Source organism: Schistocerca cancellata, chromosome 8 (genome assembly GCF_023864275.1).
Source record: "Schistocerca cancellata isolate TAMUIC-IGC-003103 chromosome 8, iqSchCanc2.1, whole genome shotgun sequence".
Lineage (NCBI taxonomy): Eukaryota > Metazoa > Arthropoda > Insecta > Orthoptera > Acrididae > Schistocerca > Schistocerca cancellata.
In genome coordinates, this window is record NC_064633.1 from 143,715,289 (window position 1) to 143,859,467 (window position 144,179).

At 45.0% G+C, this 144,179-nt stretch overlaps 1 protein-coding gene across 1 annotated transcript; it reads left to right on the forward strand.

Annotated features, from left to right (window-relative positions):
- Window positions 1–22,426: 22,426 nt before the first annotated feature.
- Window positions 22,427–79,234, forward strand: LOC126095430 (uncharacterized). The gene is made up of 3 exons (XM_049910225.1): window positions 22,427–22,618; window positions 61,434–61,724; window positions 79,226–79,234. The coding sequence occupies exons 1-3, from the start codon at window positions 22,427–22,429 to the stop codon at window positions 79,232–79,234; spliced, it is 492 nt and encodes a 163-aa protein (XP_049766182.1).
- Window positions 79,235–144,179: the final 64,945 nt, after the last annotated feature.

Sequence of the window (144,179 nt, forward strand, 5' to 3'; positions counted from 1 at the left end):
GGACTGGGTATCTGTGTTGTCATCATCATCATCATAATCATCATGATCATTGGTGATAGTCGCTCTATTGGACTGTGTAACAATTGGTAATTTGTACGGGCGCTGATGACAGCTCAGTTGAGTGCCCCACAAACCAGACATCATCATCATCATCATCATAATCCCAAACCTTGGTCAACGTGTCTTGTCTTGTTGCAACAATGATGTTTCAAAAGCCGGGTAGATCATCTGGCACCAAAGGCACATACTTTATGAACCCACATGGCATGGCATCAGGTAACGTGTGAACTTGAAGAGCCGGCCGCTGTGGCCGAGCGGTTCTAGGCGCTTCAGTCCGGAACTGCGCTGCTGCTGCGGTCGCAGGTTCGAATCCTGTCTCGGGCATGGATGTGTATGATGTCCTTAGGTTAGTTAGGTTTAAGTAGTTCTAAGTCTAGAGGACTGATGACCTCAGATATTAAGTCCCATAGTGCTTAGAGCTATTTGAACCATTTTTAACGTGAAGATCACGCAAAACAAGCGCTAACATCCTGCCCCTTGCGGCCAATCCAACGGTCGGGTACAATTTGGTTTAACCAGTCGCGTACTGAGTTTGCTAGTGAGGCGGCGCATCATCTTGCTGCCAAATAAAGTTCTGTGGTTCGCCTTCTTCCAATTCAGGAAGGAGCCATATGTCTAGTGCATGAATATAACAAACGCAGATTTACTTCACAATAAAAAGATCAGTTTAGGGGGGTTTCGTTGCAACTGTACCATTTCGTGGTGATTTGCTGACCCCCAGATGCGCGCTGTATCACGCAGGAACGTTTTACTTGCAAAGTTGGCACGTAAACAGTAGTTTGTAGGCTGTAGAGCTTTTAATAAGTGCAAACGATAAGGACGTAGCTGTAAGCGACTGCTTGATTGTCTCCAGACAGACATCACTAGACCTACTAATTCACGACTAGCTTCCCGAACTGTTTTCTTGGGCCTACGCAAAAATTTACAGTCCGTGAAATCAACATTTAAGCTACAGCAAGAAGGAGAGAATTCTTCTTAGGGTTGTTAGTAGCCACTGAGTAGGTAACGTTTCTATTGCGAATCGATCACCACAGAGGTGATCACTTGCGGGATTCGTTTACGATAATTCGGACAGATAGCTGTTGAACCACGAAGCCGCACTCGGATATTTCGTGCCCTTTTATAACTGCTTGTAAAGTTTCAGCACTCCCCGGCGATTACAAACTCACGCATAAGTGCTGCTATCGGCGTTTGGGGAAAACACACAGTGTGATAGCTTGGGGAGCAACTGACGATGCGAGAGATTGTAGCGGCCACAGATTGGCGGATGGAATAATTAGTCCGGCCGAGTGGCGACAAGCGCAATCACGCGCCAACGAGCAGTTTCGTCGTTTACTGGCCGTAACGCTGTCCCTACCATCAGACTTCTGTGGCGCGACGGCCTGCAGAGCAGTGCCTAGATCATTAACGCCGCTAACTGGAGACGCACTCCGCACAGCTGAATTACTGCTGCAGGATCTTGTTAGGCTGCCTTTTCCCGACCTACAGGCTGCACTACATCATTAAACTGGCGACCATGACTTACAACTGCGACAGCAAGGCCTCGCCGCGATTTCCGGACTTTACCAAGAGTTAAGATAATTTAATTTATTTTTAGCGCCTTTCTCTCTCTTCTTTCTCTCTTTCCTAACATAAAATATGGGCTTTTAGAGTTTATATGGAAATTGGCACAGATCTCACCAATACACAAGTTAGGAAATAGAAGTAATCCGCTGAATTATAGACCCATTATCATTAATAACGATTTTTCCTGCGGTTTTGGAACAGATACTGCATTCCAACATTTTGAAAAATCTCGAAGAAGACGATCTATTGGCACATAACCACCACGGATTCAAGAAATGTTGTTGCTGGGAAACACAATTGTTTCTTTATTCACAGAAGAAATGAGTGATATCGACAGGGTTTAAAGGTGATTCTATATTTGTAGGTTTCTAGAAGGCTTTTGACACCATTCCTCACCGAGCGAGGTGGAGCAGTGCACTCGCTTTCGGAAGGACGATGGTTCAAACCCGTGTCGGGCCATCCTGATTTAGATTTTCCGTGATTACCCTAAATCGCTTCAGGTAAATGTCGGACTGGTTCTTGTCAAAGGGCATAGCCGACTTTCTTCCTCGTCCTTCCCTAATCCGAGGTGACCAATGACCTGTAGTTACTGACGGGAAACCACTTATTCAAAGTGAAGTTACACCTTGGGTCTCCCAAGAAAGAGTCACAAGCACTCCGCTATTCTTAATCTACACTCCTGGAAATGGAAAAAAGAACACATTGACACCGGTGTGTCAGACCCACCATACTTGCTCCGGACACTGCGAGAGGGCTGTACAAGCAATGATCACACGCACGGCACAGCGGACACACCAGGAACCGCGGTGTTGGCCGTCGAATGGCGCTAGCTGCGCAGCATTCGTGCACCGCCGCCGTCAGTGTCAGCCAGTTTGCCGTGGCATACGGAGCTCCATCGCAGTCTTTAACACTGGTAGCATGCCGCGACAGCGTGGACGTGAACCGTATGTGCAGTTGACGGACTTTGAGCGAGGGCGTATAGTGGGCATGCGGGAGGCCGGGTGGACGTACCGCCGAATTGCTCAACACGTGGGGCGTGAGGTCTCCACAGTACATCGATGTTGTCGCCAGTGGTCGGCGGAAGGTGCACGTGCCCGTCGACCTGGGACCGGACCGCAGCGACGCACGGATGCACGCCAAGACCGTAGGTGTTTTGCCTGCTGTCGCGGCTAATCCGCACATCAGTAGCAGACAAATTGCGCGAGAATCGGGAATCTCAAAAACGTCGGTGTTGAGAATGCTACATCAACATCGATTGCAGACGTACCATATTTCTATGCACCAGGAATTGCATGGCGACGACTTTGAACGTCGCAGTGCCGTAGGGGACCGCACCGCCACTTCCCAGCAAATTAGGGACACTGTTGATCCTGGAGTATCGGCGAGGACCATTCGCAACCGTCTCCATGAAGCTGGGCTACGGTCCCGCACACCGTTAGGCCGTCTTCCGCTCACGCCCCAACATCGTGCAGCCCGCCTCCAGTGGTGTCGCGACAGGCGTGAATGGAGGGACGAATGGAGACGTGTCGTCTTCAGCGATGAGAGTCGCTTCTGCCTTGGTGCCAATGATGGTCGTATGCGTGTTTGGCGCCGTGCAGGTGAGCGCCACAATCAGGACTGCATACGACCGAGGCACACAGGGCCAACACCCGGCATCATGGTGTGGGGAGCGATCTCCTACACTGGCCGTACACCACTGGTGATCGTCGAGGGGACACTGAATAGTGCACGGTACATCCAAACCGTCATCGAACCCATCGTTCTACCATTCCTAGACCGGCAAGGGAACTTGCTGTTCCAACAGGACAATGCACCCAACGTGCTCTAGAAGGTGTAAGTCAACTACCCTGGCCAGCAAGATCTCCGGATCTGTCCCCCATTGAGCATGTTTGGGACTGGATGAAGCGTCGTCTCACGCGGTCTGCACTTCCAGCACGAACGCTGGTCCAACTGAGGCGCCAGGTGGAAATGGCACGGCAAGCCGTTCCACAGGACTACATCCAGCATCTCTACGATCGTCTCCATGGGAGAATAGCAGCCTGCATTGCTGCGAAAGGTGGATATACACTGTACTAGTGCCGACATTGTGCATGCTCTGTTGCCTGTGTCTATGTGCCTGTGGTTCTGTCAGTGTGATCATGTGATGTATCTGACCCCAGGAATGTGTCAATAAAGTTTTCCCTTCCTGGGACAATGAATTCACGGTGTTCTTATTTCAATTTCCAGGAGTGTATATAAACGATGTAAGTGAAAATGTGAGGAGCTATTTTAGATTTTCTGCAGAGGCTACAATCGTCTACCGTCTAGTAGAGACATCTGAATAACAAAACGAATTGCAAAACGATTTAGACAAGGTATCTGCTTGGTGTGAAACATGAAAATTGACCCTAAACAATAAGACGTATGAGGTCCTCTACATGAATACTTAAGTTCGGTTACACGATAAATTACAGAGTCCACGTGCATTGGGAGGAATGGCTATCGTGATAAAATAAATCAGGGCTTGCACGAAATGATTAAGGTGTTTATCCCACATGATATGTGAAAGCAGAACGGTCGAGAAGTAGTCAAAGTGGTCCTACGAAACCTTAGCCAAACATTTCAGTACGAATTTTAGAGTAACCATGTAGATGTACGTAGATGCTGGTGGTAAGTGTTCGAAGGTTAACTAATTATTTGATACGTGAACCAGTAGAGAAACGTGTTGCACTTTTGAAATTTCTTCTACTCTTTTCTTAAAGCTGAAAATACGGTATCTACATGCTGTCTTTCTCAAATCACAGATATCGGCACTGAGACTATACAGAGTGGTCCATTGATCGTGACCAAGCCAAATATCTCACGAAATAAGCATCAAACGAAAAAACTACAAAGAACGAAATTTGTCTACCATGAAGGGGGAAACAAGATGGCACTATGGTTGGCCAGCTAGATGGCGCTGCCATATGTCAAACGGGTATCAACTGTGTTTTTTTAAATAGGAACCCCCATTTTTTATTACATATTCGTGTAGTACGTAAAGAATTATGAATGTTTTAGTTGGACCACTTTTTTCGCTTTGTGATAGATGGCGCTATAATAGTCACAAACATATGGCTCACAATTTTAGAACAGCAGTTGGTAACAGGTAGGTTTTTTAAATTAAAATACAGAACGTAGGTAGGTTTGAACATTTTATTTCGGTTGTTTCAATGTGATACATGTACCTTTGTGAACTTATCATTTCTGAGAACGCATGCTGTTACAGCGTGATTACCTGTAAATACCACATTAATGCAATAAATGCTCAAAATGATGTCCGTCAACCTCAATGCATTTTGCAATACGTGTAACGACATTCCTCTCAACAACAGGTAGTTCGCCTTCGGTAAGGTTCGCACATGCACTGACAATGCGCTGACGCATGTTGTCAGGCGTTGTCGGTGGAGCACGATAGCAAATATCCTTCAACTTTTCCCACAGAAAGAAATACGGGGACGTCAGATCCGGTGAACGTGCGGGCCATGGTATGGTGCTTCGACGACCAATCCACCTGTCATGAAATATGCTATACAATAGGGCTTCAACCGCACGCGAGCTATGTGCCGGACATCCATCATGTTGGAAGTACATCGCCATTCTGTCATGCAGTGAAACATCTTGTAGTAACATCGGTAGCCGGCCGGAGTGGCCGTGCGGTTCTAGGCGCTACAGTGTGGAACCGAGCGACAGCTACGGTCGCAGGTTCGAATCCTCCCTCGGGCATGGATGTGTGTGCTGTCCTTAGGTTAGTTAGGTTTAATTAGTTCTACGTTCTAGGCGACTGATGACCTGAGAAGTTAAGTCGCATCGGTAGAACATTACGTAGGAAATCAGCATAAATTGCACCATTTGGACTGCCATCGATAAAATGGGGGCCAGTTATCCTTCCTCCCATAATGCCGCACCACACATTAACCGCCCGCCAAGGTCGCTGATATTCCACTTGTCGGAGCCATCGTGGATTTTCCGTTTCCCAATAGTGCATATTATGTCGGTTTACGTTACCGCTTCTAACAACCCTACCACAACAAAGGTCAAAATTTTAATAACGATTGTGGTGATGCTCACGCTGCTAAATACTGCATTATCGGGCAACAACAGTCATATTATGTAGCAGGTGTCATTGGAGCACTGTTAATAGTCATTTCATGTAATAATGAAAAAACTAGGCACTCATCTTTTTGTGTTTCCCACGCAGGTCTCGTCGTAAAATCATGGCTCAATCGTTGAAAATCTAGGTGGTTATGATTCCAAGCTCGGATGCAAAGAGGCCTAGGTTTTATTCTGCTATATTCAGAAGTTTTGTAGATGCGCTTCTCAAACCGTTCCTGGAGATTGAAAATATCTTCCTAACAGTCACTGTTACAGTTCACATTTTATAAGCTGACGACAATATTCGTCTTTCCAACATGACGTCCACGACTTGACTTTCTCAAGGTCGGACTCTCTAACAAGTTAACAACTAACTCACTCTCGCTTACGCGCCAAAAAATCAGAGTTACAAGTACGTCAAAGATCATAGTGACAAAAGAAAGAGTACACATAAGAATAATATCATTGCAATATAAACATATCGATGTATCAAAAATGAAATCAAATCTGAATGTTGTCTCAGAAATATGTCAACTACTTTACAGAAATACAGTAGAATATTGCTGGTATCGACAGGTTCAGGTGAGGTGCCGTAATGGTTGCGTAATTAAAGTAACATTACACGCTGTTGGTGAAAGACGCTTCGTCGCTAAATAGAACGTGTGCAAAAAATCTTATCGTCCCGTAATTTCTCTTGTGCCCAGTGGCAGAACTGTACACGACGTTCAAATTCGTCGCCATGCAATTCCTGGTGCATAGCAATATGGTACGTCTGCAATCGATGTTGATGTAGCATTCTCAACACCGACGTTTTTGAGATTCCCGATTCTCGCGCAATTTGTCTGCTACTGATGTGCGGATTAGCCGCGACAGCAGGCAAAACACCTGCTTGGGCATCATCATTTGCTGCAGGTCGTAGTTTACGTTTCACATGTGGATGAACACTTCCTGTTTCCTTAAATAACGTAACTATCCGGCGAACGGTTCGGACGCTTGGATGATGTCGCCAGGATACCGAGCAGCATACATAGCACATGCCCGTTGGGCATTTTGATCACAATAGCCATACATCAAAACGATATCGGCCTTTTCCGCAATTGGTAAACGGTGCATTTTGACACGGTTAATGTATCATGAAGCAAATACCGTCCGCACTGGCGTAATGTTACGTGATACCTCGTACTTACACGTTTGTGTCTATTACAGCGCCATCTATCACAAAGCGAAAAAAGTGGTCCAACTAAAACATTCATATTTCTTTACGTACTACACTAATATGTAATAAAAATGGGGGTTCCCATTTTAAAAAAACGCAGTTAATATCCGTTTGACCTAGCGGGCCAACCATAGCGCCATCTAGTTTCCCCCTTTAAGCTAGTCGAGTTTCGTTTTGTGTAGTTTTTTCGTTTGATGCTTATTTCGTGAGATATTTGGCCCGCTCACTATCAATGGATCACACTGTATATATCGCTCTGATTCTTGTTGGCATTCGTCTTTGGATTTTTGCCCGACTGTGGTTTAGTGGATTCCCTGATACTTCCTCCGCGCTAATGGCTAGTTTTGACAAGGATTCACCCTCCATTTCTAGTGGCGGACTGGACTCGAGCCCGCGGATGCAGGTTGCATGTAATCGCCGCTCCAAAGAGTGAGGGCCTTTACCTGGCCACTAACACCTGAAACGGTCGTTCACTGCAGCAGAGAATCGTGGATCGGTTTATATTAACATCGGTTTATACTAACTTTGTTGTTGAAACTAATGTCATGCTCATGCATTTCTCAGGCATCCCTGAGCAAATGGGCGTGTATCCCCTGAACCATTATGATACACACTTTTTTCGTAGACACCAAGATGGAAAGGTTATCAAGACTGGAAATTAACCGAAGCTGTATCAGTAAGGATTCTCACCGCCCATTTTACGTGAATGGATGGGGATAGATATTGCTATAATACATAGTCCGTCGAAAAAGTTTCGAGAATGGTTTTATTCCTGGTATACAAGCGACGTCAGCGCAGTAACTACAGCTTGAACTAACAACTGTAGACAAAAGAAGTGCATTCCACCAGTCAGTCCTAAGCAGGCAAGTGTTAAGCAGCGGCCGTGCGGCCGTAATGAATCTTGTGGCATAAATCGTAATGGAGCAACGTACTCAACATCTCTAAATCATGTATTCAAGAAGTTCTCAAGAATGTTCTGAAGAAGAGAAAAGTGTGTGTAAAGTTAATCCCGCACACCTTGACTACAGAACGAAATCAACGGCTCGTGGACACCTGCTGCGATTTGACCCGTTACACACCGTGCGATGACTAGCGCAATGCAAATGGTAATAAGTAATTCTGCGGTAAGCTGTAGGTTGACGAACGATCATTCGGGTAGCTGGTGTAACAGTTTGAAGACTCATCCATATTCTGTGTATTTTGTGACAGCTGATGAAGATGCAAAGCAACTAGAGCATCATAGGAGAAGACGTGAAGGCGATATCGGTGAAAGGTTAACCTGATGCTGCAAAGGCCGTAGAGTGTGGACGGGAATAATCAGCTCCAAGAATTGGCGACGGGGCACTCATTCCGCCAACGAGCATTTCGCCGTTTACGTGGTCATAACGCTGGCGTCTGACATCTGTCCCTCTGGAAATGCCGGGGCAAGGCCTGTGTATCCCCGCCTCACGAGTTCCTTAATAGCCGGAGCCAACGACTGCTCGACATTTACTGACAAAGTTTACGTTCTCCGTAACCACCAGTTACGTCGCAATTGATCACGAATGTCGAGAGCAGCCTCCTTTTTTTCGCAATTACAGTAAAGAAAAGACATAGTCGTACAACCAACCATCACACCTAACACTTAAAACTTTTTATAAAAGATGCCTTACACTACTGGCGATTAAAATTGCTACACCAAGGAGAAATGCAGATGACAAACGAGTATTCATTGGACAAATATATTATACTAGAACTGACATGTGATTACATTTTCACGCAATTTGGCGCATAGATCCTGAGAAATCAGTACCCAGAACGACCACCTCTGGCCGTAATAACGGCCTTGATACGCCTGGGCATTGAGTCAAACAGAGCTTGGATGGCGTGTACAGGTACAACTGCCCATGCAGCTTCAACACGATACCACAGTTCATCAAGAGTAGTGACTGGCGTATTGTGACGAGCCAGTTGCTCGGCCACCATTGAACAGACGTTTTCAATTGGTGAGAGATCTGGAGAATGTGCTGGCCAGGGCAGCAGTCAAACATTTCTGTATCTAGAAACGCCCGTACAGGACCTGCAACAAGCGGTCGTGCATTATCCTGCTGAAATGTAGGGTTTCGCAGTGATCGGATGAAGGGTAGAGCCACGGGTCGTAACACATCTGAAGTGTAACGTCCACTGTTCAGAGTGCCTTCAATGCGAACAAGGGGTGACCGAGACGTGTAACCAATGGCACCCCAGACCATCACGCCGGGTGATACGTCAGTATGGCTATGACGAATACACGCTTCCAATGTGCGTTCACCTCGATGTCGCCAAATGCGGATGCGACCATCATGATGCTGTAAACAGAACCTGAATTTATCCGAAAAAATGACGTTTTGCCATTCGTGCACCCGGTTCGTCGTTGAGTACACTATCGCAGGCGCTCCTGTCTCTGATGCAGCGTCAAGGGTAACCGCAGCAATGGTCTCCGAGCTGATAGTCCATGCTGCTGCAAACGTCGTCGAACTCTTCGTGCAGATGGTTGTTGTCTTGCAAACGTCCCCATCTGTTGACTCAGGGATCGAGACGTGGCTCCACGATCCGTTACAGCTATGCGGATAAGATGCGTGCCATCTCTTCTGTTAGTGATACGAGGCCGTTGGGGTCCAGCACGGCGTTCCGTATTATCCTCCTAAACCTGGCGATTCCATTTTCTGCTAACAGTCATTGGATCTCGACCATCGTGATCAGCAATGTCGCGATACGACAAACCGCAATCGCGACAGGCTACAATCCGACCTTTATCGAAGTCGGAAACGTGATGGTATGCATTTCTCCTCCTTACACGAGGCATCACAAGAACATTTCACCAGGCAACGCCGGTCGACTGCTGTTTATGTATGAGAAATCGGTTGGAAACTTTCCTCATGTCAGCACGTTGTAGGTGTCGCCTCTGGCGCCAACCTTGTGTGAATGCTCTGAAAAGCTAATCATTTGCATATCACGGCATCTTCTTCCTGTGGGTAAAATTTCGCGTTTGCATCACGTCATCTTCGTGGTGTAGCAATTTTAATGGCCCGTAGTGTATTTTTCGTGCCAAGAAGACGGTTTAAAACTGAAACCGTTTGCAAGTAAATACTACAGTCGGCGCAGTGTCATGCAGTTCTTGATGCTCTATATACAGATAGAATACTATGGTTGTTAAGCTACAATCATCCATTCCTTATTCTGTAATACTGCCTCCCATTCGAGAGCTTCAAGTCAAAGAATTGCCGTCCTACCTAACCTCGGCATTTCAGATACTTCCAGAATTTCTTATACTCTTTATAAATTACTGATCCTCCATCTTTGAACAGACTCAGTGTTCTTCAGCTGTGCTATTGTAGTCGATTGCGGAAGTGTGCATGTGTGTTTCACGGAAAAATCGCATGAGGAGCGTCGAGCTGGTAATGAGGTGGATAATGGCAGCCAGCTGATTTCTGGCCATCGATTATCACACGCGTACAGGGCGGAAGCAGATACGCCGCGATGTGCTGTAGCCTGTCGGGGCTGGGGTTATTGTGGGCGGGCGTGCAGGCGTAGTGGGCGATATCGGAAGAGAGATGGGGTTGGGTGGGGGAGGGCGAGAGGGAAAGGGAAGGAGTGATCCCATCTGCCCAGCGGGCCGTGCCTGCGTCGGACGGCGATTGCCTCCAAGGGCTGGCTGGGGAAGAGGCGGGAAGGGAGAAATCCCTGCGGCTACCCGGCCCAACGGAAACCGCGCCCACGCTGCCTGCAGATGCGCCAAATCCCATTTCTGATCCTCCCTTCCCGAAGCGTTGCACGCTCAATTTCTCATCGCTAACGCTGATTTTTCATCAGACTCGACGAGACAGATCCGTGGTTACGAAGCTTTCGATTTGCAGCGCTGTACGAATGTAGCAGCGTGGACTCCTGGTGCAACTTCTGTGTTCGCCATTTATTTATTACAAGCAATACTTGTACAAAATCGTATTCGAAAGACATTTTTAAACTCAATATTTATACAGCGTCCGCATAGCCGTTATACTTGTCGCAGGAGAATTCAGCAACTTTATTGCTGTTTAATATATATATATATATATATATATATATATATACCAAAACTTCTCAAACTTCTGAAGTATCGCACACACACATCATCAAGAATTTTTTCTCTCTAGCAGACTAGAGAAATTGCAGGAACAGGAACATCGAAATGTAATATGGATATGTACATACTAACTGTAGTCGAATTAAATCGGGCGATGCTGAGGGTATTAGATTAGGAAATGAGACGCTTAAAGTAGTAAATGAGTTTTGCTATTTGCGGAGCAAAATAATTGAGGATGATCGGAGTAGAGAAGAAAAATGGCTCTGAGCACGATGGGACTTAACATCTGAGGTCATCAGACCCGTATAACTACTTAAACCTAAATAACCTAAGGACATCACACACATCCATGGCCGAGGCAGGATTCGAACCTGCTACCGTAGAGGTCGCGCGGTTCCAGACTGAAGCGCCTAGAACCGTTTGGCCACACCGGCCGGCGAGTAGAGAAGATATAAAATGTAGACTGGCAATGGCAAGGAAAGCGTTTCTGAAGAAGAGAAATTTGTTAACATCGAGTATAGATTTAAGTGTCAGGAAGTCACTTCCGAAAGTATTTGTATGGGGTGTAGCCATGTATGGAAGTGAAACGTGGACGATAAATAGTTTGGACAAGAAGAGAATAGAAGCTTTCGAAATGTGGTGCTACAGAAGGATGCTGAAGATCAGATGGGTAGATCACATAACTAATGGGGAGGTATAGAATAGAATTGGGGGAGAAGAGAAATTTGTGGCACAACTTGACTAGAAGAAGATATCGGTTGGTAGGACATGTTCTGAGGCATGGAGGAATCACCAATTTAGTATTGGAGGGCAGCGCGGAGGGTAAAAATCGTAGAGGGAGACCAAGAGATGAATACACAAAATAGATTCAGAAGGATGTAGGTTGCAGTAGGTACTGGAAGATGAAGAAGCTTGCTCAGGATAGAGTAGCATGGAGAGCTGCATAAACTCCTAATAGACATATAGGTGCTTGAAACATACAATATGAATTGATATATACAAGATCTGAATAATCAATTAAGCGCTCTACTGTACATCGTTTCTATTGTTCAAAGGACAGCTGCACCGGCAATTGGAAGTGCTAAGACGTATTGGAAAACCGAAGTCAGATCAACGAAACCAATGGAAGAGCTCAAAGTATACCTTGTTACATCATCCCCTGAAACTTAACTTTCCTAGCTCCGCTACTAAAACTGACAAATTTTATTTGAATTGAATTTTACACAGTTGTTTTAAGTATATTAGTTATGTGATAGAAACAAGTAATATTCAATTTCAAAAATTAATTATCTGCTTTAACTCTCTGGATAGTAACTAAGCAGAACCAGTAACGTTTCTTTCATCTAAATGAATATCATTTTCACTTACTGGTTGTAAGTTATGGAAAAAACATCTTACTTGAAACACCTGATATTAGTATACCAAGTGATTCAGCTGCCCAAAGCAATGGGTTTTACGCAACCTGCAAAACGATCAAACACGATGTGCGAGATTTTCATATTCTCTCACTCGCCAAGTGCAAACATTTTAGTCCTACAGAAAAAATTAACCGTACCTTCTTCTAGCAAATTTAATGTAGTTATATTTTTTATTGGGATACGTTTCAGTAGAGACTTTCGAGTTACTGAAAGAAGAACATACGAAAGTGACTTTCAAATTCACTTCCAACCCGTTTCTGTTGAATAACTCGGAAACCGTTGTAAGTAGGCTGTTTATGTTTTCTTATTGGCAACGTTACGTAGCGCTCTGTATGAAAATCACTGGCTGTGCTGTGTGCAGTCTGTGGCTAGTCTGCATTGTTGTCTGCCATTGTAGTGTTGGGCAGCTGGATGTCAACAGCGCGTAGCGTTGCGCAGTTGGAGGTGACCCGCCAGCAGTGGTGGATGTAGGGAGAGAAATGGCGGAGTTTTGAAATTTGTAAGACTGGATGTCATGAACTGCTATGTACATTATGACTTTTCGACACTATTAAGGTAAATACATTGTTTGTTCTCTATTAAAATCTTTCATTTGCTAACTATGCCTATCAGTAGTTAGTGCCTTCAGTAGTTTGAATCTTTTATTTAGCTGGCAGTAGTGGCGCTCGCTGTATTGCAGTAGTTCGAGTAACGAAGATTTTTGGTGAGGTAAGTGATTTGTGAAAGGTATAGGTTAATGTTAGTCAGGGCCATTCGTTTGTAGGGATTTTTGAAAGTCAGATTGCGTTGCGCTAAAATATTGTGTGTCAGTTCAAGGACAGTCATGTATAATTTTTCCAAGGGGACGTTTCACCGTGACCTCCAACCTCCGACGAAAAACTGCATTAAATTGCCTACAAAAATTTCATTTTCATTTTTTCTGTAGGACTAACAGCTTGCACGTAACGAGCGAGACAATATTTTCTCGGGAGTTAAATTAGAAATTATAATTTCTGAAATTGAACTTTAGTTGTTTATATCATATTGTTGATGTATTTAAAGCTACTACATACAAATCAATATAAATAAAATTATTATCAATTTAAGTGAGGGAGCTAGAAACGTTCAAACTTTCGGAGGATGATGCAACAAGCTTTACACTGAAACGTCTCCATGACTGTTGTTCCACTGGTTCTGTTGAGCTGACTTTGGTTTTCCGATATGTCTTAGCCCCTCTAATTGCAGGGAAAGATGGACAATAGAACGCTTAATTCGACAACCAGAGCGACATTTCACTGTTCATACCTCGTAATTTTTCACTTTACGTTTTATGTTTCATGCACCTATAGGAATATTAAGTGTTTATGTACTCCTATAATGAGATTTGTATGTATCCATGTTATATTTCTGCTTTCCTTTTCTTACCCCTTCTCTCGTCTGCTGTGTAATGCTTCAAAAAGCTTTGGTTCACGGGTTGTTTGGATAGCAGTGGCAGTTTAGCCATCTTTATTGTAGAGTTTAAGCAGTTTTATACTGGGTGAAAGAGGCGTTAGTGGCGAAGGTTCAGCAGGTATTGTGTAGGTTGGTAAGGTAGCTGGTGATGGTAATGTTGGGGAGATGGGTGGAGCGGGGTGTATTGTACTCTGGGACGTCGATATGTGAAGATGTCATTTCAGATCACATCTAGTAGTGTAAGTTAGGAAGTTCGAATGTGTGAGGTTGTTAGTCTAGTCTGAGGTTCCAATAGTTTCTTTCACGTGAGGTTATAGCATATCTTACCTTGTAATTCAGTGCAGTTAGCGAGTGATAGCACGTTTATTAACATTTCGTTTGTTTAGCTTGATCCTTGCCCTACTATAAGTTATCGATGGGAATGTGTTCTAGCCATCATATGTCTAAATTCAGTGTGTGTCTCTTATGTGAGGTTGCACTGTGTGTTTTCTGTATGTTCCTGCTTTTTGTGTCATTCGACTTCATTTGATTTCGTGAGTTTCGTGTTTCTTGTACGTGCAAGATAGAGTTGTCGCACCCACGTGTTTCTCATGTGGTGTACTGAACCTTCAGCTCTGGTAATTCATCTTCTTTTGATGCGGCTGTCTTTTATTTTATACTGATGTCTTTCGGAAGTTGTGTTCTGCTTGGTTTTTCTCGCCTGAGTTTGACCAAGTGCGTTTTCGACACGTGGTGAGCTCTGAAGTCAATATAATCATTTCTTGCTTGCTCTGAATATTAAATTCCGTTTCTTGGTACATGTTTCTTTCTGGCGGTAAACAGTGAGAGATGAGTGGCTTTTACGCGTTTTCTAAAAAGGGATTTTGTTCATTGCTGAATAGTATGGTTGCTGAAGTATTCAAGCTCGTCATTTAATCTAAATTCTATATCGTGTCTCAGATTATTTTGGTATCTGTACTTATCGTATTTCTGAAGTAAGGAATTTCTAAGTTAGCCACTGATCTCGCAGTTTTCCCTGCTTTTATGAGTTTCATGTTATATCGTTTATCTATTGGATAAATTTTACCAGAAAATAAATGTTCAGTTATTTCTCAACTGCGATGCTGAAGTTATTTAATGAAATCCAACGCGTATTGCAAGCCTGGGCCGCTTCAAAGCCATCAGTTACTCAGCCCTCTCAATAGGAAGTATTTAATATTTCACCTCATTTGTTTAATACAAAAACCTCTATTATGATTTTTATTAAATTTTACTCATAGAGGTAATTTTGCAACGGTTCATTTAATTTTCATTGAATAAAATAATTAACAACATCTAAACTATTTGACAGAGACTTTGTCAGAGTAAAGGAGCACCAAGTTCTCTTTCATCTTGACCACTGACTAGGATGTGATAGGTGAAAACTGAGTAGAAATCATTCAACGTAACTAGCTGTGTTCGTATGGATGTTTTCGTGACGGAATGTTCATTTACTATAAGTGAGGTGTTAAAACGATTGCCCACTTTCCTGAGTGCACAACACAGATCTGCGGACGAGAAGTAAAGCAGCTGTTGCCACGGAGAGACAAGCTTCGTCGATGCGTTGTTTGATGATTTGTTCGGTGAGACTGTACACTGTATCCTTACACTGCCGTATACAAGGTGGTCTGAATGCACAAACGACGCTCGGTCTGCCACTGATGCTGACATTGAATAAACATAGGATACACGTCCAAAGAGCATGTTGACGCGGTTAGGATGCAGGCCCGATTTAACACCAGCAGTTTGCGGGGGTATCTAAAGAAATGTGTTTATGGCGCTGCACCCACTATCCCAGATGACTTCAAACGGCACATCGAGGAAGCTTGTCGCTCCGTGACACCAACAATTTTACATCTACTCCGCGGATCGTTTGAAAGGCGCACTGAGCTATGCATGGAAAACTGAAGACCACACATAAATGAATATTGGGCCACAAGGCCATCCATCAGGTCACAGCCAATTATGTGCAGCACATTGCATCCCTCACTAAAAGTTTGATCGTTTTTAGATCTTTAAATTATTTGAAGTTAAACTAATTTGTATCCAGTTTACGTACATCAGCTACCTTCTAAAAATGTTCTGCTAAAAAAAACAGTTGTCACTAGTTGCTGCAACTCGCTGTAAAATCTATTTATATAAAATAAAGTCGTGTTAGTTACACTATTTATAACTCAAGAACGGCTGGACCGATTTGGCTGAAAATTGGTGGAGAGGTAGCTTAGAACCAGGAGACGGACATAGGATACTTTTTACCCCGTTCGACCGCTATAAAACGTGGTATAACAAAAACGCGTCTGGCATGGAATAACAAAAAGCAAATGACAACTATGGTTAAATATCCGTATATATCATTAATTAAAAATTTAAAGAAAATTTTTATTTTCTTTGAATCATCATTAACAATGCCGCGAGCAAGACGATCGAATATTTATCGACAAAGCCGTAATGCAAGAAGGATACAAAACATTGCGAATGGAAGGATTGAAGAAGAACAACAAATTGCCCGTGACGAGCGCCGCGTTAGTATGGCTCGACTTCGTGGTTACAAAGTGAGGCAGCCCGTGAAACGGCTCGGTTGGCAATGCGAAATCGTCGAGCGAACAACAGAGATCAACATGTAGGAAGAGATTTATCACGTGATGAATTGAGCAGCGTTTAGATACGATTAGCACTGATTACTGCTTGCATCCTTGCGTTTGCAATTGGGCCGATGGATGTTGTTTGCGAGTATTGTGGCACATTGAAGTTTTCCGGAGAAATGCGCGGATTGTGCTGCCCTAGTGGGAAAGTGAAATTGCCATTATTGACTCCGCCACCTGAGCCATTGAATTCATTGCTTTGTGGCGAACACCTGAATCACGTCATTTTCTTGCAAACACGCAAAAATACAATAGTTATTTCCAAATGACCTCATGTGGGGCAGACACTATCGAAGAACGAGGATTTAATCCGACATTCTAGGTATTTATTTATTTATTTTTGTACTCAAAGGAAAATTCGAAGGTGAAGAAGCTCTCATTCCGCAGATGCCGATGATCCCAACCGATATGTCGTCTGAGTTTAAAAGACTTCAGTTTCCGATCCGTCTTGCATTCGCCATGACCATTAACAAATCACAACGCCAATCCTTGAAAGTTTGTGGTTTAAATCTGGAATATCCATGTTTTTCACATGGTCAGTTATATGTGGCATTTTCATGGGTCGGAAGACCATCTGCGTTGTTTGTTCTTGCGCCTCATAATAAAACAAAAAATGTCGTGTATCACAAGGTACTTAATTGAAGAGTGGAAGCTATGCACCAAAAAACAAAGAATAAAGAATCATTAAAATACTTAATTTTTTATTTGTATTTCCTAATAAAAAATTGAACTTAACATCTAAAATCTGTTTATTTATTGATTTTAAGGCGGAACAGAGTTCGCCGGGTCAGCTAGTAAGTAAATAAACTACATCCGTAACTCTGCAGAAAAAAGTAACTTCCCTTACGTTTGTCCGCAGCTCGTGGTCGTGCAGTAGCGTTCTCGCTTCCCACGCCCGGGTTCCCGGGTTCGATTCCCGGCGGGGTCAGGGATTTTCTCTGCCTCGTGATGACTGGGTGTTGTGTGATGTCCTTAGGTTAGTTAGGTTTAAGTAGTTCTAAGTTCTAGGGGACTGATGACCATAGCTGTTAAGTCCCATAGTGCTCAGAGCCTTTTGAACCATTTGAACCCTTACGTTTGCCTTTCTAAATAAATATTCGTTTCACTTATTATTTTGTAAATTATAGATGAAAACACCTTATCTGAGACACTTTACATGTACTCAACAAGTCATGGTGGTGGGTACTTCGTACCAGTATTATCTATTTCTGTTTCACTCCGGCATCATCATATTGTGTTTCTTCCCCATTTCCAACATTCAGTCTGCAGTACCGGTCTCCGCTGCAGGAAAGTAAAATCACAGTAGTTGTTCCACATCACATGCATACATTCCACATGACATCGCTTGTGCGTAACGCATTACCACAGTCACATGACAGTAAAAGTGCAGTCGGTTCTACAGACTGTTCCGAAAAACTGGTCTCATTGACTTCTGCTTCTTGCAATTAGCAAATGGAAATGGTTGATGGCATATTCAGCTGGGAGACACCATGTGCGTTTGTTCTGCCGCCTGTTGCAAGTGTTTCTGTTTCAGGCACTCTCCGGCTAGCGCCTCGTTCTGATCAAGGTGACATGAAATGATTACAACATCCAGTCCCAGAGCGAAGAAAATCTCCTTACCTATCCGGCAATCAAAACAGACTCCGCGATGGTAGCTACCTAACCGCCAGACCACGAGCTGTGGTCAACTTTGTTCTCACTGTGTTCTTATGAATAATAAAATAACTTAAATATTCCCAACAAACGCCCACTTCAAAGTTTAATCTACTGCCTTACCTTAATGTAATACTGTAGGTGGTGATCAAAAGCATCAGGACACCTAGCTGAAAATGACTTACAAGTTCGTGGCGCCCTCCATCGGTAATGCTGGAATTCAATATGATGTTGACCCGTCCTTAGCCTTCATGACAGGCTCCACTCTCGCAGGCATACGTTCAATCAGGTGCTGGAAGGTTTCTTGGGGCATGGGAGCCCGTTCTTCACGGAGTGCTGCACTGAGGAGAGGTATCGATGTCGGTCGGTGAGGCCTGGCACGAAGTCGGCGTTCCAGAACATCGTAAAGGTGTTCTGTGGGACTCAGGTCAGGACTCTGCGCAGGCCAGTCCATTACAGGGATGTTATTGTCATGTAACCGCCCCGCCACAGGCCGTGTTTTATGAACAGGTGCTCGATCGTGTTGAAAAATGCAATCGCCATCCCCGAATTTCTCTTCAAACGTGGGAAGCAAGAAGGTGCTTAAACATCAATGTAGGCCTGTGCTGTGATAGTGCCAATTGAAACAACAAGAGGTGCAAGACCCCTCCATAAAAACACGACCATACCATAACACCACCGCCTCCGAATATTCCTGTTAGCACTACACACTCTGGCAGATGACGTTCACCGGGAATTCGCCATACCCACATCCCGTCATGGGATCGCCACATAGTGTACCGTGATTCGTCACTGCAGAAAAACTTTTTCCACTGTTCAATCGTCCAATGTTTACGCTCCTTACACCAAGCGAGGCGTCGTTTGGCACTTATCGGCGTGATGTGTGGCTCATGAGCAGCCGGTCGACCATGGAATCGAAGTTTTCTCACCTCCCGCCTAACTGTCTTAGTACTTGCAGTGGACCCTGATGCAGTTTAGAATTCCTGTGTGATGGTCTGGATAGGTGTCTGCCTATTATACATTACGACCACCTCAACTGTCGGCTGTCTCAGTCAAAAGACGAGGCCGGCCTGTACGCTTTTGTGCTGTATGTGTCCCTTCAAGTTTCCACTTCACTATCACATTGGAAACAGTGGACCTAGGAATGTTTAGGTGTGTGGAAATCCCGCGTACAGACGTATGGCTGTCCGGTGTGGCCGTGCGGTTCTAGGCGCTTCAGTTTGGAACCGCGTGACCGCTACGGTCGCAGGTTCGAATCCTGCCTCGGGCATGGATGTGTGTGATGTCCTTAGGTTAGTTAGGTTTAAGTAGTTATAACTTCTGAGGGACTGATGACCACAGATGTTAAGTCCCATAGTGCTCAGAGCCATTTGAACCATTTTTGAACAGACGTATGACACAAGTGACACCCTATCACCTGACCACGTTCGAAGCCCATGAGTTCAGAGGAGCGCCCCATACTACTCTCTCACGATGTCTAATGACTACTGAGGTCGCTGATATGGAGTACCTGGCAGCAGGTGGCAGCGCAGTGGACCTAATATGATAAACTGTTTTCTTTTGTAGTGTCCGGATACTTACGATCACATTGTGTGTCTGGGTAAATTTTTTATAGTTGATTGGGACAGTCTGAAGAAATGTTATAAAAAGCTATTACTAGCTCCTATTGGAAGAAAACATATCAATTGTGGTTTACCTTTTACCGGACCAGCTGCTCCTAAGTAGCGTCAAGTAAACACTCATACTGCTCTAACTCGAGCTTCATAAAAGATCTATGTTTTCTGAGATCTTCAGCGTCCATCTGCAGAAGTGCAGTTCCTCCCCTAGTAACTCTTCTCATTAGGCACGGTCTTGACCATAACCGCTTTTTTTTTTTTTTTTTTTTTTTTTAGGTAATCTCCATCTTCGATTTGCCGTTTCATAACAGTTATGATCAAGCAGGAATACAGGTTAAAAATTCTTAAATTTTGTGATCTTGCCTCGTCGCGAAGCCATATTTCGAATGCGAACAGATCACATCATTAACGAAAAACGGACTGACTCTTCCGCTTGCCCTTTCGTATGTAATAACCTACTGTCCTCTGAAGTTGCTTGGCCGAGAACTTGAGCGAACGTATCGACTCAGCACTCGACAGGCGTACTAATTATGGCCTTACATGAGACTTTAGGGATTCAGGTGGCATTTAATCCAGAACACTGGCGCAAACTTTGTTGGCCAGGAGACTTGACATCATCTCCATTCCTCCTCCTGCTGAACAAATAATACGGCTGAGACGGCGTAAATTGATCGCTGACAGTTGCAATGGGCTGGGAGCGGCAGCTTCGCGGGTCAACCCCTGCCAATAACGTACGCGATTTTGTAAACGTCTCCGTGGCAACTTTCAGTGTTGTCACAGCGCTGTAGACGACTACTGTTTTAGTTGAAAACTTGCAACACCGCTGCAAGCTGTCAGGGATCTTCTTACACCGTCTCGTCTATAGTGACAAAACTGACTTCCACCTCTAAGAATCGAACCGATTACCTACGACCCGCACGCCACCGTAGGCGCATGGGTTAGCGACCTCGGCTACGGATGAAGGAAGATTAGGGCTCAAAGTCTCTTCGAAGTATTCATAGTCGCAAATAAATATTATATAAGTAGCCTATGAAATGACTTAATAATTGTCATTACGACTCAATTCGTGCTAATAGCCTTCCAAAACATGGATTAACTCAACGTACGGTAAACCGGGGCTTTGACACTTTTATCTGTCTTTTTATATGTGCCAAGGAAACAAAGGATAGTGGCAAAGATAAATTTTGAAACACGTTTTCCAAGAATTATCAAAAACTAATCCCATCAACTTATAAAGATATTAAAGAAAATACATCATATCTGTTGCTGTGGTACTTTGACACAGTCATTTCTTCAAGGAAAATGGTAATATGATATTGGGACAAAGTAAACACAATGATGAATATCTCTAGGGTATACATTCAGAAGCACAAGGAACAAATAAAATATTGAATTTGGAACTCGAGGACAACAAATATTTAACATTATTCAGAAAGTGACACTGTAGTATAGTGTATTTCAACAATTGACTAATTAATTTTCAAGTGTCATGTTACAGTATGGCAAATATATCTAAAGATAGCATGTGATATGTTAAGAATACTGTAAAGTTGGATATGATCCTTATTACACAATTACTAAAGTTCTAGTTCTTGAAAATTGCCACGTTTTGTTAGTTGTGTTGGACTGAATTCTTGCCAAATCCTCCCAAGGATAAAATAGTCTATCTTTTTGTTGTGGCCATTTGCAGTAGGACTTCGGCTTTTCCCTTCTGTTCACAGTAGCAACCTCATCACACACGTGAGTCCCATTTCCAGAATATTCTGCTTTGTCTTATAGAAATGTAGCATACTGCTAATTTGTCTTTCAAAATTTTGTGGTGCTGGACATCGCCATGGACATCAGAGAAAATTTCAGAAGCATCATCAGATTCTAACACCACTTCCACTTCATCTTCATCCTGTGGTTACTTTAGCCCGGAGTAAAGTGAGCTCATGTTTTGCAAAACTATCCACCATCTTATAGAAGTGTTACGTATACTATCTAAATTGAATTGCACACAAATGAGAGTTTCTCATCTTGTTACCTAATACTCACAGAATGCAAAATTACACTCACTGTATTTGTAGCTTGACTGACAGGCGGACGTTATGGGTATGTAATAACTGTCAATATATTTATGATCAACGATGAGTCCAACGCAGCCGACATATTACTTCATGGAACTCACAACCCTCTAGATGGTTATTCACGCATTGTACATGAATACTGCCTAATTTACTCCATGGTTATGATGTAATTTTATCGAGAAAAAAATTAAAACTTTTTCCTACCAAGGTTAAAATTTACCCGCAAAGGGCCAAAATGAACCCAGCTTGCGGTTATAATAATGAAGACTGTCTTGTGAAACACTTTGAGGCAATAGATAGCATTGATGAAAAGCGTTCGGGTTTCCAGCCGGGTGGCAGTATCATAAAACCGCGACATTTCGACTAGTGACCAGTGACATACTGTCACCAGGCTGGAAACTCAAGATCTTTTCATCAACTGTATACGCCGAGAAAATGTACATTCAGATAATAGAAACATGTTTTCCTTTACGGTTTGTTGAACACTCAATTTGTGTCATGGTACCATTGCTTCATGGTCGTTCCCAAAAAGTCCATACTGAAATGGTATCTCGTCTTCACCGGAATGAGCCGGTCTCTTTCGAGCCGGCTCTTGGGCCGCGCAGTGGCGCCTCTGACGGCAGACAGCGGCAGCCGCACCGCACGCTCGCTCGTGGTGCTGACGTCACGCGACGCGTGCGTGCCACGTGCCAGACGCACTTCCTGGCGGCCGCTCTCACGCACCAGTTCAACCCCGTGCGTTCCCGCTCCCCTACCCACAGCGCGACCCCAATCGCATTTTAATTGGGGCGGAACGACTCAAGCACACCGTATAAGGGATTAAAAACGAATAATTAAGTTGGAAAATCAAACAGCAGCTGTAGCGAACTGGATCGGAATCACTTCTGTCACGCACTAAAAGCGAGGAAACTGTCAGAATTAAGTTTTAAAGCGAGTAGATACTTCTTTTGAAGCAAAATGTCTGATGGTTCAAACTTTGTACCTTACGGACAGTTGCAGTGCCACCGATTTAATCAAATATTTTTCTTAACATACGAGGCATTATAGGGGATTGTTGATGTACAATGAGTCAGTGCAGGGCCATAGTCGTTGGAAGTGGAAATATTAACATCAGAGCAACGACATAAATTGCCTTTCGCCATGCGGAAGCAACAATTTCAATGCAAAGAAATTGTGAGTGTGTCTCGGAGTTTATCTCGCTGTAGTAACTGTTACCTCAGGGCACAATAAGTTTCCAACTACTGGTAGTATTATGAAACAGGATAACATGCACCGGAAGAAATGTTAGCAGACACTGCTCAATTATGTATCACAAACCCTCACACTATGTTTTATGTTGTTGTTGTTGACGACTTCGGTCCGAAGACTGGTTTGATGAATCTTTCCATGCTAGTGTATCCTGTGCAAGCCTCTTCATATCTGTACACCAGCAACAAATCTAGAATTTTGTTTTTCAAACATTTTGATCAACTGAAGTCTCAAGAAAGTACTAACTGCCGACCTGTAATAATTACCGTAGGCACTAGCTATTCCTGACCAGGGAACGCCATGTCTATCGCCCACTAGGCACACATACCTGCAACAGCAGCAGAGACGGATGGAAACAGTTTTCCATGCCTTTGAGAATTAACGACCTCTCTGACCGAAATAAACCGTGGGGTTCTTTAACTTGTTATCTTTAAAATGGAAACATTTACCATTTTTGTTTTATGAAATGTACTGGCAAATTGCGAATACGGTTGTACACCGGCTATACGATTTACTGGTAACATCTGAAAATTTGCGCCGGACCTTACGCGAGCGGTCGCCTTAGCCGCTTGATTACCCGAGCACAACTCGCGGCTAGAACACAGTGCTCGCGTGCAAATCGTATGATTCCCGCACAGGCATATACATTGGTTTTGCTCATGGATCATCTCCGAATGAACGTTGCAGCGAACTGTGCAGACACTGTAAAATACAGACACTGTCCTACTGTGCGATATTTATATTACGAAGACCATATCAAGTTAACACCAGAGACGTCCGCCCCCGGTAACTGAGAAGTCAGCGCGAAAGAATGTCAATCCTAAGGGTCCGGGTTCGATTCCCGGCTGGGTCGGAGATTTTCTCCGCTCAGGGTCTGGGTGTTGTGTTGTCCTAATCATCATCATTTCATCCGCATCGACCCGCAAGTCGCCGAAGTGGCGTCAAATCTAAAGACTTGCACCCGCCGAACGGCCTACCCGACGGGAAGCCCTAGTCACACGACATTTACATTAACACCAGAGACACGAAGTGAAGCATTCCAGCACCCTGAAAGCAATATATGCACGGAACGTTGTTATGTGGAATGACTACATAAAACTTATCGTAGGAAACGCAGATACTAGACTCAAATTCATCGGAAGAATCCTCAGGAAGTGCAGTTCATCCACGAAGGTGGCAGTTTCCACAAGCATCGATCGACCGTTACGTGAGAATTGCTCTTCACACTGAGATGGGACTGATAGAGCAAACAGAGAAGATACAAAGAAGAGCAGCTAATTTCGTGACAGGTCTCTTTAGTAAGAGCAGAAGCGTCACCAAGATGCTGATTTAACTCCAGCGGCAGATGCTAAAACAGAGGCATTTTGCATCACTCCTGGTCTTCTGGCGTACGGGGGGCGACACTGACACTCAGGTTGGTATCCCCCCCCCCCCCACTGTCCAGGGCGTCTCTAGGCGCGTCTTTGTTGGTCATTGCGACTCAGTTCGAAGTGGAAATCATCACTGAAGGGAATTCTACTCCAGTCAATGAGATTCAAGCTTTGTATCTTCAGACGCCCAGACGGCAGTGGGATACCAACCTGACTGTCGCTCGCCATACTGCTCGACAACCAGGAGTGATGGTTTGGAGGGCCATTACTATTCATAGCAGGACTCATTTAATGGTCATCTGCAGCACCCTTACAGCACAGTGGTACGTCTGGGATATTATACGCACCGTTTTGTTGTCCTTCACGGCAAACCATCCTGGACTTACATTTCAGCAAGATAATGCCCGTCCGCAAACGGCGAGTTTCTACTGCTTGTATTCGTGCCTGCCAAACCCTGACTTGGCCAGAAATTTCTCCGCAATTGAGAACGTGTGGAATTTTATGGGCACGGCCGTCCAACCATCTCCGGATTTTGAGATCTAACGCGCCAGTTGGACCTAATTTGGCACAATATCGAAAAACTCTATCAATCAATGCCATGCCGAATAACTGCTGGCATAAGGGCCAGAGGTGGACCAACGCGTTGTTGACTTGCTCAATTAGTGAATCTCTTTCTCTTGAATAAGTCATCCAATTTTCTGAAGTTGATCATTTGTTTGTCTGTACTCGAACATAACATCTACCTACTTCCGTTCCATTCAGACAATTTCTTCGTTGTGTATCGTTCTATTTTGTCTTAGAATGTACATGGCGTAAATATGTATCATACCATATGTGAATATCCAGAAATATAAATTTGGTCTATGTTATTCTTCTTGCAATTACTGAAGACTTTGTCAGGTTCACACCAATCAATTGCGGATTTTCAGTTAATACAGGGTTAGCGTCAAGTCTTTCCCGACTTCAAGGATTTATTTCACAGGTATGTTGTTTTTTGTTGCAAATGGTAGCTTAGCTCATAATGCTTTTATGGATACATTTCTACATACGCGCCGTTTATTGTCCCAGAATGCCTAGGCGATGCTCAATTTCTGTCCATGTCTTTGACAACATCTGTTCCGTCACCAGCTCTGCAGCATTTCGTAGTCCTGCCGTAAGTGTTGGCAAAACAAACTGGTGAACTGAACACTTTACATTTAACGTACCCCAACGACAAAAGTCATGCGGTTTTACGACTGGTGAACGTAGTGGCCATGGTATTGGACCATCTCCAACGATTCATCAGTACGGAAATGTTGCATCCAAGAACTGGCGAACAAATAAATCCCCAGTGTGGTAGTGTAGCACCTTGTTGAAAGACCACCCATCGGTGAAGCTCTTGTAACCGAGGTGCACAGAACTGTCAAAGAAGAAGTGGAAGTTTATCCATAAAACTTCTAACTGAGCTACCATTTGCAAGAAAAAGAGTAGCTGTATCTAGCTTAGTTCAGCAGGCAGTGTTGGCTCAAATGGCTCTGAGCACTATGGAACTCAACTTCTGAGGTCATTAGTCCCCTAGAACTTAGAACTAGTTAAACCTAACTAACCCAAGGACATCACACACATCCATGCCCTAGGCAGGATTCGAACCTGCGACCGTAGCGGTCTCGCGGTTCCAGACTGCAGCGCCCAGAACCGCACGGCCACTTCGGCCGGCTGCTTAGTTCCTGGGAAATAAATATTGTAATCAGAGACAGACTTCGTGCTGACCTTTTGTTACATTCTCAGTCAATCCATACTCTGAGTTCCAGTCTTGTTTCCACTGCGAAAATGATTTCTGATGCATTTTCTTTGACTGAACACCTGCTTTATAGGTACCATAACCGAAGAAATGTTCTAAATTTCTTCTCTGGGATCTTGTTTACATCTAACATGTTTTTGGTGAGCCATGTTAATTTTAATTTTGCAAGTTTCCAATATTCACAGTATCTGTGCCACTGTATAAAAACATTTAAGTGCTATTACAGTATATTGATAAATTTTACTTATGGACCGTCTGACAGCAACTGAATAAAACACAATTTTAGTGTCATACGCGTTTCGCCTTTATTTTCTGCAAGGCATCGTCAGTGGCAGGTTGCGTGGACAATTTCTTACATATTGCGCTCCTGTTGCATTTTTGGTGTTGTTCTTCTTCTTATGAACGCCAATTTGCGGTTTTTTTCCACATTCTACAGTATTATGCACTGAACGCTTGTTTTAATGCGTTGACTGTGATGAAAATGAGAACCGATACACAACGAAATTTGCTAACATAAAAACATGAGTGAACTGGAAATGGCAATTTATGAAGTTATATGAATATATATGCTGTTTCTGAAGCTGTTGTTAATTTTTCATTAATATCTTGAAACTGTTCAGTACTATAACACATTATTTCAATCCTAACCTTAAACGTACACAAAAAATGAAGCGTGTTTGTTATTGTAATGAGAGGCTGAAAGGCCACAGCAGCTTCTAAAAGCACGCCTTGGAGCCGTTGTTTTCTTCTGAAAAGAAATGCAAAGTGGGCGGAATGAGATTTCGTCGGACGGATGGAAGTTGGGACGCTGTTTGCCGCCGGCGCTGAAGTTGTCGCCTATTCAGCAACACCTGCCCACGGCCGTCCCTGAAGTTTAATTACTTGCACGGCGCCGACTTCTAGCCCGCTAACTTCTCCCCTAACCGCCTCACCTGTGAGAGACGCCCAAAGTCAAGTCTCGCTGGCGGGCCCTCGCTTTGTTCCTAGAGTTCACTGCAGCCGGCTCAAACTCCTGGACCACAACACGAGAAAAAGCTAAGGAGGACGCAATGCAGCTCACAGGATTAGAGTGTCGTCGGTTCTATCCATTCAAATTACGTTGCGTAGATATTGAAGACTACAAGCAGAAAGGATAGAGCTTCCACCTTACGGATGTCACTATTTTATAGTTACGTTAATAGACGAATACGTTTCAGAACTTTATGTCCTATCTACACTGAGTTTTTCTTTTTGTTTTTTTTTTCTGAAAAATTATCACATGTCAATCTCTTGTGTAGTTTATGTTAATTTTTAACTAAAAGATATTTACATGTACGAAGGAACGATAATAATCTGTTACATATTTTATTTTGGTTTATATATACTATACGGTTAAAGACACATGTCACCGAGTTGATCTTTTGTTTACTTACGCTATGAGAGAGGTCTAAGATAATAAATTTAAGTATAATATGGTTATATATTTTTTCACTTTCCTTGCATGGTTCTATTAATTCTGTACGCTGGTAGCTTTATATCTACCACACACTAAGCAACTTGTCATCTGCAAACAACATAACGTTTCCAAATTTTCTGTTTCCCATCCATTTCAGGCTGACTAAGAATCGCTCCATATCGTGTTATTTAGTGTGTTACTTGTGTTTTATATGTTGTTACCTTGCTTCCACTGTTTGTGATGTATTATAACATTTGTTTTTCTTACTGTTATCCACAACAAAAGTTATAAAGTGAGGCACGTGAACAAACGACATATATACTTACTATTCTAGGACGATTTCTTTCAGCCTAGCGCAAGTGTACAACAGATAATACCTCAACTCAGTGACATGTGTGTTTAACAGTATTCAGTGTGTAAACTAATGTAAAATATCTCACACTTCATTAACGCTTCATGGTACATGTGTAAATAACTTTAAGCCAAATTGTAGTGTAACCTACACAAGAGGCTAACACGCAACAATAGTTTTCCAGAAAAAAATAAACATAAAACAGTTACTATGGTGAAACACGTTTTGTATAATTGGTCTCCAGTTTTTCTGAGCAAGCACGGAAAATAAGAAGAGATACAACATCCAAAAGATGATGGCTAACAGAATTACTCAGAACAGTATCATGTGATGACAAGAACCACGAATGGGGAAAGATCACTAGATTCCCCTGATTTCACCCTTTATAAAATTATCTCAGAACTATGTAATTAATAGCACTTAAATAAACTGCCCAGGGAAATAATTCAACCACACTCTTGACTTTTATTGTTCGTGTCTTGATTATCGGAAGTCTCTTTCTCAATACTCTTTCAACCACAGGAAATAGCAATGTATAGTCACCTATGTGATGGAGGCAACAGTAAACCTGCAATCTCCGTGGAGTTCAGCAGTGTGTGATATGTTGAAATGCGTCAGTCAGCTGTGGACTGATACAATTAATATACTATTGCTATTACACCATTTAATCAAAAGTCTGAACGACGGGTGCACCATTTGATAGATATCGGTGCTGATATCGTGGAGAATGTCAGTGATTGCAAAGATCGAGCTGCCAACACGCATCTCAATTCCTTTTTTTGAATTATGCATATCAGCATATGTACCAGTGTTGCCAAAGTGTGTGTTCAAATGTGTGTAAAATGTTATGGGACTTAACTGCTAAGGTCATCAGTCCCTAAGCTTACACACTACTTAACCTAAATTATCCTAAGGACAAACACACACACCCATGCCCGAGGGAGGACTCGAACCTCCGCCGGGACCAGCCGCACAGTCCATGACTCCAGGACCTTAGACCGCTCGGCTAATCCCGCCCGGCTTTTAAATAGCTGATACCGAATGTGAACAGTCTTCATCGTGACAGCATTATCGCTGTACATCAGTTTCATCATTTCATGAGTTTCTTCGGTACTTTTTTGCAATTTATAACGGAACTTAACGTTCACGTGTTGTTCGAAATCAACGTTCACGTGTTGTTCGAAATCAATGATGCGCGACATGCTCGGTAAACACACCCATACTCTATCGCCTCTCGAGGCTGACTGACAAATCAGATTGTGTTCCAAATTGACGCATTTTTAATCACATCTTGTATAAAGCACAGTTGATTACAGCTGATGCTATACCACAAAACACGGACACGAAAAGAACGTTCCGATTTTACATGTAGTTTTTGTACCTACGTTTTCGAGGTGAATTTGTCTGTCACACGAGATTTTACTCAGACAGAAAGGAAATACCAGAAGTTGGCTTATTCATGTAAATATAAGTAAATAAACGTTCGAATTGCTCGGATAGCGTCAGTACATTTCACAAAAACTAAGAAAGGTGTGGAGCACAACAAAGCTAGTCTTCTACTTGGGGCGGTTAACAGTGCTTATTGCCCTTATCGACATTAAATACAGAAAAATGTTTGCTGCCCCTGGAGGTCGTTAGACAGGCAACTAGCAACTAGAATTTGGTAACCTTTGTAACCGGTTGAGTAACATAGATCGCGCATCACGAAGTTCCATTCTGATGAAGTGGTAAGCCAGCGATGGAGAAATAGGTCGGAGACTTCCAAGCGAATTCCTTTGTACAGGAATAAAGACACGTCGTTAATGTTCGCGAATGTACACTGACGATAAGGTAGACTACGTGAAAACTGTATACAACTTTGTGCTGCGTGTGCACAGGAAATTATGCCCATGTATACGGTTTTCATCTGACTTTCTCTAATAGTAGTAGTGACATTAATATCACCAGTTAATGAGAATTATCATTGTTCCTCCTAACTACAACGTAACTAACAAACAACAATTTAGATACTGAATGAACAGCGCTGATGTACTGGTGCTTTCAAACCAGTGCTTCCTAGGTCGTAGCTTCTGATTTCGCTCCCAGGTGTCTGTGATGTCGCAGCGAACCATTGTGTTGTGTTGCACAAGTTGGAGGTTGAAGTGGAAGTAGCTCGTTGTGGCATGACTAATGAGGCCCTGGGAACGGACACGAAACATTCTCCAGAGCAACTCCGAGCGTTCGTAACGTTAAGAGGGTCGCCGTCTCCCGTTGTGCACTGGCAGCGTCGGAAGTAGGCGTAATGTTTGGCTCGCTTGTACAACAATCGACAGTAAGCTGTTTTATATAAATGTGAAGTACGAATGTAATTCTGATACGTGATCTGCGACTTAAAAACAAGTAACCATGCTCTCTTCTCCCAGATTCCTTAAAGAATCTAACTCCCATGCATAAAACTAGATGAGTAAAGTCTGGGTAATTTGTCGTCCTTTGAAAGAAAATCTAGTTTTTACACACCTCAGTGTCTACGACATATCTCCAGAAATATGCGTCGCAAAGTGATATAACCTTCAAGTATTCTACATTCAGCGGTAAATGCGGGTACTGTCTGCAAAATGTGTTGCAATAGAGTTCGTAGTGAAGTTGCTAGAGTCTGAAACTTTACCGCGTGGACAAGGAATCATTTAGCAACTGACATAATTGTTCCTTTTATTGTTTCGCGAACGTGCGTTCGTGTGTGTGTGTGTGTGTGTGTGTGTGTGTGTGAGCGTGTGTGGGCCAGCCGCGGTGGCCGTGCGGTTCTAGGCGCTGCAGTCCGGAACCGCGGGACTGCTACGGTCGCAGGTTCGAATCCTGCCTCGGGCATGGATGTGTGTGATGTCCTTAGGTTAGTTAGGTTTAAGTAGTTCTAAGTTCTAGGGGACTGATGACCTACGATATTAAGTTCCATAGTGTTCAGAGCCATTTGAATCATTGTGTGTGTGTGTGTGTGTGTGTGTGTGTGTGTGTGTGTGTTTGTGTGGTGAGGGGGCGGGTGTCAGTGAGAAAGAGCTTCGAAAAAGTTTGAAATAATGTGTAAAGTTTATTGGAAGTCGCTAACTGCTTTCATGCTAAAATTCTGGATGAGTACAATCCGGGTAATTTTCGCACCGCGAGTTACGGTGCCTTAAGACTTATAAATAGTTTCTAATTTCAACACGCGACTTCTTGTGTTAAACATTTAACGGAAGACTGCACCTCCTAACTAGTAATTATGACAGTATTTCAGATTTTTAAATTCGGCCAGTTATTGTATGTAATATTGAAAATAAAATGTTTGCAGCCACTGGAACATATTTGAATATGTTTTATGATATCGAACAACGTCGGAAGCTGTCTACATTTATGAGTGGGAACGTTCGAAGTCGATCTTTTGGTCAGAGGCTTGTTGTACAAGCTCAGTAGAGAGAAATGCTTTGTGTATCACGTGTCTACTTTGAGAAGGTTTCGTGATGACTGACTTCTCTCCATTATGAAATTGTTTGAAATATTTGCTGCAGCACTGAGTACAGACAAACACACTGTCATGAAGGCTGCCAAAGAAGTCCTCGAGAATGATATAACGTGGAAAATGATTGGAGCTGAAGACTATGGTAAAAAAACACTGTATGGATAAACGAATTTCCGGAACAGATACATCTACTGAGGATGGGATACGTAGTCACGTTTATGATATCATCATAGAATACACAATCCGATAGTGAGCAAATTATTGCCCACTCTTAAGGAAACAGCTCTCTTTCAACGCAGTCGCGCTTCATTATTCGCAGTTCTGCACAGCCTCCGTTATCACCATGGACATTTCTGTGTCCATGAGAGGGTAGCTGTAGATAAATGGCTGATCAGAAAATGCAATAACAGGTTAATTATGAAACTAGTGATTTCTTTCCCGTAATAAACCACATAAGCGAGTGCTTAGCTCTTGGCATGTGAGCGAAGCATTATGCGTCACGTGTAACTCAACTTACCTCATGTTAGAGACCTCCGCCAGAGTTCTCGTTTGAAGGAGATGGACCTGTGATTTGTACTTAAGATTGCATTTGCATACTATTTGCACGTAACTCCAAGAACAAAGATACTTCCCGCTTGTCGAAAATTCATTAACGTCACCAGAAAATGTATTTTCGTAAACTTTCCGGAAAATCATCTTATAAAGTGTTGTCATAGTTACAACAAAAATGAGCACATATAGCAGATTTTCCAGAACAGTGATGCAAGTGCCATCTTTGAACCTGGAATCGTTCGCCAGACCGAGTAAGTTGTATGAAATTGAAGGCTAAGCGTGTGTTCCCAGCGAGACGTGCGTCCCTGCACCAAATCTGTTACGATCTCTCCCTCTGCCCTCTGAAATTTAGCTTACCGTCACATCCACTTCCAACGTGCCATAAAAGCCCACAGTTTTAATAGTAACATTAGTAGTAGTAGTAGTAGAAGTAGTAATAATTCGTTCACGTCAGCGTTCAGTACATCAGTTTAGCTTTACTTCCAGTAAACCGCAATCCAGAGCAATAAACATTCCAAAAGCATTCGCTGAAAAATTTGAGACTTACGTGTGTTACGCAGATGATTTAAGAAAAGTGATAGTAACGAAGTATTACAACCTTAACATGAAAAAAAAAATCGAACTCTGCATTCACCATTACGAATATTCTACTTTGCTCTGCGATTGTGACTACAGACACGGCTATGCGAGCGTGTGAATGAGAAAACACTGATTCATTCAGTCGTTTCCGCCTACGTTCGGGGAAGTCGGAATTCTTGTAATTTTTTTCTTAGTGGACGGTCTTTCCCTTTCTGTCTAGCTTTTTTTCAACCACCCGTACTTTTGCCGGTCTAACCTGTGGGCCCCCGAACCGTGTCGGATTTGGTGTTGACGGCAGCTACGGTCACAGCCCGTGAACGTGCGCTTTTAGCTAGCTGCAATGTTCCCATCTACTCGGCTAAGAAACCGGAAAGTATTCCGTGCTGAACAAATAGAACATATTTTTAGAATTCGTGGCAGTTTTAGAAATGGTTCTGAGCACTAAGGGACTTAACAGCTGAGGTCATCAGTCCCCTAGAACTTAGAACTACTGAAACCTAACTAACCTAAGGAGATCACACACATCCATGCCCGAAGCAGGATTCGAACCTGCGACCATAGCGGTCGCGCTGTTCCAGACTGAAGCGCCTAGAACCGCTTGGCCACAAAGGCCGGCGCAGTTTTAGAGATCTGAAGTTTCCATACTACTTTATTCTCCAAAGTTAAGATGAGAAATTTGGAAATGGATGATTGTAAGGATATAATTTTGTATGGTTGAAAACGAAGTAGGAGTTTTTGCTACTGATTTTTGTTTACTCCTAACCATTTTTCGGCATATTGTCCTATAGTTAGGGAACAACTGACTAGCGTCTAGAAGAGAGACTAATATGCAGGAAACCAAACATCAGAAACAATGATACAACTGTCACATATAGAATCTTGGTCATGATGCTAGGTGCGCAGTGTTGAATCGAGTGGTCATCATACGCAAGAAATATGTTAAATTACAGTTGGACAGTATCAAACATAGCAGATATCGAAAACCCAAAGAATAAAATACAGATGTTGTATGAAAGCAGAACTCAAGATTGTAAGTAAAAATGCAAGGTTTAATAACGATACTGCGGTTTGATGAGATGAATGTAATAACTGTGATGAGGTGATAAAGTTGAATGGATAATGTGAGACTTAAGAGTGGTGACGTGTTCGGCAGTAACTAAAATGCTGTTAAGGCTTATTTACCGCAAATGTTTCTTATAGGCTAAGTTTTTTAACTCGTTGACTATACACCGTCCTTCAAAAGAGTTCCAAGACTTATTTTGTTTATGGCATACAAGCGACGTCAGCGAAGTAACTGCGGACGCAGCTTGAACTAACAACTGTTAACAACACTTGTGTATCCGACTACTCAGTTGTGACAAGACAGGGTTAAGAGCGGCGGTAATGTGTAAACGTTCTTGTTCCACAAATCGCAATGGAGCAACGTTTCTAAATAAAGTATTCTAGAGATTCTCCTGAATGTTTTAAAGAAGAGAAAACTGTGTTCAGAGTTTGACCGGTACACCTTGACTACCGGACAAACATAACGACGCATGGACATCTGCCATGACTTGACTGAAACGCTAAAGGCGGGCAGCTCTCTTCTGGAAAAAATCAATACAAACATACGACCGAAAAATGAAGTGCTGAAATTGATACGAAGGGTCAACGCTTTGACTACATAACCGGTATTCATGCCAACGTAGCGCGTGAATTCAGAAACATGCTAAAGAAGGACTTTTCTCACAGTTTCATATGATTGTATGAATGTTCTTTGCATTGTACTGAAGTCGGTGGGAGACTATGTAGAACACTTGAAGTATTAAAACTACCGACTTAACTTTTCTGCCTCTCTCTTTTTTTTTAATACACACTCAAAAATATTTCGACTTATGGGATTTGTAAGCACTTCTATAACTTCGTGTCTGTGATGTTCCTCCATCACATGTCTAACAAAAGCAATGCCTAAACAGCTACATTCAAGCACAGTTTGTTTTTCAACCTTAGCCCTCGCAATACCAAGGCGGTGCGAAAAGTCACATCTACTGCTAAGAGTTAAATTTTTGGTTAAATTATACTGGAAAATTTAAAACAGTTACGGAATCTGATACAAGAAAGCATTAAAAAAATAAACAGACTATAGTCTGGCATTTTACACTGTTAAATTATGAAAAAAAATTTATTGTTTTTAATGATTTCTTATATCAGATTCCGTAAGTGTTTTAAAAACTGTTTGAAATTATCCAGTATAATTTAACCAAAAATGTAACTCTTAGCAGTAGATGTGACTTTTCGCAACAAATGTCCTATTCATATTTTCAGGCTCAACTCACTTCTTACATATCTATATTGGTTTAAAGGGTAAACTGTGAATAAAAATGATCGACAATTATCGAAATTTGTATTTTTTAAATTTGTTGTGGAGGCGTTAAACTACCGTTCCGCTCGGTGTGAAAACGTGTTGCTTGCTTCAAATGGCTCTGAGCACTATCGGACTTAAAGTCTGAGGTCATCAGTCCGCTAGAACTTAGAACTACTTAAACCTAACTAATCCTAAGCATATCACACACATCCATGCCCGATGCAGGATTCGAACCTGCGATCGTAGCGGTCGCGCGGTTCCAGACTGAAGCGCCTCGAACCGCTCGGTCACAGCGGCCGGCAATGTGTTGCTATTGCTAAAGTTGTGCTACTGGACATTATCAGATCCTGTATCCTACTTATATATCTGCACCTATTTAAAAACTACGTTGTTAATAAAAGTTAAAGACGTTTAACGAATTTATTTTTTAGGAGTTTTTGTGATAGGTGAAAATTCCTCCTTCCCCCCCCCCCCCCCCCCCCATCACCCCTCTTTGGTATTACGCGTTATGGAAAATGCGTCTGTTTTGGTAGGGTTAAATATCAAATTGATCTGCCAGGAAGTGACGGAAGAATCCATATATATGATAAATGCTTTTAGTAAAACGTCTTATTTCGAGAACGCTGCAAGGTGACGACCGTCATTACCCCACCACCGCTTCATGTCACCCCCTCCCTCAGCTTCTGCTGCCAAAGTGTGAACCCCAGAGTAATTCTGAACTGAGTGTAAGCTGTCCCCACACCCCTGCTTTCCCTCCAGGTCGCTGCTGGACAGCTGTGTCCGACTGCTCCCGACAGGTCCCGCCTGCAACAGCCACCACTTGGCTCCCGCTAATTGGCAGCGCGCAGTAATTGCGGCCGCCGCCAGGTTCAGGTTCAGGTTCAGGTTGGCGCAGCTAATCCCGGCAACAAAGCCCGCCCTCCGAGATAATTCCGCCCAATTCCACCTTCCGGCCCGCGAAACGATCCATTTAGTACGCACCTCCCGGGTGAAAGGGGCCACTGCCCTCGGGGCGATGGACAATTCCTCATCGACCTCTTCATTTCCTTAATGCACTGCGGCAACTTCTGCGAAATACGACGCGCGGGATCCTGTCGAAGTCATTTTACAACTGTTACGAGGCCTCATTACTGTTCACCAGAAACGTAACCACTTTTATATCTATACTTACAGAATGTACCATAATTAGTAGTAACAACTGACACAGGTGAAAGTAAAAAACAAAAATAAATTAAAGCGTTCCTGTACATATGGCTCTGCGAACGAACTATTTGCGAGAGAACTGCGCGTGTATGAGGGCGTTCACTAAGCAATACAACACTTACCTTTCTCAGCCAGTTTCGGTTAAAAATGCACAATTTGTTGTGGTACACTGTGGAATATTTCAGCCCTTATAGTTTCATGAAGATTCGATGGGTGGGAGCGCTATACGTAGTCTTCAAACTGGCGTCTGTAACGAGGTGTGTTCCAAACAAAAAATGTTCAAATGTGTGTGAAATCTTATGGGACTTAACTGCTAAGGTCATCAGCCCCTAAGCTTACACACTACTTAATCTAAACTATCCTAAGGACAAACACACATACCCATGCCCGAGGGAGGACTCGAACCTCCGCCGGGACCAGCCGTACAGTCCACGACTGCAGAGCCTTAGACCGCTCGGCTAATCCCGCGCGGCTGTGTTCCAAGCATTCCAAGCCGAGAGCTGTTAATCAGATTATTTTGGCGGCAAACCAGATCATCGCAGATATTAATAGGCGCTTAAGAAAGTCTACTGATACCTGGCAATGAGAAAAAGCACGGTGAGTCGTTGGGCAAGGAGTCTGTGATCATGTCGCTCAATCGTGTCCAGCCTCATGCGTGCCGACCGATCGCACACAGATCTGGCACAGATCGCACACAGATCTGAGACTCCACATCTTAGGTCATAACTCCCCTAGAACTTAGAACTACTTAAACCTAACTAACCGAAGGACATCACACACATTCACGCCCGAGGCAGGATTTGAACCTGCGACCGTAGCAGTCGCGCTGTTCCAGACTGTAGCGCCTAGAACCGCTCGGCCACAGCAGCCGGCCCAAGAACATGTCCAATAACATTAAGAAAAGAGGGAGCTAACGGCTAAATCTTGAAAAGCAGACACCGCATTACACCTGATTAATGTTAAAGAAAAGAAAAATACGAAGATGACGAAGAAGAAGAAGAAGAAGAAGAAGAAGAAGACTGTAAACAAATAATTGGAGGCGGCTCCACGGACCAAATGGTCAGCTTGACCCTGTTGCAATAGGCATCGTCACCAGTCCCGTGCACGACATTAACTCTTATATTCATACAGCTGGAAATGTTCAAACAACATCGGTCTGATTAGTACGAAGATCATGTCGTCCCTCTCTGCCGCCGCTTACCGACTTTTATAGTTTCCAACCATTACTGTCTGCGCACTGCCGCACCACCCGCCTTTTTAAGCGCTCTCATCCGTAAGTCACGCCTCACCACGCGCAGATGTCGGCCTCCCCATCTGCAGTGGAGACGTGGCTCTTGCACTAACAGGAACAGGACGGTGCACTTGCGGGCAGACCCGCATCTCGGGGGAATGTTGGTGTCACTGCAGCTCACGTATTTCCTGCCGATGAATATTTTAAGTACGAAACACCGGAGCACTCTGCCCCGCCGCGTGGAATTCTGCGCAGCCCGTCGCCTGCGGATATTGCTGCCGCTCCCTGGAGCAGCGCTGGCTCCCTGGAGAGGACGAGTTCAGTTGTCTCTGCGGTCGCACCTGCACTCTGCGGCCCAGGAGGCTTCAGTTCTCGGAACACTCCCCTTGCTGGGCACGGTGTTAGCAGAAAAAAGTGTACCTATTATCCATAAAAGCAATAGACGCGTTGCCTAGTCAGAAGGATCACTTTGTGTGATACACCATCTCGATGGCTGTGTCGCCATACTGGCGAACGACTACTCGATACGCGCACCCCGCCACATGTGCACGCCGATCAGCGCAGTATTACACTACTGGCCATTAAAAATGCTACACTAAGAAGGAATGCAGATGATAAAGAGGTATTCATTGGACAAATATATTATACTAGAACTGACATGTGATTACATTTTCAAGCAATTTGGGTGCATAGATCCGGTGAACAACCACCTCTGGCCGTAATAACGGCCTTGATACGCCTGGGCAATGATTCAAACAGAGCTTGGATGGCCTGTACAGGTACAGCGGCCCATGCAGCTTTAACACGATACCACAGTTCATCAAGAGCAGTGACTGGCGTGTTGTGACGAGCCAGTTGCTCGGCCACCATTGACCATACGTTTTCAGTTGGTGAGAGATCTGGAGAATGTGCTGGCCAGGGCAGCAGTCGAATATTTTCCGTATCCAGAAAGGCCGGTACAGGACCTGCAACATGCGGTCGTGCATTATCCTGCTGAAATGTACGGTTTCGCAGGGATCCAATGAAGGGTAGAGCCACGGGTCGTAACGCATCTGAAATGTAACATCCACTGTTGAAAGTGCCGTCAATGCGAACAAGAGGTGACCGAGACCTGTAACCAATGGCACCCCATACCATCAGGCCGGGTGATACGCCAGTATGGCGATGACGAATACACGTTTCCAATGTGCGTTTACCGCGATGTCGCCAAATACGGATGCAACCATCATGATGCTGTAAACAGAACCTGGATTCATCTGAAAAAATGACGTTTTGCCATTGGTGCACCCAGATTCGACGTTCAGTACACCATCGCAGACGCTCCTGTCTGTGATGCAGCGTTAAGGGTAACTGCAGCCATGGTCTTCGAGCTGATAGTCCATGCTGCTGCAAACGTCGTCGAACTGATCGTGCAGATGGTTGTTGTCTTGCAAACGTCCCCATCTGTTGACTCAGGGATCGAGACGTGGCTACACGATCCGTTACAGCCATGCGGACGAGATGCCTATCATCTCTACTGCTAGTGATACGAGGCAGTTGGGATCCAGTACGGCATTCCGTATTACCCTCCTGAACCCACCGATTCCATATTCTGCTAACAGTCATTGTATCTCGACCAACGCGAGCAGCAATCGCGACAGGCTACAATCCGACCTTTATCAAAGTAGGAAACTGATGGTACGCATTTCTCCTCCTTACACGAGGCATCACAACAACGTTTCGCCAGGGAACGCCGATCAACTGCTGTTTGTGTATGAGAAATCGGTTGGAAACATTCCTCATGTCAACACGTTGTAGGTGTCGCCACTAGCGCCAACCTTGTGTGAATGCTCTGAAAATCTAATCATTTGCATATCACAGCATCTTCTTCCTGTCGGTTAAATTTCGCGTCTGTAGCACGTCATCTTCGCGGTGTAGCAATTTTAATGGTGAGTAGTGTATATTAGGGACACTCATTCGGACTTAGTGGGATCTGTGACAGTAATCGAAGGCACCATAAAAGTTGTGGGCTACGTTATTGCGGACGATCTGCGTCTCTTCACGCTTGATGTCTTTCCCGACAGCAATGGTATCTTCCAGGAGGATAACTATCCGTGAACAGTCAGAAACGCACTGCAGTCGTCTGGAGAAAGTGACAATGAACTCACTTTGATTTCTCGCCGCACCAAATTCGTCTGATATGAGCTCGATGGAACACATCCGGGACACTGTCGCGTGGCAGATCTGCACTACAAACGACCATCCCACAATTTCTGTGTATTGCTTGACTTGGCCGTAGTCGTGTAATGCCACATACATCCGGAAACCTACGAAGCTTGTCGATATTAAGCAGGTGCTCATAATTTTTTGGGTCAATGGTGTATTACGCAAGCAACGGGTAAGGCGATCTCTAGATTGCGGTTTATTGGCAGAATCCTGAAGCGATGCAGTTCTTCAACAAAGGAAATAGCTTACAATACGTTAGATCGTCCAGTCTTGGAGTATTGTTCGTCTGTATTGGACCCATACCAGTTGGGTCTCATTCAAGAGATTAAGAAGGTCCAAAAGAAGAGCGGCAATAATCGTGACTGGTACATTTAGAAATCGCGAGAGCATTACAAATCTAGAATGTTTGAAGTGGGACACACTTGCAGATAGACGGCGCGCTAAACAGAAGGGGCTGCTCACTAAATTCCGAAATCCGATCTTCACCGAGGATGTAGAATATATTACCACCGACTTTGAAATCGTGCAATGATCACGATTCAATGATAAGGGAAATAAGAGCTCGTACTGAGGCGTTCAGACAGTTGTTTTTCCTTGCGCGATCCGCGAGTGGAACAGACGGGGGGAAATATGGCTTTGGCGCGAACTGTGAACGCCGCCACATACCGCTTGGTGGATAGCGGAGTATATATATAGATGTATTTAGTTCTCCGAATTTATCTTTCCGGATATTTCAGTTTTTAACGCATCTGATAGTAGTTCTGTTGCTTCACTAACAATGTGTAAATCGGCCGGCCGCTGTGACCGAGTGGTTATAGGCGCTTCAGTCCGGAATCGTGCGCCTGCTACGGTCGCAGGTTCAAATCCGGCCTCGGACATGGATGTATGTGATGTCCTTAGGATGGTTAGGTTTAAGTAGTTCCAAGTCTAGTGGACTGATGACCTCAGATGTTAAGTCCCATAGTGCTTAGAGCCATTTGAACCATTTGTGTGTACATGTGCTCGATTTTCCTGTTTCGCGATGCAATGGTGGACGAGTGGTGGGGCGAAGGAGAGAGGGGCGGAGAGCACAGAAATTAACCTGCATTGCGGTGGTCCTGCTGTGACGGAATTTCGGTCGCGATAACAGACACGCGGAGTCACCGTGACGGTAACGGTGCCATGGCACGGCCAACGCCTTGCTGCAGTCGTGGGGCTCTTCGTGTCTACAGCGAATGTAAGTCTGCGTTCTCACGCCAAATCCGTCTCGTGAGAACTTAATTCATGGTAATCACGCAGAAGAGTCAGCTAACGTTACAAATTAGGGTCTGCTTTTGTTGTCCACTTGTGTTTAAACAAAAGAAGTCAGTCCCGGGAGTCTTCATACTGACAGTGACCTTGACAATGACCTCAATTCCGTGAGTAATCGAGTCCACAAGTTCCTGTATGTATACCATATGAGGCGTGTTGAGAAAGTACAGGGAATTTTGTAATTTCGAGGGCTGTATTAGACCCATTCGCGCGATTTTTCGTTGTTGTGTTGGTAAACATGTCTCAAAAGTATATTAGCACCGGTGTCTATATTGAGTGTTTAGTCTGTCGTCAGTTCTCAAGAAGTTTACATGTGTTTGCTTACGAGTGACGGTTATTGATTTATTTTTAAAATTTGCACTTAATTGTGGTATAAAATGGAATAAATGATCAAATGGCTCTGAGCACTATGGGACTCAACATCTGAGGTCATCAGTCCCCCAGAACTTAGAACTACTTAAACCTAACTAACCTAAGGACATCACACATATCCATGCCCGAGGCAGGATTCGAACCTGCGACCGTAGCGGTCGCGCGGTTCCAGAATGTAGCGCCTAGAACCGCTCGGCTACACCGGCCGCCTGGAATAAATCGTGCCAAAGATTTAGAAATGTTGGATATTGCTTTTAATGAGTCTGCCATGAGTAAAACAAGGGTTTGCAAGTGGTATAAGCGTTTACAAAACGGCCGCGAAGAAGCTAAAGATGACTAACGTTCTGGACGTCCCAACTCGTCAACAACCGATGAAAACGTGGAACAAAGTGGAAGAAATGATGAGCGATCAATGAATCACAATCAGGGAAGCTGCTAATGATGTTCGCATATCAACTGGCTCATGATGTGAAATCTTTTCGGATGGTATGGGTATGAAACGTTTGACAGTAAATTTTGTGCCAAAGGTGTTGAATTTTGAGCCAAAACAGCGGTGATTGGAAGCTGCTCAGAAGTCGCTAAATGAAGTCCACAACGATGTGGAACTACTGAAGCGTGTGATAATAGACGACGAAACATGGGTGTACGGGTATGACATCGAAACGTATGCTCTAGCGCCTTAATGGAGGCATTCTTAGTCGCCAAGACCGAAAAAAGCTCGGCAAGTGCGATCAAATGCAAAGGTTCTGCTCATTGTATTCTTAGATTTTAACGGCATAAAGCATCATGAGTTCTTTCCAAAAGGTCGTACGATCAATAAGGAGTACTAACTACAAATGTAACTCCGTCTGCGGAAAGAAACCCAATAAAAGCAAAAACGCCCGGATTTGTGGCAAAACAGTTGATGGTTTTGCACTACGATAATGCACCTGTTGACACTTCAGTGCTTGTTGGTGAATTTTTGGCGAACGAGAACACTTTAATGATACCCAAGCTTCCATATTCGCCAGATATAGCCCCGTGTGACTCTTTCCAGTTTTCAAAAATAAAGAGAACTTAACCGGCCGTCGTTATACAAGCTTAGATGAGATTAAAAACATATCGCTAAAGGAGTTAAGTGCTATCCCAAAAATCGAGTTCCAGCAGTGTTCCGGGGGCAGCCATAATCGCTGGCATGAGCGTATAATATCTAATGGGGACTACATTGTAGGGATAACATTAATATATACGAATAAATAAAATTATTTTGAGAAAATGAAAATGCAGATACTTCTTGAACACCCCTCGGACAGTGAATACCTCCATTGATGAAGAGATTCCGTAGAGCACTAAATTACAGGTTTGCTGATTGCTGCGATTCGTCTACCACTCTAAACAGTGCAAGACATTGTTTATGGGACCAAGATCTGGTGATTTAGTGGGCCAGTCGAGGTCAGATCGGGTGCCTGTGTGTTCATCAAACCAGGATCGTATGCGTGCAGCTCTGTGAACATGACTGTTGTCGCCCTGCAAGACGGGAGTGTCATCAGCATGAAGGTGGAGAAGAGGTCAACGAGAATCCCAAAGTAAGTATCGTGGTTCATAGTCAAGGTACGGGTAACTTGTATGAGTGGGCGTTACCAAGGTGTGAAACACCCCCTGTTCCCCCAAAACAAAAAAAGAAAAAAATCCGTCACAGTAACAAAATGGTTCAAATGGCTCTGAGCACTATGGGACTTAAGTTCTTTGGTCATCAGTCCCCTAGAACTTAGAACTACTTAAACCTAACTAGCCTAAGGACATCACACACATCCATGCCCGAGGCAGGATTCGAACCTGCGACCGTAGCGGTCGCGCGATTCCAGACTGTAGCGCCTAGAGTCGCATGGCCACTGCGGCCGGCGTCACAGTAACACATGCGGCCTGAAGTACTGTAGACCCTATACAAGCTGCGGGCCGTCGGTGCACTCGCCTCCTTGCATCATTCCAACACAAGCAAAATTGTGAGTCTCCGAACCACACTGCACGCCCCCTGTCACCTACTGGACAGCTTCTTTGTTGTGTGGTCTGTTGAAATCGTGCAGTTTCATGTGTAGTTGTGTGGAGTGGCTTTTTACCAGGTACCCTACTCACCGTGTGGATAGCGTACAGTTCGCTACTTAATTTTCGCTTGCAACTCGCTGACACACACCTGTATTCGCTGATGGTGGGAATTCTTATTGGATTTGAAATCAATTTTCATCGACAAGACGTAACCGCCACCGGCTGCTGTCTTCTACGATCTTTTTAGGACCCCTATCCTGATGCCATTTTACATGGTTGCAAGAGGTACAACATCCCTCGTAGACACGTTGGATGGTCTGCACTGACAGACCAACAAATCGGGGAATTACACTGATTAGCCAAAACATTATGATCACTGCTCACCGAGACGTTGGATGCCGCCTGGTGGCTGTGGAGGCACGTGACGCGTAGCAAAAGTATGTAGGCGGAGCGGACACGGACGTGGAATCAGCCTGTCGAAGATGAGGGCTGCAACTGGGGAAATCAATTTAAGAAAATGGCTCTGAGCACTATCGGATTTAACTTCTGACGTCATCAGTCCCCTAGAAATTAGAACTACTTAAGCCTAACTAACCTAAGGACATCACACACATCCATGCCCGAGGCAGGATTCGAACCTGTGACCGTAGCGGTCTCTCGGTTCCAGATTGTAGCGCCGGCCACCCCGGCCGCCAACGACATTGTCAGTTACGATTGCAGTGTGCACGGGATCATCGATATTCGATTGTCGTTCAATGGAAACGTGTAGGCTCTTCGGAATAATCACATCTTTGCTAAGCTAGGTCGATGGTCGTCTCCACTAACGCCGCCATCGACTTGGACAACGGCTCGAAACATTCAGCGCGGTTGGAGCAGTATTATTCTATGGCAGACATTGTGTTACGCTTGCATGGGATTCGTGGTAGTAATAGGAGACATGCTGGCAGCTGCGAACCAGCTGTATCCCTTCATACCTGATGTCTTCTCTGACGGCCATGTCATCTTTCAGCAAGATAACTGTCCGTGTCTCGGAGCCAGAACCGTGCGACAGTGGTTTGAGGAGCATTATAGTGAACTCAAGTTGATTTCTCGGCGACCAATTACGCCTGATATAAATCCTAAGGAACCCATCTGGGTCGCTATCGCCCCAATCACCGCGTACGCAGGTCAGTGCCCGTTATTTACGCGAATTGCATGAGCTGTGCATAGAGATCTAATGCCACATACTTGCAGAAACCTACCAACAAACTGTCGGATCTCTGACGCGCAGCCGGCCGTAGTGGCCGAGCGGTTCTAGGCGCTGCAGTCTGGATCCGCGCGACCGCTACCATCGCAGGTTCGAATACTGCCTCGGACATGGATGTGTATGATGTCTTTAGATCAGTTAGGTTCAGTAGTTCTGAGTTCTAGGGGACTGATGACCTCAAAAGTTAAGTCCCATAGTGCTCAGAACCATTTGAACCTGATGCGCAGAATTAGTGATATATTTCGTTCCAAAGATGGACAAACGAGCTACTAAGCAGATGGTCATAAAGTTTTGGCTCATCATTGTACATTCACAGTAAGGTCATGGGCATATCCGAACAGTACAGCTGTATTCTGCCTTTCTGTCACGTCCCTAAGGCATCGTTTACGTCAGAGGTTACGAGTCAAATCATCGCTTGATACCAGTTTTACACTATCTACTGCTTTCCAAAATGACCAGTGTCCTCTTTTAAGGCGTCTAGTACTTTGAGCGGTGAGCTTCGTAAGGAGATTACTTCCGTTTTCCGTTTCATTTTTCGCAAATCCTGAAATATCTTTATTCCTGTTTTCGTGTTGTAGATCTGACACCAGGACCTATAAACAAAACCGGTTACATGTTTAAATCGAAACGTGCTAGAGACAGTGAGATTTCTTAGTCGTGGACGGGTGTTGACAGCCCTTATTTTCGCCGCTGTTTATCTGCCGCCGGCCTGGCTGACAGGACTCGAGGCAGTTTAGCTGGTAATCCCGGCTGCGCGGGCGTGGCCGCCGCTCGGCGCCGGATTGGGGCTGTCAGCGACCGCAGGCGCAGGGCGCTATCTCGCGTTGCAGGCCGGCGCCTGTCAGACGGGGATACAGCCGCCCCAGGAAGCCGTTTTACGTCAGACAACCCCTGGCCATTCCGATACCAACTGCTCGTTGCTTGTCTAATTTTCCTACTAATTCTCACATGGTTTTAATAACTTCACTTTCATTGTGTGCGTGTGTGTGTGTGTGCGTGTGTGTGTGTGTGTGTGTGTGTGTGTGTGTGTGTGTGTGTGTGTGTGTGTGTGGTTCAAATGTCTCTGAGCACTATGGGACTTAACATCTGAGGTCATCAGTCCCCTAGAACTTAGAACTACTTAAACCTAACTAAACTAAGGACATCACACACATCCATGCCCGAGGCAGGATTCGAACGTGCTACCGCGTCGGTCGCGCGGTTCCAGACTGTAGCGCCTAGAACCGCTCTGCCACCCCGGCCGGCTGTGTGTGTGTGTGTGTGTGTGTGTGTGTGTGTGTGTGTGTAAGCGCGCGCGCGCGCCCCTGTGTATAACGGCACCCTGAATTAAGTGAAGAGCAGTGCAAGCAGGCAATTCAGTGCTTTAACATAAACGCGGGATGAAATGATAATTAAACTGACAGCCTAACTGCAACCAGGCGTTGATATACTTCATTGGGGACATGTTGAAAATGTGTGCCCGACCGGGACTCGAACCCGGGATCTCCTGCTTACATGGCAGACACACTATCCATCTGAGCCACCGAGCGCACAGAGGATAGTGCGCCTGCAGGGACTTATCCCTTGCACGCTCCCCGTGAGACCCACATTCCCAACATGTCCACACCACTATGTGAGTCTCACGTGCAAGGGCTAAGTCCCTGCAGGCGCACTAAGGCTTATGTCTTCAATAAGTGATGCTATGATGTTGCAAATATTGGAAATATTGGAAATATATCAGAAACACACTATATATGATATATGAAAAGTGAAAGCACTGGGTAGAGGTGACTGGGAAGTGATACAAGGCACACACATACTTAGGAAATGAAACACGCTACTGTTCTGCTACGCCTGTAGGCCACCGTCAATGAAGCCGAAAGCGACCTAGTCGCCAGAGATGATATCAATACCGGTATCGTCCAGCTCATGTCTGACATCTTCAAACATACACAACATACACAACATTCAACGCTGCATAGCTTTTAAGAGGAGGTTTACAGTTGCGAGAAACCCCAACCAACATATGCAATCATTTTAGATAATGTTCTGCCACGTGCTTCCATCTTTACCTCCTAGAACTGGCTGTGACGTACCTCTCCTGACAGCTAAGGCGAGGAGAATTTATTTTGACTCGCTGTCAGACAGAATACTGTCGTCTGAGACCACTTCCTCGTGCAGCAAGGGGAACTCCGGTGTGCAGGACAAACAAACACACCCATGCCCGAGGGAGGACTCGAACCTCGGCCGGGACCAGCCACACACTCCATGACTGCAGCGCCCTAGACCGCTCGGCTAATCCCGCGCGGCTTGTGCAGTACATACTTCTTATTTCACGTTTTAACAGAACATATTTTATATCGTTACAAGGGAGTAACAACTGCTTTCCTGGCCGTTTTGCGTTCTGTTTTAGGTAAATCTGAATTTAACTTGCTGAATTTTAACTTGTCAGAATGACTGGCATACAATTATTTAGGTAGACGAATTATAACGTGAACGAGCGCGCTGCAATTATTTCACCGTCCGTAGGGTACATCTTGTACCACTTTCATTTCCTCCTCCTCCCTCTCTTCCTTTTGTACTTGTAAACCACAAATTTGGCAGGACCCAGCGCAACTGGTGCTATTGGCGAGGGAAGTAATCATCCAGTGTTTTATTTCACTTATGGAAAACAAATCAGTAACAAAAAAATCGGTATTTTCTTCTTGGCTAACTATTCACCCGCTCGTGTGTGGATACTATCTGCACAAGGATTTGCGAATACAGTTAGTAGTAAAGAAGTAATAAATTAACACATCATGCCTGAGCTGAAGTTTTATTGAATAAAGAACTTAAATGTAGTATGCGATAAACTTTTCTACTTTCATTGTTTTGTGGGGGATCTCAGCGAGACAATTTTTGGGACGGGTCTGACATTACGCTCAGTGTTTGTTGTGAAGCCATTAGGTGCTTTCATTCTCAAATACAAGATGAACTTTATAGTTTGGCGCCATGAGTTATGCTGCTTCGAGCATTTACGGATACATTTTGACATAATCACCGTAAGGATTGAGGCATTTGTTCGACGTGTAGACAAATTTTCTAATACTGCTTCATGAAATGTTATCGCCAATAACTACATCTACATCTATATGCAAATCACATTCAAGTGCCTGGCAGAGGGTTCATTGAACCACCTTCACAATTCTCTATTATTCCAATCTCGTATAGCGCGCGGAAAGAATGGACACCTATACCTTTCCGTACGAGCTCTTATTTCCCTTATTTTATCGTGGTGATCGTTCCTTCTTACCTACGTCGGTGTCAACAAAATATTTTCGCATTCGGAGGAAAAAGTTGGTGATTGGAATTTCGTGAGAAGATTCCGTCGCAACGAAAGACGCCTCTCTTTTAATGATTTGCAGCCCAAATCGTGTATCATTTCTGTGACACTCTCTGCCATATTTCGCGATGATACAAAACGTGCTGCAGTTCTTTGAACTTTTTCGATGTACTCTGTCAGTCCTATCTGGTAAAGATCCCACACCGCGCAGCAGTATTCTAAAAGAGGACGGACAAGCGTAGTGTAGGCAGTCTCCTTAGTAGGCCTGTTACATTATCTAAATGCCCTGTCAATAGAACGCAGCCTTTTGTTAGCCTTCCCCACAACGCTAGAAATGTCTTTTGGCGTTGAAACTCACCTTTAGTTTGGAACCGCTTCCCTCGTCGCCCTCCCCCCCCCCCCCTCCCTGTTCCCCCAAACCAAAAAACTTCCTAGCCACTTATTCAGTTAATGGTGAACCTACGCTTTTTTCTAACCACTTCGGGGCAACTCGTTGAATAATGTCCTCTTGCGTCCTGGATCCTTTTCATCATGAATATCGGTTCCGCCTTCTTCAAATTTTCGAAACCATTCACGCACAACGCCATAAATCATGAACTTTTCTCCATACATTGTGTTCATTCTTCGATAAATATCTGTTGCACCATTCCTCTCCACTTTCAAGAAACTAATAATGGTTCGCAGTTTACACTTGGCGGCGAATCAGTCGAGGCGACCTTGTTTATGTAACTGGAGCTCAGCACAATCTGACGTTTTGAACTCACAAGGGAACCTCCCCATCGCACCACCCTCAGATTTAGTTATAATTTGGCAAGTGGATAGGCCTTGAAAAACTGAACACAGATCAATCGAGAAAACACGAAGATGTTGTGTGGATCTATGAAAAAATAAGCTAAATATACAGACTGAGTAGTTCATGGGCAACATAAGCAACAACAAGGGTTCCGTGAGCACAGGAGCGCCGTGATCTCGTGGATAGCGTGAGGAGCTGCCGAACGAGAGGTCCTTGGTTCAAGTCTTACTTCGAACCAAATTTTTACTTACTTTATTTTTGCAAAGTTATGATCTGTCCGTTCGTTCATTGACGTCTCTGTTCACTGTAATAAGTTTAGTGTCTGTGTTTTGCGACCGCACCGCAAAACCGTGCGATTAGTAGACGAAAGGACGTGCCTCTCCAATGGGAACCGAAAACATTTGATCCTGGAAAACACATCTGATATATTGTATACGACACTGGTGACGGCATGTGCGTCACATGACAGGAATACGTTGTCGACCCACCTAACTTGCACACTTGGCGAATAGGTAAAAAGATTCTTCTACCTTGCCCGATTTAGGTTTTCTTGTGGATGTGATAATCAGTCCCAAAAAAGTGATGAAAACATAAGAGTGTGTCACATAAACTGCAACAAATGAATGCAACAGTTTCATAGTCGCACAGTTTTCTCTGTGCTCTGTATAAACAAGTTTTTACCGTTTTCAATTTTTTCCGTGTGGTGACCGTCAAATCCTGCATATGTCCAAGCAAATCTGAACATGTCCTGGAATTTTGGAGAGCGAAGTTGATTATGTGTGAGTGCCTGAACTCTGATAATTGTCTGAAAATAAAAATTTAAACTTTTCACTCGAGGGAAGACTTGAACCAAGGACCTCTCGTTCCGCAGTTGCTCACGCTAACCACGGGACGACGGCACTCCAGTGCTCACATTCTCCTTGATGTTGCTTATGTTGCCCATGAACTACTCAGTTTGTATATTTTGCTAATTTTTTCATAGTTCCACACAAATTCTTCCCGTTTTCTCGATTGATCTGTGTTCAGTTTTTCAAGGCCTATCCACTGTGCCAACTTATAACTAAATCTGAGGGGGGTGCGATGGGGAGGTTCCCTTGTCAGCAGTGGCAGAGCGTGTGATGGGGCAGATTCAGAGTTGCTCTCTGCGCACACCGTCCAGCTGCCGCTTGTTCCACACTGCGCCACTCTCGTATTTTAATCAGAGATTATGTTAATGCTCGGTCCTATACAGAGGGGTATTGATAGTTTTTCTTCCCGCTAGACTCCGCAAATTTACTAGGAAGAGGAAAGTAGTATGCTATGCACCCTATGTACGTTTCCGAAGGTGAAATAATTGCAGCGCGCTCGTAGCACACACAGTTTCTAAAATGAAGCAGTGCAAGAGCATCAGCGGCCGCATTTTATAATTAGTCGTCCTAAATAATTGTGTGCCAATCAGACTGCGCAAATTGCGCTGTAGCGTTCGGCAGTAACCACCCGCCGACCGCTGCAGCTGATGGTATGCAAAGCGGGGGAGATTAATTTGCATGGAGCGATAATTGCCCGGCCAAATCCCGTCAGCTGCGGCTCCGTCCCGTGTCTCTCGCCCTCTGATAGGTCGGCCAATGTAAACCTGTCGCCGATACACAAGCTTTTCACTGCTGTTGACAGCGTTGGGCTGTATACCTATACAGCCTGTTGCAAAACACAATTCGTTCGAGTACGCGAAGTAGACACCACCGACGTAAACACAAGGCCGCTGTTGTCAACATTTAATGCAATCCGTTCTTGACATAAATTTTAGAGAATGTTTTCGCGTTAAGCGGATCAAAGATATCTACATTTATGTGTATCTACTCTGCAAGTGTCCGTGCGTTTTGTGAAAAAAAGGGGGGGTTCATATCGTACTAGTTTCATTACTCCCCTTTCCTATTCCGTTCGAGAATGTTACGTGAGAAAAAAAAGACTGTCGGAACTCTTCGTATGGTCCCAATATTGTCCGATGTTAGCGTCGTGATCATTACGCAAGGAATATTTTGGACGAAGTAGTATGTTCCTGGACTCATTTCGGAACTACGATAACGCTGGGAGCTGAAGACATGAATTAAAATTATCGTAGATAAAGACGAGACTTTAATGTCTCGGGGAAAATTTAATTATATGATCTATACGATCGTTTGGGAACGTTAGCTCATATTTTGTAAGGAATGCTGTCCGTTGATGCTGTTGAGACGGCAACCAGCCACAAATTTAAGTTCCTTAATTCAAAAGGTACCGTTGCCGATTTCGAATCGTTACAATTCATCGTCAGACGGCTTTCATGCTTTCATTATAACATGTGATGCATTTTTTACTGATTATTTGTCGTGAAATACCGGTTTGGAGTACTTGTTTTCATAGTTTTCATCGCCGGCCGGTGTGGCCGTGCGGTTGTAAGTCAGTTTGGAACCGCGTGACCGCTACGGTCGCAGGTTCGAATCCTGCCTCGCGCGTGGATAACCTTAGGTTAGTTAGGTTTAAGTAGTTCTAAGTTCTAGGGGACTGATGACCTCAGTAGTTAAGTCCCATAGCGCTCAGAGCCATTTGAACCATTTGAACCATAGTTTTCATCCAGCAGACGGCGTTCGTAGTTTTCGCCACATTCCCGTCATTGCACACACAAATTTGTATAATTGAGCGCTTCAGTTTTGTCGCTGAATACATTTCCACCATACTCCTATCGCTGCACACGTAAATTTGTATCACGTAGCATTTCATGTTAGTCACAGAACAGACTTCTAACATATGCAGTACATGTTAGAAGTCTGTTCTGTGACAAATATGAAATGCTCAGTGATACAAATTTACTAAAGCAACGGTAGGAATATGGTGGAAATGTATTCAGCGACAAATCTGAAGCGCTCAATTATACAAGTTTGTGTGTGCAATGACGAGAACGTGGCGAAAACTACGAACGCCGTCTGCTGGATGAAAACTATGGAAACAAGTACTCCAAACCGGCACTTCACGACAGCTAATCAGTAAAAAACGCATCACATGTTCTAATGAAAGCATGAAAGCCATATAAGGAAATGCAATCCGAAAACAAAGGAAGTAGGTTACAGTACACTTGTTCGCCCACTGCTTGAATACTGCTCAGCAGTGTGGGATCCGTACCAGATAGGGTTGATAGAGGAGATAGAGAAGATCCAACGGAGAGCAGCACGCTTCGTTACAGGATCATTTAGTAATCGCGAAAGTGTTACGGAGATGATAGATAAACTCCAGTGGAAGACTCTGCAGGAGAGACGTTCAGTAGCTCGGTACGGGCTTTTGTTAAAGTTTCAGAAACATACCTTCACCGAAGAGTCAAGCAGTATATTGCTCCCTCCCACGTATATCTCGCGAAGAGACCATGAGGATAAAATCAGAGGGATTAGAGCCCACACAGAAGCATACCGACAATCCTTCTTTCCACGAACAATACGAGACTGGAATAGAAGGGAGAACCGATAGAGGTACTCAGGGTACCCTCCGCCACACACCGTCAGGTGGCTTGCGGAGTATGGATGTAGATGTAGATGACGATTAACTGAAATGATTAGAAAACGGTAACGGTACCTTTTGAATAAAATAACTTAAAATAAATGTGTGTCTGGTTGCTGTCTCAACGTCATCAACATTTGTCTTCAAATAACAGTCATCGTCTCCAACCATGTCATCATATGACAAAATTGCAACAAGGCTGTTCGTGATGCCCTGCATTTTTCTGTTAAGGTATAGGTTTCTTGAGCATTTCAGTTACACTTATGATTACCTCATCCCACTGTCTTCCACAGAACTTGTAATACCAGGCAGCGAAAATGAAAGCTTTCCCCTGTTAGTGGGTGCAGTAAATGTTGACATGCAATTTCCTCCTTTTAGGACTCTATGATTTGTTGTATATTGGGAAAGGTAGAAGGACATCTCAACACTCATAAGGAATAACAAAAATAATGATCTATTCTGAAATTAGAATTAAGCAAAATAATGATTTAGTGGAGGGCAGCCGGCCGGTGTGGCCGAGCGGTTCTAGGCGCTTCAGTCTGGAACCGCGCGACCGCCACGATCGCAGGATCGAATCCTGCCTCTGGCATGGATGTGTGTGATGTCCTTAGATTAGTTAGGTTTAAGTAGTTCTAAGTTCTAGGGGACTGATGACCTCAGCTGTTAAGTCCCTTAGTGCACAGAACCATTTAGCGGAGGGCAGCCTTCAATGACTTCGTGCAATGATAAACGACGTGTACTGAAACCATAGCTAGGTACACAGAACTACGATCAAGCTAGAGAGGGAGTGCTGAATCCGAGCTCGTCGTAGTTCAGGGTGGCAAAGGGGGAGATTAAGGCAAATCTTAGCACAACCCCACCGCTCTTGGATTTCGGTCACATTTCGAGATATTTTCGCTCAAAGAGCGGACGAAACGGCGTGCGTGCGTAAACACCATTGCTGTGTTCTGTTCAAGGTGATCAACAGCTAAGCTGCCACTAACGCGAGGACGGTAAATGCCTGTTGCAAGACGCGTCTGCGACGGGAACGAAGCTGCCACCGCTGGTCCGCCTTGAAACTCAAAATGACGTGGTAGACGGCCACACCTTTTATAGCTTAGCTGGCGCCACATTCCTGTATGCTTCCGGCTTCAAAAAACAGAGCCAAAACCTGCCTGCTGATTCGCAGGAACTGACATCTTTTTGCCGACAAAGGTTTCCTGTTCTGGCTCAGTTCCAAACGTTGGAGAGGTGGTTCTCACTGTATCTCTACGCTTCCAGAAGGCAGAGAAACGACCGTTTTACACTTGAATAGTTTTTAACGGTTGCTTCCGTAGGAAGTACATTACCATTCCTTTCAGAATGACGGCTGCTGAAATCTTTTTCCAAGATATTGGCTCCTCAGCAGCTTAGGAATAACTACCATCGCGTTTCTTTTCTCTTGCAAATTTCGTTAATGGCTTAAATCACGACTGAATTTTGAGGAAACACTAAATACGAGGGCGAGTCAAATGAAAAACTTAAATACTTTTTTAAATATTATTTATTGTGCAGAAGTGGTACAAAGCTGTATCACTTTTCATCATAATCTCCCTCACGCTCAATGCAAGTCCACCAGCGCTTACAAAGTGCATAAGTTCCTTTAGAAAAAAATTCTTTTGGCAATCCGCGCAACCACTCATGCACCCCGTGACGTACCTCTTCATCAGAACGGAACTTCTTTCCTCCCATTGCGTTTTCGAGTGGTCCAAACATATGGAAATCATTTGGGGCAAGGTCTGGTGAGTATGGTAGATGAGGAAGACACTGAAAATGCAGGTCTGTGATTGTTGCAACATTTGTACCGACAGTGTGGGGTCTTGCATAGTCATGTTGCAAAAGGACACCTGCTGACAGCAATCCACGCCGCTTTGATTTGATTGCACGCCGCAGATGATTGTTTTAGGAGATCTGTGTATAATACACTGGTGACAGTGGTCCCCCTAAGCATGTAATGCTCCAAAATGACGCCTTTTTCGTCCCTGCTGATGGTTCTGTTCGAAACTTCGATGATGAGGAATGGCGCCATTCCTTGCTCGCTCTCTTCGTTTCCGGTTGGTGGAAGTGAAAACAGGTTTCGTCCCCAGTAACTATTCTTGCAAGGAACCCATCACCTCGTCGTTCAAAGTGCCAAAGAAGTTCTTCACAAGCATCAACACGTCGTTCTCTCATTTCAGGAGTCAGCTGATGTGGCACCCACCTTGCATACACTTTGTGAAACTGGAGCACATCATGCACAATGTGGTGTGCTGACCCATGACTAATCTGTAAACATGCTGCAATGTCATTCAGTGTCACTACTGCAATGTTCTACGGAGTCACAACTCGTTGTGCCTGACCTGGACGAGGAGCATCTTCCACCGAAGTCACACCATTTGCGAACTTCCTCCTCCATTCGTAGACTTGCTGCTGTGAAAAACATGCATCACCGTACTGAACCTTCATTCGTCGATGAATTTCAATAGGTTTCACACCTTCACTACGCAAAAACCGAATAACAGAACGCTGTTCTTCCCTGGTGCAAGTCGCAAGGAGGGCGGTCATCTTTATACTGATACTGCGACGGTATGTGTGCATCTGCACTATGCTGCCACCTACAGGCCATTCTGCACGTTGTTTGTAGCTCGCTTACCAACTTACAGGATTACGGCACGAAATTTCGATTTGTTATTACAAATTTAAGGTTTTCATTTGACTCATCCTCGTATTTTTTTAATGATATTACGGCTATACTGATGGGTTGCTTGTTAACAAATAGCCCTGAATCAGTTATCTGATTAACTGATCATTAATTCTTTCTCGACTATTTGTTTGTGGTCTCGTGCAGCCGGCTACGCGCCCGTCTCGTCATTGGAAGTATTGGCGATATTCGTTGTGTAACACACACACACACACACACACACACACACACACACATACATACTTACTGAACAAACACGTAAAAAATGATACAGCTTCAGTCCAACTTGTTAGAAACCCCAGAGTATCGAAAAACACTGTAGGATATTTTGTTTTCGGAAATTTGTGGAAAGTTGCTATGGGAGCCCTAGGCTTACATACTACTTAATATAACTTAGACTAACTTACGCTGAGGACAACACACACACACACACACACACACACACATGCCCGAGGGAGTACTCGAACCTCCAACGGGGGGAGCCGCGCGAACCGTGACAAGGCGCCCGAGACAGCGCGGCTATCCTGTGCGGCACTGTAGGGTACATGCATGTCCAAAGGAACTTTGTATCGTAGTCGGAATAACACAGGCACTGGAACATCGTATTTATCCGCAGACGCCGGGCAAGCGACTTTCAAGTAAAATGCCTCACCTGCACGGAAATATACATAATAGATGTACCACTATAGATTGTCGACACATGGCTGACGACATATGGAAGTTTGGGGTGTGGCCGCGAGTCGTGCACGGATAGCCAAATGATAAGGCCACCGCTCGCGATAAGCGGGAAGTCTGGGCTCGACTCCCGGTCCGGAAGAAATTTTCACTGTCGTCATTCCATTATATTGCTGATGATTGTCCACATTCGCAATTGCAACTACATTTAATGTTAATACTTTAGGAAGCGATCGAGTGAGAGTCATGTAAAGGACTCCTTTAGTGCCTGAATTAAACTTCCTCACGATTCTGCAAATAAGTCTCACATCTGCCTTCCACATGGCAACATTTATGTGGACATTCCACATTAAATTGTTCCGGACAGAAATTCATAGATAACTTCACAGTTGTCATTGTCCTTACCAATGTAATCAAGGAAAAATGTGTTCCACAAATCTACAGTTGCAACACAGACGTAAAAATGGTTCCGTAACTTCAGTTGCTGTAAAAGCTGCGACATGGTCGCGAATAAGACTGGCAAACAAATTCTTTATTTCCCGGATCAAAGTCCAGTCGATAAAAAAATATGGTCAGAGTTGTTCTTGCTCACTCGAATTCACACTATCCTACACGTTCAAGTTAAGGGAGTTAAGAATATTATCTTTATTTACCATGAACTGTTAGAATCGTATAGGAATAGGAAAAAATACAATAGAATAATTAGTCTTATAGCGCGGCTGGCTGATAACTGACCACATAAATGAATGAACCAATCGCCATAGGAAGGTATTAAAATTATTAGATAATTTCGATAGGAGGGCTGACCATTTAGAGAAAATTAAAACTTCTACCGCAATTGTTACAATCTTACCTACAATACAGGGGAAACTAGCCGCTAATCTCTCTCAACAATACATATAATATACATTTGTTACAAAATGTTGCACAGTAATATCTAAGCATCAAGCACTGTACACTGGAGTTCTTCTCTCTAAAGGAGGAATTAATGCATCAAAGGAAAATTTTCTCTCTGGAGGTGAGTCAAACAAATTCCCCCATTTCGTTGTCTAGGAGGAGAAACACCTCACCAGATTGTTCCTTTGCTGTCGCAGCTTCTTGGGGGAGCCCAAGCAACCCGTCCTCCCATTGACAGACGATTCTCCAAGTCCGGGACTACACACAATGTAGGCCTACTTAGAGGCGAAGGCTTCAGCTGCAACCTTATTTCTTCTGGATTTCTGCACGCTTTGGCATCAAACAGTGAGTCGCCTCCTTCCCCTACCTTACGAGAGTATGTTAGCAAAGATCATCGCACATAGTTGGGCGATTTACAGGAGTTGCTAGAATCTGGAAATCGAGTCGTATACCTTCCAACTCCATGAAGGCCTACTTTGCGTCAAGGCATCCAGTCTGTTATTTTGTGAGTGTACATTGGTAGTGTTATAGTTCATTTCTGGAAAACAATGAGGATCTCAGCGCTGGGAGATATCTACGTTTTCACATTGACTCCTCACACGTCACCGTACGAAGCAGGCTAGAGCAGAAGCGACGTAGGCCGTCATGTGAAGGCGACTTCCAAACTGTATGCGTCATATAGATGGGCGTTCTCTTTCTTTTTGAATACGAGCTCCAGAATGTCTTGGGGGAAGGATACCACTGAACAAACCGAACAAAATTTCTTATAGAAACAGGAAAAACTATTTCATATTTTCACGAAAATCTCGTTTTTGGTAAGACGTCTATGTGGGCTTATTTAAGCTGCTGTTTAGTTTATTTCTATCACAGTGTTAGTTTCTCTATACAGTGCAACAAACAATGTACTCGACGTTCATTTTATGCACAGTCGATTATAGCACTCCATGGTCTCATCGTCTGGTTGCAAACATGCCGCAGATATCGCGAGTCATGAGTTCACATACGTTTGTCGAGAAGAACGTGTTGCCATAAAGGCATCAACGAGAGTATAATTTACCGTGTCACACGCCCCGCACAACAGCATCTGTGCACATCTGTAATAACTCGCTCACAGCACATATGATGGCATCTGATGTTTGGACTATAAAGTCACAAAATCGGTTGGACTTGAGCTGACCATGAAAATAAATTTTGTGATTGAGTTCCCTAAAGAAATTAATATTGTTACTGGAGTCAAATTTTCCATTAAGAAACGAGTTAGGCAGGTTTGCAGTTCACCACATCATCTTGTAATTACTCTGCGCGTCGAGGTCGGGAATGAAGGAAGTGAAAGACTACTGCAAAGATCAAATGAAAGTGCAAAGCGAACAGATACTATCGTTAACATTTACAGAGAAAATAGCTCTTCTAGTTGCTAAAATTAAAGAAATTGCTGAATAAAAAGAATAACCAACAGCACAGAACTTGTGCAAAAGCTGTGAAAAGCAAAGTTGAAAGTGGTGGAAGAATAGAAGAAAGAAAAGTAACGACGTGCAAAACGACAAATTTTGCAATTAGGGTGAAAGACAAGGAATGTAGAAAAGACAGGAAAACTGGCAGAAAGACCAAAGTATCAAATCAGGTTCAAGGGCAAAATGTTTGGTATAGTAACCAATTAAACTAGCAACATTTTCAAATGTGGTAGTATTGGGAAAGCAGACGGCACTAACAACCGCTTTAGTTTGTTATAACGCCTACATTCCGAGTAAACGTGTGTCTGAAATACGTTTGTGCATTGCTCTTGATGAAGTTGCGATCGAATACCGTTAGCTTGCACTAAAAGATCTGAAGATGGCCGTACAGAATGACACCACTCATCTTGCAGCGTATGTTCAATGTTGTGACCACAAATGAACTGTGATTAATAGACAAAGGGTTGCTGAATATCCCAGGGAAATACGAGGGTTCCCAGAAAATAGTGCACCGCATTTTTCTTTCAACAATTCTTTATTGAACATACAGAGAATTACACACACGAAAGACTGGTGTATTGTCTACACACCCTATTTTTCCACGTAATCTCCATCCAGTTCTACGGACTTCCTCCAGCGCGAAACGAGGGCGTGTATGAACTGACGGCACCAATTCTTGTCCTGGTGGCGGAGCCAGTGCTTCACTGTGGGAATCTCCTCCTCATCGTCCTCAAAATGTCTTCAATGAATGGCATCCTTTAATGGCCCAAACAAGAGGAAGTACGGGGGGCTAGGTCAGGGCTTTCAGGTGTGATACCCGTGGATGGTCTCCCCGACCGCTGAAAATCGTGGAGGTCCGCCGAACCGTCTTCTGATGACCTCACCCTCCGTGCCCAGCGACTAACTGTACTTCTGTCGACAGCAGATGCTCCATAGACTGTGCACAAGCGTTTGTGAATATTCCCCACAGTTTCTTTCTCTGCAGTGAGAAACTCAATGAAGGCACGTTGCTTGTAATCTAGAGACGCCATTTTGAAACTGTGCTGCAGCTACGCTATCACTCGGAAATGACGGAAACTTGGCGCGCTCACTCAGGAGACAGAGACAGTATATACGTAACGTCTCGCATTCGTTGCATTGTTTTCGGCTGAGAAAAAAATGCGGAGCATTACTTTCTGGCCAACCCTCGTATGTGCTCGCTAATTAAATGTCCGTTGGTCGAGTTTCTTCCAGAAAGTAGCGCCCCATCACAACACGCCTGTCGTAACATTCGTGCGTTGGTGGTAGCGGTGATGGTGAGGACGGACAGAGGGCGTTGTTGTTGTTGTTGTTGTTGTTGTGGTCTATGATCCTGAGACTGGTTTGATGCAGCTCTCCATGCTACTCTATCCTGTACAAGCTTCTTCATCTCCTAGTACCTATTGCAACCTACATCGTTTTGAATCTGCTTAGTGTATTCATCTCTTGGTCTCCCTCTATGATTTTTACCCTCCACGCTGCTTTCCAATACTAAACTGGTGATCCCTTGATGCCTCAGAATATGTCCCACCAACCGATCCCTTCTTTTAGTCAAGTTGTGCCACAAACTCCTCTCCTTCCCAATCCTATTCAATACTTCCAATAGTTATGTGATCTACCCATCTAATCTTCAGCATTCTTCTGTAGCACCACATTTCGAAAGCTTCTTGTCCAAACTATTTATCGTCCACGTTTCACTTCCATACATGGCTACACTCCCTACAAATACTTTCAGAAATGACTTCCTGACTCTTAAATCTATACTCGATGTTAACAAATTTCTCTTCTTCAGAAACGATTTCCTTGCCATTGCCAGTCTACATTTTCTATCCTCTCTACTTCGACCATCATCAGTTATTTTGCTCCCCAAGTAGCAAAACTCCTTAACTACTTTAAGTGTCTCATTTCCTAATCTAATTCCCTCAGCATCACCCGAGTTAACTCTACTACATTCCATTATCCTCGTTTTGCTTTTTTTGATGTTCGTCTTATATCCTCCTTTCAAGACACTATCCATTCCGTTCAACTGCATTTCCAAGTGCTTTGCTGTCTCTGACAGTTATTTCTACTCCGTGGATTTTAATACCTATTCCGAATTTTTCTTTTGTTTCCTTCACTGCTTGCTCAATATACAGATTGAATAACATCGGGGAGAGGCTACAACCGAGTCCCTTCCCAACCACTGCTTCCCTTTCATGCCCCTCGACTCTTATAACTGCCATCTGGTTTCTGTACAAATTGTAAATAGCCTTTCGCTCCCTGTATTTTACCCCTGCCACCTTCAGAATTTGAAAGAGAGTATTCCAGTCAACGTTGTCAAAAGCTTTCTGTAGGTCTACAAGTGCTAGAAACGTAGGTTTGCCTTTCCTTAATCTAGCTTCTAAGATAAGTCGTAAGGTCAGTATTGCCTCACGTGTCCCAATATTGCTACGGAATCCAAACCGATCTTCCCCGAGGTCAGCGTCTACTAGTTTTTCAATTCGTCTGTAAAGAATTCGCGTTAGTATTTTGCAGCTGTGGCTTATTAAACTGATAGTTCGTTAATTTTCACATCTGTCAACACCTGCGTATTAGTCAACAAAAGCTCGTTGCCTAAACAGGCTTAGTCAGCACGAGTTGCGGCCTCGCTAGCCGCTTTCCTGCCGGCGAAAACAAAAGCTGGAAGCTGTCAGGGGCACGAGCGCTTGCAGAAGCCTGGCCAGCGCGGCTCCTTTTTGCCTTCCTGCCGTGCGGTCACCCAGCGCTGCCATTGCGGCAGTGTTATCTCGTGGCTTACCGCAGCTTTCCCAACACGATGCGGTCACTGCCGGCGCCCGCAGTTTGGGTCTAGCGATCCTTTTAACCCTCGGGCGAGCGCGCCTGTTTTCGTAACACCAGCGAACGCGGGCGTACTTTGCACACATGTAAAGAATGGTTGTCTTTATATCATGAAGGTAAACATGTGTGAGCAACATCACAGTTTAATCTTAATTTAACAACGATAAAATGAACTTGTATTATACGAGCTAAATCACTGTGTTATACAAGAATAATAAAATAAACTATCGTTGTGTCGCTCAGTTGCTGCGTACATGTGTTACCCCAAACTAATAACACCCTCGAAGCATTCAACAGCGTAGTTGCATCAGATCCCTGCTATACGCTTATTCGATTACTAATTACCTTGTAGGCAGCTGCCTCATTCTGGGATTTTGCGGCTAGCTCGGAATCTGGGTCATTTTCTTGGACAGATCGTAACTTTTTTCCTCACCTAGCTCGCTGCTTATTTCATATTACTGCTGCTCAGTTGAACGTATGACTTATCATTGTGTCCGCTGAAGCAATACTGAAGGAGTAGATAAGGGCTCGCAATTGTGAAACAACATGGGACCGGTACAAGACAATGTTTTTTGTGGTTGGTGCATAGTATGCCTAGTCTCTCTCGAGTGTTTTTACGAAAGTTAAAGACTGAGGCGAATGTGTTGTTGTTGTTGTTGTATGTATGTGTGTGTGTGTGTGTGTGTGTGTGGGTGGGCGAGTGGGTGGGCGAGTGGGTGGGCGAGTGGGTGGGCGAGTGGGTGGGCGAGTGGGTGGGCGAGTGGGTGGGCGAGTGGGTGGGCGAGTGGGTGGGCGAGTGGGTGGGCGAGTGGGTGGGCGAGTGGGTGGGCGAGTGGGTGGGCGAGTGGGTGGGCGAGTGGGTGGGCGAGTGGGTGGGCGAGTGGGTGGGCGAGTGGGTGGGCGAGTGGGTGGGCGAGTGGGTGGGCGAGTGGGTGGGCGAGTGGGTGGGCGAGTGGGTGGGCGAGTGGGTGGGCGAGTGGGTGGGCGGGTGGGTGGGTGGGTGGGTGGGTGGGTGGGTGGGTGGGTGGGTGAGTGGGTGGGTGAGTGGGTGGGTGAGTGGGTGGGTGAGTGGGTGGGGGGGGTGGGAGTGGGGGAGACCATGACATTGCAGTGGCGACCGCGTCCCCAAATGCAGAAAGTTCATCAAGAGCGCTAGGAGAGAACTGAGTTTCCGAGAATTGGTAAACATTCCTGCTTCAACTGCGTTTTAATATCTATATTTAGTTTTCACAACCTGTGAAGTTAGAATTCTGCCATGATTAATTACCCATCTATTTATTATACATTATTGTTTAGGATTGTGTACTTCGCAGATTGGTTTTTGGCAAGCCAGCGAAGTTGCGTCGTAAAGTTCGTTGCTTCTCTCCAGAAATTTACTGTAAGAAAATCGTTCACTCTTTATTAAAACTCCCTAAGGTACCGACTGGCCGCCGTGTCATCCTCAGCCCACAGGCGTAACTGGATATGGATATGGAGGGCAGGTGGTCAGCACACCGCTCTCCCGGCCGTATGTCAGTTTCCGAGACCGAAGCCGCTACTTCTCAAGCAAGTAGTTCCTCAGTTTGCCTCACAAGGGCTGAGTGCACCTGCTTGCCAACAGCGCTCGGCAGACCGGATGGTCACCCATCCAAGTGCATTCCCAGCCCGACAGCCCTTAACTTCGGTTATTTGACGGGAACCGGTGTTACCACTGTGGCAAGGCCGTTCGGCACTCTGTATTAAGATGTGGTATATTTTCTTGTTATTTTTGTAAGAAAAATATTTGCTGTGTGTTAAATATTTATAGTGTTAGTTGCGTTAAAACTATGTAAACAGTACCAACCAGTCCAATATAAACAATGTTCTTTTTAAGTATAAGCGTTGTTTCTGATTAAGCTTAGGGATTTATGTACTAGAAATTAAGAAAGGTGTGTTCTCACCTGACACAACATAACTTTATTTCTCTTAATACAATGCATATAGAAGCAGAATATGTTGGATTATACAAATACGTAGTAGTTACATGGTAAATGTCTGGGCAGAACCCACGAAACCGCGGCACCTACCGTCACTTTCACACCAAAGAACAACGAATAAATCGCACATATGGCAACAGTAATTAGAAAAACAATAAGCTGATGGGCACCCAATGATTGCAATATACAGCCGAAAAATGTCGTGCCGAACTAAACAGTGCTGTTGAAAGTTAGCTGAACATGAAGTATTGTATGTTTTTATGAAATTCCCAAGATTGTCGCAGACCTCAGCAACTTCTATGCAACATGAGTACATTTTGGTCATTTATACGCGTCTTCTTGGACGAATTATCATGACGTCATACAGCAGCCGCATGTACAATTCAGAAACTGACTGGGGGCATTTCGAACTGAGTCGGTCGATCAAGAAGTGCCCAGAACAGCAGGGCTAGCCGAAGGCCAGAGAAGTAGCTGCAACTCCGTCAGACAAGTCGAAACACTAATTCCATTTTGGCTGCTAGGAAGGTCTGTTTCCGGTCCACCATGGGCAGGTCGGACTTAACCTTCTGCAGTTAACTTACCTCTCCAATAAACTTTTTAAATATTCTTTTTATAACCTATCCCTGAAGGCAGAGAGGGTGTTCGACTAATGACCTACTGAAGAGCGAGGGACGTCGCAGCCAAATACCAGCGGAGCCGGTACTGTGGGAAAGAGAGTCCGAATTAAGAATATTTGGGAGGAGATTTCCAGAGCAAACATTTGCCTTGTATCTACATACACATTCCGCAAACTATCGTATGGTCTTCCCTGTTCCACTCACAAACTGAGCGAAGGAAAATCGATTGTCCATATGTTTCCGTATGAACAATAATTTCTCGCATCTCATCTTCGTGGTCCTTACGCGAAATGTGTGTTGGCGGCACTAGAATCGCTCTACAGTCACCTTCAAATGTCGATTCTCCAAATTTTCTCAATCGCGGTACTGGAAAAGAACGTCTCCTTCCCTTCAGTGATTCCCATTTGAGTTCCCGAAGCACGTCGTAGTACTTGCGTTTTGCTCGAATCTACCGGTAACAAATGTAGCAGCCCACCTCTGAACTGCTTCGGTGTCTTCCTTTAATCCGACCTGGTGCAGATCCCAAACACTCGAACAGTACTCATCAAAGGGCCGCACTAGTGTCATACATGTGGTCTCCTTTACAGATGAACCACGCCCACCATGCTACAGTCTTTCCATGATCATTCTATTTCCTGTTGCTTTGTAGCGTTACGCCAACATATTAAACGATGTGACTGTGTCAAGCAGCATGCTACTAATACTGTATTCGACATTATAAGTTTGTTTTTCCTTCTCACCTGCATTAACTTACATTTTTCTGCAATTAGTGTAGCTGCCACTCGCCACACTAACTGGAAATTTGATCTAAGTCATCTTGTATCATCTTACAGTCGCTCATCTTCAACACCTTCCCGTACACCACAGAATCAACAGCAAACAGCCACAGAGCGCTGCTTATCGTGTCTATCATTATGTGCACAGAAAATAACAGCGGTCCTAATGCACATCCTTGGGGCCACTCCTGACGATGCCCTTGTCTCTGATGAACACTCGCCGTCGAGGACAACAATACTGGGTTCTACTACTTAAGAAGTCATCGAGCCTCTCACATACGTGGGAACCAAGAGAAACCTTAGAAACTTTGATCTGAACCCATCAGGAGATTTTTTATTTAATTCTGGGACAATATGACCCATGTCAGTCGAATGTTTTAGATCTTGGTTGTCGAGGCCACGTATAAAGTGCCCTGTAAACGTGTCCACCATGGTTAGCAGGCTGCCCTCCCCACTCTCTCTCTCTCTCTCTCTCTCTCTCTCTTTCTGTGTGTGTGTGTGTGTGTGTGTGTGTGTGTGTGTGTCTGTCTCTCTGTCTCTGTCTGCTGGATTTCTGTCTCTGTCTGCTGGATTTCTGGCAGTACAGAGCGGCTATAAACTTACGCATAAAACGAAAAGGTCCCCAAGCTGCAACGGAGCGCTCCTGGAAGTGAGAGAACCACTGCCGCACTGCGTCCTGAAACTTCATCATCGCGCTATCTTTGGAGCTTTCTTCCGGAAAAAAGTTGCGCTGGGATCTTACGGACCATTTCCCGTGGCGCCAGTTGAGGTGGCGCCGAGTTCTGAGGTCACGTTTGACGCCCACGTCCCGCGGGGAGCGGGGGTGGACGGGTGGAGGCAGGCTGTGAGCACCACTCGACTCAATTTCCTGCCTGTAGCTTGTATCGCACTTTTCCTACACTCGCGCCGGAAATTACACCCGATAAAAAAAAGGCAGCTGCTAAAAAGAGCCCGAAATTACGAGTTCTCAACTTTCTCACGACTTCTGTTAATGTATCCAAAGGTCATTTATGCCACAGCACAGGGAAATTGTTACGCAGCTATCTTATGATACACCTTGCAGTTTAGAGGGGCTCAACGAGGAGATTACAAGCTCATGATACTCCTACTCAGCATATATCCAACAGGTTCCGCTCTACTGTACTTAGTTCTAATAGACTAGCAGTCAAAGTTAAAGTCTTAGTCTCAGAGACATTTCCAGTTGGGTTCTTCACTGCTTTGTTACCACGCATTCCGGTCACGTTTCTTTTATTCGCTTGCAAAGTCGTACGGCTCCTAGTTATATGCGTAACGCAGCTGTAATATCGACAATGAAGTATGACAATTATATGACTATAGAATTAATGGATTGTTAACATCGGCTAGAAATGGTTCAAATGGCTCTGAGCAGTATGGGACTTAACTTCTGAGATCATCAGTCCCCTAGAACGTAGAACTACGTAAACCTAACTTACCTAAGGACATCACACACATCCATGCCCGAAGCAGGATTGGAACCTGCGACCGTAGCAGCAGCGCGGTCCCGGACTGAAGCACCTAGAACAGCTGGGCCACAGCGGCCGGCGCACTACAGGTGGTAGCAGTAATGTTCTCCAGTCATTTACCAAACACAAACCTGTCTATCGGACTGCCGCAGAGTATAGGGTTACCCGTTTCGAGTTATCGACTGTCCAGTGGAGCCGCCCCCCTTTACAGCACCTCAAGCGTCACCTAGCCCTGACTACGGAAATGTGTGACCCATGAGGAGCTAGCTGCTCGATCATTGTATTCCGTTTTTCTTAACTCCCGCCACACGTCATTGTGCTATGTGGACTGCTGACAGCAGCTTGGAACTCACGAGCGATTCATAGCTACACTGGCAGGCTCCCTTTCGTGACAGCGAGTGGTCAATTTCGAGTTAACACAGAGGTGTCCGTATACTTCTGGTGAGGTAGTGTGCATTGTGCGTTGGCACGTGGCTTGCTGTGCGCATCAGCTGTAGCAATGAGTACGCGTTAGCTGGGCGGTGCACCTGACGCCACTAGGAAAGGAGGAGAGGAAGGCTGAAGTTTCACGCTGTGACCTACGCCCGGGGTCATGGCGCCTGACCTTTGGAATAAGGGGAGACGGACGGGGGGGGGCAATGCGAAGAGGGAGGGGGTCTGGTGACGCCAGTCGGCGGCATGGGCGGTGAAGGGGGAGGAAGCGCAGGGCCGTTACCATAGCAACGGCACGCCACGCCCACTGCCGGCCCCTCTGGTCTGTTTGTGCCAGTCGACGCGTCAGATTTGAATTACAATACCAGCTGCATGCGTACCTGGAATTATTATCAACAGCATAAGCAACAACAACAACAAGCGGACGTTCTATAGTCTCGGATACAGTTCTCTCCTAATTACCAGGATTTCTAACTTCGTGCAGATGCCCTCTCCGCATTTCGCGTCAGATTCTCGAACGTTGAATGTTGCGTAATCTTTGGCCAGTCGGAGTTGCAGAGGAGAAAGCTTCGGGTTCCCACTTAAATTGCCGCGAACGCTTCTATCTTTCGTCACTATGGCAGCACTTAAAGCATAAAATTTTAATAATTGTAACTTGTGAACGTACGCCCCTTTCTGCCATAATCATGCATCCCCACCCAAGAGCTAAATAAAGTTTTTCCATTTTGAGAACAAAACATCGTTGCTCGAGAAATTATTTTCGTCAGGAACGGCCTATGTGGTTGAGCAGTTAGCCAGTCAAGAATTCAGAGGATTCGGGTTCGACACCCACCGTCGTCTGTTCTTCGGTAAGTGGACTGTAATGTGATCCAATCAGAACCTCGAATGACTACAGCGACTACTGTAAATTGCGTTATGACGCCTAAAACTATTACGTAAACCTTAGCATGCTTCTCAGCTGAAAGAAGGTAGTGTGCGCTCTTAGATGTTCTGCATATGTGAACATGCCCTGTGGGCGTGAACAGTATACCAATACGTAGACTAATGGAAAATGTGTCCATCAGTAGCTTCCTAGTGTTCTTATACCATTGCACCACTGAACCCGCTTGTATGCAGTCACCAAGATTACAAGATGTATTAAATGTATCCACAGTTGCGAATGCCAACAACCGACAGCTGTATAAGGGAATGACGACAGTGAAAATTTGTGTCAAGCGGGGACTCGATCCCAGATTTCCCGATTTATGCGAGGGGTCGCCTTAACCGCTTAGTCTGTCCGTGCGAAGTTTACAAGAGGTTTAACAATAGCTACTGTACTGTGAATGTTAGGGAGTTACCCTGGCACTGCTCTAGTCGGTATTAAGCTGCCTGCATTAGTACTAAGACGAACAGCCCCATTCATGGCAGTATTCTTCGTATTTTGTATGCAATGCTCGTTAATGGCTTCTTGTCTCTGTCATAACCAGTTTGCTAAAAGCAGCAGCGGCGCGGGGTAGACGATTGGTCTGAGGCGCCTTGTCACGGTCCGCGCGGCTGTCTCACGCTCGTACATTATTCTACTGGGTTCGAGTCCTCCCTTGGGCATGAGTGTGTGTCTTGTCCTTAGGGTAAGTTAGTTTAAGTTAGTTTAAGTTAGATTAAGTAGGGCGTAAGCTTAGGGATCGATGGCCTCAGCAGTTTGATCCCATAAGACCTTACCATCAATTTCCAAATTTTTCCAAAAACGGAGCAGCGAAAGGAAAACAGTATTTCCACAAATATTCTGTATCTAATACTGACAATTGCCTTCCAATTGAAGACTAAGTTTCGGTATGAAAACGGAATAATGTAGCAGCAATAACAGCACGGACAATCCGACGGATGAGAACGCTCACAAGTGAAGTTTTATACAGTAAGCACGCAAAAGAAAAATTTTAGATAATAAAGAAAAGAATGTAAGAAAATAAACTGTTTGTACGGCGGTGTTCCTGCTATACCTACGACCTCGATATTTTGATAGAGATGCACTGAAGTAATTGAACTGAAGCATCTGCTAGTCCCGCCTTTCAAATTTTGAATTATTTCATACGATTATGTTCTCAGGCGGGCACTAGTACGCAGTACTATCACTTCGTAATTCACGTAGCAGAGCACTGACAGACATCTGTACCAGAACAGGTGCTGTCGACGCTTTTTACCTGTTTGTGCCCTGTACGTCAGCAACGCATCTTCCCACTCACCGTTACTGCCCCATCGTCTCCACTGACTGCTTACCTGTAACAAGAGAAAATGACGTCAAACACCTATCAAGCAGCGGTGGTGGTTGTTGGGATGTTTAAGGGGGACTAAACAGCGAAGGTCATCAGTCCCCCATTCCAAAATCAGGCGAGCCGAAAATCTACGGAGCAGGTAAAAACCAAAGGGGGAGGAGACGTCCCCCCAGGCGCTAAAAGAACACAAATGGAGCAACAAACATTACAGACAAGAACAGGACAGAGGAACACCAGACAGAAAGAAACAGAAGAAAGGAAGACGGCCGGAGACTGGTTGACTGACCACGAGAACAAAAAAGGGAAAGAGCCAACCATCTCACGGCACACCAGAACAGCAACAGACACAAGGACAAAAGACACAGAAAAGGAAAGGTGCAGGACCTCCCTAAATCGAACCATAAAACGGACTACCACGGATAAAATTTAAAACGGCATCAGCCATGGAGGCATCGTCAGATAAAACCAAAGCCAAAGTGCCCGGGAGATTAAAAGATTGCCGGAGTGTGCGCAGTCGAGGACACTCCAGCAAAATATGGCCGACCGTCAGCCGGGACCCACACCGACACAAGGGGGGATCCTCCTGACGCAACAGATGGCCGTGCGTCAGGTATGTATGGCCGATGCGCAGCCGACACAGGACTACCGAGTCCCTGCGAGAAGCCCGCAGGGAGGAACGCCACACATCGGTCGTCCCCTTGACAGCCCGCAGTTTATTCGGGGCTGTCATGCCACGCCACTCAGCAGCCCACATCCCAATCAGCTTACGGCGCAACACCATCTGCTGGTCGCGAGCCGTAAGGCCGACCTCCAAAGCCGGGGCGTCGATCGCCCCTTTGGCCAGCCTGTCTACACGTTCGTTCCCTGGGATGCCAACATGACCGGGCGTCCAAACCAGGACCACCGAACGACCAGAACGGGCAATGGCGGAAACAGTCTCCTGAATGGAGGACACCAGAGGAGAGGAGGGATAACAGCGGTCGATGGCCTGAAGGCTGCTCAGGGAGTCACTGCAGATGACGACGGACCTACCTGAGCAGAAACGCATATGCTCAAGAGCGCGCAATATGGCCACCAGCTCTGCAGTAAAAACACTGCAGCCAGCCGGCAAGGAGCGTTGCTCAACATGGGCAGCGTGAGCAAAAGAGTAGGCAGTGCGACCATCAACCAGGGAACCATCAGTGTAGACAGTCTCACAGTCCGAAAATGAGGCGAGGAGAGCAAGAAAACGGCGACGGAGGGCCACAGGCGGAACTGAGTCCTTGGGTCCCTGTGCCAAGTCCAGACGGACGGACGGCCGGGACAAACACCAGGGAGGCGTAGGTGCACGGACCCGGAAGGGAGGCAGAAGAGGGAATGACCCCAGTTCGGACAGCAGGGACTGGACACGGACAGCGACGGAAAGCCCAGACCTAGGTCGCCGTTCGGGCAGATGGAGGACCATGGCAGGGAAAAGCAGGCGACGATTGGGATGACCTGGCGAGCAATGAACGTGGACAGCATAGTCGACGAGCAGACGATGGCGGCGAATCCGCAGCGGGGGAACCCCGGCCTCCACCAGTAGACTATCCACGGGGCTGGTGCGAAAAGCGCCAGTGGCAAGCCTAACCCCACAGTGGTGTATGGGGTCTAACAACTTCAACACTGAGGGGGACGCAGACCCATAGGCCAGGCTCCCATAATCAAGCCGGGACTGCACAAGGGCTCGGTACAACCGCAGCAGCGTGCAGCGATCTGCACCCCAAGACGTGTGGCTAAGGCAGCGGAGGGCGTTGAGGTGCCGCCAGCATTTTTGCTTCAGCTGAGTAACATGAGGAACCCATGTGAGCCGGGCATCAAACACGAGTCCCAAGAAGCGGCAAGTGTCCACCACTTCAAGCAGGTGGCCGTCGAGGTAAAGTGCAGGATGAGGGTGGACCGTCCGACGCCTGCAGAAGTGCATTACTCGAGTCTTGGCAGCAGAGAACTGAAAGCCATGAGTCAGAGCCCATGACGCTGCCTTGCGAACGGCGACTTGCAGCCTGCGTTCGGCGACTCCCGTAGTCGTGGAGCTAAATGAGATGCAGAAGTCGTCGGCATACAAAGAAGGAGACACCGACAACCCCACTGCTGCTGCCAGACCATTAATGGCCACTAAAAATAAGGAGACGCTCAACACCGAGCCCTGCGGGACCCCATTTTCCTGTATATAAGAGGAACTAGAGGTGGCACCGACTTGCACCCGGAAAGAGCGGCGCAATAAAAAGTTTTGAAGAAAAGCCGGGAGCCGACCACGAAGACCCCACTCATGCAACGTGGCGAGGATGTGATGCCTCCATGTGGTGTCATACGCCTTCCGCAGATCGAAAAATACAGCAACGAGATGCTGACGTCGGGTAAAAGCCGTACGGACAGCAGATTCCAGCCGCACCAAATTGTCCACTGCAGACCGGCCCCGACGGAAGCCACCCTGGGATGGAGCGAGGAGACCGCGCGACTCAAGGACCCAACACAAACGCCGCCCCACCATACGTTCGAGCAATTTGCACAAAACGTTGGTGAGGGTAATGGGACGATAGCTGTCCACCGCCAGTGGGTCCGCACCAGGCTTCAAGATGGGGACAATAACACCCTCCCGCCATTGCGACGGGAACACGCCCTCGCTCCAAAGGCGGTTAAAGATGGTGAGGATGTGTCTCTGGCAGTCCCTGGAGAGATGCTTCAGCATCTGCGCGTGGATGCAGTCCGGTCCCGGTGCTGTATCAGGGCAATCGGCGAGGGCAGCGAGGAGTTCCCTCTCGCTGAAAGGAGCATTGTATGTTTCATAATGACGCGTGTGGAATGAGAACGGCGTCCGCTCCGCTCGCTCCTTTAGAGAGCGAAAGGCGGGTGGATAGGAAGCAGTCGCAGAGCTCTGAGCAAAGTGCGCGGCTAGCCGTTCAGCAATGGCGGCAGCGTCCGTGCAGACAGCGCCGTCCAAGGAGAGCCCAGGGACACCCATAGGGGTCTGGGAGCCATAAATCCGCCGGATCCGAGACCACACGTGCGAGGACGAGACACGGGAGCCCAGGGAGGAGACGTACCTCTCCCAGCACTCCTGCTTACGCCGTGCAATAAGACGACGGGCGAAGGCACGGAGCATCTTAAATGCGATGAGGGTCTCCAGAGACTGGTGCCGCCTATGACGCTGGAGAGCCCGCCTACGGTCGCGAATAGCCTCAGCAATCTCCGGCGACCACCAGGGGACAGCCTTCCTCCGAGGGAGGCCAGAAGAACGGGGGATGGAAGCCTCGGCCGCTGAAATGATGGACGTGGTTAAAACACGAACCACCTCGTCAATGTCACCTTGTGGGGGAGACTCAATGGTTGCAGCAGAAGTAAAAGCTGGCCAGTCAGCCCTGTGGAGAGCCCAGCGGGGCAGGCGCCCAGAAGAATGACACTGGGGCAGTGACAAATAGATGGGAAAATGGTCACTACCACACAGGTCAGGATGCACTCTCCAGTGGAGGGATGGGACAAGTCCAGGGCTGCAAATAGAGAGATCGATGGCCGAGAACGAGCCATGGGCCACACTGAAATGCGTGGGAGCACCGGTGTTCAAGAGGCTAAGGTCGAGCTGAGCCAACACATGCTCCACGGCCCGACCGCGGTCATCGGAAACAGTCCCACCCCATAGAGGATTGTGGGCATTGAAATCGCCCAGCAGCAAAAAAGGTGGCGGCAGTTGGGCTATCAGAGCAGCCAGGACATGCTGCGCGACAGTACCATCAGGTGGAAGGTAAATACTGCAGACGGTGATAGCCTGTGGCGTCCACACCCGAACAGCGACAGCCTCTAAAGCTGTTTGTAGAGGTACAAACTCGCTGTGAAGAGTGTTAAGGACATATATGCAGACGCCACCAGACACCCGTGCATAAGCTGCCCGGTTCTTAAAATAACCCCGATAGCCACGGAGGGCGGGGGTTCGCATTGCTGGAAACCAAGTTTCCTGCAGAGCAATGCAAAGGAAAGGATGACGGCTGATAAGTTGGCGGAGCTCAGCTAGATGGTGGAAAAAACCGCTGCAGTTCCACTGGAGGATGGTATTAGCCATGGATGGGAAAGGCGTGAAGGGATTGGGGAGGCAGTTTACGCCTCCGGGGCCCCTGCTGCTACGGAGTCACCACCTGGACAACAGCCATCTACTGCATCCGAGGGACCGGCGAGATCCATGTCCTCAGCGGACGCCAGAATCTCCACCTCATCCTCAGACACAGAGCTTGTAGGAAGCGGTGGAATGGGTGCCACCGCAATGTCGGTAGCCTTGGGGAGTTTCTTCTTCTTCTGCTTCTCGCGCTGCGCCTTGGGTGGTTCAGGTTGGGAGGGCGTCACCGGGTCAGTCTCAGGGACAGACGATGACCGTGTGTCCCGACGACCAGGGACTGGCGGTTGTTTGAGCCACTTGCGGCCGTCGGCTTTGGAACCGGTCGGAGCATGCGAAGGAAGGTCCCCAAGGGACCCCTTCCGTACGAGAGTAGCCGAAGAAGTCTTACGCTTCTCCGGCTGGGAAGGGGGGACTGATGTCCCCGACGGTTGGGGGGGTGTTGCTCCTGAAGTAGATGGAGCAGGAGCAACAGGAGGTTTAGTGCCCCCCACCATCAAGGGGGCAGGTGTGGGACTTCGACTCTGAGAGCTGACTGGAGCGGATGGAATTGTAGAAGGAGTGACAGTTGCGGCATAAGAAGCTGTCATGCGCACCGGATGAAGCCGATCATATTTCCGCTTCGCCTCAGTGTACGTCAGGCGGTCGAGAGTCTTTATTTCCATGATCTTCCGCTCCTTCTGCAGAATCGGACAGTCTGGCGAGCAAGGCGGATGGTGCGCACCACAGTTCACACAGATTGGAGGCGGCGCACAGGGATGATCAGGATGGGAAGGTCGACCGCAATCGCGACAGACGAGGTCGGACGCACAGCGTGAAGACATGTGGCCGAACTTCCAACACTTGAAGCACCGCATCGGGGGAGGGATATAAGGCTTGACATCACAACGGTACACCATCACCTTGACCTTCTCAGGTAACGTGTCACCCTCGAAGGCCAAGATGAAGGCACCGGTGGCAACTTGACGATCCCTCGGACCCCGGTGGACGCGCCGGACGAAATGTACACCTCGGCGCTCCAAGTTGGCGCGCAGCTCGTCGTCGGACTGTAAAAGGAGATCCCTATGAAAGATAATGCCCTGGACCATGTTCAGACTCTTATGGGGCGTGATAGTGACAGAGACATTCCCCAGCTTAGTACAAGCGAGCAAGGCCCGCGACTGGGCGGAGGATGCCGTTTTGATCAACACCGATCCGGACCGCATTTTGGACAAGCCCTCCACCTCCCCAAACTTGTCCTCTAAATGCTCTACAAAGAACTGAGGCTTCACGGACATAAAAGATTCCCCGTCAGCTCTGGTACAGACGAGATACCGGGGCGAGTATCTTTCGCTCTCAGTCATAGCCCTTCGTTCCTCCCATGGTGTGGCCAGGGAGGGGAACGATTTGGGGTCATACACATTAGCCTTGAAGTGAGCCTTGGAACGCTTAGAGACTGCTGACGGCTGGCCGCCAGCGAGAGAAGATGTACCACGCTTCATTGCGGGTCATCCGCCCTGATGCCACCTACTCCGACCAAGGGCCCTCCCCACGGGCGCCACCCAGCCACAGCAATGGCCACCTGGCAGGATGGCCATTGCCGGGAGTCCCGATGCCCCAGGGCGATGGGCATCCACTCCTTGGCATACGTGGGGAGTTAACGGCGCAGGCATCAGTAGAGCGATCCCTGTGTTGTCAGGGGGCTACAACCAACAGGGTACATGGCGGCCCCACCACAACGGACTGGCTACCGTGCTGGATCTTAGGTGCAAAAATGGCCAAGGTCGTCGTCGCAGTTAAAAGAAACACTGCAGAGTGCAGCGTGGTAATCGCCCAAGAGATCGAAAACGAGCGGGACATCATTGCAACGACGAGAAAGACGGCTAAAGGTCTAATTGCACGACGGATACTGTGCACCATGTAAGGCGCCCTTCCCCAATTGGCTCGCTCTTCGGAATAATTTAGAAAGATGGAGGTCAAACCCGAGAGGGGACCATCACATAAGGCCGAAACATGTGAGACTCCTTTTAGTCGCCTCTTACGACAGGCAGGAATACCGCGGGCCTATTCTAACCCCCGAACCCGCAGGGGGATATCAAGCAGCCCTAAACTATAACATAGAATATATATTTCACAGGAAACGCCTGATTCATCAATTATTCAAAAACAGTCATAATCGCATTTATTATTATTATACCGCAAACCGGTTTCAACCCGACGTAGGGGTCATCTTCTGGGCGTTTACACCATTGGTCGACTACTGGTGGTTCACTCCTGTCTACATAATGGCAGGAAACTATGATATGTAGACAGGAGTGACACCACCAGCAGTCGACCAATGGTGTAAACGCCCAGAAGATGACCCCTACGTCGGGTTGAAACCGGTTGGCGGTATAATAATAATAAATGCTATTAACACAGTTTTTGAATAATCGATTAATCATACTAATAGCTGCTTCATCTCCACAACCATGAAGTCCAAAAACGCCTGATTTACTGCGATCGGTGATCAGTTTGCGTTCAACGCTATCCAGTTGAAAGAAAACTTTAGCACCAAAATTTCTGACTTGCCGTCATCCTCCAGCACATGAAGATACTCTGATCTCCCATAAGATCAACGACTTTTCATTAATGGGAGCGGTATTCGAATACTCTTAAAGGGCCCTGGAGCGCCACTTGAATGGGACAGGGTGTAGTATCGTAGCTTATCGATACTACCGGAGCCGGAAACTCTAAGATTCCTGCGGGGCCGTGTGTGACGCTTTGAACATTGCCACCAAAAGGATGACTTGACCAGTGAAGAACCTCCAGGCCGCCGACCAATGAAGTCCGCCAGAATGGTGTTACAAGCGGCGGACACCTGGGCACCAGTTTTCTAGTCGAGATTACTTCGGTGTCGCTAGTTGGTGCCGAAAATTACACAGAGTTGTTGTCAGTTGGCTCAACTGGCAAACATTCAGTGTACGTACGGCGCACGCCCGTGTCGGGTCTCTGCCACGGTTGCCACAAAGTTGTCAACAGCGTAACAGTTCATCCCACAAGTCTACCAAATTACATTTATTTAAAGTGCACCCGAGTGAACTAATCTTTTGCTTGTCTGTTCTAGTTCCTACGACGACATATCTTTTGCCCACCTTCCACCCATTTATGACTAGCAGCCAGGATGTAACACTTGGTTTCTCGGAACATAACGGTTTTCGACTTGCATCATAACACAGTGCAACAGTGATTTTCAAAGCCGACATTAATGGCTGGGAAGTGGTGTGGTGGCACCTTAGACACTGGATGAAGCATCGTTCGGTGTGGAGACCTATGCTATCAAGGCATAACGGAGGCTGCCAGAATGGTATTTTACCGCACTAGCTGTTGCTTTACGAAGCAAAACATCCCTTTATATTGTTTCAATTATTATACAGTTTCAAATGTCAGCATTAGTGCGTCCCATCAGCATGGTCATACTTTGATCATAGTTCGAGAACTTATCAAATTATACTTGTAGCATTGTAATTGTAATAGACTACCCACACCATCACAGTCAAAAGTACAGCAACTAGAAGGATGTGGCATAATGGGTCGCTATATTGTTTTTTCGTCCTTACTGCCACAGTTGGTTTTATATCTACTTGAATCTCAATGAGCACATACTACACTCCTGGAAATTGAAATAAGAACACCGTGAATTCATTGTCCCAGGAAGGGGAAACTTTATTGACACATTCCTGGGGTCAGATACATCACATGATCACACTGACAGAACCACAGGCACATAGACACAGGCAACAGAGCATGCACAATGTCGGCACTAGTACAGTGTATATCCACCTTTCGCAGCAATGCAGGCTGCTATTCTCCCATGGAGACGATCGTAGAGATGCTGGATGTAGTCCTGTGGAACGGCTTGCCATGCCATTTCCACCTGGCGCCTCAGTTGGACCAGCGTTCGTGCTGGACGTGCAGACCGCGTGAGACGACGCTTCATCCAGTCCCAAACATGCTCAATGGGGGACAGATCCGGAGATCTTGCTGGCCAGGGTAGTTGACTTACATCTTCTAGAGCACGTTGGGTGGCACGGGATACATGCTGACGTGCATTGTCCTGTTGGAACAGCAAGTTCCCTTGCCGGTCTAGAAATGGTAGAACGATGGGTTCGATGACGGTTTGGATGTACCGTGCACTATTCAGTGTCCCCTCGACGATCACCAGTGGTGTACGGCCAGTGTAGGAGATCGCTCCCCACACCATGATGCCGGGTGTTGGCCCTGTGTGCCTCGGTCGTATGCAGTCCTGATTGTGGCGCTCACCTGCACGGCGCCAAACACGCATACGACCATCATTGGCACCAAGGCAGAAGCGACTCTCATCGCTGAAGACGACACGTCTCCATTCGTCCCTCCATTCACGCCTGTCGCGACACCACTGGAGGCGGGCTGCACGATGTTGGGGCGTGAGCGGAAGACGGCCTAACGGTGTGCGGGACCGTAGCCCAGCTTCATGGAGACGGTTGCGAATGGTCCTCGCCGATACCCCAGGAGCAACAGTGTCCCTAATTTGCTGGGAAGTGGCGGTGCGGTCCCCTACGGCACTGCGTAGGATCCTACGGTCTTGGCGTGCATCCGTGCGTCGCTGCGGTCCGGTCCCAGGTCGACGGGCACGTGCACCTTCCGCCGACCACTGGCGACAACATCGATGTACTGTGGAGACCTCACGCCCCACGTGTTGAGCAATTCGGCGGTACGTCCACCCGGCCTCCCGCATGCCCACTATACGCCCTCGCTCAAAGTCCGTCAACTGCACATACGGTTCACGTCCACGCTGTCGCGGCATGCTACCAGTGTTAAAGACTGCGATGCAGCTCCGTATGCCACGGCAAACTGGCTGACACTGACGGCGGCGGTGCACAAATGCTGCGCAGCTAGCGCCATTCGACGGCCAACACCGCGGTTCCTGGTGTGTCCGCTGTGCCGTGCGTGTGATCATTGCTTGTACAGCCCTCTCGCAGTGTCCGGAGCAAGTATGGTGGGTCTGACACACTGGTGTCAATGTGTTCTTTTTTCCATTTCCAGGAGTGTATTACGTACATGTCTTTCACTTATCAAACAATTTTTCAGATATTATGCGTGACGCTAAAATACAATTTTTTTTACGGAACCTTGCACAGTTTGTGAAAAAGAGTTATGCTGGTAAATGAGGCCCCAGAAAAATTAAACAAAAATGGTAAGAAAGATACTGTTATTAAATAAGATATAATTATAAGTTTGTACAATGTACAGATCTCCTTGAAGATCCTAATGTTTTATTTTAGAAATCAATATTTTTAGTTTTAGTATCACGAAAAACCACCTATTTGCAAAAATCACACATGTAAGTATCGGTCTTACAACTAGCACATCCACTGTGGAACCCACATTTCACACAGCTGGCCGCTACAGTTCTCTGCTCACATCTCCTCCAAAAGAAAGCAAGGAGTGTCCTCATTAACGCGCATGCTGACACCAAATGCAGTTTCAGGAACGGATTGATCGGAACCTATGTTTGAATGAGGTGACACATCATGAGAATCTTTGGAACAGATAAGTAATTTTCTCTTGTGGGACTCTAGGGAGCATCTGGCTTTTTTTAAAATTTTTTTTTAACTTCTTTCACCAAACTTACACTGACGTGACTAAAGCCATGGGGATACCTCCTAACATCGTGTCGGGCCTCCTTTTGCCCGGCGTAGTGCAGAAGCTCGACGTGGTATGGTCTCAGCAACTCGTTAGAAGTCTCTGCAGAAATACTGAGCCAAATGGACACTATAGCCGGTACAGGATTTTGGGCACAAACATACCTCTCGATCACGTCCCATAAACGTTCAACGGGATTCATGTTGGGTCATCTGGATGGCCAAATAATTCACTCGAATGGCCCAGAATACTCTTCAGACCAATCGCGAACAACTGTGGCCCGGTGTCATGGTGCATTGACTGTGCGCGAGACACACGAGAAAGAGAGGTAGCGCCGCGTATGTCACAGAACGTGACACTGCAGGTCTTACGAGAGCCAGCAGTCTTCTCTGGCTGAGAGGGAATAGCTATTTCACAGAAACTTAATAATTCTTAACGGCGCTTTTAAATGTGTGCGAGCTCTCGGTAGCACGCGACGAAGTTGAGACATTTAGTGCATATCTTTTCATTTATGTATTTATTTCCTGTGGTTCCTTAACGAAGCGGAGGGGACAAGACGGCTAGTGTGACGTCGCAAGTTCGTTGCAGGACCCGCATTTCTCGTGGGCCCCGTCTGCGAGGAAGCACGCGAATGCAGACTTTTACTTCAGTCAGTAGCGAGCCAGAGTATACCTACGAGCTGCGAAAAAGTTACAACTTCCTCTCCGCCCCTCATTCGCCCCCCCCCCCCTTGACCACTCACCCTTAACCTACCCATCGAAGATGTCTTACATACACGGGGGCAAACGTTGGATTTTAACAAGAAATTCATGCGACATGGCATAATAGTCCCCAATATTGTAATTAGTATGATTAGTTATTGGGGAGCAACACTTGTGACAGAACAGAAAAAAGGGGAGGAATGACAGCAGTGCACAAAAATATCAAGTACCCTCCACCACAGAAAGTAGTGGCTTGCAGAATACAGGTGTAGTATTCAACTTGACCTATCAAATGGTTCAAATAGTTCTGAGCACTATGGGACTTAACATCTGAGGTCATCAGTCCCCTAGAACTAAGAACTACTTTAATCTAACTAATCTAAGGACATCACACACATCCATGCCCTAGACAGGATTCGAACCTGCGACCGTAGCAGTCGCGCGGTTCCGAACTGAAGCGCCTTTGCCGCTCGGTCACAGTGGCCTGGCATACCATTTTTCGTGTTTGTGTTTTAGGATCTTTAGCCACAGCCACAGGGCTCAATAACCTTAAAATGGAGAAATTATTTAAGGCAGCCTTCATTGCGCACTGGAACTTGTGAAGCAAACATCCTTTTATTTTGTTCTTCGTTGCCTCTCATACCCTGCAAATCGCTAGGCCAGTATTCATACCCGCCTTGTAAATGGCGGCATAAATTCGGGAATATTGGCCTCACATCTCCGCTATGGCGTGGTCGGGGTTTGTTTATAGACGTAGGTGTTCCACATCCTGTGTATATTCGGTCAGTTCACTATGCGTATTCCTGCCGAGCATTTCGTCTACAATCTTTTTTTTGGCGGCTTTCATTCCGCATTGGGAGTGAAACGGGGACGGCCACACAGCACAGCACAGAACAGTGGAGGCAGGCAGTTATCAGCTGTTAGGCAGCTAACGACGCACATCCTCCGTGGGTCGGCGACGGTGAGGCCCTTCCACATTTACTGTGCTCACCACCAAACCGCGCTGCTGTCCAGTACTTAATTAAGCATTCCGGACCAAAACTTACGTACTCCCTACTGGTGAGGAAGAGCGCCCATAAGTTTCTTCAGGTATTCCGTACCCAGCTAAAGCCACACTTCGAAGATTGTATTCCGTGAAGATGACAAGTTGCGCATATGTCGTGCTCTACGTTCTCTCCGTGTTCGCATTCGGGAGGACGACGGTTCAATCCCGCGTCCGGCCATCCTGATTTAGGTTTTCCGTGATTTCCCTAAATCGCTCCAGGCAAATGCCGGGATGGTTCCTTTCAAAGGGCACGGCCGACTTCCTTCCCCGACCTTCCCTAATCCGATGAGACCGATGACCTCGCTGTCTGGTCTCCTTCCCCGAAACAACCAACCAAACATCTCTCCGTGTTCCCAACAGTACCAGACATTTTTATGTGATTATAACTGGGTGATTTAGAGGGCTGATAGAAGTACGATAATGTGTCTGTCCGTGAATCCAGTGAAGTAAGCGTGCAGCCCTGTGAACATGGCTACCGTCATATGGAAGACTGGAGTCTCACAACGTTACTCATCAGGAACTAGGAGGGTAACACATGGTCACCGAGAATATAGAAATAAACGTTCTGGTCCACAGTTATCTGAATGAGTGGGCCCAAGTGAGACTGGAAAACACCCATAATCGTCGCAGAACCACTTCTGGTCTGAAATGCATCCTCTTTACACTGACAGTTGAACGTTGCATTGGGTCGCCCGTGCGGTCGACCACTTTTGTGGCACAATCGCGATTCGTCGGACCATATCAGAAGCCTCGACACATACTTTCCAGTTTCTGTGTTATTTTATCCATCTGAAGACGCGAAGATTTCTGTGCTGCTCTGAGCGAAGACCTTTTGCGAGGTACCCTAAGCCTCATTGCATGAAGTTCGCTTTACAATGTTCCTTCAAAAACCAGTTGAGATAGACATTTATTGATTACCAGCAGTGATTGTTGTCGGGTTTGAAATAGTGTCAATGACAAGACGCGAGACGTGTCTCAAGACTCTGTCGTTTAGGATCTTTTGTACTATCACTGTTCTTACACCGCGTGACTTGACTGCATGTGGTACACCTTTCCTTGTAGGCACGTTGGACAGCCTCCACTAATACAAAAACAGACCCGACATTGTGCTCACTGGCAAGTCCAAGCACGGCAGTTCCTTTATGCCAATCTATCATCCCATCACGTTGACACTTTTATTGCGCTACTTAGACACTCCTTCACTGCTATGACTTAAGTCAGCCGGCACCCGTTTTATGCCGTCTACAACGCTCCAAAGCCACCATGTGTTCATTTACGTGGGTTGTCTAAAATTGTGTCCAGTGATATTGTAAAAGGTGACCGAGGAAAAGAGCACGTAAGCATTTATTGCTAAAAGAACCATCGAAATTTTCCTCACAAACCACGATTGTTTTATGAATACAACTTACTTCGAAGATAACAAAAAGCATCTTAGAAGCGGTTGAGTCCTGTAAGGTATTTAAACATTAACGATTGAACTGACTTGGCTGTTGTTGCTAATGATTTGTTTATCTTGTTTGAATCACGTTGCTAGTTGAACGTGCGTACGTGTAAATAGATACTCTATTTTCCACAGACATTTCTTGATGCGGTGTCTAGATCTACTTAGAGTGTCCCATTTGTGTTGACTACCACAAATAACTTTTTGTCCAAAAGTCAAATAAAAAAAATTGTATCACACAAATGTTTAGCTACCAGCGGATATTAACAACCATGGCTGCGTTTCTTACAACTTCCTTCGTTACGGCTTTTATAAATAGTACTCTATGATTTTTATTCGGTAATCCATTTCCTGTCTTCAAAATCTGTTGAAAAACATATTATTGCGTATTATTCACGTAACCGTGAAGTTATTACATACGTAACACAACAGTGTATGTGAATCTTCTGTACTTCCATACATTGCTGTTACCTTGGGGAATTTAACTCGTCCACTTGCTGGAGTGAAAGGAAGCGAATGAAAACACAAGGAAAATGCACACCGGAAATTCAGTCAACCGTCTTCAGGTTTTTGTGAGTAAAACGTTAGGCAATGAAAAGAACGTAGAAATGTCACTCATCTGTGGAGAATGTAAGTTGGCCGAATAGTTATTGCAAAAGGTGTTTCTTATTTACAAGCACTAATATCTCACCAATGTACTGCAGTACTTCTGAACTATATGTTTGACACAGTAGAGCCAGTACTCGATTACTCATACAACCCTTCAACTGAAGACAACTCAAAGAACTTTTTTTTCTACGTCCATCCTTTTAGCAGCCGGTCTTTGGGACGACGGCCGTTTACTATCGTGACAAGTAAATAAAAACACCTACAGCCGTCCTGATGATTTTATTTTATTTTATCGCTACCAGTTTCAACGCTTCAGTGCGTCATTTTCAGAATGATTTTGATGCGATACAGGTTGATATGATCCCCATGCACACCACGTCTGTTGGCAGCATTACTGGATACGCAGATAATGTGCCAGCACTCCAACCATGAACTGCCAATCGGCAGTAAGTGTTTTTAGTTGTTTTTATTTAGTTGTCACAACTGAAAGATTGGACGGTGTGCATTTTTCTTGTACCTCCATTTGTTTGCGAGTGGATGAGTTAAGTTACCCCGGGCAACTGCAATGTGTGCCAGTACAAAAGAGTAAAATTCAGTTTTATGTTACTGATGTTTACAGGAATTGTCCACCGTGATACGTTTTTGAAAAGGTGTTGAGGGGAGGAACTGGATTAACGAATAAAAAATACAGTGTGCTGTTTAGGAAAGACGTACCGCTATTCATACCTTCGTAACGAACTAAGATACTAGAAAGGCACTCGTGATCGTCAATGTCCGCCTGGTAACTAATCATTTGCTTGACAAACCTTTTATTTTACCTCTGGCCAACATCTGCATCTTCATCGTACCCCGCAAGCCACGTCATGATGTCTGGCGGAGGGTGCCTCTTACTGAAATCCACTACCCTGTTCCACTTCGCGTTGTAAGTGGGTGGAAGTAATATGTTGTCCGACTACTTCCCGAAAGTGCTCTCTCAAAATGTCAATAATAAACCTCTTCGCGACGCAAAACGAATCACTTGCTGCGTCTGCAAGTGAAGTTTGTGAGCATTCGGTAACGGTGTCTCGCAGACTAAGCGATCCCTTGACGAAACACTACTAGCTATTCTCTGTTCTATGCCATTTGGACTTTAAGGAAGGGAAAAGTTATTTACTGATTGAACTTCCGGAAGTTTTGGAGGGATATTTTCCGAGTATTCTGGTATGTGAAGCTTGTGGTCTCCAGTGGCTAGTTATTGAGTAATTGCATTTCGTTTGATTTCCTACACCCATTTATCTCTGTATCGGTATTGCACTGAAAAAATATATACTACAGTGAAAATGCCGACGGGTTGCGACCTATGTCTTGTTGGAAAGACAGCTGTCTCCATTCACTCACAGTATTTCCTCTTGACAGAACTAATGTACACTTTATTCTTTGCCCTCGACCTTTCATTCAGTACTGCTTACTTCAAGTTCGGGTTTGTTTTTCCGATAGTGAAATAAGTAAGTTAACGGTGATACACAGCTGTATGGATAGGTGCACTGATGAGGAATTGCCTGGTATGCCGTTAAGTTTGGGTTAACTGAATGCAATGGAAGAGCGAGACAACGACGCTATGCTGAGCAGTACCATCGCGATGGCAACCGTATCCAGGACCATCAACCGGCCTCATCACAGAAGCGGCAGTGTCCATCAAACACACGACCTCGCCTTCTGGGTTAGAATCAATGTGTGTTACAGGCTTATCCGCTGTTGTACAGACATTTTCATGGAAAATAAGGTAATCTGGGTATCATACCCACAAAAAACCGCATACATCTTAGTTGGATTAAGTCCTCGTTATGAGCTTCCAGAGGTTACGGAATTCTTATACCAAAATACTCAGAAAATATGACTGAATTTGGTCGATAGAGTTCGGGTTCATCTTATAGACGCCTTCGTACGCGCCCTTATCTCCTTTCTTTTACACCAGTCTTTGTGAACACAGACTGGAATTATACTGTCTATTTCTGTCTATAGCGACCGTCTTCAGATCTGTTTAAAACATATCGTAATATAATAATGCTTTATTGTATTTGTATTAGGACATCTTTAAAAGATAACTGAAGGCGCTCCTATGGATCTAAATCTATAGTCTGGTGACAGTTTTTGTGATCGCGGACTGGAAGTAAAGAAACAATTTCATTATGCCTTGATTTCTGTTTTTATTCACGACTATGTAGCACATTATAATCTCTCTTGCGTTACTCTCAGTATATCTGACACTATCTGACCAAAAATATCAGGACACCAATTATTAGAAAAAATGGTTCAAATGGCTCCAAGCACTATGGTACTTGACATCTGAGTCCATCAGTCCCCTAGACATAGAACTACTTAAACCTAACTAACCTAACTAACCATGCCCGAGGAAGGATTCGAACCTGCGACCGCAGCAGTAGCGCGGTTCCGGACTGAAGTGCCTAGAACCGCTCGGCCACAGAGTCCGGCAATTAGTAGACATTAATATGGGGTTTATCCACACTTTGCCTGTTTGACGACTTGAACTCTGCTGTGGACACCCTTAATGATGTCTCTGAATGTCTGCGGAGAAATGGCGTAGCCCATTATTCCTAAAGGACAGTATCCAAAAGGGTAGTGATGTAGGACGCTCGGGTCTAGAGCGAAGTCGACGTTCTAGCTCATACCAAAAGTGTTGCACTGGGTTCAGGTCGAGGTCTGAGTAATCCATTGTATCTCAGGGATGTTATTTCCAAAAAAATATTGCCTCACAGATGCTGCTTTATGACAGGATGCATTATGATGTTGTTATAAACAATCATCGTCTTCGAACTGTTGCTTTACTGTAGGCACTACACAATGCAGTAAAACATGTATGCTTCCACATTTAGCGTTTTCTTAAGCACAACAAGGTGACTACACCCTAACCACGAAAAGCAGCCTCCTACCATAACACCACCACTTTTGTATTTCACTGCTGCCACTGTTCATGATGGCAGATTACATTCTCTAGGTATTCGCCAAAGTCAAACCCTAGTATAGGATTTCCACAACATATAGCATCATTCATCACTCCACATCACTCCTTTCTAGTCATTCACTGTTCAGTATCATCGATCTTCACAACACCTCAAGCGTCCCTTGGCACTGAGTACAGAGATAGGGGCTTGGGAGGAGCTTTTCGACCATTACTTGTAACTCTCGACGCACAGCCATTGTGGTTAACTGGACTGCTGGTACCACTTTGGAACTCATGAGTGATTGTTTCCGCTTCCGGCAAGAGATTTTTTACAACCACCCTCCACAGTAGGCCTACTCGACAGTTCCAGTCCGTCAGTACATGAGGTCTGTCTGGTCTTAGTTTATCTGTGATTCTTTCTTCTCCTTTCCACTTTACAGTCACATCACTAACAGTTTACTTGGACAAATTTAGACGGATTGAAATGTTCATGATATATTTGTTGCCCAGATTACGTCCAGTGCTAATTCTCGTTCGATGTCACTGAAATCTCCCGACCAACCCATTTTGCTGTTACTGCTTCTGTACTGACAGAACAGTTCTCTCGGACTCCTTTTATACTGGCGGACGCGTTTCTCGTGACATCTACTTGTCAATTCCGCATTACACCGGAATGTCTGGATACTTTTGGTCAGATAGTGTATATGGTAACATCAAAATAATGATCCTTCTTCCTCTTAGAAAACACATTCTGTTTACTTATCCTAAAGGATTTCGCCAGAACTACGTCGTATATCTCCAACGATTCTCATTTACGTTCCCCTAGCATTTCTGATATGTAGATTCTGATCTGGTCTACACCAACCTTTTACGACCCTCACAACAGGTTTCTAAATTAATTCAATGTCTATTGTCGTACCTAGTTGGTAAAGACTCCGAACACTGGAACCATAGTCCAGAATCGGTCGTGCTAGCGATAGATATACTATTCGATATGATGATAAAGTGTAACGTTGAGCCCCGAGGAGTGAGGCCTCGTTTCGACGCGAGCGCTCTATTTCAGACATCCAATCTCCGTAGAGTAAGGCTTCGTGTTGCGCAGATGTGCCACGGAAGCCCTGTGCCGCCCGCGCCGTTTATCAGATTACACCGGAAGCCCGTCGAACCCAGGACCATCGACCGGCCGCGCTGCAGTGCCGTCGCCGTCCATCTATAACACGGCCCCGCCTTCCACCAAGTCCCCTGGCGGTCATCATTCCTCGTTTTTCTCCGCAGCCAACCGACGTTCTTCTGGGAAAAACCATTTTCCGTGCGGAAGGCGGTACGTGATTTTCAATCCCACACGGCCGTGGCCGATTCCCAGAGGACGTCCTGGCGGACAAATGTTTTCCGCGTCAAGCTGAGCACTTTTTCTTGAGGATGCCGAACAGAAAAGCTTTGTGCCCTGGCCGTATCTGAGTTGTGGGGCTCAGTGCAAAAAGAACCCTACACGCCAGAAATGCAATTTCACAGAAGAAATATTTATCAAATATTGTTACCAATCAGATGTCGTTGTTGTGGTTCTCAGCTCGAATACCGGCTGATGTAGTTCCCCACACTGGCGTATCCAGTGGAAGTCTACTCTGAACGCTTCTACCCCCCCCCCCCCCCACCCACCCACATACAAACACCCACAGACACACTCTTTCCAACCTTACTAAATCGACGATTCTTTCTTGATTCAGGATGCACGGTATCAATAGATCATTTTTCTTAGTTAACTGATGCTATAAATTTTCTTTAGCGTCCAGTTCGATTCAGCACCACATCATCAGTTGTTCAACCCACTTACCTAATTTCAGCATTTTACTGTAGCCCCTGGATTTCAGAAGTTTCAATTCTCTTCTCGCCTGAACTGCTTTCGTTTACATTTCACTTCCGTACAAAACTACACTCCAAGCAAACACCTTCACAAAAGACTTCCTAACAAACAAATTTATATTCAACATTTAAAAAAAATTCTCTTCTTAAAAAATACTTCGTTCCTATTGCCATTGTGCACTTTATTTACTCTCTGCTTTACCCAACGTCACTTATTTTGGTCCCCAAGCAACAGAAATGAAACACTTTTCTTTCCATTTGTTTTCGTTGCCCCACTGTCTCTCATGTGGCACAGAGTTGGAATACGCTTCTCAGGTTTGCTTCTCAGCGTTAATCTGAATGTTTATCGTCGCGATGCTCAACTTTACTGCCATTGTGATACATCTAAGAACAAAGGTTTTGAAATGTGATGCTACAGTACAATGCTTTAGACCAGATGAAAAGACGGCATAACCGATAAGGAGGAAATGAATTAAATTGGGGAGAAAACAGGCTTATGGTACAACTTGATACAAAGAAGAGGTCAGTTGATTAAACGCATTCTGAAGCATCAGTGAATATTCACTTAGGCACTGGAGAGAAGTGTGACTGCAGAGAGGGGGTGGGGGCTGGGACAAAACTGTACATTGCTTATGTAGAGGGGAAGAGGTCTACACGATAATTAGCGTGAAGACCTACACCATGTACTCTGCGTAAAAAAGTATCACTTTCTCGAAACCCCCTAATTGTGTCCCATTGCGACGCATAATTTTGAACTTTGGCTCAGGCGTGCCTACAACCTTGTTATGTAATGTTGCAAAAGCGTGGTGCGGTGCGACGGCACACACGGGCTCGACAGCATTTCATACAGCAAAGTGTCGACACACGCGAGAATAAGGCCGCAGCTCGGAAGTTCATGTGACGCGTAATGTAGATTAATGATGTCACACTGGCACCAAATTTCACCTCAGATCTGCCTAACGCCATGGAAGACGCGTCGCGCGGTGGGAAGATCGTCGCACCTACTCTTACTTACGTTTCACCCCTGCTTTTGACGCATCTGCGATGGAAGACAAAACCGCGACACCCAGCGTTAAAATATACGAAAATCCCTCAGGTGGTGGCGTAATGGGCATAAATGAAACCACCCCTTTCCTTGATTCCCAAACATTTCGTGGTCGAAAACGACAGTTTGAAATGCGTGCTATGAGCAACAGGACGACGTTCTTGACAACGATAGAAATTTCTGCCCCCTCCCCCCCCTTTCCCCGCCCCCCCCCCCCAGGCCCACGGCAGAATCTCACTACCCGAAGGATATCACGGGGCTGCAAACCATTAAATGCTACTTGACGCTTAGGAGTGTAATCTGACCGCAATTTTTGCTCTGGTATACAAGGTGGCAGCACTAACGACTGTTCAAAAGCTGATACGAAGCAGCTTAGAGGTTTATGCTTTTTCAACCCTACTGTTTCACGTCCTCCTCCTATGGCGTGTTCATGTTCATGGATGTGTGCAACATTGACATGTGCGCGAATAAAACGACGAAGGATCACTCTAAGATCTCTCTTTTCGACAACACCCTGGCACCTTTGTCGAGTAAGATGAAAATGTACATGTCAGGGACTTCGCCCCCATTCGTATAAGTGGTACCTCACAGCTGCTCAAGAGCCTGAGCTCAGGCACCCCCTTAGACACGCCTTATCTGTTTCAAAACCCAGTTCACATAATTTTTCAGGTTGAAACATAAAGCTTACTGTGAATGAAGGCATTAAGTATTCCGAAAGAAACTTAACAACACAGCTCAAATACATAGCGAACACATGAATTGGTTCAATGTAAGGTTCAGAGGCTGGAATGATCTCTGTGAATTAATATCCGACTATCCCCTTCATTTATACGAGGGTGAGTCAAATGAAAACCTTAAATATTTTTTTTAGATATTATTTATTGTGCAGAAGTGGTACAAAGCTGTATCGCGTTTCAACATAATCTGCCCCACGCTCAATGCAAGTCCTCCAGTGCTTACAAACTGCATAAATTCCTTTAGAAAAAAATTCTTTTGGTAGTCCGCGCAACCACTCATGCACCGCGTGGCGTACCTCTTCATCAGAACGGAACTTCTTTCCTGCCACTGCGTCTTCGAGTGGTCCAAACATATGGAAATCACTTGGTGATGAGGAATGGCGCCAGTCCTTGCTCGCTCTCTTCGTTTCCGGTTGGTGGATGTGAACCCAGGTTTCGTCCCCAGTAACGATTCTTGCAAGGAAGCCATCACCTTCTCGTTCAAAGCGCTGAAGAAGTTTTACACAAGCAGCAACACGTCGTTCTCTCATTTCAGGAGTCAGCTGCTGTGGCACCCATCTTGCAGACACTTTGTGAAACTGGAGCACATCATGCACAATGTGGTGTGCTGACCCACGACTAAGCTGTAAACATGCTGCAATGTCATTCAGTGTCACTCGGCGGTTTTCCTTCACTATGGCTTCAACTGCTGCAATGTTCTGTGGAGTCACAACTCGTTGTGCCTGACCTGGACGAGGAGCATCTTCCACTGAAGTCTCACCATTTGCCAACTTCCTACTCCATTCGTAGACCTGCTGCTATGACAAACATGCATCACCGTACTGAACCTTCATTCGTTGATGAATTTCAATAGGTTTCACACCTTCACCACGCAAAAACCGAATAACAGAACGCTGTTCTTCCCTGGTGCAAGTCGCAAGGAGGGCGGCCATCTTTATACTGATACTGCGACGGTATGTGTGCATCTGCGCTACGCTGCCACCTACAGGCCATATTGCACGCTGTTTGTAGCTTCTTACCAACTTACAGGATAACGGCGCGAAATGTCGATTTGTTACTACAAATTTAAGGTTTTCATTTGACTCACCCTCGTATATCTGATGAATGCTACGACACGCTTCTCCGAGACCATGCTTGGTCCGTTTCTTCGTCGTCCACCTATATCTGATGATTCGTTGTTGAGAATTGGCAAATGCAAAGACATCCATCACCGAGAAGAGGTCTGCCTGGTGAGCGCAAACTAATGTTCTCCTCGGGTCAAGAACGACGTCGGAAGCATAAGGATACAGATGAATTTAATGGATACTTCGCGTTATTTTGTGATGCCCGTCAAACGTAATTTCTCGCGGCTGTTGGGAAAGGTCAGATATCGACCAGTAGGTAAGTAACTTGGTGCGCAGAAACTGGCGGCAGTCGATTAAGTCAACAAGTCTTTGAAGGTGGGGCCCTGTTTAATGCTCCCGCCTGAGATGAAGCCACCTGGGCGCCCCTCCGTAAGAGCGCAGTGAAAGGCTAGCCTACCTCTTTTGGTTCGCAGACAAGTATCTTAACAGCGTGTTCTTTGTGCCACCACAGGAGGCTGGACTGTATAAGACTAAAAAAGAAATCTGACACCAAACTGATGAAGATTGACAGAAAAAATTATATCACGGAGCTAGTCATCAAAGTGATGGAAAATGTAACAGCGAGGAAGATGGTAGTTAGTAGAACGTCTGGAAAAAGGTAGGAACTACCAAGCCAAGAAATCGTTCTTCAAGGAAACGAGTCTGTGGCTGCCATATACTGCCCAACATATTAAGCTGTTTCTATAGCTATAATATAGGAGCAGAGTGCTACGTGAAAAGCATATCTCCTTTCGTATCTTGGTCTGACACAAAAATTAATTCATGACGACCTACAAGTCATCAGTGGGAGGTTAAACATGAATCTTCCTTCCTTCCTTCCTTCCTTCCTTCCCTACGAAAATTGGGACGTGAAGACGAACTGCTGCGTAACGGGCAACTGGAGACTAAGCGCTCCTTGCCCCGAACACTTCCCAAATATCCCTGAGCAACTCCTCAGACATTAGTGCTGTAAAAGGCAGTTTGTCCAACAAGGAGAGTGAAACGTTTCGAGTCCTCACCGTGTCAAGCTCCTCCGTCCGTATGTCACTGCAAACTGAGAACCAAAACGCTTAGTTGTGGTTGTGCAGTGGAATAAAGAATAGTATGCGTGTTGACTGAGAACACAGCATTACTGTTTATAGGCAGTCACTTGGTTTCTCGCCTGCATCGGGAAATGCCGGCTGCTAGCACATCTTTGTTGTTCATATTCGTCAGACACTGATATCTGTAGTCTAATTTTTAATTTCTCTGCAGAACTATGAATATCTAAGGTTTAAACAGCACACTTTTTCACACACCACTGATTTCCATTCACTTTTATACTTCTTAGTATTAATTGTGGTTTGTGTTTTGTAGTGTTGCCAACATAACATTGCCACTAGTTTGCCTTTGACCTATACCATTTTTTTTCTCTTTTACTTAATTGTATATGTGTAATTCTATTTAATTATTTGCTATGTATTTACATATTATGCAAGAGTAGCGAAGGAGTACTGTTTTTTGTGTGGGAGCAGAAACCATGATCAGTGGACATAAGTGTATAGTAGTGTGACGGAGTGTGGGTTGGAGGAAGAAGTGAAATGAAACTGGGAGGGGGAGGGTTGGGTGGGAGAGGGTGATGGATGGAAAAGGCTGTTTTCTTTTTAGTGAAAAGAAATGCAGATTTTTTAAATCCAATTTATTTTTCATACCTTTCATATTTTTATATTATGTTGATACATTGTTGAGAGATAAAATGTTATTCTTCCCTATAATCTCCATCCCTCTCAACTGCCTTAAGACACCGTCGAACTAAAGCCTGTATGCCTGAAAGTCAGGATCGGCAAGTTCGAGCCACTGATTAGCAGCCTTTACAAACTAATCTTTAGATCTCATTCTGCGAAGGCATTCCTTACTTTTTTTTAACCAAAGAGGTGGTAACCAAACAGTGCGAGATTAGGAATGTAGGGTGGGTATTTCGATATTGTCGACCCAGTCTTGGAAAGTGCTTGGCACAAATGCTTTTCAGCTTTAAATGTCTCAGTATTCCGTACACACACTATTCTCCTACTCCCATTCTGGTTGGTAGTTCGTTCACTGTTATGCGTTTATCAGCCAAAGTTGGATCGTAAACAAGCTGAATATTGTCAGGAGACTGTGCAGTACTCTGTCTACCGCCTCATCGGTATTGTCACGCCAACTTCCACCAGATAATCTGCTTGCTTCATACGAACATTAACATTCGCAATACCAACCGGATTGCAATCTAGTCAAGTAATTTACATTTTAAAATTTTGAAAAAAAGTTTGTCTTTCAAGATTGCTTATACCAGATTCATTAATTATTTTCGAACCTAAAAATTTAAGGTTTAGTAGTGACTGCTACCTCTCGCAATACTCATCATACTCATATTTTTAGATTCAGGACCCTCCTTATAAATCTATGTACCTGCAAGAAGTATGTTGCGAATAAAGGACTATGACAATTAACGAAATTTTTATTTTTTTTAAAATTTTTTGTGGCTGTTAGAACGCGCCCCTCCTATCTGTGTGCACATTCTGGAAAATGTATTGATGTTGCTAAGATTGTACTGAAATATATTTTCAGTTTTTGCACCCTACTTATACATTAGTAGCTATTTAAAAAGCATGTTTTTAACACAATTTAACAACAATTAACGGAATTTTGAAGATTTTTTTGTGGTGGGCATAGAGTACGACCTCCCCCCCCCCCCCCCCTTGGTATCAATGGTCATAAAAATGCATTTCTATTGTTAGGGTTGAGTGTAGCAGCCATTTTGACGGACTACTGCAACAGCACGAGTTGCGGAGGCTGAGTGAATTAAATTTGAATACAAGTGAGACTGTTGCTATGTCCTCCCTGAATAGCAAAGATGCGAGAAGAAAAGTTAGTGTCTGGAAAAAAAAGTTGTGCATTTTTTTAGCGATACTTGCATAAAACAGTGCAAAGTACAGAAGTGGTACTATATGGACCACCCGGGCCCAACATAGAAGTGTGCTGGTGCCTTGCCATGTAGTACTGAGGAAAGCTACGATTGCTGCTGCGGATTTGGGCCTCGTCAGAGGAGTACACGGGGGATGCGGTGTATTTGTGAGAGGGCTATTTGTGGCTGGGGGTGGGGGTGATTGTTCTCCAGAGGGTCGGGTAACTTGGGGCACCGACCTCCTGCTATGTGCAGCGGCGGAACAGAATTAGTCCGACCCCGCGACAACCCGGGACAGGGCGTGGCCTCCACGCCGTGGTTCGCTCCCATATAAATACCCTCGACATCTCTCTCCAGGGGATCTTCTCGAATATCTCACATGAAACTAAGCTGAGCTTCCAGTTTATCGGACTAAAACCATCGCTCTTGCGGCTGGTTTCATGCCCATTCAAATTCTTGTGACCTTGTAATTATCACAGTATAACCAACATCTTCTGCAATCTTCTTTGAATATTCTAATCGTAGTCTGCTCTTATTTTTATCCTTTGTGGCTGTTTCCAGCATCAGATTAACTATTCCTGTATTACGTATTACCGACATACTGTCTACCACAAGAGCGATCTACACAATACGAATTACACGAAAGAAATTTTTTTTTCTAGGGCCGTGCCTTTATTTTGGCAAACGGTTATCGGTTTCGGTAACAAGTACCATAACCAGGCCAGCCTACAATAAAAAATAGTGCCATGCGCAACTGAAATACTCTTTAGGAAACACACAAAACGATTTTTATGTACGCTAGCTAAAGAAGCCTTGAGATAAAGGGTAATGGGTTGCAGTATTCGTTGCTTTAAGCTTAAAGAAATATTAAAACTGTTAATTCTAGGAATACCTGTACCCAACCTCCTCAAACGCATATATGTTCTCTTAGATATGGAGCTGGTAATGCACTACTCTGAAAAATGAAACTGTGATTTATGTGAACTCACCGGAAATATATTACTTACTCCCTGAAAAGAGCCCACTGGTAGGCGTGGAGCGCTGTAGAATTGCGGCAGAGCGGTCATTTGACTCTTCGCCGCTGACAAGGTCACGGCAGTGAGGTAATATGTATTTTCCAGTCGACTGTACGAAATGACCGCATTAAGATGGTTCGACGTGACAGAATAGTGGAAAGGATCTATCGTCTCTGTCCACATCGAGAATTAAGCTGCCCGATTTATTGGTGTATGAATGCGAACTTACCAACGTATGTACAAAGAATGGTCTATCACTAGCAGCATAAGATCCGACAGGCACCACAACGCTTGTCAGGCCATGTCATTCAGGAATGCTTTCAAATCTAACAAGAATTATTTCAGTTAGTGAATGCATCAAACCAGCTTCCCAGCGAACATTGCGATGCAAGCTGCGTGCAATGGTCATTTGGAGTCGGGTAGTTCTCAAACGGTACATAAAGCTGCACTTGCTTAATGGTTCAAACAACATACACTACTGGCCATTAAAATTGCTATGGCAGACATTGTCTTACGCTTGCATGGGATTCGTGGTAGTAATAGGAGACATGCTGGCAGCTGCGAACCAGCTGCATCCCTTCATACCTTATGTCTTCTCTGACGGCCATGTCATCTTTCAGCAAGATAACTGTTCGTGTCTCGGAGCCAGAACCGTGCGACAGTGGTTTGAGGAGCATTATAGTGAACTCAAGTTAATGTCTCGGCGACCAAATACGCCTGATATAAATCCTAAGGAACCCATCTGGGTCGCAATCGGCCCAATCACCGCGTACGCAGGTCAGTGCCCGTTATTTACGCGATTGCATGAGCTGTGCATAGAGATCTAATGCCACATACTTGCACACACCTGCCAACAAACTGTCGGATCTCTGATGCGCAGCCGGCCGTAGTGGCCCAGCGGTTCTAGGCGCTGAGTCTGGATCCGCGCGACCGCTACCGTCGCAGGTTCGAATCCTGCCTCGGACATGGATGTGTATGATGTCCTTAGGTCAGTTAGGTTCAGTAGTTCTGAGTTCTAGGGGACTGATGACCTCAAAAGTTAAGTCCCATAGTGCTCAGATCCATTTGAACCTGATGCGCAGAATTAGTGATATATTTCGTTCCAAAGATGGACAAACGAGCTACTAAGCAGATGGTCATAAAGTTTTGGCTCATCATTGTACATTCACAGTAAGGTCATGGGCATATCCGAACAGTACAGCTGTATTCTGCCTTTCTGTCACGTCCCTAAGGCATCGTTTACGTCAGAGGTTACGAGTCAAATCACCGCTTGATACCAGTTTTACACTATCTACTGCTTTCCAAAATGACCAGTGTCCTCTTTTAAGGCGTCTAGTACTTTGAGCGGTGAGCTTCGTAAGGAGATTACTTCCTTTTTCCGTTTCATTTTTTGCAAATCCTGAAATATCTTTATTCCTGTTTTCGTGTTGTAGATCTGACACCAGGACCTATAACCAAAACCGGTTACATGTTTAAATCGAAACGTGCTAGAGACAGTGAGATTCCTTAGTCGTGGACGGGTGTTGACAGCCCTTATTTTCGCCGCTGTTTATCTGCCGCCGGCCTGGTTGACAGGCCTCGAGGCAGTTTAGCTGGTAATCCCGGCTGCGCGGGCGTGGCCGCCGCTCGGCGCCGGATTGGGGCTGTCAGCGACCGCAGGCGCAGGGCGCTATCTCGCGTTGCAGGCCGGCGCCTGTCAGACGGGGATACAGCGGCCCGGGAAGCCGTTTTACGTCAGACAACCCCTGGCCATTCCGATACCAACTGCTCGTTGCTTGTCTAATTTTCCTACTAATTCTCACATGGTTTTAATAACTTCACTTTCATTGTGTGCGTGCGGCCGGCCGGTGTGGCCGTGCGGTTAAAGGCGCTTCAGTCTGGAACCGCGTGATCGCTACGGTCGCAGGTTCGAATCCTGCCTCGGGCATGGATGTGTGTGATGTCCTTAGGTTAGTTAGGTTTAATTAGTTCTAAGTTCTAGGCGACTGATGACCTCAGAAGTTAAGTCGCATAGTGCTCAGAGCCAACCATTTTTGTGTGCGTGTGTGTGTGTGTGTGTGTGTGTGTGTGTGTGTGGTTCAAATGTCTCTGAGCACTATGGGACTTAACATCTGAGGTCATCAGTCCCCTAGAACTTAGAACTACTTAAACCTAACTAAACTAAGGACATCACACTCATCCATGCCCGAGGCAGGATTCGAACGTGCTACCGCAGCGGTCGCGCGGTTCCAGACTGTAGCGCCTAGAACCGCTCTGCCACCCCGGCCGGCTGTGTGTGTGTGTGTGTGTGTGTGTGTGTGTGTGTGTGTGTGTGTGTGTGTGTGTATGTGTGTGTAAGCGCGCGCGCGCCCCTGTGTATAACGGCACCCTGAATTAAGTGAAGAGCAGTGCAAGCAGGCAATTCAGTGCTTTAAGATAAACGCGGGATGAAATGATAATTAAACTGACAGCCTAACTGCAACCAGGCGTTGATATACTTCATTGGGGACATGTTGAAAATGTGTGCCCGACCGGGACTCGAACCCGGGATCTCCTGCTTACATGGCAGACACACTATCCATCTGAGCCACCGAGCGCACAGAGGATAGTGCGCATGCAGGGACTTATCCCTTGCACGCTCCCCGTGAGACCCACATTCCCAACATGTCCACACCACTACGTGGATCTCACGGGGAGCGTGCAAGGGATAAGTCTCTGCAGGCGCACTAAGGCTTATGTCTTCAATAAGTGATGCTATGATATTGCAAATATTGGAAATATATCAGAAACACACTATATATGATATATGAAAAGTGAAAGCACTGGGTAGAGGTGACTGGGAAGTGATACAAGGCACACACATACTTAGGAAATGAAACACGCTACTGTTCTGCTACGCCTGTAGGCCACCGTCAATGAAGCCGAAAGCGACCTAGTCGCCAGAGATGATTTCAATACCGGTATCGTCCAGCTCATGTCTGACATCTTCAAACATACACAACAGTCAATGCTTCAATGCTGCATAGTTTTTAAGAGGAGGTTTACAGTTGCGAGAAACCCCAACCAACATATGCTATCATTTTAGATGATGTTCTGCTACGTGCTTCCATTTTTACCTCCTAGAACTGGCTGTGACGTATCTCTCCTGACAGCTCAGGCGAGTAGAATTTATTTTGACTCGCTGTCAGACAGAATACTGTCGTCTGAGACATCACTTCCTCGTGCAGCAAGGGGAACTCCGGTGTGCAGGACAAACAAACACACCCATGCCCGAGGGAGGACTCGAACCTCGGCCGGAACCAGCCCCACAGTCCGTGACTGAATGTGCTGGCCAGGGTAGCAGTCGAACATTTTCTGTATCCAGAAAGGCCCGTACAGGACCTGAAACATGCGGTCGTGCATTATCCTGCTGAAATGTAGGGTTTAGCAGGGATGGAATGAACGGTAGAGCCACGGGTCGTAACACATCTGAAATCTAACGTCCACTGTTCAAAGTGCCGTCAATGTGAACAAGAGGTGACCGAGACGTGTAACCAATGGTACGCCACAGCATCACACCGGTTGATACGCCAGTGTAGGCGCTCCTGTCTGTGATGCAGCGTCAAGGGTAACCTCAGCCATGGTCTCAGAGCTGATAGTCCAAGCTGCTGCAAACATTGTCGAACTGTTCGTGCAGATGGTTGTTGTCTTGTAAACGACCCATAGGGATCGAGGGATAGAGACGTGGCGCACGATCCGTTACAGTCATGCGGATAAGATGCCTGTCATTTCGACTGCTAGTGATACGAGGCCGTTGGGATCCAGCACAGCATTGCTTATTACCCTCCGGAACCCACCGATTCAATATTCTGCTAACAGTCATTAGATCTCGACCAACGCGAGCAGCAATGTCGCGATACGATAAACCGCAATCGCGATAGGCTACAATCCGACCTTTAGCAAAGTCGGAAACGTGATGGTACGTGATACCACCGGCGCCAATCTTGTGCGAATGCTCTGAAAATCTAATCATTTGCATATTACAGCATCTTCTGCCTGTCGGTTAAATTTCGCGTCTGTAGCACGTCCTCCATGTTGTAGCAATTTTAATGGCCAGTAGTGTACCTTTCATTGCGAAGGTGGATGCACTCAACGACTGTAATATGACTTTCAAATGACAGAGCATAGCAATCACTCGTCAGGTTTTATTAGGTAAATCTAGATTTCGGCTACTACCTAGCCATACCCAATGCAGTATTTGAGTCTTGAACTAAATGTAACAGAAGCCCGAACAACAGGGGTTTGACGTACTGGGATATGCATTGATATCATGCGATAGTGCATTGATAATGGCTAGGCACTAGCCGAAATTTAGATTTGCCTGATAAAACATGAAAGACAAGGACGACTGATTGCTGTGCTCTTATCATTTGAATGAACCTCTATGTTTATTTGAACACAGTCGGTGACTAAGTGTTGACCATTTTTCTACATGTCCATGATGAGGCACACTCGTCTTCCAAGATAACAACATCGGCCGGCCGCGGTGGCCGAACGGTTCTTGGCGCTTCAGTCCGGAACCGCGTGACTGCTACGGTTGTAGGTTCGAATCCTGCCTCGGGCATGGATGTGTGTGATGTCCTTAGGTTAGTTACGTTTAAGTAGATCTAAGGAGACTGATGACCTCAGATGCTAAGTCCCATAGTGCTCACAGCCATTTGAACCATTTTTTGATAACAACATCCGCGTTCACAGCGCTGCCCGTATATCTGATTTGAAGGACACGCAGGCAACCTATGGCACTTTGACCAGCCCTCTAATTCGCCTGATACTAATACCATTGGAAATACATAGGGCTATTTGAAACAACGGGTGAAACGTTGTAATCAACATCCCTGTAGTTGGATAGATCTGCTGTATCATTTCACCAGTGAGTGGCTTTGGCTGCACATGACATGCCTGAAGAAACTTCCTCACCCAACTGAGGTCTCTATAAAGGTAGGAACTGGTACTATGCAGCTTTAGCACGTCTCCTGCGAGTGACGAATTTTTTGTCCGGTGCGCTTAGCACAAGGAAATCTTCAACATATGCGTTACTAAACGGTGATATAATGAGAATCAGCATTAATTCTCCATTTTCCCCCGTCTGTATCTTACAAATTTCATTGACAAATACACAATCCTGCGTCTTGTGTAATGGAGTCTAAATCTCTTAAGCATTATAAAAGACGACAGACTCAGTGTTCAGTTGACAGTGTTAGCACTTTAAGAAAAATACTGCGCTCCGATAGACACGGAAGTTGTTCTTATTTTGATGTCTCACGGAGATTTCAAAATGGTGTCCCAAACCTCATCAAATGGCTCTGAGCACTATGGGACTTAGAACTACTTAAACCTAACTAACCTAAGGACATTACACACATACATGCCCGAGGCAGGATTCGAACCTGCGAACGTAGCAGTCGCGCGGTTTCCAAACCTCATCACTGAAAGGGAGGGGGCGGATGCAGCAAGTCGAAAAATGGACAATTAGTGCAAAATCGCAGAGCTGTCCTTTTCCGTTTATTGTTTAATCACTTCCGTTGTTTTCTTAACTCGTAAATTCAGTGCTTTTGTAATTATCTCAGAGCGTTGTCCTGACGACCTAACGTTTTTGGCTGAAGACTGTCGATGACGGAAGGAGAGAAGGAACAAGCGCGCCAATTAAGCAGTAGTCTCCGCCCGCCTGCTGCTCAGAGGCCATTAGGACCCGTGAGCGCGCGGAGCGACGTCTCCCTCCCACCCTGACGACGGAAGAGTCGTCTGCGTTTGTGGGCCGTCGCTCCTATTTTCGGACACCGGAACAAAGCTTGGAGACTCACGGCTGGAAGCGGATACCAACACGTTTCTACTTGCCGGCGCGACGTATTTTGGGAGATGGCTGCGCCTACATGTTCAGCCGCGCAGCCACGACGGATAGCATTACTGCCCGTAAACTTTCTGTAGGATCCAGAGTTCACCTTCCTATGTCCAACAGGTCCTATCGGACCTGAGAAGAACGCTTTCTTCTTTTAAGACCATTTGCATGTGTCCAGACTCTGCGGTTTTCCTGTAACTCTCGCATAGTGAGTAGTTCCGTGAAAAGAGGATGCTGAGACTTGCAGTTTACTTTTAGACTAACAATTCACCTGCGTTGTTCCCTCGATTGAGCTCATATCTCCGTATGAGGAATATACTGGACTGATAGAAAGGGCTACGACTCACGCTATCCGATACTACTTTGTATACAGGGTAGTCCGTTGATATAGACCGGGCCAAATATCTTACGAAATAAGCATCAAACGAAAAAACTACAAAGAACGAAACTCGTGTAGCTTGAAGGAGGAAACCAGATGCCGCTATGGTTGGCCCGCTAGATGGCGCTGCCATAGGTCAAATGGATATCAACTGCGTTTTTAAAAATAGGAACCCCCATTTTTTATTACATATTCGTGTAATACGTAAAGAAATGAACCACTTTTTTCGCTTTGTGATACATGGCGCTATAATAGTCACAAACATATGGCTCACAATTTTAGACTAACAGTTGCTAACAGGTAGATTATTTAAATTTTAATACAGAACGTAGGTACGTTTGAACATTTTATTTCGGTTGCTCCAATGTGATACATGTACATTTGTGAACTTATCATTTCTGAGAACGCACGTAACAGATGCAAACATGTAACATTTTTGTATTCGTCGTGAATAAGTAGTTGTCACTATTTAGGTTCCAACCCTCGTATTTGGCGTTTGCCTAGCATTGTGTGTGTTAATGTGAATAAATACCTTTGCAATTTATTTAAAAAAATGAAATCTACTTTCTTTTGATGTGTAGAGTGAAACTGCATAAAAAGTGTCCTTTTTACTCTTAGCCATACTATCTAAACTTCGGTAGAAACGTCTGTTCAACACGTTGACATCTCACTATTTCCTGAAGTGCAGTGCATTACGAAGCAAGGTACCCAGCACATTCTCTTGCTTCCACATCATTTGCGTCTGGCCATTCGGATTTAAATTTACCGTGTTTTCCCTAATTCGGCCTACAGAAATGGCAAGATGGTTTCTTTGAAAGGGCACACGTGGTATAGTTCCCCATAGTTGGCACAGCCCGAACTTGTGCTGACTCTCTAGTGACCTCGATGTCGACGGAAAGCTAAACGCTAATCTTTCTCTCCTCCTTTCTTTCTCCCTCACACATAAATATCGTTTGGGTCATTGTGAAGCCCCATCTTGTGGTACAATGAGAAATACGCACTCTCTTAAGTTGCCACACTGATTTCCATGGTTATAGTAAAATTCTGAGCCCTGACTATTTGTAATTTCAACTTTAATGGCGTCAATATTACTTTTAGTAGTAATACTGCACTTATTCTATCTCAGATTTAAACTGTGAACAGCATTCAGCATCGGAGGCGCATTGGATTAAAATAAAAGTAGCAATGGAATCTAAATAAAGCAAGGAAGACTGAAGGAAAACATCCGGTCGATGCCGATATCATTCGAGATGGAATACAAACAGCGACTGGAAAAAGTACTGTTTAAGAAAACATTCCGGCATTCGTCTGAAACTGGATAGGGTAACCAAAAACAAAACAAAAAGTATTTAACCAGACTGACTGGATGAGGCTTAGAAGTCCAGCCTTGGCGAATAGAAATACAGTAAATTGCTGAGGAGTCACGCCAATTCTATCACGAAAAAGAGTATATACAGCTACAGAACTTTGTGACAAATTTAACCTGTGCCCTTGGCTAAAGAACTGCGCTACTCATGAACAGACTTACGATTTTTTTTTAGAAATAACTGGTGCACTGACAGATAGTTGGTTAAGGCGTTGCCGACAACATAGAGAGGTCGTTATTGAATCTCCAGGCAAGCAGACAGTTTTAATTTAGTAGGGCTTCACTGTTATCGCGTTACTCCACTACGCTACTATATGAAAAGTGGTATGCAGAGTATCAAATGGGTCAAATGGCTCTGAGCACTATGGGACTTAACGTCTGTGGTCGTCAGTTCCCTAGAACTTAGAACTACTTAAACCTAACTAACCTAAGGACATCACACACATCCATACCCGAGGCAGGATTCGAACCTGCGACCTGCAGAGTATCGACAGGTAGTACATGTGACATTTGTGCATGAACGCAGGTAAATGTAACTTACTGCGCATAAATGGGCGCAATAAACGTGGCCCAGAAAACATATCATGCCTCTAAGATGCGTAAACCCAACTTACATTATCCACACCCTGGGAGGATAGTGTGAGTTGGGTTGCCTGTCATAAGGAGTATGAAACATTTTTCGGCCAGTTTTATTCTGAAATTAAACAATTCAGAGGAAAAGTGCAGAGAGCGTTTTTCTGGTGGGTTCGCCACTGCCAAGCGGCTAGGGAGGCGGTGGCGTTACATCAGGGCAGTGCTAGTCTGGCCCCGGTAACCACGGAATGCAGATGGCGGCGCAGCGCACAGCTTCTCTCCTGCGGCGTTAATTAGCGCTGTGGATGCCGCCGTGCGCCTGCGGCCGCCGGACCTGCTACCCGCAGCACACTGCCGGTTCTCTGCGGCTACCACTGCCTACGCCCCAGTATTCCAGAGCTCTGCTTTCGCGCTGGTAATTCAGACATTTTCATCGTGAGCAATTCGTGAACTGATGGTGTACAATTTCTAATTATTATTACTTTCGTATCTTTTATATTTAACATAAAAGACGTCGGTCAAATATCGGTGTAAACTTGCCTGAGTGTTCACGAGAGCCGGCTGGGATGGCCGAGCGGTTCTAGGCGCTACAGTCTGGAACCGCGTGACCCTTACGGTCGCAGGTTCGAATCCAGCCTTGGTCATGGATATGTGTGATGTCCTTAGGTTGGTTAGGTTTAAGTACTTCTAAGTTCTAGGGGACTGATGACCACAGCAGTTAAGTCCCATAGTGCTCAGAGCCATTTGAAACATTTTTTATTCACGAGACTCTAAGGAGTGCCCACTTATGACTTAAAACCAGTCTACATTTGATATAACAATTCTTAAGGCTTGAATCATGTTTCTATACGTTTTTCGCAGTCGACGTTCTGCAGTGCGTCGTCGATTTACAAACAAGTTTTGTAACATAGTTGTATAACATTTCTAGGACGTTGTGAATCTCTGATCTCGAATATGATCACGTCTGCCACTATTACAATACGACTTAATTGCATCGAGGTAAATCTTTGTGGAATGGTACGTCAAAATATACACCCAGCTCGCTGCCACATTCCCGTCGCACGCAATGTTTTCAACAGCAGACAGTAGTGGCGATGTTAAATATCCTCACGTGGACTTTACTTTTCCAAATGACCCCTTATTCTTGGTTTCACGTCAGCATGTGTGTTTATTGACAGTAATGTGAACAAACATGTCAGATTTATTCAAGAGGCTGTAAGTAAACACGCCCTTAATACCAAAGTTAGATTGAAAATCACAGAAATTTGCAAGGTATTTGGCTAATGGGAATGATATGCCCAATCACTTCTCCTACCCGTGAAATGACTTAGTGTCTGTTATAGGAGCTCCTACAGTTTAGCATTCTGGGCCATTATCTCGAAATAAAACGATTTTGGGTGCTGTAGTTGTGAGAACTTCACTTATTTGTGCCAGGAACATTTTTATACCATTACTTACTTAAATCGATATAGACCGGTAGGAACGTTAGGATTTAACGTCCCAATGAAGTCACTGGAGACGAAATATAGGCACTGATAGGGAAGAAAATCAGCCTTGACGTTTTCACAGAAACCAACTCAGCATTTAGACAAAGCATGAAAAGTCTAAATCAGGATTGTCACATACCGTTTTCAATGTCCATTGTCCCAAACATGAGTCCATTGCCATACCACATCACCTGGTTCGTTTCAGGTAAATTGCGGGCTTTTACAGTACAAAAAGTTCTTGTAATCGCCTGGAAACATGTATATAAATATCACTATTTGAGGCCGCACTTAATTGATATATAGAGGTATGTTCGTATACCTCCGAAAGACAGGGATCCATGGTTTAACCTAGGGGGACGGTAGAGACCTCAGCTGCAATGGATACGTTTATATTCATGCCAGTGATTAGGTAAATAGCAGTTAGTTGTGCGTTTACGAAAGGTCAAAACTAACATATTTCGTTTCAGTTAAACTTTTTTAACATAATTTTTATTACCTAACGTTTATGTTATGTACATATCGACGCTCCACCGGACAAATATTCATTATACGAAAGGAATATTATCCGTAACAAAGGAAACTAGAATAAATTCAGAAAAGACATATAATGAACAAGGAACTTATGACAACAGGAATTTGGCTACTGGCGAACACGTTAGTAATTTAGAATAATGCTTGCTTGCTTGCATTGTTGTAAGTAAGGGTTATCTTTCGAAGGTAGAGGAAATATTCTTGTAAAAAAGATGTGCTCTGCAGTAATGTTTCTATTTTCGATGTGTCCCTCGAGACCACTGAAAATTGTGGGAAAACTTATATTTATAACAGAGGTGCAGCAGATACAGCTACAAGAACTGCGTCTTCCGTTTACGTGCAGTGGAATCACGTATGTCGAGGGTTCACCAAATGAAATTAATTAACACCACTGCTATACGTGAGGTCATGCAGAGGAATGAAGTGACTGACATTTGCTGTCAGACAACAGAACAGCAAGTCAAAAGCGGGATACAATTACGCTCCACTACAGGGAATTCCTGGGTATAGATGTATGTGGGATGTGTGGCGACGTGTAGGCGCGCTAGCGGAAGCTGAGGTATGCGGGACTGGAATGCGACGCACGCGCCGAGACCCTACGGCCCAGCGGACCACACCACACGTCCCCTCTCCCACGACCACTGTGTTCTACCACACTGAACTGACACGTGCCGTTTGTCCGCCGAGGCAGAGCTGGCTCTGGCACGGCAAATGCGCAACTGTTCGGCCGTTAGAGCTTGATTTCAGTCACTGACAGGAAATTTCTTCTTCGACTTTGCAGCTGTTTGCACTGTAAATTTCAAAATTCATACCAAGAAATGTTGGTCAGAATGAATCCAGACTCGGAGAATGTGTACATCATTGAATAAGGTATAACCTATTAAGACTTCTGAGAAATACAGGATGATTGGCCTGCGCGATATTTTGGCTCGTACTGCGCACGCTGCAAGCTCTGTGATCGACAGAATAGGACCGTTCGCAGCAATATGAGCACAGTACAGGATGGTGAAAAGTATTTAAACCGACAAACTCTGGGAGGTTGTAGGGGACATCAAAACAAATATTTTTCTCTCATGTCATTTTTTCCTATGAGGAGTATTTAAACCAGTAGAGGAAGATTCCTCTGGCGGCAAATCAATTAAACCAACAAACACCTATCCATTTTTTTACGACCAAGAGACACCAGATTAACACAACCCAGTTTCAATTACAGTAGATTTTCAAAAATGCCTCCATTGACACGTAAACAAAGGTTACACCGTCGGATCATGTTCTGTCTGACACGGGGAAAAACCCCAGGAGCATCCTGAATTGTTCCTGCTACTATCCGGGCAACCACATCCTCTTCTGATGCAACATGAGTTGCAGAAACAAGGCTGCGCATCTCTCTCCACACAAAAAAGTCCAGAGGGGACATATCTGAGGATCGAGCAGGCCATGGTACAGAACCACCTCTGCCAATCCACGTTTCTGGGAACCGTCGGTCCAGGAATCGACGCACACGACGGCTGAAATGTGCCGGCGCCCCGTCATGTTGGAACCACATGCGTTGTCTTGTAGGGAGCGGGACGTCTTCCAGAAATTCTGGCAATGCTCTGGCGAGAAAATTGTAATAATGCCTGCGATTTAATGGCCTAGGTAGGAGATACGGCCCAATTAAACAGTCCCCAGCAACACCGACCCACACATTAACGAAGAACCGGATGAGCTCTAGTAGCTGTGGCATGTGGGTTATCCCCATTCCAAACATGCGAATTGTGAATGTTGAAGACTCCATCACGCCCGAACGTTGCTTCATCGGTAAACAACACAGAGGATGGAAATGTAGGATGCATTTCACACTGTTGCAGGTATCACTGCGAAAACTGTGCTCTGGGTGGATAATCAACTGGTTCCAGGTTGTGGGCACGCTGTAAGTGAAATGGACGTAACAATTGCTGTCGAAGGACTGTTCTTACATTCTTCTGATTCATCACCATGTTAGTGCAATTTTACGAATGCTGATTGAAGGCTCCAGCTCCACACGTTGCAAGGTAGCTTCCTCAAATTGCAGCTTTCTTACCATGCGACGGCGTCCCTGTCCAAGTAATCTGCTAAATGACCCGGTCTCACGTAGACGTTAGTACACAGCAGCAAAGGTCGTATGATGCGGGATATGGCGATTAGGATATTGTTGTTGATAAACCCGCTGTGCAGCTCGTCCGTTGTGGTGTGCTACGTAGTACGCACCAACCCTATCAGTGTACTCACTGCAGGTGTATCGCTCCACTAGTAAACAGAGACAGTGCACTACTACACTAGTAGACAGGAGTTGCCTACAACTGAAGAGCGTAATACGCCCTCTAACAACTGAAGATCGTAATATGGCCCCTAACAACTGAAGAGTGTAATACGGCCTCCACCGGTTTAAATAATCCTCACAGGAAAAAATGACATTAGGGAAAAATATTTGTTTTGATGTCCCCTACAACCTCCCAGAGTTTGTCGGTTTAAATACTTTTCACCCTGTATGCATCATCCTCCCAGGTCCTACACTTTTGTCCACAGTGGTGCTTCGAATCTGTAAAACCGCAGCAAGTGTGCACTTTTCTGTGTGACGGTTCGACAGCATTCGATGACAGCTCAATTTCTGCCACGTGCGAGTCAGTTCTCCGTCCAGACATCTAAATTTTCGAGATTTCACTAAATCGTTTAAGGCAAATGCCGGAATGGTTCCTTCGAAGGGCACGGCAGATTTCTTTCTTCCTCCTTCCCTAATCTGACCTTTTCCACCGTCCCTAATTAAGTCTTTGCCGATGAGACATTAAAATCTAATCTTCCTTTCTTCCTTCCTTCCTTATGGCACGCGTGGTGTTGTGTCAGTTGCCATTGCCGGAGACTGGACTCGCCTCAATCAGCAATGGATATTCGCTTGATGTGTTTTCGCACGAGTCCTGCAGTAGGCCCTACACTGGTGTAGTGTACGAGTTAGGCATTATGATGGCGACAGAAATTGTGGCAACATACAGGAGTGATCGTCATACAGTACAAATAACACGTCTGATGCTTTGGGACGCTACATTCCGTAAACCGCTAAATTAAGGACGTGTCATTTCTCAAGGTACTGCCGAGCCTTGATACTGCTGCACCTCTCATATTTCAGAAGGGCTTTTACGTGGAATGTGAGAGCCTTCTTCGTCGGGTTCTACTTCACCCCTGGCCAGCATGTTCGCCTGACATCGCCCAACATATCAGGGATACAACTTGTCCGCGTGCCGTACGACCAAGTTCTTTGTTAGCCAGACGAATGTTCTTTGGACAATAACCGGATTATTCATTTGAGTGAGCGTGCTTTTTTTTCTACCAGCAGTGAATCGCTTGAGTGGATTGCTGGTCAGAATTAGATTGACGGTACGTGGAACATCAGTTGCTATGAAACAGAAGATTAATGCAGGTGATGCGTAAGAGAGGGGAAACGAATACTAGTTATACTGTGAGCGAAGCGATTGCAATACAGAATTATTAAGACAACAGTGATCTGATTTAGAGGGCTTAAATGAGGAATGTTAAGAATCGGGTGTGAACAATAAATTGCAGTCGTGTTGTTCGAATTTAATCTACATTTCAAGATTGTCATGCGGAGCAATTCAGAATCGCACTAACCTCAGTGATAATGGTATTGTAAGAACAGTGACGAATGCGAACTGGAGCTATTGAGGTTGAACTGCATGAGAAATGAACATCGAATACATTTATGTAATTTGGGTCGCTCTAAATTACTATCCTCGTAATTTGTTAGCATTTGATTTGCAAACGGATCGTGATCAGTCTGTGTAAGTTTAAACAAAGACGGGGAATGGGTAGTAGGTATAAGATCGCAGCTTTCAAACTTCCCTTCTACACTGGTATGTGAGCTCTGTCCTCTGACAAATTAATTCCGATTCCCGTTTATTAAATTTGCGATTGATAATGCCCTTAACAGGAGCAGGCGTGGAAACTTCCGTTTTGCTTGGCAACTTGATCGCCACGGTCCTGCAGCAACCACTGTTATAGCTTTGTGGTCTGGCATACAAACCGGAACGAAGGAGCTGAAGATTCCTTAGGAACATTTCCGGGCACTCCTGGATTCCATGACGCAAAGTTGTGAGAGTGATCATAGCAAGTGTCTGAACTACTCCACGGCGAACTATCAACGTAGATCATGTACAGAGTTTTAATCCCTCATTTTCTGGCCGGCCGGAGTGGCCGAGCGGTTAAAGGCGCTACAGTCTGGAACCGCACGATCGCTACGGTCGCAGGTTCGAATCCTGCCTCGGGCATGGATGTGTGTGCTGTCCGTAGGTTAGTTAGGTTTAAGTAGTTCTAAGTTCTAGGGGACTTATGACCACAGCAGTTGAGTCCCATAGTGTTCAGAGCCTCATTTTCTGTGTACTGCCATGTATCAATGATATAATTTTGTTTTAGCTACACGCATATTTTTTGGTATTCGTTTATAAATTAACTGGTAAATGCGTACTGTAGCTGATCAGCCTGCAAACCATTAATTTGTAACTAGCAGTCTCAAATTCTGAAATAAATTTTTTCCCTGTTTTTTTCTTTTAACAACTTACATACAACAATGCAATTTTTTTCAGTAAGAATAAAAAATCATTCATTTAAGGGTGATGAGCTTTTTCCTTGTTGCTGTACTGTTGCTTCATTTACCAGATCTATTTCACCTTTTATATGAAAGAGATCTTCAGTGAATTCTTATTTATTTTTCGCCTGTTTTCATGGTCTCTGCGTATCCTTTCTTGTGGTCGTAGCTTAAGAATGGCACTTCCACATCACTTAAGAAAATATGACACGCATTCGCGTCCAAAATTTTGTTTGTAGTTTCTTAAGCATTTCGTTGTGCTTGTGCTATAATATGCCAAATGCCTCACTGCTGATTTTGGAATAGCGTAAGAATGGTAACACGAGAACTGATGAGTTTTTTTCTGAAAGAACTCGTGTTTACTTGGCCACACCTACAACCTTGTTATCCTTATTACTGTTGCAATCTACACGTACGTTCATGACTATTTCCGGTGAATTCTTCCATTCTTAACAAGCGAGATGCTGCAGTAGTAAGGTACGAAACTGTAATCCTACCAGGAAAGACTGCACTTCAAAATCCAGTCCGGCCATTAAGATTTAGGTTTTCCGCTGTTATCATTCAGTCGCTTAATCTTTTCACTACAATTTCGTATCTACAGGGTGGTTATAATTACACTTCCGCTATTTGCACCAGAGTATACGAATAACTATTTACCGTAAGGGTACCGAACTTTATAGGTATGCTGTTCAGACTGTGCACTGCAGGATTTGCGTTGTTAGCAACGTTAGTGTCATGACTTGCCGTGCCAGTACGGCGACGTTGGGTTGAACAACATCTGTGTGCATTAAAGTTTGCAGTCAATGAACATGGGTCTGGGCAAGGTGAGCAGGCTTTTACTAGTGACGTTGTTTTATCAAAATAACAGTAACAGTGGTGCGGCTGTAAGCAAGTATCGACGAATTAAAGGAATACGGAGAGGTTGTCTTTCCGCGTCGGGATTGGAGAACACGATTCAGAAGCTCGACTTCAATAGCGATTTGGATGCTCGTGAAAGACCGACAGCCAACTGCGCCACAAATTATTGTAGAAGTTGTGACTGAGAATGCTGGACGCCATGTGCTATCTCTAAGCAGTACACGACCTGTCACGGCAGCTGAACATTCCGTGGTCCACCACTGTTTCGGGCAGCATCTCTAGTGCGACTCCAGGCTATCATGGACGCATATGATCGTCACACGGACCCACATTTATAATTTGAAACGTAAGCATAGTACGCAGTTAACTATGTGGAAATTAAAATGCGTTTCTTTCAGTGGATTGCTTGTTATTTATCTTCTGCATTTCCTTACAAATGTTTTCACAAAGTTTCATTGTCCTACGATCTACGGTCCTCTCAAGTAGCGGAAGTTCAATTATAATCACATTGTGCGTCTTACACAATAGTTTATCAGAGAACCCGTCGCAATTTTTCTGGATATTATTGCTACGTATCAGAGCCCCATGGTAAAAAGAACCTGCTAATGGTTTGCAGACTTCTTATAATTACAGTGTCCACCTGTAGGCTGCGCTCTCATCTAGTTTCATTGTTAACCCTCTGCTTCTCTTCACTCAGTAACGTCGCATCCAATTAGTTCGCGCTTGCGTATAGGCGACCCAAGGGCAGATTTGTGAGGCGGGTTTTCTGTCGCGTCTTCCTGGACAATTCGTGCCAATGAACTGCACGAACGTTTTGACGTTTGCCGCGTCACAAACGATGCCCGTACTGGGCACCTGTAAGGTGGGTAAAAACATGGAGAGGCGTTCCATCCACTGGAATGTATCTCTGTTCTGTATGTCTTATAGGTTTTGGGTAGCCTTCGAAAGAGGTACTTACGAATAACCCTCTATGTCCCTCACATCCACACGTTCGAAAACAAAAAAGCAGGAGACATTTTTTTCAATTTTTATCTCTGACTACGCCATTTATTAAAGTAACCTACGTTACTGTCTTTCACTCGCCCCCTCCTCCCCACAAAAGTAGCTAAAGTAGTAAGGTAAATGCTGCGATGGTTCCTTTAAAAGGCCGATTTCCTTCCAATTCCTCCCCCAATCCGACCTTGCTAATGACCTCGTTGTCGACGGAACGTTAAATCATGATATCCCTTCTTTCCTCCGTGTTTCCATTCCTCTGCCGAATGTTTTAACTACGGCATAGGCTAGTCAACGTGTGGGCTCCAGTCAGACGAAGATATTAACGTAGTGTTAGCACGACGCCAAAAGGAGAAGTATAATGTCCGGTCGACGACGTGATCACTAGAGACGCGATATAAACTCTCATATCAATGACAGATAAAGAGATCGACCGTTTCCTTTCACACGGTACAATCCTGTCACTCACCGTAATAGATTTAAGGAATCCTCGGAAATCCTAAAATGTGCGTGGTTGGAGAGGGGTTGCTAAACCCACCGTGTCTGCACTGTACTGCATTATCACTGAAGTCCATCAATCCGTTAGATCAGTAACAGTCCTACTACATAAAGTTATTATTCTTACGCTATAGAACAATGAGTTTCGTATCCCATACGACTAATCAATATTTAGGTGTGCTGCAGTACAACAGAAATTCATCAGTGCGTGCAGGTGAAAGTTAATTCTTGTACTGGCGCCTCATCCATATTGATAAATGCAAAGTGGTGGGCTATTGTGTTTCATGCACTCACGCTACTCAGATAATTCGGACTAATTCATTTTTACAGCCGATTCGTGCGCAAATGCACGCCAGGAAAACGACAGGCCTGGGCTTCTGAAGGACGTGCTGGAAAGGTGCGAAGTATCATTAGCAGAAAGCGAGGGCCCGCAGACCTTTAGTTAGCCTTTCAGATTCCATGTTCATCTAAATTTGAACCATGATTTAGCAGCTGCAAAACCTCCTCATAGAAGAACAACAGTGTAAGTTGTGTCCACCCTAAATTGAAAATAGTGCGAGATTTTTTTACGCACGCCTCTTTCATTAAAACTAGTAACGAAGGGAGATTTGTGTTCAATTTTCCGTCAACGATAGCGTTACTAGAGACGGGTAAGGACAGGGAGGAATGTCAGCCGTGACCTTATCGAGAATTTGAGACTAATATTCCTGCATTCATATCAAGTGATTTAAGAAAATCACGTGCAGCTAAATTCGGAAGTTCGAAAGTGAAAACAGACCTAGTTACTGGCTATTACAGACTTTAAAAAAAATGAAGAATATTTGAAACTTCCTGGCAGATTAAAACTGTGTGCCCGACCGAGAGTCGAACTCGGGACCTTTGCCTTTCGCGGGCAAGTGTTCTACCATCTGAGATACCGAAGCACGACTCACGCCCAGTCCTCACAGCTTTACTTCTGCCTGTATCTCGTCTCCTACCTTCCAAACTTTACAGAAGCTCTCAGGAGAGCTTCGCAGGAGAGCTTCTGTAAAGTTTGAAAGGTAGGAGACGAGATACTGGCAGAAGTAAAGCTGTGAGGACTGGGCGTGAGTCGTGCTTCGGTATCTCAGATGGTAGAGCACTTGCCCGCGAAAGGCAAAGGTCCCGAGTTCGAGTCTCGGTCGGGCACACAGTTTTAATCTGCCAGGAAGTTTCATATCAGCGCACACTCCACCGCAGAGTGAAAATCTCATTCAGGAAGAATATATGTTTTCTGATATAGCGATTTCTGGGGAAAGGAAATTTAAGGAGACTGTACCAGTTAAGAATACTAGGAAATGACAAAGATCTGGTTGGAACGAAGGATCTACAAGGATAGGTGTGGCCGAGCGGTTCTAGGCGCTTCAGTCTGGAACCGCGCGACCGCTATGGTCGCAGGTTCGAATCCTGCCTCGGGCATGGACGTGTGTGATGTCCTTAGGTTAGTTAGGTTTAATTAGTTCTAAGTTCTAGGGGACTGATGACCTCAGATGTTAAGTCCCATAGTGCCCTGAGCCATTTGAACCAGTTTGTACAAGGGTAGCGAGTGCGTACAGGGACAGTGGCAAATTCATTATTGTTGCATTATGTGGTGTATCATTAACTGTCTTCTGCTGCTGGAGATGTCATTCGTTCTTCTAATAAAATTCGGGACGTTATTCCAGAGCTGAGTTCCTGCTACTGAGGAGCACCTCGAGAAAGTGTCTGAACGATGGAGTGAGACAGAAAGGATTTTGCTCTGATAGGAACGGGTTCGTCTGCCATATTGTTCTGATAAGTGCGTTAAGGTCAAGGAAAGATATGAGGGACTGTGTTCATTGATAAGGCAGTAGAGAAGACAAAGCGTATGGAAATCTGTGCGCTTGTCTGCAGAATAGCTGCGCTTATGATTGTGAAATAGGATCAAAGAGTCTAAATCACATTTTATCGTTACTGTTAGATCGAAAGGGACTGTTTTCGGAAACATGTTCATGAGCAAAGCTGTATATTCTGAGTTCTTTCTACAACATCGAAAAAGGCTTGTGGGCATGGTGAAACTAAATGCATGAGCGTAAACTTCAACGGCTATTATCATCACCGACGAAAATATTCGGGGTTACATAACCTCGTCGTTATTTTCTTACACACCCCAACGTTTCACATAATGTTGTAGGTAGCCTAAACCAGGAAAGCGCAATCTTATTCTTTTAGTCCTGCGACAAATACAGCGGAGATAGTGTCGTTCCGCAGCCTATCTGTCATATTGGTACTTTAATTTTGACCACTAACATTTCGCAGTAAAGCACAAACGACCTAAAATCCGTTGAGAAACTACATCAGGAAGATAGTAAAAGGAGCGGAAAACGTACAGTGCAATAGTGTTTAGTCATGAAGTTGAATCTAATATTTAATGAGAAACAAAGTACATTTTCAATCTGTAAATGATAAAGGTATCGAAACAAAATTCGACTAAAATTTTTATCAGTAATAACTCAGGGTAATGTGCTACAATACAACGCAGGCTCTTCCCATGAACAGACATTTCAAATAAACTAACTGCTGAAATCATCAAGATAAAGATTAAATCATCTAATATTTGAAATACTAGTTTGGTCAAAGTTAATACATTCGATATCAATATAATTCTTTTTTGTTTTAGAAACATTTGTTAATAGATTAATAACATAATTAAGAGCAGAGAGGTTCTATTATCGTATACTGTGCTTTGAACATATCAAAAACATATATTAGTTTTACTGTTTGCAGGAGTTGCTTCAAACCAAACATTGCATCCAAAATCAGTTATTACATTACACAATGTAGATACTGTTTTAAAATAACTCTTCCACCACCCCTTTATCCTTTATTTCTCTGTTTATTTGGCCATTCTTAGTTTAAAGTTTGAAGCCCCATTTTCATTGTATGGAGAAGATCATGATTATTTTTTATCCATCGCACTCGTCGTTCACACTAGACGCCTTCTGTGAGCAGTTGTGAAGATTATTCGTTCTGTGTCACACTGAAGACGTGCAGTCTTATTTGCCGGCGTGAAGAATGGCCGTTTGCTAGGTACACGACATCAGACGTCCATTGCAGTTCTATTCGCAGCCGTCGCTTGGAAACAGGTTGAAGTGGAACTGTATTCACTGGCAGCACCAATTCTTACGCCGTGTTACATGGCTGCGATTGGCACACAATACCTTGTATACGGTTCGGACAGTAATCACTGATGCAGCAATGAATTGCGTAACTTCATTCACGCTATGATCATTGGCACTTCCAAACACGCTGGATCCTTGCTGCCGTTCTGTCAAGTCTTCGTCGACTCTCCATACTGCACTGATTGCATAGACTCAGTGCCATAAACATACCACTTCACTGTTACGACTTGTCACGTGAATGCCTGGTACAAGTGCTACACTATCTACAGCTCAGCAAAGCGACCAGTTTGTCGTTTTAAGGGATGGCAAATACACTGACGGTAAAAGTAACAACACCAAGAAGGATTGTGAGATACACTACTGGCCATTAAAACTGCTACACCACGATGATGACGTGCTACAGACGCGAAATTTAACCGACAGGAAGAAGATGCTGAGATATGCAAATGATTAGCTTTTCAGAGCGTTCACACAAGGTTGGCTCCGGTGGCGACACCTACAACGTGCTGACATGAGGAAAGTTTCCAATTGATTTCTCATACACAAACAGCAGTTAACAGCCGTTGCTTGGTGAAACGTTGTTGTGATGCCTCGTGTAAGGAGGAGAAATACGTACCATCATCTTTCCGACTTTGATAAAGGTTGGATTCTAGCCTATCGCGATTACGGTTCACCGTATCGCGACATTGCTGCTCGCGTTGGTCGAGATCCAATGACTGTTAGCAGAATATGGAATCGGTGGGTTCAGGAGGGTAATACGGAACGCCATGCTGGATCCTAACGGCCTCGTGTCACTAGCAGTCATCTGACAGGCATCTTATCCGCATGGCTGTAACGGATCGTGCAGCCACGTCTCGATCCCTGAGTCAACAGATGGGGACGTTTGCAAGACAACAACCATCTGCAAGAACAGTTCGACGACGTTTGCAGCAGCATGGACTATCAGCTCTGAGACCGTGGCTGCGGTTACCCTTGACGCTGCATCACAGACAGGAGCGCCTGCGATTGTATACTCAACGACGTACGTGGGTGCACGAATGGCAAAACGTCATTTTTTCCGATGGATCCAGGTTCTGTTTACAGCATCATGATGGTCGCATCTGTGTTTGGCGACATCGCGGTGAACGCACATTGCAAGCGTGTGTTCGTCATCGCCGTACTGGTGTACCACCCGGCATGATGGTATGGGGTACCATTGGTTACACGTCTCGGTTGCCTCTTGTTCGCATGGACGACACTTTGAACAGTGGACGTTACATTTAAGATGTGTTACGACCCGTGGCTCTACCCTTCATTCGATCCCTGCGAAACCCTACATTTCAGCAGGATAATGCACGACCGCATGTTTCAGGTCCTGTACGGGCCTTCTGGATACAGAAAATGTTCGACTGCTGCTCTGGCCAGCACATTCTCCAGATCTCTCACCAATGGAAAACGTCTGGTCAATGGTGGCCGAGCAACTGGCTCGTCACAATACGCCAGTCACTACTCTTGATGAACTGTGGTATCGTGTTGAAGCTGCATGGGCAGCTGTACCTGTATACGCCATTTAAGCTCTGTGTGACTCAATGCCCAGGCGTATCAAGGCCGTTTATACGGCCAGAGGTGGTTTTCTGGGTACTGATTTCTCAGGATCTATGCACCCAAATTGCGTGAAAATGTAATCACATGTCAGTTCTAGTGTAATATATTCGTCCAATGAATACCCGTTTATCATCTGTATTTCTGCTTGGTGTAGCACTTTTAATGGCCAGTAGTGTAGTTACCCAGACAAATGTATTACAGAAATTTCGTTGCTTATTATGAATTATTTTTCGATACTGTGATTTTTTTCCGTCAGTGTATATCTTCTGGTGTCTTTCATTTCGTCACAGGGTCTGGCGATTGAACAAAAGACGTGGGCCCGAAAGGCTGGGAGCGGGGAAAACGTGTTGCGAGAGCGTAATGCGGCGCGACGGGCTGTAATAGGGGGAAGTGGCTGCAGCCGAGTAGGGGGCGGCCGGCGAGCGGCGGCTTCCTTCTGACAGCCGATAGACCGAAGCCTTGCAATACTTCGTGTAGCATTGTACTCACCGCGATTCCGTGAAAAGACCATTTTAGGGATTCCTGCAGTCGTTTCGTTGCTTTCGCTTGTGTTGTGTATTATAAAGCACCACAGAGGACTTGAAATAAAAATGCTGTTAGTGCCATAGTACGGTATTTAGGTTGTTTTTTCGAAATGGGATCTATATGCCAAGGCCAATAACGTTTCAATTGCTCAAACTGCCACGAATGAAAATGTTGTACCACATGTTATCAACAGATGGCATGCGGTTTAATAGCCACTGCTGTTAACATACGAATGGCTCTATGTCTGCGCGCTTACTGCTCAGTGTCAGATAAAATGGCGGAGGTAGCAGATGTTTGTAACGATTTGAGTGGAAAGTACCGACGAATTGAAAGAGAAGGTAATGTGGCAACAATGAGGAAAAAGCTGAAAAATGGAGAGAATGTATACATAATTTCAAGTAGTAAACGTATTCGTGTAAAATCTCATCCAGCAGAGTACGTTAAGTCTCGTTACTGATCCGTACCTTACACCACAACTGGGCAGATTGTTTATTTGTAAGTTACATAATTCATTATTCCAGAGGATGTAAAAAAACGTGATGCAGCAATTGCCACATGTAAAGATGTTTATCATCAATAACATAAATGCATCTGACTACTTAGATTTCCAGAAAGCAGCAGATTGTAATATAAACGCAGCAAATCTAAACATCTCCAAAGAACAGTGGCTATGGTTGGACCAACATAAGAATCACGTTATTAAAATCAGGAGGGCTACGAAGGTATCCCTATTTTGAAATAGGTAACGAGTACAGGACGTTATGGAATGTAACTACCTACCCTGTAATTGCAAACCACATATGTAAAGACGAAAGAAATATTTGGTTGAAATGATACAGCACCTCACAAATAATGACCATATAGAGTTTTAAAAAAGCAGAATAACGTTTACTATCTATTTAATGAGTATTGAACTATAGTACTTATGGATTTTGATTGAATTTCCACTTTCAGCGAGTTTTTCGCACTATTACAATACAGTGCTTGTAATTTGCTTTGAAAACTAGGTCCATGGCATCGTTAACGTTCAAATAAAACACATTAATAGTGTAATTATGACTAATAATTACGTAGTACACTGAAAATTAATTTTCCTCAATTTCACGGTTTTGGCTCTTAGAGCTTTTTTTTTTTATTTCGGGTCTTCTGTTTTATTCGTGTGACTTACTGTTTTTTATATTAAAGGATAGTCACAGGCCGATCGCAGTGGCCGTGCGATTCTAGGCGCTACAGTCTGGAACCGAGCGACCGCTACGGTCGCAGGTTCGAATCCTGCCTCGGGCATGGATGTGTGTGATGTCCTTAGGCTACTTAGGTTTAATTATTTCGAAGTTCTAGGCGACTGATGACCTCAGAAGTTAAGTCGCATAGTGTTCAGAGTCATTTGAACCATTTTGATAGTCACAGACTACAAAATAATAATTTGGGCCTTAAGAACTCGGTTACAGATTTCAGCTCTACTGCAGAGTTAAACTGCCGATGAACTAATATTCAATTTACACGAAATATTATGTGTTTCGGAAATAACTGGCTTGACATTGCGTTTTCGCGAGCGTGAATGATTCCATCAATTCAAGTGCCATAGTTTAATTCGCACTGGGAAATCGGACTTCTTAATTAAATGGACAACAGGTTCTCAACATTTACTACAATTCGTAGTTATCCCTGAGAGATGGTGGCTGTGAAAACTTTGCCCAAGCCGGTCATTGCGGTTGATACAAGAAGTCACCCACTTTTTCACTTGATAATCCGTTACTAACAAAAGAGAGAGCGTAACGTTAAGAAATAATAAAAAGACTGTCATTTATGGCGTAAAATGAATAAATATTCGCACCAATGAAATTTGCAACGATACACAAGTCTGAACACACAAGGGTAAGGAGGGGAGAAGGTGAAAAGGGAAGTGGCAGGTGAAGAATGTCAGACGAAAGACGAATAAAACTTTAGTCTATTCCTACAGAGTTTAACTGATACTATTTTTATGATTTTTCCATTTTAAACCCGTAAGTTCTTTCCTTATTACTGATAACATATTCTATATTCACACTATTATGTCTATACGCCAGCCGCGTGGTCTAACGCGCTGCTTCCCGAGCGGTAAAGCGTGCCGGTCCCCGGCACGAATCCACCCGGCGGGTTAGTGTCGAGGTCCGGTGTGCCGGCCAGCGTGTGGATGGTTTTTAAGGCGGTTTTCCATTTATCTCGGCGAATGCGGGCTGGTTCCCCCTATTTTCGCCTCAGTTACACTACGTCGGCGATTGTCGCGCGAACACTATCTCCACGTACGCGTACACCATAATTTGGGGGTTACACTCGTCTGGTATGAAACGTTCCCGGCGGGGAGTCCACTGGGGGACGAATCGCACAATAACCCTGGAGGAGGCCGTGGGGTGGGTGGATCGCTGTGGCCTGTTGTGGGGTTGTGAACCACAGAGGGCTATGGCGGGACGAAGCCTCACCGTCGTTTCTGGGTCCCCGGTTTAATACACACATTATGTCTATTCTAAAAAAAAATTAGATTTCATTTCAAGGGGGTCCCCTTGAAGATGTCTCCCGCAGTCGGAGACGAAACGTTGGGAATCACCACAGCATTCATCAACAGACCACGGCATAACAGCCCGGGTAATTATAATGGACATGATATTTCCGGCCGTGAAAGTTTACATTTTAGTAACTGTGTCTTTTTTAGTTCTTGCACTGTCATGGTGTCAATTGAGACGATTTCTCCTCCTCTCCCACCTCCCCCCTCCCTCCCTCCCTCTCTCCCTCTGTGTCTTTCTCTCGTCTGTCCTGCTGAACTGCTTACTCCCATACCACATCCTCACCTCATCCCATTCCTTTTCATCTCCCATTGCAAAACGATCGTGGAAACGAGGAGTCAGATTTGGATAGATAGTGTGGATGGCAGGAGAATGAGAAGGAGAGACGACCATATGCAGAATGGAAGAAAGAGATAAGAAAGAAAGAAAAACAGGGCCATGTGTAAAAAGAACGAAAGAAACACAAAAAGAAGATGAGTGCAACTTACAGGAAGAAACAACAAAAGAAACAAAGAAAAACAAGGCCAGATACAGAAAGAAACAACCAAAGTAAAAATAAAGAAGGAAAGTGACAAAGAAAGAAAGCAAGACAGAAGTTTATCGTCCCCTCTACATCGATGTCGTGAGAGACGGAGGACACATTCGAAATATTTCGTGGATGAGGAAGGAAATCGGCTGTGCCCTTTCAAAGAAATCATGCTGGCATTTTTGTGGAGCGATTTAGGGAAATCACAGAAAACCTAAATCTGGATGGCCGGGTGAAGTAATGAAACGCCGTCATCCCGTATGCGAGTCCAGTGTGCTGAACTGCGCTATCTCGCTCTTGGCAATACCAAGAAAGGAAGAAAGAAAGGCAGAGATGACAATGAGAAGAAAGAAATAGTTAAATTTGAAGAAAGGGAATGAATGGTGAAGAAAAGGAGAGAGGAAAATATGCAGACAAGGAGAGAGAAAGAGAGGAGGTAGGAGGGATGGGGGTAAGTAGCACGATATGAAAAAGGCAGGATGTTAGAGAAGTATTAAGAAAGCAAGAGTGGAGGGAAGACAAGATGAACAGTCGTTTAAGTGTAACGTAACACAGAGAAGGGTACAGTACAAGGGGGAAAGAAAACAAATTCTTGGTAGAAAATAAAGGAAAACACGAGAGAAGTAAGTTTAATTTGCGCTAAATACGGACGTAATGTGGGCTGCAGGTTTTATGGGTCCCACATTATAATACCTGGGGCGGGGCTTATCTCGGCGGACGGACGGCTGGAGGAGCGGGCCTAAGCCAGCGCGTGGCCTAATGAAGCGGCGCGGAGCAGCTGCCAGGCTGCCTTGGTGTGCGTGCTTCTGCCGGCGCTCCACGAGAGGCAATATCGCCGGCCCCGCCTCCACGGCTGCCGATGGTAATCGCCTATCTGTACTTTTATTGCGGAGCGCAGGCCGCCGTCCCCTGTTTACGCAGCAAACTTCGCCACTTTGGCGAGCACCACACCAGATTAGCCGCCAAGTGCGCCGTCGATCCGGTCCTGTACCCGCAACATTAGCTGCAGTGAGAGAACGACGTCAATGTCTCCCAGGCTATGAAGTAGAAATGTGTTACATAAACGAAGCAACTAGTCATACACACGTACATTTTCCTGGAATGAGTGTAGAAAAATTACGCTAGTGGCCAAGAACAGTGCAACAAACGTCTAATTAGCATGAAGTGTGCAACACGCTTGAATATGCAAGTGGCTGGCATTTCTACACAACCGCAAAAAGCAGGTGAGAGTAACGACATGTACACTATCTGGTCAATGTACCAAGACATCTATTAGTGGACATTAACATGATGTGTGCACTTCTTGCCTTTGTGATGGTTTGAACTCTATGAGGACACCTTCAATGAGATGGCCGTGAGTCTGGAGGAATAGCAGTCCATTCTTCGTCAACAGCCGAAATCAGAAAAGATAGTGGTGTTGGACGCTTGGGTCTGTAGCGAAGTCTACGTTGTGACTCATCTCAAACATACGTTAAAAATACCCGCAGTTGCGAACATGGACAACCGTCAGCTGTATAATGGAACGACGACCGTGAAAATTTGTGCCGAACTGGGACTCTAACGTATTGCGAGAGGTCCTTTCCATAAAGCTACCTCAGAAACTTTCGCAGCCAGATCCAGACTTCCACATGTCGTCAACCGTGTGTCTGCAGCCGCAGCTGTACATCCATTGTGTACAACTTATACTGTAACACTCGCAAGTAAATGTAGCGGAGGAGGGGGACAAACTATTCCAGTTTATTGGTAGAATACTTAGAAAGTACATTAAATCCACTAATCAGATTGCTTGGACGACGCTTGTACGTCCACCTCTGTAGCTGTGTTGCGCGGTGTGGGTTCTCAACAGATTGGACTTGTAACGCCGGAAATGCATGTCCTCCTATTTCCATCTATTGTACTATTATTTTTTTTCCTTGCTTTGTTACCTCAAGATATGACATTTCTGTCTCTTTGTATATTGTAATTGTTTTACTGTTTGTATATATATATTTATACATTTATGTCGATGTATAACTGGTTTGTTTCGTAAATATTATTTGTATTTTTACGCTGGGTCTTGCCTAGGGAAGACTGCTATCGAACGATTACGTCGATAGGTCGTGTGAAGAATCAAAGTGTGTAAGATCTTTGGTAGTGTTAACTCTGCCGCGTGGAGTGCGGGCTGAGCAGAAGGAGTGTGGCGGGAGTAGCGAGTGGAGCAGGTGTGTTGTGTGACGCTCCCGCGAGTTGCCGCGCTTTCGGGGTTTGGCAGCATGTAATTGCGCTCGACTTGCGATGATAGTTTCTGACATGGTGTCGCGGACGGGAAACATTAACTAGCGCACATCAAGAGCCCGTTTCGTCTGGTGACCGTGTCGAGAAGAAGGCGCGCCAACATCCAGCTTCTGCAACAGCGACGGCCGACAATGAGTGACTGTCGCCACCTCCTCGACCGACGGCTTCAAACCTTCAATCAACCGACAAGGAAGACTGGACGCACGTAAAGTTTTAGAACTGTATGGCAGACCTCAGCTTATAGAATTGTTCCATTTGCCTCGCAAAATTACAGCTACTTAGCATGAACCTTTGTTGCTCATTGTCCCAATTGCATTACCAAGCAGAGTCCCTTCCTTTTCCGAAATGAACCCGAGTGTCGTTGAAATTCAAACGCCAGCATTAAAGTAATATAGCTAACTCGTTTTCGCTGCTTTAATTTCAAAGTTCAATTATGGCATTAATAGCTGGCTACAATATTCAGATTACACAAGCACGAATTAAGAGTGCGAGCTTTGTTACCGTATTTTAGCTTGCCTGTGACTGCATCTCAGCTTGGTACGTACTAAATTTTACTATTGTTAATTGTTCAGAATCATTTAATTCAAGTTCAAAGTTAAATCTCTTCTTTCTAAATTGCGTAGATTCAAGTAGCTTTTGAAATGATTGTTGAGGTAGTCCAAGACTAACCGTATTTTACTGAATTTCGATGTGCTTCAGAATGAAAGCTCACTACTAACTTCAGTCACTAAATTAACTTTCGATTTTCCGGTTTTATTAATTCTTTTGCTAAATTAAGTCAGGGTGTAGCGAAATTTATTACTTCTGACAAACTTTCAGTTTTCACACTACACGTGTCAACCTTCAGTTGCCACGCTTCTAGTGCTAATTATATGTGTAATAACCTTTCTTTTTCAGTTACTATAGTAATTGTCCTTAGGACTAGCGACCGTGATTTCCCCCAAATCTCAAATACCTAATTACCGCTAGTTAATTGTTAACGTAACGGCTGCACATTTACTTTCTTTATTAACTTTACCCCTTTTCAAAATTAATTTCCACCAGTTTCATTAGCACATTTCCTTTCATTTAGATGTAACCCTTTCCTCCCTCTTTACCGACAGGTTAACTTCGGTGACGATTGCTTTTCCAAAACTCCCATTAGGTACACGCGGTTTCATTTTTCACTGTCATTAAGGTCGGTAAGTGAGGGGGAGGTTACAGACTGACGGAGGACATCGAAAATGTCAAAAACGTGAAGATTGTTATGTATTGTCAGTATTGGATAGTATACGCAGAACAGGCAAATTTTCATTATTTTCTATCTTTCCCGGTATTGTCATTTGAAAAGCCAGCAGAGATGCTGGCAAGTAGTAGACGAGTTCTGCTATTGGCAGAGTGAAGAGCATATTAAATACTGATTGGCACTAACAGGAAAAGCTTCCTGGGAAAGAGACATATAAATCTAAGCATTATAAATATTGAAATCGATTATTTGTTTAGAAAGCAACCAATAACCGCCACCTTCCACGCCCGATTCTGTACAGAATTGAACTCCCGTGTGTGAAACATTCCTTCGATGCATCTCAGTGTTCTTTACGTCATATCCGCTGAAGTATCGCAGGTAAATGCAGTGGCATTTGTGGACACTGTCTGCAAAATGTGTTGTGAATACAGTTTATAGTGGGCACGCTGTATTCAGGCCACAAGTGGCCCATCGGGACCATCCGAGCGCCGTGTCATCCTCAGATGAGGATGCGGATAGGAGGAACGTGTGGTCAGCACACCGCTCTCCCAGTCGTTATGATGGTTTCCTTTGACCGGAGGAGCTACTATTCGGTCGAGTAGCTCCTCAATTGGCATCACGAGCCACCCCGAAAAATGGCAACAGCGCATGGCGGCTCGGATGGTCACCCATGCAGGTGCCGGCCACGCCCGACAGCGCTTAACTTCGGTGATCTGACGGGAAGGCCGTTGCGGAGTTTGTAGTAAAGAACTAATAAGATACAGCGTCATGTCTGCTATTGAATATTTATTCCAGGAAAAGCAAAAATGTAGTAAGCGATGCACTGCTTTCCTTTCGTAATTTTGTGTGTGTTGGGGGGGGGGGGGGGACAGGGGAGGATGGCTGTTAGCGAGAAGTAGTAATGCATTAAGTTCGCTGCAAACCGCTAAGCGCTTTCATTCTCAAATACTGGATGAATATAGTCTGGGTAATTTGTGCGCCGTGAGTTACGCTGTCTCTGTCTGCAGATATAGACGCGGTTACTAAATTCAAAAATTGGTTCAAATAGCACTGAGCACTATGGGACTTAACTTCTGGGGTCATCAGTCCCCTAGAACTTAGAACTACTTTAACCTAACTAACCTAAGGACATCACACACATCCATGCCCGAGGCAGGATTGGAACCTGCGACCGTAGCAGTCTCGCGGTTCCAGAATGTAGCGCCTAGAACCGCTCGGCCACCCCGGCCGGCTACTAACTTCAATACTTGTCTTATTGTGTTAAACCTTTAACATAATATTATAAAGGTTTAACACAAGATTATAACTGTTAACGATTAGATCATGAAAATATTTTAAATTTTTAAATTCGATCCATAATTACCCGAAATACTGAAAACAAAATTTTGCTGCCCGTGTAAGTCTTTAGATAGGTAAGTTACAACTGAGACTGTGAACCGTGTACCGGGCTATCCGTTTAGTAATCAAGGTCGTAGTGGAACGTGAACTATAAACAGTGCTGAGAAGCGACGTTCAGATTAATGTTGGTAAATAGATGGGTAGATACAATGTCGAATGGACACACACTGAATCGAACTAGAGGGAAAAGTGTTTTCTACATCTCAATATATTCTGCAAGCCGCTATAGAGTGACTGACGTTGTAGAGCCACATCTAATCAGTCCTTCCAGAGACAAAACAGCAGCACCAGCAGCAGCAGCAGCAACAACAACAACAACAACAACAACAGCACCAGTAGCAGCAGCAACAGCTGATGCAGAACAATTCAGTAGGTGTTACTCCACACTGACCAACAAACTGCCAAATTAACTGCTAGAGCATGCTCCGGCACGACGTTCATGAACATCTCTTTTCTCTGAGTTTTTTGACCTCCTGCACCTAGCTCCTCCTCAGTGGCACTTACAGCACCCCCGTCGGTTGCTGAAGCCTGGTTTGCGGTATGACCTTGTGGCCGCGGCAGGCGCACTGCGCCCCACCGCCTTGCGCATTGCAGGCAAGCCGGAGGTGGTGGTGGAGGTGGAGCAGCTCTAGCTAGCTGGGCCCGGGCCCCGGACGCCGCGCCACGGTTTTGGCGCTGCCCCAAGTCCCTGTCCCGAGCTGCTAGCTTAATCCATACGGCTCCCGCTGATGGCAGCGACATAGTAACCGTAATACACTGCTGGCCATTAAAATTGCTACACGAAGAAGAAATGCAGATGATAAACGGGTATTCATTGGACAAATTTATTATACTAGAACTGACATATGATTACATTTTCTCTCGATTTGGGTGCACAGATCCTGAGAAATCAGTATCCGGAACAACCACCTCTGACCGTAATAACGGCCTTGATACGCCTGGCCATTGACTCAAACAGAGCTCGGATGGCGTGTACAGGTACAGCTGCCCATGCAGCTTCAACATGACACCACAGTTCATCAAGAGTAGTGACTGGCGTATCGTGACGAGCCAGTTACTCGGCCACCATTGACCAGACGTTTTCAATTGGTGAGAGATCTGGAGAATGTGCTGGCCGGGGCAGCAGTCGAACATTTTCTGAATAAAAAAAAAAAAAAAAAGTGTGTGAATCTTATGGGACTTAACTGCTAAGGTCCTAAGCGTACACACTTCTTATCCTAAATTATCATAAGGACAAACACACACACCCATGTCCGAGGGAGGACTCGAACCTCCGCCGGGACCAGCCGCAGATTCCATGACTACAGCGCTTTAGGCTGCTCGGCTAATCCCGCGCGGCTTTCTGTATCCAGAAAGGCCCGTACAGGACCTGAAATATTCGGTCGTGCATTATCCTGCTGAAATGTAGGGTTTCGCAGGGATCGAATGAAGGGTAGAGCCACGGGTCGTAACAGATCTGAAATGCAACGTCCACTGTTCAAAGTGCAGTCAATGTGGACAAGAGGTGACCGAGACGAGTTACCAATGGCACCTCATACCATCACGCCGGGTGATACGCCAGTATGGCGATGACGAATACACGCTTCCAATGTGCGTTCACCGCGATGTCGCCAAACACAGATGCGGCCATCATGATGCTGTAAACAGAACTAGGATTCATCCGAAAAAATGACGTTTTGCCATTCGTGAACCCAGGTTCGTCGTTCAGTACACCATCGCAGGCGCTCCTGTCTGTGATGCAGCGTCAAGGGCAACCGCAGCCATGGTCTCCGAGCTGATAGTCCGTGCTTCTGCAAAACATTGTCGAACTGTTCGTGCGGATGGTTGTTGTCTTGCAAACGTCCCATAGGGATCGAGGGATCGAGACGTGGCTGCACGATCCGTTACAGCCATGCGGATAAGATGCCTGTCATCTCGACTGCTAATGATACGAGGCAGTTGGGATCCAGCACAGCATTGCTTATTACCCTCCGGAACCCACCGATTCCATATTCTACTAACAGTCATTAGATGTCGACCAACACGAGCAGCAATGTCGCGATACGATAAACCGCAATCGCGATAGGCTACAATCCGACCTTTATTGAAGTCGGAAACGTGATGGTACGCATTTCTCCTCCTTACACGAGGCATCACAACAACGTTTCACCAGGCAACGCCGGTCAACTGCTGTTTGTGTACGAGAAATCTGTTGGAAACTTTCCTCATGTCAGCACGTTGTAGGTGTCGCCACCAGCGCCAATCTTGTGTGAATGCTCTGAAAATATAATCATTTGCATATCACAGCATCTTCTTCCTGTCGGTTAAATTTCGCGCCTATAGCGCGTCATCTTCGTGGTGTAGCAATTTTAATGGCCAGTAATGTACATTCTCATCTAACGGAATATCAATGAAACACTCAACACTCAGTAACCATTCAACTTGCGTTAATTATAATAATTAAGAAATTCAAGAATGATGAGGTGTTTTCAAAAGCCGCATAGTTGTATGAAGGTGCTTTATTTGCAACTACCGCTTCCACGTCAGTATAGATGCATCTTCAGGTTTATAATGGTTATACACCGCCGGGTTAAAAAAGTTACTACACTTAGAAAGACGATGTCGATTTTTATCTGATGACGACATGGCACATGAGCTATAGAAGCCGTGCTTACAATGATTTCAACGTCGTCCGCCAACAGATAGCGTAGTGGCATAACTACCTTCTGTGTCTACTCTCTAATAAGGAATGCTCAGAGCCAAAAGGCCCAGTGTAGTGCAAACGCGTGAAGGACGCAGGAAAATATGCCGCAGGGACGGACTAGAGCTTTCTACAGCCAGCTTAACGGGTAAAATGTCCTAACCTAAGGACATCACACACATCCATGCCCGAGACAGGATTCGAACCTGCGACCGTAGCGGTCGTGCGGTTCCAGACTGTAGCGCCTAGAACCGCTCGACCACACCGGCCGGCCACAAATAAAGGAAGGAATGTTACTCAGATCTATAACAAACAGTTTTTGTTGACTAGCATTTTACGACTGATTTTAGCTATTTTTGGTTCGTTGGATCTAAATACGAAATCAGTATTTCAGAATCCTTTATGGATCTGTAATGTAGTTACACATGAAATGTGCAATTCTAACTCCATTCTGTGCAGTTCTTAATCACATGTACAAGGATTGGTTCTTGTTTACCCGCCCTATTGTCTGTCTGCCGTTCAGTTAGCTCCAGGAAACTCCAGATGGAGTAAACATCTGTTAACTTGAGTGACCTTCAATGCTAGAGCTCAGGTTAGTTTGTGAGCACTCGCTGTAAAAGGTTGAGAGAAGATGGTCGCGTGACATTTATGTTTAAGAAAGTATTGGTTAAATGTTAATCTAAAACGTACTGTGTTTTGCATTGTTTTGCGTTGTTGAACAGAAAAAAAAGACTTCATGTAGAAGACTTTGTGGTAAATTATTCTGATGGGTTTTGCTACGAATGGGGAGAATACTTAGCTAAGAACAACAAATACACTCATGCCTGAGGGAGGGCTCGAGCCTCCGGCGTGAGAGGCCGCGTAGTCCGTGACATGCCGCCTCAAACCGCGGGGCCACTCCGCGCGGCGACTGTATCATAGGTGCGAAAGTATGAAAAGTAATTATAATAATTATTACTGTTATTATTATTATTATTATTGTTGTTGTTGTTCTTCTACAGTCGATTGCCTGATCCAATAGCTTCCACTGCTAACCTATCAGTATTCGTGTTAATATATAATAATTGTCATCGCCAACGGTGGCAAATGACGCAGGAATGCCGCAAATCCTCGGACATACTTGCGAATTCGTGTACTCGCTGTTCTTTCTAAGCTGGTAGAGTTCACTTGTACTCAAAAAGACTTAAACGACTTTAAGGTTAAATTGCCAGTGGCGGTGACTAGCGAGTCAAGTCTCCTAGTGTACGAAGACAGAAGACAGCGAGTTCGGAAATTACGTCATAAGACCCGTTGGCGAGTGTAAAACGAATATATATGTGGTCCACTTCTGATGTCTGCCTTTCACACGGAACTATTCCCTGCGCGGGTGTATCAGTTCGTCTCATGTATGAGTTTGTGTGCTGATCAAATATTTGTATAGTCTTACCCTCATACGTGAATATTCTTTAAATGGAGAATGTAGAATTTCTGATTTTTGTCTGCTGCCTTCAGCTTCAAGATCAAACTGGACCCCGAGAAATAGAAGTGTCACGACAGCATACGGAAATTGTGGGATTTTTCATCCGCTACAAACAATAGTGGAGGAAACAGTCAACGGAATATTATCATTAATAGGATGATCATTATCCTCAGCTAAAGTGCTGCTCGTAATAGATGTCTAGAAAATCTCCACGGAACAGTTTTCTACGATGGAAGAACTAGCTGCATCACAGAATGATTACAAGCAGTTGGATTGGACCACTCTTAAACAAAACAAAAGTGTCTCTTTGTGACCAGCAAATTATTCCGTTACGGTGTAATAAAATTCGAAGACGTTCAACGGAAGTTTGAGACGATCCACAGTGAAACAAAGGCAAATAATTGCCCTTGTACTCCTAGCACAATAATGGTGTTGATGAATGGCTGTTTATGGAAAGTCATAGAAGAAAATGGCCATAAACTGCTATAGCACTAATTTCCGTGAGCTTTCCTAAAGAAATCATGTCAGCTCTGAACTTTCATAGCACATAAAATCGCCGGATTCAGGAACTGTAATCAGAATAACGTAAGACCAACGACGGGCTACGTCCATTTTGTAGCATCTTCTTTCTAATAACAATAAAACAAGAAAACATTGGGTAAGGGATTCATACTTAAATTCTGCTGCAGAATAACACAGCTACGCCGCCATAAGAGACACTCACACTTCCCGCATCTGCAAAGAAAACGACTGCATTGATGTTCGAGAACTGTCAAGGTCTTCTACAGCGCTTCTTCCCCACAGACCGAGTAACAAAAACGAGCGTCGTAAAAGTCGCTCCAAACTTTGTGCAGCAGTTAAACCGAAGAATCCGTGGCTATAACCCGGAAACGTGAAACATCTGCATGATGGTACCGTCCACATAAAAAAATAAGCACATTGGCTGTGAGAAGAGTGTGAGGGAATTCTTTAACCATGATTCTTCTCACAGTTTAGACACGACCTCAGCTGTCATTTATCTGGTCCAGGGAAGCGTTCCAGCCCCGTCCCTTTTTAACTTGTGTACTAACGAACAGCTAGTACTTGATCAGACTAAGTCACACTAAGCATTTCCTATATGCAATCACAGCATAGGCGAGGACTTTCGATGTGGAGCAGAAGCTGGAGAAAACATTCAGGGTCCTGTCAGAATATTATCAAAATAACTCTCTCAAACCGAATATTTTGAAGACTCCAGTAAGCACTTTCCACCTGGCAAACCAGGTGAATACTGACACATAGATACCACTGTGAAAAGATCCGTCAGAAGGTGGCCTCCGGAAATAATGTTTCGCGGAAATTCCTAAACAGCAAATGGGGAGTAAAACCTACTATGTTCAGAACCACCGCTCAAGCATTATGCTTCTCTACAGCTGAATACGCCTGCCCGGTATGGACCAGATCAACTCACATCGAAGAGAGTCGATATAAGTCTTAATGAAACATGTCGAATAATAACTGGGTGTATGAAACTCACGGCCCTACCGAAGCTCAACAGAGGTGCTGTTCTCGCGAATCTCAGCTCCTGAAGAAAATCTCACGAATTCACAGAGAGTCTCAGACAGACTATCGACGATCGGCATCCTCTCTTTGAGTGCGAGCCTGAACGACTGAGACCCCGTACAAGTTTCTGAAACATGGCCCTTGAAGAACCATCAGCTGGCTATCCACGAGCACAGGTAGTGCCTGGTGAATTCACAACAGACTGGAAGACATGGAGGCTCCTGAACCGCATAACAGCAGGGGTGGCCCCGATGAAAACAAACATCATCAGGTGGGGCTACTGTAATGTGGATGGCGACAAGTGAGACTGCGGTTCTGTGAAAGACATGGAACACCTCCTGGCCTGTCCAGACTGTCCCTACAGATAGCTCGACAATTTGTGGCTGGACAAGAAGAACTCTGGACTGGCTCAATGCTGGGCTGAAAGACTGATTGGTTGCGGCGTGCGGAACAGAAAAGTAATTATCTACTAATTTTTACTGTATTAGTTGTTGTTGTTGTTTTGTTCTTCTCGTTGTTATAGACTCCAATTGATACGTATCGTTGACGCCTTCCGTCCAAAAACTGAGCTGAAGTAACTTTTCTCGCTACCCTATCCTCTGCAAGTCTCTTCATCTGTACCTAACTACTGCAGCCTATACACAGCCTTGGAGACCTGGGCCTCTCTCTACATTTTGTAGCTCGCACTTCATTCCAATAGCAAATTAAATTTTACTTAATGCCTCAGATACGTCCTATCAACCTGCCTCTTCTTTTAGTCAGTTTTGGCCACTAATTTATTTTTTCCCCAATTCCATTCAGTACCTGTACCACCACATTAGTTATGAGGTCCACACACCTCATCTTCAGCACAACAGACTGGAAGACAGCACTCCATTTCAAAAGCTTCTATTGTGTTCTTAAATAAACAGTGTATCGTAATTGTTCAACTTCCATACTTTCTCTGCGAATTTTGCTTGAAAAAATGTGTATTTGTTATGGGACAACCTGGAATATTCCCGCTTGAGCCTCTATCGTTACGTCAAGTTACGATTTGTGAAGGCGCTATACGTCGCCTTCGAAACTGCGTCTGTAACGGAGGTGAGTTCCAAGCAGAGAGCTGCCATTGAGTTTCTCTTGGCGCAAAACCAGAGCGTGTCAGACATTAATAGGCGCTTGCAGAATGTTTATGGACTATTGGCAGTGAACAAAAGCACGGTGAGTCGTTGAGCGAGGAATCCGTCGTCATCGCAACGAGGTCGCTCAAATCAGTCCGATCATCCGCGCTCCGGCCGACCGCACACAGCTGTGATTCCTGCAATGTTGGAACCTGCGGTTACTCTCATTCTAGGTGATTGACAGATCACAATCAGACACCTCGCTCCACAACTGGGTGCCTCTGTTGGTAGTAGTGACAGTCGTTCACCAGTTGGGGTACTGGAAGGTGTGCGCCCGTTGCGATTCTGGCCGCCTACTAGACCACCATCTGAAGGACCGTCTGTGCGGAAATGCTTGCGCTTTACGCGGCTGATCGTGACAGTTTTTTCTCGAACATCGTCACAGGCGATGGAACACGACTTCATCACTTCGAACCAGAAACGAAATTGCAATTCATGGAGTGGTGCCACATCACCTCTCTTTCGAAGAAGTAGTTCAAAGCCGCATCTTCAACCGATAACGTCATGGCGACGGTCTTCTGGAACTCGGGAGGAGTTATTTTGTTTGATATTCTCCCTTCTCCCTCACGGTGCAACGATCAACGCTCAAATGTCTTGACCTTCCCTCAGGAAATTGAAGAAACGATTCAGCGTTTCTGTCACCAAAACATGAAAACTAACTTCTCCTCCATGACAACGCAAGGCTTCACAGAAGTCTCCTCACCCTAGGGGAGCTCACAAAACTTCATTGGACTGTTCTTCCTTATCCACCCTACAGCCCGAATCTCTCACCTTCCGACTTCCATGTGTTTGGCCCAATGAAGGACGCACTCCGCGGTAAGCAGTACGTGGATGATAGGGCGGTTTGTTGATGCAGAAAGATGTTGGCTCCGACGTCGTCTACTAAATGGTATCATTCAGGCATACACGTCCTCCCAGTAAGATGGTGTAACGGCGTTGCATTGAACGAAGATTAAGTTGAAACAATATGGTTTTGTAGCTCAAAGGGTGGGGAATAGTATAATGTTTTGGAATCCTGAATAAAACCAACCTGCTTTCAGGGAAATAAATTGTGTTGGATTAATTATTAAACGCCCCTCGCCGGCCGAGGTGGCCGAGCGGTTCTAGGCGCTTCAGTCCGGAACCACGCGGCTGCTGCGGTCGCAGGTTCGAATCTTGCCTCGGGCATAGATGTGTGTGATGTCCTTAGGTTAGTTAGGTTTACGTAGTTCTAAGTCTAGGGGACTGATGATTTCAGATGTTAAGTCCCATAGTGCTTAGAGCCATCTGAACCATCTTTGATACGCCCCTCGTACATACGATTTAAACTGCTTATTGTAGTCAAGCTTTGGTCTCCTACACTTTACTCCCCACCGCCACTCTTCCCTGTATTACTAAATAGACGATTCCTTGATGCCTCAGGATCCGTCCTATCAACCTATTCCCTCTTTTACTTAATTTGGGCCATAAGTAGCTAATTTTTTAATCTATTTCCCTTAGCATCGCCTGATTTAACTGGACTACAGGAAGCGTTTAATGAGTAATACACCACTTTTTTCTGAAAGCAGGTTGGTTCTAGTCAGGATTCCAGTACTACATATTACTCCCCACTCTCTGCGCTACAAAACCGCCCCCCCTTTTTTTTAACACACAGTCTCCATTCAATGCGACGGCCTTACGCCACCTTATTTGGAGGGTCTGTATGCCCACATGGCACCACTCTACTGGTCGACGTCGGAGAAAACATCCTGCTTTATCAATAACCTCACCATCATCCACGCAGTGCTTCCCTTGTAGTGGTTCAAGTTGTTCAAATGCCTCTGAGCACTATGGGATTAACTTCTGAGGTCGTCAGTCCCTATAAAACTTACAACTACTTACACCTAACTAACCTAAGGACATCAGACACATCCATGCCCGAGGCAGGATTCCAACCTGCGACCGTAGCGGTAGCGCGGTTCCAGACTGTAGCGCCTAGTACCGCTAGGCTACCCCGGCCGGCCCCTTGTAGTGCATCATCCATTGGGTCAAATAGACGGAAGTGGGAAGGTGCGAGGTCCGGGCTGCAGTATGGTCCAATGAAGTTTTGTGCGTTGCTCTTGGATGTCAGTCGTGAGGTGTGTGACTGTGACCCGTGGATCATCTCGAATGTGAGTGTCCGCACGTTTCAACACTGCATGAGTCACCCTGTATGCGGCCAACTGGCTCGCGGGAAATGCGACCTTGTTGTGATGATGACAGACGCCTCGTCCAATGACTTACCGTGCTTTTATTCACTGTCAGGCTCTGAAGACTTTCTGAAAGCGCCTGTTAATATCTACGATTCTCTGATTTTCCGCCAATAGAAACTTAATTACAGCTCTCTGCACGGATCGCACCTCCGTGACAGACGCCATTTTGAAGGCTTGGTACAGCGCCGCCATCTATCGGAACTTCATGAAACTATAGAAGCTGAAGCGAGAATATTTCACCATGTTTCACAACAGATTCCGCATTATTTCAACAGAACTTGGCCACAAAAATATCGTGTCGTGTTATTTATTGAAGCCCCTCGTACATTCCATTAGAACTGTTTCACTTTTGTTGGCGTCTATCTCATAACCGCTTTTCAATGGACCACCCATGGCGTTCAACTGATCTGGCAAGACCTTAGCCGTCTCTCACATAGTTAAAAGATCCTTTGGTAGAATACATCTTGGAATGTGTTGTACAAATGACTGAATTACCAAACATAGAAATGAGGATGTGGGCTGTACTAGATAAGTAGAGATGAATAATGGAGACCTGAAACGATTATGCTTCCAGCAGCTGGGACAATGGCCGATCCGCTAAGACAATGGTTTGCACCTGGGATGAAATCCGACCGCGGCGCCTGGTGCAGCGGTGGCTGGGCTGACCCCGCGACTGTCTGCCGTTTAGCGGTCGCTTCGGCTGGCCCTGAATTTCCCATGAGGCGCGGGAGACGGCTGCTGTGCGAACAATGGGGGCAGGGTTAATGTCTGCTGCCGTCGCCGAGTCTCGCCTCATGAAAGGGAAATTCTGTGCCAGCGCTCGAAGCGCCACCGTTCGCTATGTAAACTGCGCCGATGCGACTAGACGGCGCGATATTACGTGGAAAATCACCTCTCGTGGTGAGTGGCTTCAGGACTGCCGTCTTGAGAACCAGGTCTACCCTGCTGCTGTGTAGTGTTTACATGGTCAAGTCACGCTCATCCAGGGTCAGATCCACCGCACAGGCCAAGTAGTAAGCTGCCTTTAGTGGCACCTACTGTTCGGATGAAACCAAGAAAATGTCCAGGCTTTGAGTATCTCAGCTATATCGATAGCTGATTAGCAACTTGACCAAACTTCTATACGGATACCACCTTTCGCCCTTTAGACCTGTGCTCTATTTTTGCTGCAAAGCTGTTTGCCCTTTATCAGGCCACCTTGTGTACCTGGCGACATGGAAACTCTAAATCTGTTGCATTCCTTCTAGAACGTCCAGAACTTCTGTTCAGTGTACACGGGCAACACTTTTCTACAACGGATCCAGGAATGCCTTCAATAGCTCGCTGATGCTGGCATCTATGTGTCGTTTGTTTGGGTTCCTGGACATGTCGGTGTGTCGGCTATCTGAGAATTTGGCTGTTGCCAAGACTGCAACTATAATGCCCAGGGCTTTTGGCTCTTCTGTCCCCTCGTGTCAGCTCGTCATTGCTACACGTAGGAACAACCTATCATTCTGGCCCGAAAGCTGATTGTCTCTCCGTAGGTACAAACTGAGGGAGACTATACTCCGTTCTACGTTATGGTGATTTCCTTTCGCCCATCTCGTCACGAGTAGATAATTTTAGCTGTGCTATGTACTGACCATGGTCTTGAAAGCCATCATCATCTGTTCAACCGCCACATGGCACCACTTATTTTCACTGTAACAGACAACTGATGATTCTCACTTTCTAACCAACGTTACTGCTTTTAAGCCTTTTCTCTTTAATGCGAGGTTCTCATCTGGGTCATCAGAGATTTTATCAGATATAGCGAGGTTCTCATCTGGGTCATCAGAGATTTTATCAGATATAGCACAAACTATAGAACGCGTTCTACTTTTTACTCACCGTAGCAACCTAGCGACGGGAATTTAATTTTCGACCGTGGACACCAGTTTTTCTAGAAACTATTACCGAACAGCCCCTTAAAAAAAGGAAAGTAGTTGTAATTGTTCATTTTACTTTCGCACCATGTTCGGCGCTTTTTAACTAGCGTTCCAGGCCCGCTTCCACTATACTTCTACTATAGTTGAAGCCACCTATAAATGTCGTTTAAGCTCCAACGAGAATCCGTTTCCCAGGAAACGGCCTACTTTAAGTTAGAATTTGAGGGCTTATGAACTCACCTGTTTTGAGCCTTAAAGTCCCAACAAACAAATACACGGATGCCGACGGTGTGTGACTGGCTGATCCGCGTGGGCACTAGCCGCAAACGCATGCCCCGGTTATTGGTTAAGTGTAATCCTTCCATTGGAGTACCTGTCACCAGTGAAGGGCAATTTTGTCTTCCAGCTGACGTATAGGTGAAGTGTGGCGCTGGAATGTGTAGTCTCCCTCAAATGATATACAAATAAAACACCAACAATAAAAGACACAATGAGTGTGGAAGTCATCTGCTGCTTACCAGGCCCAAACGCGACACTGATGTCGAATTTAATGAAACTGATAAGGTTACGAAGCCACTTAGTACGAAGGGCATTCAATAAGTAATGCAACACTTCTTTTCGTCAGCCTATTTCAGTTGAAAAATTGTAGAATCTGTTGTGGGTAATCATGGAATATTCCTGCAACAGCCACTACAGTTTCATGAACTTCCGACACGCGGCGGTGCTCTACTTAGAGACTTCAAAATGGCGTTTGTAATGGAGGTGCGTTCGAAGCAGAAAGCTGTCACTGAGTTTCTTTTGGCGGAAAACCAGAGCGTCGCAGATACTCATGGGCATCTGCAGATCGTCTGTGGGCACCTGGCATTGAACAATAGCACAGTGAGCCGTTGGACGACGGGTCTATAATCGTCGCAACAAGGTTGACGATGAACCCTGGCCGGCCGTTGTGGCCGAGCGGTTCTAGGCCCTTCAGTCTGGAACCGCGCTGCTGCTACGGTGGCAGGTTCGAATCCTGCCTCGGGCATGGCTGTGTGTGATGTCGTTAGGTTAGTTAGGTTTAAGTAGTTCTAAGTCTAGGGGACTGATGACCTCAGATGTTAAGTGCTCAGAGCCATTTGAGCCAAGAACCCTGTTCGACTCCCCCGTGCCGGCGGGCCGCACACAGCTGTGACTCCTGCTATGTTTGAACGTACGGATACTCTCATTCGAGATGAACGAAGAATCACAATCAGACACCTCGTTGCTCAACTGGACGACTCTGTTGGTAGTGCTGACGCACTCGTCCATCAGTTGGGGTACTTAAAGGAGTCCGCGTTGCCTAACAGAAGACCACTAAGATATACTTGAAAAAAGAGACAGCATTGGTCGTATATTTTTTACTATCGCAAAATCGATTTTCTGTCACTGAGTGACCATCTTCAGTGCTATATTGTATAACTTAAATTAGGATGCACTGTTGTCACTAAGCTTACGGCAATCACATAGACTATGTGATTGCCGTAAGCTTAGTGACAACAGTGCATCCTAATTTAAGTTATACAATATAGCACTGAAGATGGTCACTCGGTGACAGAAAATCGATTTTGCGATAGTAAAAAATATACGACCAATGCTGTCTCTTTTTTCAAGTATACCTGTTATCTGGTCGTAGTGCACAGGACAACATGGAGTCGCCAATCAATAAGACCATTAAGAGCAAAGAAAGTCCATCTATGCGGAATTGCTTGTGCGTTACGAGGCTGATAGTGTCAATTTTTTTCTCGAACATCGCCTCAGGCGCTGAAACGTGGGTTCATCACTTCGAACCGGAAACAAGGTGGAAATCCATGGAGAGGCACCACGTCACCTCTTCTCCGCAGAAAAAGTGCAGAGGCTCACCCAGAGCCTGTAAAGTTATGGCAATGGACTTCTGGGAGTCTGAAGGGGCTATTTTGTTTGACGTCCTCCCGCATGGTGTAACGATCAACTAAGATGTGTATTGTGCTACCTTCGGAAATTGAAGAAACATTTTCAGCGTGTTTGTCGCCACAGAAACGTCTCCCTCTCCTTTTTCATGACAATGCTAGGCCTCACACAAGTCTCGATATCCGAGAGGAACACACAAAATTTCATTGGACTGTTCTTCCTCATCCAGCCTACAGCCCGAATCTCGCACCTTCCCACTGCAATGTGTTTAGCCTCATGAAGGATGCACTCCGTGGGAAGTAGTACCTGGCCGGTGGGGAGGTCATTCATGCAGCAAGACGCTGGCTCCGACGTCGACCAGTATAGTGGTGCCATGCGTAAGGCCGTCCCTCCCGGGGGACACCGCCTTATAGTAGGCACCTTCAGTGCCGGGCGGGAGGGTTTGCGTGCGTCGTTGAAGTTGAGAGCTATGCCGGTGGTAGCAAAGCTACTGGCAAGGTCACCTAAGCCTGAATGGTCTCGGCAGAGGAGCCAGACAAAGTGTGTCCCACAACATAGGGCAGGGAGGGCTCTAGAGGCGTAGTGAAGCCAGCTTCCCTGGGGGAGTAAACCTCATACAAATCCTGGTCCTCCAGATTGGGCGTGGGGCTAATAACCCCATACTGTAAAAAAAAAAGAATATTACGGAAATTCAAAAGAAGGCTCGGAAACTGGATGGAAAGCATGTATCACGACCCCGGCAATAGAGTCTGGGGGTGGAAAAGAGCAGCAAATAACCGAGGAGTGTGAAGCAAGATTGTTGAAGCAGCCAAGGCTCACCAAGGGCTGTAGCACTACTGAAGAAAAAGATGCGTAAGGTCGTCGCACTGAACGGAGATTATGTTAAAAATAAAGCTTTGTAGCCAAAAGAATGGGGAATAATATGGCGTATAGGAATCCTGTATAAAACCAACCTGCTTTCCGAAAAAAGTATTGTGTTACGTATTGAACGCCTCTCGTAAACGATGCAGCTTCCCAGACTAAAAGACAAAAAACAGATTTCTGTTGCAGCCATTTAATTTCCAGGCAGGTGCGACCAAGTCCGAAAGTCCGGAACGTTGTCTCCCATGACCAGGACGAGCTAGTGTCGCGGTAAGCGACTGTTTTCGCATTCGGTAGAAAGGCGATTCAAATCCCTGTCCGTTCATTCTGATGTAAGTTTTCTCCGATTCCCCTGAATATAGCGATAGTTGTTTTGAAAGAGCATGGCCGATTTTCTGCCTGTTCTTCCCTGATCCAAACTCGAGTTCCATCTCTAGTGTTACTTCCTTCATTCATCATTGTTATAATACGAAGGTATCTACATTGCAGCTTACGTTATTCTCAAAATGACGTTCGTTTTATGAAGACTGCTGTTTATTATTTCATGAAATACAACTTAGCTGTGGAGTTGGAGATGGCAGTGAATGGAAAATGGTACTTGCCTAGAGGTGTGTGTAAACCAGCACAAAACGCTTTTCGGTTAAGATACCATGTCGGCTCTAGAATTTCGTCTCACAATTACTGTAACCTTTACATAAATAAATAAACGAAGTACAAGATAAAGAATGAGACTAAAAAAGCATGCACCGAGCAGATTGGTGGAAGCACTGAACGAGTGATGTCCGCCCCGAGAGCTGAATGGTCAGTGTGACGGACTGCCGACATAAGGGACCCGGGTTCGATTCCCGGCTTTTTCGGGGATTTTTCTCCCCTCAGGGACAGGGTGTTGTGTTGTCTTCGCCATCATTTCATCCCCATCCAGCGTGCAGGTCGCCCAATGTGGCGTCGAGCGGGCCGCTGTGGCCGAGCGGTTCTAGGCGCTTCAGTCCGGAACCGCGCTGCTGCTACGGTCGCAGGTTCGAATCCTGCCTCGGGCATGGATGTGTGTGATCTCCTTAAGTTAGGTTTAAGTAGTTCTAAGTCTAGGAGACTGTTGACCTCAGATGTTAAGCCCCATAGTGCTCAGAGCCATTTTGTGGCGTCGAATGTAATAAGACCTACACCAAGGCGGCCGGACCTGCCCCGTAGGGGCCTCCCGGCCAGTGACGCCAAATGTTCATTTTCATGGCTGAGATCCCTGTTCCAAGGTTTTCTGCGGCTACCCTAAATCGGTTAAATCGAATGCCGAAGTGGTTTCCTGACCTAAATGAGCTTTCGTTCCGCCTCTAACGACCTTGCGTTCGACAAAATGTACACCTTAACCTCATGACCTTCCCTTCTTACGAAAAAAAGGTGTTTCGTCGCTGTTCGATTGTAAAGTTAAAAGTTAAATATATGCTCTCTTCGAAAGAAACCCCATGTAACTTAAAGTATTGCAGCATTTAAATCAACCTAAAGTTTGATGAGCGATTTATATACCACTCTCCGCCACAGATTCTTTACAGAGTCAAACTCCCATGGATGAAACAGCTTCAGATGTCTGATTGATTAACATATAAGTTCATGTTCTAAATTAATGAAACCTGACATTTTCATGGAGTAGGCGGCAGCCTTAATGTGGCTTATTAAGTTAAAAAATTAAACTTTTTTCCTACGATACAATTTTTATATAATAAATGTGGTAAATATTTAATGTTAAGCATTTAAAACGTTAATGGTTGAGGGAATTGTAGTTTTTCACGCATCTCATTCTTTATAGCATCATATCTGCTGAACTAAGTGCAGTCAGTGATATAAATTTGCATGTACATTCAGCAGTGTATGTTGATACCGTCTGCAAAATGTGTGTCGAATGGAGGTTGTAATAGAGAAGCAATAAATTAAAATGTGAAGCCTGATGCTCAAGTTTTACTACACGCAAAGTGAAAAATTAGTAATGGATAAACGTTTTTCCTTTCGTCATTCTGTGGGGGAATCATCGACAGAAAAATTTCGAAAAGGGTTGAAGCTGTGTTTAACGTTCGTTGCCAGTCACTAAGTGCTGTCATTCTCGAATACTGGATGAATACAATCTGGGTGGCTTGTGCGTCGTGAATTACGCTGCCTCAAGACACATATACAAGTTTCTAACCTCAATGCTTGACTCACTGCGTTAAACCTTTATCAGTAAGATTATACCCCTTAATGAGTGGATTACGACACCGTTTTAAATTTTCAATCTGGTCAATAACTATATCAAGTATTGCAAATCAAAATATTGTTGTCTCTGGAAATCACAAGATGGGCAACCTGAAACTGAGACTACGTGACGGATTTATCCGTTTGATAATAATTTATAGATAATCGAATTGTATACCACGTTAAACACGTAATTTAATTCTTTTCTTTATACTTTTCTTTTCCGTGGCGGCAACCCACCGTCATTGCAGCATCACAATCACAAATCTGGTTCTGTGGTTACCCTATGACCTTCATTAATTCGTGATGTCATCCAAATCGAAGACAAACTAAGTCCTGCACACGATCTTCCTATGAATCACGCGAAACATTAACCTGTTTTCACTGGTTGCTTGGCGCTCCTGCAACGCAGAAGGTCGAGTAGCCTCCCAGGCATTCTGTTGAACGCGTATGTTAAGACAAGGAGATGCGATGCTACTGGAGTGCACAGGCAGCGAAAAATTGACCCTGAGCGTATAATGACCGTACCTCAAGAGAAAAATGAACAATACTTAGCCGTTCTATTGTCATCCCTACAACACCAACAATTTATTACCAAATTAGGCAGTAAACGTTCGAGGTACAATTATTTCTGTGTCCTGAGAATCAGACTAACATTTGCCTAGATATGTGTGAACCCCGCCTTAAAATCAAACCATGCTAAACGTACCGAATACCGTGTCTTACTTACCTCCTGTTCTTGATACAATTTGACCTACTTATTCTTATCATTTTGCAGCCATTACGAATATAGTTACTGTCATAGCCCTTGCCTTTACAAGAGAAAGAAGGAGACTAGACAATGTTTTCTTCGAATTAAACGTTCTTCTCTGTAACGTGGGTAACCAGTTCTGAAATGTAGCAAGCGCTTTAAAACGACGCTGTCCTACGATCCAGAATTAGTTTAATTTCAACGTTTGTAGTCTGCAGCATGTGTATTACAAAGAAACATAAGCGTATTGGTTCTTGGTTCGGCTCTCGCGTATCTTTGAACGTTGTTGACGTCGGCGTTTACGCAGCGTACGTGGGCGTAATCCACTCCCCGATAACTATCTTTCCATTAAGAAGATCAAAGAGACCACTTTGCTCAAAGCTATTACTACCGGTGAGACGCAGTGCGGTGCACAGAGGGTGGTAATACTGTACAGGTCTGCCCTCGGGTAATGAGTACACAACCCGAATTAGGTAAGAAACATTTTAGGCTCAGTCACAGAGCGATAAACAAACTAAGCTGAATATCCTCTCTGGTCTACAGAATTTCTCTCTTTCCTTTCGACCAATACAGATAGGATACATTGTTCTGAAAACCACAATTTTATGCGACTCTTGGCACACGTTTAACTGGCTTTTAATGTGAGCGAAGCAGAAGCTCCATGAGCAGAGATTGTTACTAGTTTGGGTTAAAAGCAAGGGGTGCTATTGTCATAATGTAAACGAATTATATCTTTATGTAAAACATGAGAAGTGGGATTTGGCGAAGGATGAATAATTTAACAATGAAGAATGCATAATACATTATTTTGTGTTAAACTGAAACATCATGGGGTGCTAAGTAGTAGTATAGTCATATGTAAGAAGCAGCAATATCCTCCTTATTCAACAAATACTGGTTTCTTGATTATTACATGCCTGTTTATATTTTTAGACAAATTTAAAAGATAATATGTAACTGATATAAGGTAATGAACGAGTACTTTAAGGAAGAGATGCAATCATTAAGCATAAGTAAGGAGAGAGGGCCTCTTTACGTATAAGACCCTGGCAGCTGCCTCATATTGTACCGTTTTAGAAAACATAAGCGGGGCAGACAGAAGAGAAGAGTTTAAGTTCTATGTAATGAAACTATAGGTTCAAATGGTTCAAATGGCTCTGAGAACTATGGGACTTAACATCTGCGGTCATCAGTCCCCTAGAACTTAGAACTACTTAAACCTAACTAACCTAAGGACAGCACACACATCCATGCCAGAGGCAGGATTCGAACCTGCGACCGTAGCAGTCGCGCGGCTCCGGACTGAGCGCCTAGAACCGCTCGGCCACCGCGGCCGGCTGAAACTATAGGATTAATTATAGTTCGTAAAATATATTTAAATACACTGTAACACTCAAAAGAACTTCAGTAAGGAGCAAACGTTAATTCCTGCCAACCTTGATGTATGGCTTTAACTTCGAAAACCTGCTGTTACGTAAAAAACTGCTCTTAGCTCTTTCGCTGGCTCTAACCTTCGACAGTACTGCAAACGTAATTAGCGCAGTATCCAACTAAACATCACTTGCCTCTTAGTCATCGTCTGCAGACGATGTGTTAGATCGATAGTGGCCAAAATTATTTGACTCAGTAAGCTACTGATTGTTAGATTTGTAACTAACAGGGATGGCATAGCATGGATTTCTCCAACAAATATTGACTTATTATTTTTTCACTTATTCTCTGAATGATAAAACTCTATATATATTTGCATTAAATACACATAAAGTAATCAATTAAGCAGAAATTAAAAAAAAAACTAAGTGATTCTTTTGATGAAATACGATCCATATGACTATTCTGCGTCTCTGAAACAAACTCAGATAACGATTTTCAGTGAAATTGAACATGGAAATAGTTCGTCAACAATTATGCTGTCATTAGTTTCGTACATGCCGCCAAAATTTAAATTTAGACGAATATGCAAAAGAGGAAAAATTGTGATTAAAACTTTGAATCACAGTGACCCAGGCGCAAGCATACGACGTTGAAAGAGACTTATATAGAAATAGGAATGGGGAATGGCAATTTTTCATCAAGTCAAAAAGGGATCGGGGCAGAAACTCTGATTTACACACATTAAAAAAATAATGAAGCAGAAAATTGGGCTGCAATGGGAGTACTGTGGGCTTTGAGCAGACTGATTAACGAAGTAAGCGTGAATCAGTAACGGGGCACTAGAGCTACCGGAAAAAAGGTCATGTACTAGACACAGAAACAAGAAATGTCTTCTTACAGCTTCCGCAGTTAATACTATCACATAATGGTAGAATAACTTTAGTGCCTCTTTTGTTATTGTTACCTGCCAGTATAACGAGTATAAAACAGTGAAAATAGAAGAGCTAAAAACTGAACAACAAAATATTTTTAAGAGGCAATGTCTGAATGAAACTTCGAATTTAGATGAACTTGACGATTGAGTTATGACACTGTGCAGCAGTCACAGTATTCTGTTGTGTTTAGAAGGTGAATAACAGTTGCACATTTTTTAATACGACGTTATTATGTTTTCGTCAGACTTTTGAATAGTGATACACGAACTACAATGCGTCCAAACCCTGTGTACATCACAATTTTAACTCACGGTATGAAATTTTGAGGAAAGAATATTGCCGATGTACGTAATGAATGCTCGACCCTTAAAAAGACTAGTAAAGAGCTTGCATTTCTTTTCAGTTTTTGTACATGTCGCCTTCCTTCAGTTAAAAAATGGTTCAATGGCTTTGAGCACTACGGGACTCAACTGCTGTGGTCATTAGTCCCCTAGAACTTAGAACTACTTAAACGTAACTAACCTAAGGACATCACACACATCCATGCCCGAGGCAGGATTCGAACCTGCGACCGGACTGAGCGCCTAGAACCGCTAGACCACCGCGGCCGGCATGCATCCATGTCTGAAGGACCTTGTGTAGTACTATAAAGACACTATGTCAATGTATTTGAACTATTTTCTGTGCGTTGCCAAAATGCGTTAACAATATCTCAGATATACATAATTAAACCAGAAGTACCTATACGAACTGAGAAGTTTTGTAAGTCGGTTTTTTATATGTGTTGATCCCGGTCCGATGTAAGGCGCCAATCTCGTCAGACTAAATAGATGCAGTGTCAGTAGAAAAAATGAAGAATAATTATGTCCTATTCATCGCCGGGCAAATAGGATCCTGTAGAACATCATTAAAATTAAGAAAATCCCGCCAATTCAGCCTACCGATGTCGTTGATATTCGAGCGAGAACAGCAACATAAACTTCCTAAATGTCCGTATTTGGATTTCAGATAATTAATGAAGGTGATGTGAAAGCTCAGGACTAGCGCGAGATATTATACAGCAGGCACACATTTCGTAACGTCCGTTATCAACTGTGAAGACTACAATTTAAGGGAAGGTACAAAAACATAAGACATAAGTTCACTCAGACTTAAGAGTACACAGACGGGACGAAATTTTTATTAGAGCACCCCTGTGTTTCAGACAGAGTGGCTCCGATAAATAAGGTTTTTTTATATAACTCCGACCTAAACTGGAGAATTTCCTCTAGTGGGGGCCGGAGGGAGAAAGCAGAGAGCAAATACTGGCCACTGGGAGCCGATCCCCGAGCGCCGTACAAATACCGTCAGCCTGCCTCGTACATCCCT

Coding starts and splice junctions, on each gene's coding strand:
- LOC126095430 (XM_049910225.1), top strand. CDS start 22,427: ATGGTATCTCGTCTTCACCGGAATGAGCCGGTCTCTTTCGAGCCGGCT. Junction 22,619..61,433: donor TCACGCACCAGTTCAACCCC/GTGCGTTCCCGC, acceptor TGGGTGGGCGAG/TGGGTGGGCGAGTGGGTGGG.